Source organism: Cnephaeus nilssonii (assembly GCF_951640355.1).
Source record: "Cnephaeus nilssonii genome assembly, chromosome: 22".
Classification (NCBI taxonomy): Eukaryota; Metazoa; Chordata; class Mammalia; order Chiroptera; family Vespertilionidae; genus Cnephaeus; species Cnephaeus nilssonii.
The window spans coordinates 25,560,380-25,704,558 of record NC_137093.1 but is presented as its reverse complement, the minus strand read 5'-3'; the positions used below and the strand labels follow the sequence as shown (position 1 = coordinate 25,704,558).

At 40.6% G+C, this 144,179-nt stretch overlaps 2 protein-coding genes across 10 annotated transcripts in view; both read right to left on the bottom strand.

Moving 5' to 3' along the window:
* Nucleotides 1-43,469, bottom strand: part of HORMAD2 (HORMA domain containing 2) — a 51,252-nt gene extending 7,783 nt beyond the window's left edge. Inside the window, exons 1-10 of one of the 4 annotated variants that reach the window (XM_079763082.1) lie at nt 43,304-43,469; nt 39,351-39,435; nt 37,065-37,206; nt 33,037-33,100; nt 31,765-31,801; nt 29,709-29,729; nt 28,974-29,000; nt 24,017-24,084; nt 20,665-20,816; nt 20,245-20,498 (exon numbers count right to left, since the gene is read on the bottom strand). In XM_079763082.1, the coding sequence (XP_079619208.1) occupies nt 20,245-20,498; nt 20,665-20,816; nt 24,017-24,084; nt 28,974-29,000; nt 29,709-29,729; nt 31,765-31,801; nt 33,037-33,100; nt 37,065-37,206; nt 39,351-39,401 (816 nt within the window). In that variant the 5' untranslated portion in view covers nt 39,402-39,435; nt 43,304-43,469. Of the gene's footprint in view, nt 1-20,244; nt 20,499-20,664; nt 20,817-24,016; nt 24,085-28,973; nt 29,001-29,708; nt 29,730-31,764; nt 31,802-33,036; nt 33,101-37,064; nt 37,207-39,350; nt 39,436-42,896 lie in introns of all 4 variants that reach the window. The other 3 variants (XM_079763081.1, XM_079763083.1, XM_079763084.1) reach the window with 3 other exon arrangements.
* Nucleotides 43,470-59,089: 15,620 nt separating this feature from the next.
* On the bottom strand, nt 59,090-143,873 carry MTMR3 (myotubularin related protein 3). 6 transcript variants are annotated; one of them, XM_079763340.1, is made up of 21 exons: nt 143,687-143,873; nt 105,100-105,150; nt 103,139-103,223; nt 100,673-100,762; nt 100,170-100,286; nt 91,255-91,337; nt 88,834-89,000; nt 84,633-84,729; nt 82,121-82,234; nt 78,148-78,353; nt 77,510-77,641; nt 76,419-76,530; nt 72,500-72,695; nt 71,282-71,467; nt 68,829-68,999; nt 67,533-67,678; nt 65,483-66,899; nt 64,288-64,398; nt 63,729-63,817; nt 62,927-62,953; nt 59,090-61,125 (listed from the first exon to the last, which is right to left on the bottom strand). In XM_079763340.1, exons 3-21 carry the CDS (start codon nt 103,139-103,141, stop codon nt 60,954-60,956), a joined length of 3,636 nt encoding a protein of 1,211 aa, XP_079619466.1. In that variant the 5' UTR covers nt 103,142-103,223; nt 105,100-105,150; nt 143,687-143,873; the 3' UTR covers nt 59,090-60,953. The 6 variants fall into 6 exon arrangements, with proteins under 6 accessions (XP_079619466.1, XP_079619467.1, XP_079619468.1 ...); XM_079763341.1 differs by lacking the exon at nt 143,687-143,873 and adding an exon at nt 143,292-143,562; XM_079763342.1 differs by lacking the exon at nt 62,927-62,953.
* Nucleotides 143,874-144,179: the final 306 nt, after the last annotated feature.

Sequence of the window (144,179 nt, the reverse complement as noted above, 5' to 3'; positions counted from 1 at the left end):
TTCTTAGCAAGGTATAAAATTATGGAAAGACAACCCATGTTTCTAAATTGAAAAAATTAGTATTAATATGTCAGTACTATCCAAAGCAACCTATAGATTCAATACAACTCCTGTTAGAATCCTAATGACATATTTTTGCAAAAATAGAAAAGTACATTCTAAAATTCATATAAAATCTCAAGGGACCCTGAAATTCCAAAACGATCTTGAAAAAGAACAAAATTGGAGGCCTCGCCCTTCCCGCTTTCTTCCTGATTTACTACAAAGCTACAGTCATCAAGACTTGTGTGTCCTGGCATAAAGACAGACATACAGACCAAGAGTTGGAATAGCGAGCCCAGAAATATCCCTCACTTACATGGTCAAATGATTTCAACAAGGGTGTCAAGAACACTCAATGGGGAAACGAAAGTCTTTTCAACAAATAGTGTTAAAAAGGTAAAAATAAAAGTGGCACACAATAGAAAAGATGAAAAACATATTTCCTGTGGTGGTACAGTCTGAACAGGACAATCTGTTCAAAGTGTTATCCAACAGAAATAGAATGTAAGACACAATTACAAACCACATATATAATTTTAAATTTTCTTATAGATATACTAGTGGCCCGGTGCACAAAATTCGTGCACGGGGGAGGTGTCCCTCAGCCCGGCCTGCACCCTCTCCAATCTGGGACCCCTGCCGGCCTGCTCACTCCCAACTGCCCCCCCTGCCGGCCTGCTTTCCCCCAACTGCCCCCCCTGCTGGCCTGCATGCTCCCAACTGGCCCCCCTGCTGGCCTGCTTGCCCCCAATTGCCCCCCCTGCCAGCCTGCTTGCCCCAAACTGTCCTCCCCTGCCAGCCTAATCGCCCCTAACCGCCTCTGCCTCAGCCCCACCACCATAGCTTTGTCCAGAAGGTCTCCCGGTCTAATTAGTATATTCCCCTTTTATTAGTATAGATTTTTATAAGGGAAAAGAAACAAATAAAATTAAATAATAATTTTATTTAATCCAATATAAAAATATCATTTCAATATGTAGTCAATATAAAAATTATCGAGATAATTTATATTCTTTTTTTAATACATCCTCACAATTCAGTGTATATTTTATATTTATAGCATATCTCAACTCAAATTAGCCACATTTCACATTCTTAATGCCACATGTAGCTAGTGGCTATCGTACTGGACAGCACATCGTGTGTGTGTGTGTGTGTGTGTGTGTACGTGCGCGCATTTTAAAGATATGAAATATATTGATTGGTAATTTTAAAATATCTATGAGAAGTAGTCATGCATAACTTATATAATTAAAAATATAAAGTTACACATTAATTTATTAATTTTGTTAAAATTATGTCTTTTATTACTTGATATGTTTATAATCAACATGCTTATTACTTCAACTCTTTATTTTCCTTTATTTCAATGTGATGAAAACTTTATTATGAAACTATTTTTATTTGTAAACTGAAAGGTAATGAATGAATATAAAAACACCTTAAAGCTTATTTGGCTTACCTTTCACAAGTATAAAATATTTTAAAATATTAGATACTTTTCCATGGGAAAATGTCAGTTTCTTTCCTAGTTTCAAAGGCCTGAGTAATTAACTATTAATTCAGTGGTAGCTAACAGTAGACATGTAAGACACATAAAAACATACTCAAGCACATACTTGAAGTAATTATCAAAACGAAAACGTTTTCCTTGGTTTGTGGCATGTAGGAGGAACCCTGAGGCAATGGCATGATGATGTAGTCGATGTACTAAACTTGACATAGGTTTGCTGATTCTTCAAAAAAGAGATGAACAGATAGGAGATTCAGAATTGGAAATGTGATAGCCTGCTTCTCAAAGATTTGCTATGTAGGTCATTTACTTGAATCTGAGTCTCCATAAATTACTTAGCAGGTGTTGAAAGGAACACAGTATAACTGTAAGTACAGAAATGACTCTAGAGAGAGTCCCATCGAATATACAAAAAAAAAAAAAGGACCACTCCGGGTTGCAGTCTGTCTGAGATGGAAGAGCCCTGCCAGGGTGCTATCCACACCTCGGGCCGTAGCTGCCCACTCTCGCTGGCAGGAAGAAGAGGGCCAAGCAGATGACACTTAGGAACTCGCACCCTCTGACTAGTTCTTCATGTGAGGCGGGCAGAGCGGCAAAGATACATTCACGAAAAGTCAGAGCTCCACTGTAAACTGGCCTTAAGTTCACTTGAGGAGAAAAAGACAAAAGAAAAACAAAACCCTAAAGAGAAGTCATTGGGTGTTTAGGGTTTAACAGGAGGAGCAGACACTTAATTTTTATTTTCCTTTTCCAGCAAACAATGAAACATTTTCAGTTTCTAAAACAAAATGAAGATAGCCATACCTCTCTTTCTGATCTACTGTTACTTTTAATATATTTGAATCATTTCCTATAATTAACAGAATTTTCTATGGCATCAATTTAGTTCATGTCTATTTAATTGCCTGCTTCCATTTTCCATTTATTTCAATTACTTATATAGGCCCATAGAATGAAATTCAAAAGGTAAAATAAAGGTGCAGTGAGATTTCCCCTGTACCCCAGAGCCACTCGATTCCCCCCAGAAAGCAACCACTATTACCAGTTTCTTATAATTTTTGTTTTAAAATCAACGAGACCACTAAAAACTGAAACTGCTATAAAATTCACAATATCATCTCTTCAAATTGTTTTACTAAAGCGGAAGCAGGGCCCTCGCCAGTTTGGCTCAGTGGATAGAGCATCAGCCCAAGGGTTGCAGGCTCGATCCCCAGCCCAGACTCAGGAGGCAGCCAATCGATGAGTCTCTGTCACATCAACATTTCTCTCTCTGTCTCTCCCCCACCCTTCCACTCTCTGTAAATAAATAAAAATAAAGCAGAAGCAGGCCTGGCCACAATCAGAATGAATGAGGAGGTGGAGGGCTTTGACCAAGTAACACTCTAGCCGCGGGGTCACTCCGGGTCTCGTTCTATGGAGGTGGGCTTTCTCCCCATTGCCCCCCCCCCCACAATCTTCACCATCTAGAGACCACGTGCTTTCCTCAGGACGAAAGAAAATGAGCGAAAATCAAGGCGTGGAAGGTGAAAGCAGAGAGTCAAGGTCCCGTGCTAAGTGCTGTGCCGGTGATGGGCGCAGCAGGATGTCACAGCAGGGCTGGGCAGCAGTGTTTCAAGGAGTAAGAACACAGATGTGTAAACAACACACTCTGCCCAGCATTGAACACAGGAATGCAGGAATGTAGAGGAAGAGGAGCATGCAGGGAGGGACTTCACAAATAAGCCCAGGGCCGGTTGAACATGTCTGACGAGCTTCTTCTCCAACTGCACACGTTTTCCCTGACTCATGAAAACCTCAAGCTGGGAGTATGCCAGACCAGTGTGCTAACGCTCAGTCAGGAGGGAAGTCTTTTGGAACCAATATGGAGAGGAAAAACTAACAACTTTGCACGCACACACACACACACACACACACACACACAAGAATAAGAATCAAAGTCCTACTGCAGGTCACAATTGGTGAATTGTGAATCAGAGAAAAAATAAGAGCATTTTCAAAAACCTTCCGAATTAGTTAAAATCAGGGCTGCCAGGCATTGCTCACCTCCAGGGGGCGCCACTCACATGGCTGTCTGTGTTTCAGGTATCCCCGATTGTGGAATTGTGCAGTCCACAATCAATACAACCCCGCATGGCAACGCTGCTAGGCAAACACACCACTTTCTAAATTTCCCCCTCATTAAACTCTTACTTGGGATCCAGGCTATTCCTTTTGGCTAATATTTCCTATGACAAGAGAAAACAAACATTTAGAATGTTATGAATATATTTTCTTAAAAACCCAAGGTTGTTGAGTATAAACTGCAGTGTAGCTATGCTACAGAATATGACTAGATTATATACCTAACGTATGACATACTGTACATATTTTCCAAACTATAAAGATTTTCCATGATGGATAGGGCTGCCCAGTTTCAAATTAAACACTATTTATTTAGAAACGTAGGGCCATTTCAAATCAGGCTGGGCCAGAGAGCAGAGGAGACTAGAACTATTGTTGCAGGGCATCTGGCACGTTTCACTCCGGGGCTTTCAGAATTTAATGATTAAAAGTTGAAAGTTTCTCCTTGTTTTAGAAGAGTTTTTCGGATCTCCTTCCTCCCTCTCTCCCCCCACCCCAAGCAAGTATCTCTTTTCACTGCCATTATCTATTTCAGCAATACAGTAGGAATAAAAGAATCTAAAAATGAGACATGAGACATGAAACTGGTCTTGTGTTTAAAATTATGCCACTGTAGTTTGTAACTCCTGGTTCTAATATTCCTGATTATGAAGTGTCTCACCCAGTGAAATCAAGAAATATTAGTCATCGGTAGATATGGCTGTGTTTTGTTCTCTTCTCCACTTTGAATTAATTGTTGAGTCTACAGGAATCAATCTTTTAAGTTGTGTGTGTGTGGGGGGGGAGGGTATTGAGCTCATTCCTGGTGGTTTTAGAATTTACCCACATTTTCCCTTTTTGTGGAAATATTTACACTGGGGATTTCCACTAAGGGAATTAAAATTAATTGAGCTCTTTCTTTTTATTATAACAGCTGAGGCCATATTTCTATTAGTGTCTTTTTTCCCTCTTGCCCTACACATGAGACTTAATCTAAGTGGTTCTCATGAAATATTACATATGTAAAATAAGGTAATATATTTGAAAATGTTTGGCACAATATATGGTACATGCTAATCACCCAATACAAATTGAATATGTGGTTGCTCTAGTGAAATGTGCTCTGAGCTGGTATGGAGATTTTAAAAAACCTAATTTATCTTGGGTTATAAGAAGTATAATGGAGCCCTGGCTGGGTGACTCAGTTGGCTGGAGCATCACCCCGCACACCAAAAGGCTGTGGGCTCAATTCCCCGTCAGGGCACATGCCCGGGTTGCGGGTTTGATCCCCAGTTGGGGCATGTATGGGAGGCAACCGATCGGTTTCTCTCTCACACCAATGTTTCTCTTTCTCCTTCTCTCTCCCTTCCTCTCTCTAAAATCAATGAAAACACATCCTTGGGTGAAGATTTTAAAAAAGTATAAGGGATCTCTGAGTGATAAGTGAGATTACATATCCAATAACAAAGTCTTTAACTTCAAATATCAGCTACAAATTTCTAGTTCCTATAAATGCAACCGCGGAAGATGAACTACATATGCTTGAAAATGCTTAACTTAAAACGAAGAAGAAAGTGTGGAACCTAGAGACACTGAAAATGGAAATGCATACAAACTGAGACATCCTCTCAAATCCCACCCAAGAAGCAATGAATAAGCCTGAAAAATTGTTCATCTGGTTTTTGGGGGTTTTTTCATGGTATAGTGTCAAGACTGAGAACAAGGGGGCTGGGTTCCATCACTGACTTTCAAGTTTCCATCACAGTAAAAAAAGGGAGGGGGAGAATATGTGCCATGTACCAAACAGCAATGCTTTGAGGATTAATGACATAATGTCTGTGGAGGTTGGAGCTCCTTGGAAAAAAGACACTACATAAATATAAAGTAGTATTAATATTTAGGCTTAGTCCACAACGTGAGACCCGCTTTCTCTGGCCCATGAGGTCATGAGCAGTTTTGTGAAGTGTGCTCAAATCCCCACAAAGGCGTGTTGTTAGCTGCCTCGCAAGTGGACTGTAAAGCTAATCTGACCCACCTGGTCGGAGCAGTCATGGAGGCGAGGTTCCACTTCCAGGTCTCCGAGAAGGTACAGACAGAGAGTGCTCGACTCCCGAAAGGAATGAGACATGGCCGAGAGCACTTCAATAGCATTCAGGGCTTCCCAGGAATGCAGTGGGAGTTTGGGAATGTTTTGGCTTAGAATTAAACAAAAGTCCAGTCATATCACATCTTGATTTAGAAGAAAGACTAAATTTGCCTTTCTCAAAGAAAATCTGAAGTAAGAGTAGGAATGAGAAAGCTACTTCTTGGAATGGTTAGTTTATATCTTTAAAGGATTTGGAGGCAACCGGGTATTTTTTGTCCTGGGAAAGTTGTAGTCTCCAGGAGTTGTCTCTTTGATGGCAACATCCTGATTCCTCATCAGTGCTTCAATCTGTGAAATGCTTATCAAGGGCGATCTTGCAGAGGTTTTAGTTCTGAAGTTTCAAAGAACAATTAATTCAATGTAGACACTGCCTTGCAAAATCTTGTGGTATATCTAAAGGACAATAATGCTTTTATGACAAAATATTTGCATTTCTCAGTTTTAAAAGATATAATTTTGATCCAAGGGTCTCAAGCATCAGAAACCACCATATTCAAAACGTAAGGTTCATAAACTTATAATCATTAGCACTTAATAGTGATTCTGAAGCTGTCTAAATACCAAAATATTTGAACAACAGATAGAAAAAAATGTGAGGAATCTTTTATCTGGATGTTTGTTTCTACACTGACCTAAGTTGGGTTCTTTTAGATCTGATTTAGCTTCTTGCTCACGGATTACAATGCTATTTCAGACTGACCAATGTTGTTTTTTAAGGGAAAGGGAACAGAAATGTTATAGCCTTTTCCACGTGGAGCCAAATCTACACTAACTAGAAAGTCTTTGCTAAATAAAATACTGACCTTCTTCCTCTTCCCATCCCTTGATGAACAGCTTAGTCCTAATGCCAGAGTTAGGTGTGGCAGAGCAAGACTGGCACCCACACGGTGGGGTCAGAGCCTGAGCAGGGTGAGAAGGGCGTCCATGTGGAGAGCAGGCCTGGCATGGAGAATGAGAGCTGAAGGCCGTGAGGAGGGCCTCTTCACAGTGACTCGCAGTAGGTGTGAGAGGGAAGGGGTCCAGGGTAGGAGAGTCAGCGCCCTGAGGGCTGAGATGGACAGACACCTTTACGTGTGTGGGGAAGGTGGCAAGGGTGGGAGTTTGGTTACACTTGAGGGGACTGATTAAGTAAATATGCTAAGTATAATGGGAGCTAGGTTCCTCACGGATGGAGAAATTACAAATATGGACAGTGAGAAAACTAGAATAATTTCTATAGAATTGACTCAGAATTGTCATTATAGGTATGTGTGAATTCTATTATATAGAGACATAAATGTAGATGTGTATGTGTGTGTGTGCTCTTACATATATTCTCTAGCTCTCTCCACTGCAAGAGTCCACATCGAGGTGACTAAAAGGAACCACTGAAAAACCAGGGGACCTTGGAGAAATGGCTGACTCCAGAACTGGGACGGGGAAAGTTGTGCCAAACTTGTGCCAAAGTGTAAGGAAGTGGGACATGTCAAAAAAAACAAAAAAACAAATAAAACAGCTTGAAGGGTCTCCCACTAGCAAATTTCTGAGACAGTGAGAGCATCAAAATAAATATTAGTAATGGATAAAATAGGCACCCATAATTAAATAATGAATAAATGGGAAGTTTAATAAGGAACAGGCTAATTTACATAGTTTCAAAGTACTTCCCTACAAACTACTTATTTATTACAAAGGGGAAGAAAGTACCTTTATAGTAGAGAAGCCTGGCAGAAACCACCTTAATCAAGTGAGCCAAATAAATATCACCAGGAATGGATAGTTCAAAACCATGTGTCACCTGACAGGAAGCAGTGAGCATGAGGACTCGGCACCACTTCGGCGGCATTCTTGAAAAAGATGCACACCCTGAATTTAATCATGAGGAAAGACCAGACAAGCCCAAACTGACCTTCTCCAAAATAACTGGCCCATTCTATAAATACATGTCAAGGTCATGAAAGTCAGAGAAAGACTGAGGAACTACTCCAAACTAAAGGAGGCCAAAGACATTTAACACGTAAATGCAGCATACGCTCTAACCCGGACCCTTCTGCTGGAAGGGCCATGACTGGGACAACTGGGAAGCCTGGGGTGGAATCTGAGGGTCAGATGGCAGCAATGGGTCAGAATGAACTCCCTGGCTCCCAGGGCTGCGGTTCTGGAGGAGAATGCCCAGGCTTCTGGGCACCTCAGGCTGCGGTGTTCTGGAGTTGGCGAAGCAACTGGTTCAGAAAAGTACATTACTTGTGCTGTGCTCGCAGCTGTAAGTTAGTGTTTCCAAAGAAAAATAAGTTCAAACTAAAGTATTTTTTAAAAGATTGTACAATTCCTTATTTTTTCCTGTTATTATAATACATATCCTAAAGACAACTATTGTAGAAGCTGAAGCCATGGACAGTCAAGTAGACATGAACAGATTCCTATCTTTAAAAGGTGACTCAGTGCTTTGTGTCAAATAAACGGTGTGAGGGCCACATGAAGAGAGGGAGGCCACTGCGGCAGTACTGCTGACCTGGGCTAACGGGGTAGCAATGAGATAGTAACAAGTGGTCAGATTTGAAATCTACTTTCTTTTTTTTTTTTAATTCAAATAGATGTACTCATTCTTCTTTTATATATATATATATTTTATTGATTTTTTACAGAGAGGAAGGGAGAGAGATAGAGAGTTAGAAACATCGATGAGAGAGAAACATCGATCAGCTGCCTCTTGCACACCCCCCTACTGGGGATGTGTCCGCAACCAAGGTACATGCCCTTGACCGGAATCGAACCTGGGACCTTTCAGTCCGCAGGCTGACGCTCTATCCACTGAGCCAAACCGGTTTCGGCTTGAAATCTACTTTCAAAGGGGAGCTCACTGCACTTGCTGGTAGACTGGAGGTGGGTTACAAGGAAGAAGAACTAAGAGTGGCTCTGAGGGTTTAGTCACAGGAGGTGGGTAAATAAATGATGGTGTCATTTACTGAGATTGCAAAGACTGAGGGAGTGACTATTGATAGGAAAATACTGAGAATTAGGTATTGCACAGTGGAGTGGTGTGGATGAACACCTGATTGAAGTAGGTTAAAGAGAACAGAAAGCAGGAAAGTGGACACAGCAAGCACAGGCAATTCTCTTGCAAGACAGATGTGATTTGGCGCCAATGAAAGAAGAAAGGCATTCCGGGCGAGAGAAGTATGTTTGTTAAGATTCAGGCAGAAATTAACTTGGCTTGTTCTTGTGACAGTAAAAGAACTGACGTAACAAGGAAGGGGAACATGTTGGGTAATAGTGGGAAATAAGACAGGTAACATGGAGCCAGATCATGAGCAGCCTGAAAGCCAGTTAGAGGTGTTTAGACTTGATGTAGTAGGAAGTAGGAGTCATGAGCTACTTTAATTGGGGAAGTGATATGACGAAGTGATATTAAAGACGACTAGACTGGCAGTGGTATGCGGGATAGAGAGGAGGTTGTGGGAGAGCCTGGAGGCTGTGGCAATAATTCAAATGTGAGAGGATGAAGGCCTGGACTCGAGTTTTGGCAGGAAGAACAGACTGGAAAGGGAAGGCTTGGTGGAATTTTGGTACCTGACTAAATAAGGAGAGTGCTATCAGGATTCTGAACTTAAGACATTGAAAGGATAAAGGTGATGCTGAGAGGCAGGGAAATTGGGTAGAGAAACTTGTTCTGGGTGTGAAAGGTGGAGGGCGACGGTGAATAAAAAGATGAGCATACTGGACTTGACACAGTAGTGAGTCATCAGAGTGGAAATGCCCAACAGAAGGTTAAAGATGTGGAAATGGAGCTCTGGGGCATGGTGAGGGCTGAAGATCTGACAACGGGGAGTTAGCACCATACGTGTGACGCTTGAAGCCCTGAGAATGGAAAGCTCTTCCAAAGGAAAGACCCTCTCTCAGGAAGTTACCAGAGGATTACCTGGAAATGAGAGAGCAAACCAAGAATAGGAAGTGAGAGATCTACCACAAGGAGAGGCAAAGAATTCCCTGGAAATCGGCGAAGGGAGATTCTAGGACGAGAGGCAGGCACCAGGCAGAGAGAGCAATCACGCAGATTTGGTCACAAGTGAAAAGCTCCAGGATAGATTTCTCAGTGAGGATGAAATGATTGCTTCTGAGTATCTCAGAGAAGACTTAGACCAGCACTGTCCAGTAGAACTTCCTGTGACGACAGACATGTTCTATATCTGCACTGTCCAACACCGCAGTCACTAGTCAGAGCACTTAAAGAGTGGCTGGTGTGACCGAGGAACTAAACTTATAATTCTATCTAATTAAAATTAATTTAAATTTTAACAACCACATGTGGTTAGTGAATACCATTTTGGACAGTTCAAGTCTAGATAATCAGCAGAATATTTGAAGTTGAATTAGGAGTAAGTATAGAGAAAACTAAGAAAATGAAAACAATTATTAACCACAGGAAAACAAAAACTTATGCAAGAAAGGAAAATCAAGTATGGCTTACTACATAACACAGCTCTATACAGAATTATATAGTTATAAAAATATAAGCACAAGTTATTGACATAACCCAAATTATAAACTGGGAGGCTATTAGGTGGCTTATTTTATTTTATCCTCATTTGCCAAATAAGTACAGATATTTTCTCAATAGCACTAACTTTATTTCTCTAATATATTCTTTTTTACAAAAATATTTTTTATTGATTTGAGAGGAAGGGAGAGAGAGAGAAACATCAATGCGAGAGAAAAACAGTGGTGTCTCCTGCACACACCCTGACCGGAGGTCACACCTACAACCTGGGTATGTGCCCTTTGGTGCACAAGACGACACTCAACTAACTAAGCCACACCAGCCGGGAATCGCTAATATATTCTGAATGGCTCCATAGCGCTTCATGTTATTGGTCTACCAAAATTTACTCAACCAATCCTTCACTGAGTGACATTTAGGTTGTTTCCAATTTGGGACAATTAGACATAGGGCTTTAATAATTAACATTGTGGGTCACTGCTTTTTGAAATGCAACTGTAATGAGGCAAAATTTACATACTATTGCATCTATTTGAAGTGTACATTTCTATAAGCTTTCATAAGTATATACAGGGTGCTCTCCAAAATGTATATATATTTTGAATAATTATAAAGGCAGTGTTTATTAAAATACATTTCATTTTCAAAATGTAAGAGTTATCAGCTATTAACATGTGTATACATTTTTTGGGACAACCTGTATATACTTGTAATCACCACAATCAAGACAGACAACATTTCACCACCCCAAAATTTCCTTATGTCTCTTTGCAGTAAATCCCCATCTAATCCCCACCCCATCCAAACACCAATTTGTTTCCTATTATTTTAGATTAGTTTTGCTTCTAGATTTTCATGTAAATGAAATCATACAGATGTGCTCTTGTCTTTTTTTCTGACTTTTAAAGATTCATTCAGTTTTGCATGTATTGGTTGTTCCTTTTTAATGCTAACTAGAGGCCCGATGCATGAAATTCATGCAAGAGTACTAGTAGGCCTTCCTTTCCCCGGCTGCCGGCTTCCCTCTGGCACCCAGGACCCAGGCTTCCCTTGCAGCACTGGCTTCATCTGGAAGGTTGTCCAGAAGGACGTCCCATCTAATTAGCATATTACACTTTTATTATTATAGATAATTATTCATTGCACAAAGATACCACAATTTGCTTGTTTCCAGTTTGGAACTATTATGAATAAAACTGCTGTGAACATTTGTGTATATATCTTTTTGTGATTACATGTTTTCATATTTCTTGGGTAAATAACTTAGAGAGAAACTGCTGTACCATATGATAAGTGTATGTTAAACTTGCTAGGAAATTCATAAAATGTTCTCCAAAATTGGTTGTACCATTTTACATACCAACCAGCAATGTTTAAAAATTTCAAAAGCTTTACATCCTTGACAACATCCTTGGTATTGTCATATTAATTTTTAGGCATTCTAGTAAATGTGCATCTCACTTTGGTTTTAATTTGCATGTCCCCGATGACTAATGACATTAACCGTCTTAAATTTCATTTTCCAATTGTTCATTGGTCATATAGAGATATACAGTAAGTTTTTATATATTGATCCTGTATCCCAGAACTTGTTAAGTTTATGTATTAATCCTGGGAGCATCTTTCTTGTAGATTCTTAGAATTTTCTTTAACACAATCATTTCAATTCCAAAGAAATTTAGTTTTATGTCTTTCTTTCCAATCTGTATGCCTTATGTTTCTTATTCTTACCTTAATTCACTGACCAGGACCTCTAGAATAATGTTGAATCAAAGTGGGAAGAATTGATATCCTGTTTAGCTATAAGTGTTTAGTCTTTTACCATTAAGTATGATGCTCTCTTCAGGTTCTTTGTAAATGTCTTTTATAATGTTGAGAAAATTTTCCTTCTATTCCTTGTTTTCTAGAAGTCTCTTTTTTTAAAATTATAAATGGATGTTGAACTTTGTCAAATACTTTTTTTGCATCTTTGGAGGTAATCGTGTGCTTTTCCTCCTTTCTTCTAGCAATATGGTGAGTTACACTGATTGATTTTTAAATCTTAAACCAACCTTGTATGCCTGCAATAACGCCCATCTAGTCATGTATTATCCTTTCCATATATTGCTGGATCGATTTGCTAATATTTTATTAAGGACATTTGCATTTACAGTTATCAGGGATATTGGTTGGTCCATAGTTTTCTTTTCTTATAATGTTTTTGTCTGGTTTTAGTATCAGGATAATACTAGCCTCATAAAATGAGCTGTGAAGTCTTCTCTTCTATATTCTTAAAGAGTTTGTTTAAAATTAGCCTTACTTCTTCCTTGTTTGATAAATTTCACCAGTGAAACCATCTTTCCTGGAGCTTCCTTTATGTGAAGGATTTGTTATAAATTCAATTCCTTTAACCAATATAGGATTATTAAATTTATTTATTTCTACAAATGTCAGTTTGCTAATTTTTGTCTTTCAAGGAAAGTGTCTATTTCAACTAAGTTGTCAAACTTATCAAAATACAGTTTTCACAATAGTCCTTTATTTTGTTCTTAATGTCTGTGGAATTTGTGGCAATATCCTATTTCCCATGCCTGATATTGGCAATTGTGTCTTCTCTCTTAATTTCTCAACCAGTCTAGCTAGAGATTGACCAATTTTATTGATATTCTTAATATTCTCCTTTTGGTTTCAGATTTACTGAAACTTGTTTTATGACCAGAATATGTTCTAACTTGGTGAGTGTTCTACAAACACTTGGAAAGAATATGTATTCGGTAGTTTTTGGATTGTTTTATTAGGGTAATAATGTCAAAATGATTGATAGTTCAATTTGGATATTTTCTATTGCTCTACAAGTTCAGTGATCTATTTTTATAGCTTCTAATCTGCTGCTAATCCCATCTAATAATACTTTAAAATTTCAGATATAGTATGTTAAGTTCTATAGTCTATTTGCCTCCACGCCCCCCCCCAATTTTTAAAACTTTCTATTTATCTCATTATTATATTCATTCATGTTTTTATTTAAATCCTTGAGCACAGCCTTATCCCATTTGTTTTACTTAAGTATAACTTACACACAGTAAAAAATAATCCTAATTTTTAGTATACAGTTCTGACAAATGTATACACACACATGCATATATATGTATATATTACATATATGTATATATATATATATATATATATATATATATATATATATATTTCATCAACCCCAAAAACTCCCTATGCCCCTTTGTAGTCAAACCTCACACTCAGCCCTGAAACCTACTGATCTATTTTCTTTCCCTATAGTTTTGCTTTGCAAGAATGTTGTATAAAAGATAAACTTACAGCACATCAGTCTGAGGAGTTTCATAGACCTGTTTCCCAGAAAAAACTGGTGAAAACTATTTTTAAAACCGTAAAGTCTCTGAAATGGTCCCAAGGAAATACAGCAAATGAGGAAAACTCTATGCAAAAAAAAAAAAATTACAAAAATTTGGCAAGAACAACAAAAATCTGTAGTATTTGAACCAAAATCACTCCCTCCATTCTCCTGGCTCTGTGAGATTCCACTCCACTCAACTCCAGACTGGTGTAGCCAAGAACTCCCAGCTCCCTCTCCCCCAACTCACATTAAGAAGGCTATATTTATGAGAGGGACAGACGTCAGCATTTCTCATGCTGGCCCTAGCTATCTATTGCTGAGGATAAATTCTATGTCATATGGCCAGGAATTATGGGTTTCCATCTTCCACCCAGCCCCCAAGATGAGACTAATGCTCTACTTTGGGTGAAGTACTTCGGAGAGTGGGAAGGCACCCATCACTCTTTCCCTGGTTTATAAGACAGTGGTTCCGTGCTGGGAAAATCAAGCAGAAAAGACCGGAAGCTAATGTTCCTCAATAGCTAATACTCAGTTCCTAAATCAGAAATTTTACTCTGAGAGATGCTTGCCATTGTCCCCACCCCCAGCTCTGGGGCTATAGCTTAGAGATTTTACCAGGGGGTAGAAGTGGGACATCAAAGAGATCACTCCTAAACTTTCCCCAAGGAAAGTGACTTATTTGCAACAGAGCATGAAAGAAATTCAAGGCAAGGGGCACTCTCAAATACAATGAAGGTTGTATTGAAAAATTTGAGAGGTTATTGGTAGATTCATTGGAGATACGTATGGTCTAAACTATAGTTTGGCTAGTTTGCAAGAGATAATCAGGAATAGAAGCAGCTGGGAGGAGCCCTCATGAGGACAGAACAAATCTCAAACACTAACCTAAGGAACCATCCCTTCAAGGAGCACAAATTTGATTGGACTAGTCTCTAGAGAAATTCATGCCTGGAACACTGTTGAAAACAATCACCAGCAATTAGTTTAATTTAACAGCTGGGTGTGGTCATGGAAAGAGACAGTCAAAGAAAGCCCTGATAAAATCATCATCATCCCAAAATGACTGTGTGCATATCCAAGGCTGCACTACCTGAGTAGCAACTTCAGAGGCTTAATACTACAGGGGAAAAGTAGATTTCACTAAAATAATCAGCCACTCACTAAACAAATAAACAAAGAAATATTAACAATAACAAGCCCGAGAGGTGAGAAAAGAACCATAACCATAGTTGCTATAATATTTGATATAAAATGTCAAGTTTCCAACAAAAATATTACAAGGTATGCAAAGAAATAGGAAGGTATGACCCATACACTATAAAAATAAGCAGATAACACATAATGCCTGTGAGAGCAACCAGATATCAAAGTTAACACACAAAGGCTTCAGAGTATACATCATATCCATGACCAAAGATTTAAGGAAAATCATCTTTAAAGAAACAAAGGAAGGTATGACAATGTCACACCCAATAGAGAATACCAATAAAGAGATGCAAATTATAAAAAGTACCAAGTGGAAATTCTGGAACTAAAGGTGCAATAACTGAAATAAAAATTTTACTAGAAAGCTTCAGCAGTAGATTTGAATTGACAGAAGAAAGATTAGCAAATTTGAAGACAGATTAATAGAGATTATGCAATCCAAAAACCAGAGAGAAAGAGAATGAAGAAAAATGACAAGACCCTCAAAGAAATAGGGAACACACCAACACACACATAATGGAAGAACCAGAAGGAGAGAAAGAAATATTTAAATAAACAAGGACTAAAACCATCCCAAATTTATTGAAAACATTAACCTTTACATCCAGGAAGCTCAATGAACTACAAGTAAGATAAATACAAAGAGATCCACAAACAGACACACCATAGTAAAAAGACAAGATGAAAATCTTAAAAGCAACAAGAGAAAACAACTCATCACTTACAAGGGAACCCTATAAGACTAATAGCTGACTTCTCAGCAGAAACAATGGAGACCAATTAGGCGGTAGGATAACATATTCAAAGTGTTCAAGGAAAAACTGTCAAATAAGAATCCTGTATCAAGCAAATCTATCTTCAATTTTTATTGTTGTTGTTAATCCTCACCCAAGGATTTTTTTTCATTGACTTTTAGAGAGAGTAGAAGGGAAGTAGAGAGACAGAGAGAGAAACAACAATGTGAGAGACATTATCAATTGGTTGCCTCCCGAATGCACTCCGACCAGGGATGGAGCCTGCAATCAAGACAGGTGCCCTTCAGTCTGAGGGCTGACACTCTATCCACTGAGCCAAACTGGCCAGGGAGAGCAAAGCTATCTTTAAAAAACAAAGATAAAATAAAAACATTTCCAGATTAATGAAACCTGAAAGAATTTATTAATTGAATGCCTGCCTTATAAGAAATACTAAAGAGATATTTACAATACATGCATTTGACAAAGGACCTATATGTAGAATATGATATATATATATATATATATATATATATATATATATATATATATATATATATATCTTAGAGGCCTGGTGCACGGATTCGTGCACATTGAAAGGAAATTAATTAGAAGAAATATTTTAGAGGCTGGGGAGGGACCACAGGAGGTTGGCTACACGGCATGTCTGGCCTATCTCACCCAGTTCAGATCGGCCAGACCCCAGCAGCAAGCTAACCTACCAGTCAGAGTGTCTGCCCCCTGGTGGTCAGTGCGCATCATAGCGACCCGTCGAACAGTCGAACGGTCAGACACTTAGCATGTTAGGCTTTTATATATATAGATATGTATAAGCAGACCTCCTAAAAATCAATAAGAATGCAAGACAACCCAATAGAACTCAATAGAAAAAATGACAAACCCTGAAAAGACACTTCATCAAAAAAAGATATCCAACATGGCCAATTAACATATGAAAGGGTGCTCAATTCATTAGTCAGCAGGGAAATGCACATTAAAACCACAATGACATATTACTACACACCCACCAGAATGGTTAAAATGAAAAAGATGGAAAATGCCAAGAGTTGGTGAGGATGTGGAGCAACCACAACTCTCATATATTGCTGATGGAAGTGTGAATTGGCACAACCACTTTGGAAATTGTTTTGTAGTACCTATTAAAGGCTAAATGTACACATATCCTTTGACCCTGTAATTCTACTCCTAGCAATTATATTCCTACCAGAAATGTGTACATATTTCACTAAAAAACATGTGCAGAATGTTCAGAGAAGTACTATTCCTAACTAGAGGCCCAGTGCATGGATTTGTGTACCAGTGGGGTCCCTCGGCCTGGCCCATGGATATCCTCCAAGGGGTCCCGGATTGTGAGAGGGCGGAGGCCAGACCGAGGGACCCCACCAGTGCACGATCGGGGCTGGGGAGAGACCATGGGAGGGCTCCAGGGCGTGTCTGGCTAGTGTCACCCAGATCGGCCGGACCCCAGCAGCAAGCTAACCTACCAGGCAGAGTGGCTGTCCCCTGGTGATCAGTGCGCGTCATAGCTACTGATCAAACGGTCACTTAGGCTTTTATATAAATAGTAAAAAAATAGGAAATTACACAAATGCCCATCAACTTCAGTGATGGGCAACCTTTTGAGCTTGGTGTGTCAAACTTCACCAAAAAACTGAGCATAACTCGGGTAGTGTGTCAGTTTGAGGGAAAAAACTAACTCCAAGACTCTAGTCGCAAATGTTTCATCCTCAGGAGAAGCAAATGTTTCATCCTCGGCATGCGGCCGCGTGTCATCAGAAATGGCTACGCGCGTCAGTGCTGACACGCGTGTCATAGGTTTGCCATCACTGAACTAGATGAAAAGTGAGAATGCCCTATAACAATATGCAAAACTGTGGACAAATATCACAACATAATGTTGAGTGGTTCATACTCTATGATTCTACATCTGTAAAATAAAAACAAGAGAAACTAATCTATGCTAATAGAAGTCAGGATAGCCCTAGCTGGTTTGGTTCAGTGGATAGAGCATTGGCCCATGGACTGAAGGGTCCTGGGTTCAATTCTGGCCAAGAGCACATACCTCAGTTGCAGGTTTGATCCCTGGCCCAGGTTGGGCCATGTTGGGGAGGCAACCAATCAACGTGTCTCTCTCACATTGATGTTTCTCTCTCTCTCCCTCTCCCTTTCACTCTCCAAAAATCAATGGAAAAATATCGAGTGAGGATTAACAACAACAAAAAAGAAGTCAGGATAGAGATATTTTTGTTGAGTGGAACAATGACTACAAAATAAGACTAGGTTTTCTGGGGGGCTACTTGTATTTTGTTTCTTAATCTAGGTGCTGATTTAACGTGTTTACTCCATAGGGCTGTGGCAAGGGTGAGGCAAACAGGATACCTAGGGAGCAAAATTTAAGGAGACACTCACTCTCACTTTGTTTGCCTCACCTTTATATCAGTCTTGATGTTCATTTTGTTAATATTTATTGAGTTATATCATTATGATGTATTTTCTGTATTTATATTATACTTGGATTAAAAAATGTTAAGGGCCTGGCTGGTGTGGCTCAGTGGTTGAGCATAAACCCATGAACCAGGAGGTCATGGTTTGATTCCTGGTCAGGGCACATGCCCAGGTTGTGGGCTAGATCCCCAGTAGGGGGCATGCAGGAGGCAGTGGATTGCTGATTCTCTCTGGAACACTTCTGGGTTTTTGCCTAGCTTTGTTTTCAGTTTGCAAATTCTAAGACCCTTAAATAAAACTCTATCATTTATTTCTAGCAAAGCCTCTGGACTCTTTTTGAATATGTTTATTACTTATAAATGAAAGATAGAAAATCCAAAATTTTCTAAATTCATGGGTATCCTCTCTAATAAAATGGTAATATGCAAATTAACCATCACTCTGCTACATAAGCCACGCCCACCAGCCAAGCCACGCCCACCAGCCAATCAGGGCGAGTATGCAAATTAACCCCAATCCAAGATGGCTACAGCCACAGAGAGCAAGGTTTCCCAGGTAACAGAGCAAGCCAAGCTTTCCATAGCCGTTGCAGGCTTAAGCCTCCACTCAAGCTACAAAGTTTCAATTATAGAAGGTAAACAAATTCAAACAAATGTCGGCAGAATGGAGCTTGAGAGAGCAGGCCAGGGTTGCCGGCGGCAACAGGGGAAGCAAAGCTTTCCGCACACCCTGGCCGGGCTCACCCGCTTAAGGCTACAAAGTTTCAATTGTAGAAGGTGAATTAACTGCCCCAGAAATGGCTGCCGCCCCAGGCTACAAAGTTTCAATTGTAGAAGGTAAATAAATTTCAGATACCAGGGCCTCCGCTTGCGTTGCCAGGGGGCGTGGCTGGCCTGCAAACCACCACAGGCCCCTCGCTCAGGCCGCCCCACACCCCAAGGGAACCCGCACCCTGATCCGGGACACCCTTCAGGGCAAACCAGCTGGCCCCCACCTGTGCACCAGGCCTCTATCCTATCTAATAAAAGAGTAATATACAGATTGATCATCACTGCAACACACAATATAGCTGCCCCCATGTGGTCAAAGATCCTGCCCCCATGTGGACACAAGATGGCCACCACAAGATGGCCAGCAGGAGAGGGCAGTTGGGAGGCACCCGGCCTGCAAGGGAGGGCAGTTGTGAGGGACCAGGCCTGCAAGGGAGGGCAGTTGGAGGTGATCAACCCTGCAGGAGAGGGCAGTTAGGGGTGACCAGGCTGGCAGAGGAGGGAAGTTGGGGGCAAACAGGCTGGCAGGGGAGCAGTTAAGCATCAACCAGGCTGGCAGCAGAGTGGTTAGGGGGTGATCAGGCTGGCAGGCAGAAGCAGTTAGGGGCAATCAGGAAGGCAGGCAGGCAAGCAGTTGGGAGCCAGCAGTCCTGGATTGTGAGAGGGATGTCCGACTGGCCGTTTAGGCCCGATCCCACCAGGATCGGGCCTAAACGGGCAGTTGGACATCCCTCCAGGAGTCCCAGATTGGAGAGGGTACAGGCTGGGCTGAGGGACAACCCCCCACCGTGCACGAATTTCGTGCACCGGGCTTCTAGTCTTTTATAAAAGAAATATATTGGAAAGTCTTTTTCCCCTCCTAGTTGTGGACAATTTTATATAACAAAGTATATTTCCTTTTTGAATACAGTACTTTTTTTTTTTTTAGAATAAACACTCCTTACCCTAGTTGGCTCAGTCGATAGAGAGTCAGCCTGCGGTCTGGGACAAGGAGGGGGGGTGGGGCGGGCTCAGGTACGATTCCGGCCAAGGGCACATGCCTGGGTTACGAGCTCGATCCCCGGTAGGGGGTGTGCAGGAGACAGCCGATGGATGATTCTCTCTCATCATTGATGTTTCTTCCCCCCCGCCTCTCTCTCTCTCTCTCTCTCTCTTTCTCTCTCTCTCTATCTCCCCCTTCCTCTTTGAAATCAATAAACATATTTTTTAAAAAAGAATAAACATTCCTTAAGGTTAGGGTCTAATGGAATGTGCCAGGTATAAAAACTGTAACAAAACTACCCGGCTTTTATACCTGGCACACTCCAGAGACCCTGTTACTGTCTCAGTGTTTATACCTGGCACACTCCAGAGACCCTGTTACTGGGCTATGACCTGTATAGTAACTGTGTCACTGTGTTTAACTGAAGCATGGAGGCTCCCTAACGCTTTGCCTTACTTGATTGTTGCACCCCTCTTCTTCCTCATCGCAGTCTAGAGCCTGCTGGGCGATCTCGGAAACGCTGTTCTCTTGAAAGAGGTTATCCTCCAAATCACACACTCTGGTGGCTTCCGTGATGACTTTTAGTTTCATGTTGTGAAAGCCAGTCGAGACTACTCCCACTTGCAGGTTTACGGGCTCCCCCTCAAACAGCAGGACGTGTGAGTTCACCCCATGTTTAAAACCAGGGGGCTGGTAATAATCTGGGGTCACTGTAAAATAAAGAGTGAGAAAAACTGAGTTTCCACAGAACAAATGAGGTTAATCTTTCATGTGTAGCAACAGACATAGTTTTCTGATGCTTGCAAAAATCCTTCTCTTCCCATAAAATATTACTTCAGCACTTCAGACGGGATTTGACCAGAGGTCTCCACCTACCTGCATTGTAGTAGTGGAGTTTCATAGTAAGTACAACATCATTAGGAAGGGGTCCAAGGTTCTGCATCAGCATATACAATTTACGGAGTAGGAGGATGCTGGCTTTCTTAATATGTCCCTTCTTTGTCCCACTCTCAATGCTCGTATTACTGCTATAACCACATAAAAAAATAGCATACTTTTCAATCATATACAATATCAAAAATATCTTGACCAAAACTTTTTACTATAAGATCAAATAAAAATAAATTAAACATCAGGACACTCTTGAGACTTCTTTTAGAATGTAAATTAGAGGAGAGGTTGTATTTTTTACAATGTATATACAAAGGATTTCTTTATAGCAAGTTCCCTTAAGGTATTTTAAATATGACCTGATTTTTTAAAATTTGATTTAAAAATGACCACATGCTATAATAGTGAGAACAATGGATTTGGAATTAGGAGACTTGACATCTAATATTGGCTCTGCTGCTATTAGCTGAATGACCTCAGTCAAGTCACATGGACACGCTAGGTCAGTTAGCTCATTTAGGAGATAAGCTTACACACATTTCTACACCTTTTCTAGTATAAAATTGGTTATCTCTCATCTATCATCTGGTTATCTCTCAGAGGTATCCCCTTCTCACTCTTACATGGATTATGATAATGTCTATTCTTCCTGCTTTTTTCTTGTCCATACTGAAAAATATTTTCCACACCACCACTGGAATAATATTGCTAATAGAAAATTCTGCTCAGGTCACTCGCTTGCTTAAAATTCTTCTATTACATCCATCACCTTTCAATCAAATTGGAGAATGGTGTACAATGCCTTTCATGACCAGCCATGCCCTCACCCCACCTCCCTTTGCAGTCACTGTCCAGTTATATCTCATCCACGTGCATTTACACCTTGCTTTCCTGTGCTTTTCCTACTTCTCTTCCTGGCTCCCGAGTTCGTTCTTTAATACCTAGCCATGGGTCACCTCGTCAAGGAAGTCTTCCCTGACAATCCCGTACCTCACCCTTGTTTATAGCTGTTTGTACGGCCCCTTCTAGACTATGAGTGTCTACACCTTTCCTCTCCACAGCACTAAGCTTGGCGCCCAGCTACAGTAAGTACACAATAAATATTTGTTGAATTAAGGAATGAATGAACAAGTTGGACAAATTACTTTCCAATTCTAACATCTTCTTTTTCCCAAGAATTTTCATCCCCAATTCACTTCACATTTGAGTAGTTTCCAGGAAGAAGTATGACTATAATATATTTGCATACTGCCTCTCACATAGGAAGCACTCAATACTGAAAAATAATCCTCAGTAATTGAACTACTGGAGGCAGTGTGAATTCCTAAAACAAACATTGTTAAGTAAATACATTTGTTCCTGTTTCAGTTCCGAATAACCTTCAGTTTTGTCTACCAGGATTTAACCAATTTGAAATAGGTAACCAGAGATAGCCATTTAGCTCATGGGATTCTTCAGTATACGTCATATTCACATAAAATCATAATCAAGACTTCCCTGCACTCTTTTAAAAGGGAAATTATCTTTACCATGGAAGAGGTGATAGGTAATTTTATATGGTGATTATTTAAACAAATGTCTACCTTTGGTTTCTAGGAAATCAGTAATATGCATTACCGTCTCTCCTTCTTAGTAGCTAAAAGATTTGACCATTTGTTTTACCATTCACCTCCTGACATACATGCCTTCATAACAAAAGAAATTTCTTGCCCTAGTTGGTTTGGCTCAGTGGATAGAGCGCTGGCCTGCAGACTGAAGGGTTCTGGGTTCAATTTCTGGTCAAGGGCACATACCTCGATTGCAGGCTCCTCCCCAGCCCAGTACCTGGTCCAGAGGCAACTAATCAATGTTTCTCTCATATTGATATTTCTCTCTGCCTCTCCCTCTCTCTTCCACTCTCTCTAAAAAGCAATGGAAAAATATCCTCGTGTGAGGGTGAGAGAGAGAGAGAGGTTTCTCTGGTTGTCAGTAGTTCTTACATTTGAATTTTAGAGGATAAAGGCAACTGTTTTGTGTAAGAGAATATGTATGAAAAGTGCTGAACAATCTGTAAAGTGCTATACAAATGTTAGCTAATGATGGTTAATATTTTCATTCTCATTCCTAGAACTTACTTCCTCTTCACATCCTAGTGCCATCTGTAAGTCTTACAAATGAGAAAATAATTAAGGAAGTGAATCTTGGAGAGAAATCCTCAAACTTGCAATAAATGATGAAACAGAGCTAATAGTACAGAAATTGAGAATTAGGCCACATTTCTCTTCAGAGTCATTCCGTTCAGGGAAACTCATCCCCTTGGCACGGAGTCCTCTGACACCCCATGCTTTTCACCATCTTCCACCCCCTCCATTTCCATCCCAGCGCATCAGCAAAATTTGGCTCTTTCCGAACCCAAAAGCTCCTGGTAAGAAAATAAAGGAAATAAATGTGGCTCTTTAATAAAACATCTCCATCTGCACTAAGGACCTTCAGAAGCAAATGTCCTTGTCTTTGCTATTTAACCTATTAATATATATAAAACTTGAAATTTGAGACTTGCTAGGAAAATACAGTGCTTCCCAGTCTTTTCCATACTAAGACATACATAGGAAGTTATTTTTGTGTGACATTCTGAGGTCAGCAGTGACAATGACTGTGTCTATAAGCAAATCGTCCAGCGGTTTCATCGACCCCAGACTCAGAGGGCAGAGAGGACCGGTATCTGGGCATAGCAATGGAGACATTTTGGTTTAGTGGAAAGAGAGCCTTTGGAGCTCTTCAATCAACACCACGTAGACGGCCTCATTCATATAATTCCTACTGCTGTGCTGTCTACCAACCACCATTGCCTTCAGCGACCACTATCACCACCACCACCACCACTAGGTACCATTTACTGAGTGTTTATTATGTGCCAGGCCTGGGCACAGCTTGATATATGCATTATAACTAATCATCACAACAACCATATGAAGTAGATATTTATTATCAACTCCAATGTGCATACTATTATTTGGGGAGGTTGAGTAATTTGTCCAAAGTTATATAACCAGGAACAGTCAGAGCTGGGGTTCGAAGCTAGATCCTCTGCCTTAGGAATTGGAACTCTTAACCACTCAGCGTAACTGCTTTAGACCCTACTAGCACCATGAGAAAAAGAGGAAAGAAGAGAGGAAGCCCCTATTCCCATCGGAAATCTAAACAATTATCCAACCCCTCTTTAGAGCAGTGCTGGTGTTCTTTGTAGGGTTATTGGGAGAGTTAGAAAGGAAGTATGAGGCCCATCTGTGGCCTCAAGAGGCTTATGTTTACCACAATCATATCTATTTCTCGTGTTCATTAAACAATTAGATTCTACCTGTCAAAATCCATAGTGATTCCTTCATTTGTGTATTTGAATTTGAACTGGTATATCTCAGTCACTTTCTAGAAACAGCAAAGGGAATAGAGAAATAAATTACTTTAAAAAAGAAATCCTTTGGTAGTTACAAAATAGTCAAGGGGATGTGAAGTACAATATAGGAAAAGTAGTCAATAATATTCTAATAACTATGTACGGTACCATGTGGGGACTGGAAATATACTTCAGGGGGAACACTTTGTAAAGTATATGATTGTCTAACCACTATACTATCCACCTCTAACTAATACAGAATAATATCAAATGTAAACTGTAATTGAAAAATAAATTTAAAAAATCCAGAATCTTATCTGATAATAGATAAGGAACATTTTCATTTCATATCTACTGTACTTCCTACTTACCTGTTTGTTTCACAGCATTACATTATTCAGGAATAATCTTTGCAGATATAGAGATAAGGATTTTTCTCCTGATTTTTTTTTTAGAGAGAGTGGAAGTGAGGGGGAGAGACAGAGAGAGAGAAACATTGATGTGAGAGAGACACATCCATTGGTTGCCTCCCACACGTGCCCCGACCAGGGCCAGGGATTGAGCCTGAAACGGAGGTAAGTGGCCTTTAATGGAATTAAACCCAGGACCCTTCAGTTCGCGGGCTGACATTCTATCCATTGAGCCAAACCGGCGAGGGCTATGTTTACCATTTTAAAGCTGGAAAAACTAAGGCACAGAGTCAAGTACGTGACCCAGCATAAATAAATGACAGTGGAATCGGCTGAGAAACCATTTATTCATGTAACAGATATTTACTGACCTTTGTGTCAGGCACTGGAGTCACCGTGGTGAACATGACAGAAAAGGTCCCTGTTTGAGCTGAGTCTTGGGTGACAAGAGGGGACGATGGGGTGTCCCAGGCAGAGGGAACAGCAATACAAAGGCTCGGAAGTAAGAAAGAAAGCCTCTTCCAGCATCAGAGAGGAGGCCAAGTGGCTGGCAATGAGTGAGCAAGGAGGAGAGTACAGGAGATGAGGTTGTAGAGGAGGTTTGGGAACCTGTCAGTCACCGTAAGGGGTTTAGATTTTATTATAAGTGAACCCAAGTCCAGCGAAGGGTTGTAAATATGGGAGTGACTTACATTTTTAAAGATCACCTGGCTATTTTAAGAGTGCAGAAGAAAAGAAGTGGAAACCATGAGAGCAATTAAGAGGCTACTGCAGTAATTCAGAGATTAGAATGGCAACAGGAAAACCGGAAAAATTAGAAAAGGAACTAGGATCTATGATTTCAGGTCTTGTTTTTATTTATCCTGCACTTAAAACGAGGTACTATTGCTATCTCTCCCCTCATTGTTACAAAAGCTAGAAATAAAGAAGGGCAAATTTCCTCATGAGAGATATACTTCAATTAAAATATAATAATTATCTAGTAGTTGAAGCAAACATTTGGCCCAGATATACTATAGTGTGTCCACAGAGCTGGAGAAGGTATTAAAGACAGGAAAAAGATATGAGTTTAAGTCAGAACATAAAATCTAATCTTCATTTATCTATTTGTTCCTTGGCAATGTGGGAATGAGGATGTTAGATTGATCAGAAAAAGTCTCAATGTTCTTGTTACTTTTCTTTATTATAAGACTAGTGCCCCAGTGCACGAATTCGTGCACATTGGAAGGAAATTAACTAGAAGGTGGCCTGTGGGGGGGTGTCTCTCTGGTAGGTGGGGTCCCTCAGCCTGGCATGTAAGGATCAGGCCAAAACCAGCTCTCTGAGATCCCCCAAGGAGTTCGGGATTGCGAGAGGGCAGTTCTCGGGTGACACACCCCAGAATCGGGCTCCCACCTCTCTGGTTCCCGGGTGCGTCACCCAAGAACTGCCTCTGCCAAGTCACCGCAGCTTGGCAGCTTCTGCATTGAGTGTCTGCTCCCTGGTGATCAGTGCACGTCATAGCTATCGGCCGGACAGTCGAATGGTCTGACAGCTGCTTAGCCTTTTATATATATAGATTTGCTATCCCATTAATCACAAGTGATCAGGTCCTAGAAAAATTCACTCATCTGCTTAAACTCGAAGAATATTGATTTTTAATGCAGTTAATTTTAAAAGAGAAAAAATATTTTTCTAGCTAGACTTGAAAAATCCAACCAAGTTCAGAAGGCTGCTTTGTGAGTACAGTCAGACCTGTGTACCTACGGGTTCCACATCTGCAGATTCAACGAAGCAAGGATCAAGAATATTTGGGCCCTGGCTAGTGGTTAGAGCATCAGCCCAAGCTGATGAACGTACCTCAGTTGCAGGTTCAATCCCTGGCCTGAAGGCCACCAATCAATGTGTCTCTCTCACATCGATGTTCCTCTCTCTCTCTCCTACTCCTTCTATCCCTCCCTAAATGGGAAAAATATCCTCACATGAAGATTAAAAAAAAAAGTTAAAAAAATATTTGGAAAAAATATGCTATGTGGCTGCTGACGTGCACTATGCAGTCAGGCCTATGAGGGTTGTATCTGTACTGAACAATGTACAGACTTTTTTTCTTGTCATTATTCCCTAAACAATACAGTATAACAATTATTTACAGAGCACTTCATTGTATTAGGCACTACAAGCAATCTACAGATGACTTAAAGTATTCGGGAGGATGTGCGTAGGTTATATGCAAATACCACAACACTTTATATAACAACTTGAGCATCTGCAGGTTTTGGCATCCCCAGGGGTCCTGGAACCCGTCGCCCGAGAGGACTGAGGGAGCACGGAACAATAGGAGAGGTATGTGAAACTGGAGTGCTCAGAGCAACAGCTTCACTTCAGACAGGCCACTGCATGGCGGCCTCCCTTCGCTGACGCTGTGTAATTGCCTGTCACGCAAACAGTGCCTATTCTTCCTGCCTGCCCATGTTTCTCAGCCAACTCCAGTTGGAATGCTCTGAGCTATCTTTCATGTTTTAAATTGTACCAAGAATAGATCCTTTATGACCTTTCTATAAACAGATTGTTTAGCAAAACTGAGAATATACAACTTTTACTCAGTGGTGCTATCTGTTGTCTGAGATCATTTGAGAATGAAAACATTTGATATTTGATTTGTATCCCCACAATATTCATATAGTAATTCTTTAGGGGCCTATCATGCATTGAGCTGTATAAATCTTTCCTTAACATATTTACATTTTGGCTTACACTTCTTATTAATACCCTCCACACATTTTGTAGTGTGTGTCTGCAGAAAAGCGACACTACCCCTCTTTACTACTTTACTTCTTTTTTCTACTTTACTTTTGTCAGTTCATCTCAAAACGTCAAGTGCACAAGCACCACAACTTTGTGCATTGCTCAAACTCTTGTTGGCCTCTGGACTGGGTAAGCATCCTTTACTTAAGACAGTGGTTCTCAATTGTGTACGTGACAGACTCTTCACGGGTGTGCTGCAAATTTTGACCCATGTGTCAAATGCATTTTCACTTCAGGTAAATATGAATATTGTTATTGTCTGTGCAGTTTTGCTTAGCGGAGGATACAGTTCTATGGATATGAGTCAAGAAACATGGCACGAAATCAGATAAATGCCAATAATGAAGAGTCTGGAAGCACTCAAAATATTTTTTCAGGCTCATAAATGATAGCTCAGAACTTATCATATAATAAGCCTTTGTTTCCTAATTCACTGTTATATTTATTGCGTGTAGCAAAGCTCATTTAATAGCTCTCTTTTCACTCTGTAAGATTTTTCTGTAGTTAAGCCCAATTTGCTTAGCATTTCACTACCTCAAAACCACGGATTTCAGAGTTGAAGTTGTGTATGCATAAGAAAACATAATAATTTACCGCACTAAGGAAGTGACCAATTTATTAACAATTTATCAGGAGGGTTTAGTTTGGGAAACTTCCCATTAAAGCTGGGGGGGGGGGGGGGAGGCGGAAAGCATTTGGAAGTGACACAAGAGACAAAGACCCAGAGGTACTTCGGCATTAAAGAACTATTACCCGCCTGTATGTACCAGTTATTTTCCACCTTGTTCAAACACATATTTATGATCTTGCCAAGAAAGGATTTTAAAGACTAAAAATGCTTAATTTAGTCTTGAATGCCACTAGTAATTAGGCTAAACCCATTGGCTTAGAGAAGGAAAATGGAAAGCTAAGAAAAAGGTAAAGGAACCGCAAAGAAAGATAGGAAGAAAGTAAAGAGAGTAGGAAGAATGAGAGGCTTCTCCCTCCGTTTCTATGCCACCGCCACAGTTTCCATTCAAAGCAGCACATGTAACTATTACGTGCCCAAGACTATGATATTCCCTTTGGGAGATAGAAAACAAGACAAGTCTCTTGTTCTCAAGAATTCACAATCTGGTTGGGAAGATAGAGCAATCTACATGAATCAATTGAGAGTGTTAAATTGTGGGTTACTGATGAAAAAGGAATTTAGAGAAGGAAGAAATGAGTGTGAACAGAATAGGTAAAGAGACTTTCATGAAATATTTGGATATAAGTTGGCCTTGAGGATGAGTAGAACTCAATCAGCAGAGGGAAGAAATTTAGAGAAAGAAATAAAGAGGTAAAGCTCTGAAAATCTAGGAAAAGGTCAAAAAGGGGAGAATTCAGTTGGGGGGAAAGTTTAGAATTATGCCATACCTTCCAAAAGGTCACAAACAGAAAGGATTCAGAATCGGTTAAAATAAATAATAAAATACGCTGTTTATACAAGCAGAGATTCTTAATGTTAACATATTAGGGAATAGGCTCAGTTCTACTCGATGCTTATTTTTCAATGCCCCTAAGTAGTTTTTAAAATCTCATAATGAAGAATTGGTGAAATTTATCATAAAACACACGGAAAGAGCTCACTACGAGTTACTTTGCTCATATGGTAGGTAGTCTGGTAACATAATCTATGGCTCTCAATTAAGGTAAACATTTTTAAATATAATGTACATATACTACCCATCTATGTGTGTTCTTACCTCAGGTTCCTTGGGATTTGGGTAAAGCTGTTTAAGGAAAAATAAACAGCACTTAATTTCTGAAAGACACTAGATTACTCCTCACAGAATACATGTTCTATATGAAGAGTTCAATTTGTGCTATATTGAGTACAGAAAGAGATAGACAGACAGACAGATAGATAGATAGATAGATAGATAAACAGATAATCTTAAGATACATAGTTCAAGCTAGAGATAGAATAAGCTTATTTTGTAAACATAGCCTTTAGAGTATTCTGTAAACACTAACTATAAGAAAATTGATAACCAGGTATTTATGATTACTGGTTATGATTTGTGACTGAGCTACAAATAAATTCTAAATAATTTTTATGGTTTACAATTTTTAAATAAATAATATATCTAAGACTCTCAATGGTATCTCCTCATTTTCTTTCTATCTTAATAACATTCACCATGCTATACCCAGAAATAGATAAAACTTCAGAAAACTCTACAAAACTTCAATCTGTAAACTCAAAAAATAAAATTCTGATAGCCAATAGATGAAGCAGTTGGTATATCCTATATTTTCCCATGTATTACAATATGCCAACAAAATAGTTTGTGATATTTTATTAAAACTCATGTTTTTAAAAATTTTAGTTTTAAAAAATTCCAAAATGTCATAGGACAGATAAAGAAATTCAAGAAGGCAGAGGAAAGTACTGTTTTAATGTTTCACAGAGGCTTGGTCTTCAAATGTATACTTACTGTAAGTATTGCCATGTGTAGCTTCAAGAAAAAAAATATTGTTATTACATTTGATATACTTGCACCTATGTTATTATTATTTTCATTAAAGGCTAATTAAAATATTAGAGAGGTCCAAAGTTTTGAGTTGAAAAAATATTATTCAGAACAAAAGGGATCCTAATTATTCATTCACTCAGTGAGTGCCTATTACATACCCAGGGTTATGCTGGGAAGAGGAGGGATTTAAAGGAAAAAAAAGGAAAGAAAAAGAAAATAATTATCCTTATTCTCTATAAGTTATATTATAGTTTGTGAGGTAAAATATATAAAAATAATTTATTATTACTAGAAATTAAATATGCCACAAGTATGTCAATAAAATGTGCCTTTTGAAACAAATCAACTAAACTAAAAAGTTTTAAGCCTGACATAAATCTATAAAACCTTTGCTCTCCCTATATCTATACATTACTATAAACAGATTATTTCTGCTTGAATATATAGATATACAGATAGAGATATAATGAAGCCTATCATTCAAATTTTAAAACTAGAATACAAATGACAAAATTTCAGGGCCACAATTTCATAGCAAATTATTCACCTATTTCACCCAAAGGACTAAAACTTTAGTGACACTGTGTGGCTATTTTGGTTACTGCATACAACTGATTTTAAGACTACACAGTGCAACTCTACTGTATATTAATTATTTAATTAAAAGTTTATTCATTCAAAAATAGACATGGCCCCAGCCCTGGCCAGTGGCTCAGGTGGTTGGAGCATTGTCCCATACACCAAAAGGTTGTGGGTTCAATTCCAGTCAGGGTACATACCTAGGTTGCAGGTTTGATCCCAGGTCCGGGCACTTAATGGGAGGCAACTGATGGATGTTTCTCTTTCACATCAATGTTTCTCTCTCTCTCTCTCTTTCACTTCCTCTCTCGCTCTAAAAATCAATTTTTAAAAAACACATACCATACCCTTGGTGAAGATTAAAAAAAAAAATAGACATGGCCCCGATCATGGAATTTGCAGACCAGCAGGGAAGAAAATATTAAACAAAAAATATCACACAGATAGGTGCCAATTGTATTATTTGCTATGAAGAAACAGCACAAGGTGTTTCAGAACAATGGAGGCTGGGGGGAGAGGGGTGTCAGAAAAGGCCTCCCTGAGGAAGTAAATATTTAGGCTGAGACCTGAAGGATCCTGGAGTAGCCAGCTAAAGGATGTTGGGTAGGAAAGAGTTTTCCAGGCAAAGGGGAGCAATATGTAGAAAGGCAAAAGGCACCTGGCATATTCTAGATTTGTTATGTGGCTGGGACAGCGTGAGCAATGGTGAGAGGGATGCCTTGGAAAAGCAGATGGAGATTAGTTCACACAGGCCTTGCAGACCACTTCAAGGTTTCTTAAAGAAATAGAAACTGAGAGGGAGTAAAAAGAAGACACAGATGGAGGGAAGGGGAGGAAGCAGTAATAGAAATTTTATTTTATGTATCTTGTCTCTTCAGCTAGGACCAGAGCCTCTAATTATTACACCCTTTGTAGCTGTCTTGGGCAGCAAGAAAGATCTGATGCACTTAAAATTTAAGCTGTATTTCTAAAATATTTGAGCTACAGTACTAGTTCTTTTGAGGGAACAGATTATATATATATATATATATACACCAAACATAGTTACCAAAATAACCAACATAGAATAAAAACGAATTATTCAAGTCCATTTTTCCCTTTCATATCTGCAAACTGAATCGCCACTATTTTGAACATGCTCAATGTGCTAAATGCCAGATTCTTGTCTCCCTCTCCCACATCCTGTGGATCTCTTCCAGTGACTTCAGAGGAAATTCTGTGGTCAAAAGATATGAGTATGTAAAAGAGAAAAAATGAGGGTTTCATTTCTAATTGATGTAAATGAGACATCAATGGGACAACAAAAACTTAAAAAGAAACTGGTTCATGAATACAAATGTAGGCACTGGTACAACATTAAAACACAATAAAATATAGGCTAATCTTTTTTTTAAGGAATAAAAGATGAGTCTTTGAGTAAATGTTAAAACATTCTTACGTATCCCCTTTCCAAAGCGTCAAAACAACCTTGAATCCTGTCAAGAAATAAATGTTTGATGTCAATTTGGACATGCAAAGCCAAAAAAATTCCAAGTACAGAAGTGATTTATATTTTTTGCTTTAAAGTACATTAAATTGATAATCATTTATTTACCTTTCCCATTTAATAAATTTTTAAAACTCCCAATACCTTTTAATATGTTAATAGAACTTTATAAATAATAGGTAAGCAATTTTAGGGTACAGAATTACATCTTATTTTTCATGTTGGTTTCCATACTGTTTAGGACACTGGCATGCCTATCATGAGTAATCAAATATTGATTGATATTTTTCTTTCTTTATACAAGTATATTTACTTAAAAAAATAACACTAAGTCAGTATCTTAAAATTACATTGAATAATTATTACAAATTTGTAGAAAATTATTTTTAAAAGGCAGAAAGAAAATGTTTTAAAGAAATGTAACCACCACCACAACAAAGAGACATTTAGTTTCACTTAATGCAGCATAAACACAGATTGAGACACACTCTATGAAAGTTACACGCCAGGGCTTCAAGCCAGACTACCCTGAATGTTAACCCCCGGGTCTACCATCTGCTACCTATGTGATGTTCAGCAATTTAACCTCATGAAGTCTGTTTCCTCATCTGTAATATGGAAATTATATCTCATCAGAGTTAAGATGCACATTCTTTCACATTTTATCATCTCTAATATCAGGATGCATCTTATAACTGGTGGTGTGTCTTGGTTTCGTTAGCAACATTTTTTCTTTCTTACTTACTGGTACATAAATTGTGTAATTTATATACTACAGCATTTGCTATTCAACTAAATAATTAATATGTACTTCATAAAGTTGTTTTGAGATATAAATAAAATCATGATGTAAAATCTTATGCCCTAGAACTTGGCCCACTGAAGACTCTCAGTAACTAATACCCATGAGTGTTGTACAGTATGATTTCTGTAAATGCTGGCATTTTTCTGTCTTTTTTGTCATAATTTTTGTTTACCAAAACTAGAAGTTAATTTATTTGCAAAATCATTGCCTACCCAATTGTTCATCAAATTTCCTCTAATATCTCTGGCAGCAAGATATTGACCCTTAAGGGTTTAAATCTAAAATGTGAAATGTGGTCAAAATAAAGTTTGTGAACGTCTTAAAAAAAGAAAGAAATGATGTTACCAAATAAAGTCTTATGGGTAATGTCAGCCATGATAAAAATAATATTCAACTTCTGCAAAATTTCAATTACTTACCATTTAATAATAAGCTCTGAACCAGGAGAGCTTTTATCTTCTCGGAGGATTTTTAAATTGAGGTCTACAAAAATAGAAACACAGTCTATTTTCATCTACTAAATGACTGGTGTACTAAAATTGTCCATTCTAAATAAAGGTATTTCCTTTATTTTATTTATAAAACTAAGTTTTATAGCTTATAAAAATATTTGGAATCTCTACTAGTAAATATCTAAAAATAAATCCTATGTTGATAATTAGCTTAGTTCTGATTTTTATTCTAGTTTAGTAGTCTACCCTTACACAATATAGTGAAGGGGAGCCGAATATTACATCCCAAATGTGCCACTTTAGCAAGTGGATTATTTGAAGCTAATGGCAATCAAGACCCAGCTGACTTGCCTGGTCGGTGTGGCTTAGTGGTTGAGCATCAACCTATGAACCAGGAGGTCATGGTTCGATCCCAGGTTACGGGCTCAGTCCCCAATAGGGGGTGTGCAATCAATGATTCTCTCTCATTACTGATGTTTCTATCTTTCCCTCTCCCTTCCTCTCTGAAATCAATTTTAAAAAAGACACACCAGTATTTAAAAAAATAGAAGACCCAGCTGACTCAAGGTAAACTTTTACCTTTCCATTAACTGATTAAAAGAATTTAGATAGGGGACCTGGCCCAGAAAGAGAGCTATTACCAGAGATAACTTTTTATCTGATAGACTTACTAATCTGCATTAACAGGGATAACATCTGATTACCAAACACCTGCTCCTCTTATCTTCCTGTGAATTGCCCTCCTTCTCTTTGAAACTCCCTGGCCCTTATCCCATTGCTTAGCTCAGAATGGCATATACATCTTAATTGCCTGACTGCCTTTGCTCTCATATTTGTATGGGCTCCTGTATATACAAAATTAAATTCGTTTTTCTTGTGTTAATCTTATGTCAAATTAATTACTAGACAATTCAAGGAATCTAGAAGTGTAGAGGAAAAATTGTTCATTCCCAGCAGTAGCACAAATGAATTGGTTGCAAAATCAATTTGTGTCACTTCTTTGCTTCTGTTGAATTCTAAATAATCATAGGTAGTATTGAGACCATCTCCATTAACCAATTTAAAACATACACTTCAATCTCAAGTCACTTCTTTTTTCTTTCTCTTTTTTAAAATTTATTTTGTGTTTATTTTTACTCCTTTTTTTGGGTTTGTACTTTTTTATGATGACATAGAGAGGATAGAAAATTGTATTAAAAATTTGTAGTTCAGATCAGTCCAAAATCAATCACTGATTCATGTATGACTTTGAATAAGTCACTTCACCTTTTCATATTGTTTTCTTTTTTTAAAAAAATATTTTTATTGATTTCAGAGAGGAAGGAAGAGGGAGAAAGAGATAGAAACATCCATGATGAGAGAGAATTATGGATCGGCTGCCTCCTGCAAGACCCCCACTGGGGATCGAGCCCACAACTCGGGCATGTGCCCTTGACCGGAATTGAACCTGGGACCTTTCAGTTTGCAGGCCGATGCTCTATCCACTGAGCCAAACCAGCTAGGGCCATATTGTTTTCTTATTCTAAAAATTATGTCAGTTCTATCTCTACTGAGGAATATTAAAATTATTCCATGTTGTTAAAACATTTAAAGATTACAAAGAAAGAGAGTGACATAGGAGTATTGAGCATTTTTATGATATATGCTACTTTAAGTACAAACTTTGAGAGAGAGACATATAACTGCCACAAAAACTGTCACAAAAAATAAAGCTATAGGAATGGTATTACCCACTCCCCACCCCACCCCCATGCCTATGGGCAATAATTAGCGCACAAGTGTTTAATTATATTAAAGAAAAAAAACACACACAGGCCCAAAATGAAGTTTAATTGTGCTAAAAGCCCATGATACCAAACCTAGATCTAATACAAGCTCTAACTGCAGTTTCAATCTCTCCCAGAAATGTAATCTTACTCAACCAGTATGGAATTTTCTGGTCAAGCACCAATAAGGTAAATCTGTCCCTATGGGCCCTCTCCCTCCTTTACAGAAAGAAGAGCCAATCTGTATGATAAAACCCTTCCTGTTATCTTCTCCCAAAGAAAAGAGTCGTGGCCCACAAAGAATCCATTCTTTTGTTTGTTAATAGCTTCCTTGCGCTACCCTTCTTCCTACTAAAAGCTTTCCTTTTGTACAGCCCCTCAGAGTACCCTTCTGGTTGCTGGTCGGGATGCTGCACAATTTAGAAATTGCTAAATAAAGCCAATTAGATCTTCAAATTTACTTGGGTGAATTTTGCTTTTTAACCATTAACTACCCAAAGCATGTCTTTTCCCAATTCCATGTTCCAAACAAAAGGAGAAACTATAACTGTGCTATTTATAAACATATTCATTATTACAGATTTATATCCAATAAACCAAAAAAATGACCCGATACAAATGAGGCTATTATAATAATTACAAATATGTTGCTTTTGTGTTTATAGCATACATATTTCACTGAAGCTCATGTAGAGAGTCAAATCTATAACAATAAAAGCATAATATGCTAATTAGACCAGACAGCCAAACTACCTTCCAGACGAAGCCGGGGCTGCGAGGCCCGAGCCCCTTGCATGAATTTCGTGCATCGGGCCTCTAGTGTTTAAGAAAATTAAATTGAAATGAGGCTAAGGTTATAATTAAGTACAGATATGAGAAATTGAAAGTAAAGTTAGATTTTAAAAAATGTGTTACAAGGACACTTGTAGCTCTATATTTATTTATTTACCTTTTTATTTTTTATTTTGACAGTATGTTTATTAAAGCTGGGGATAGTCTAACAAGGAACGACTTAGGATAGAAGAAGCTACAGGAGAGAGCCTAGGTGGGGTGGCTTTGGCTCTCTAGAAATGTTATAGAAATGAGCTGCTGTTAGCTCCCTGGAAAGTCAGAGAAAAGGGGCCTTGGAGACAGGTTCAGGGGGTAAGCCTGGGATGAGCTGCCACTGCCTGCTGCTTCCTGGTTGCAAGTCTCATGGAGCCCCTTAAAGTTTAGGAGAGAAAAGTAAGGACGCAGGCCTGAGGGAAGAAAGGTGTGTGTGTGCCTCCAAGAGAGAGACCGCACCTATTTATTTTTCAAAGGCAGTTCCTACTTTAGTAACAAATCAGCAAGATTTTCTGAATTGTTATCATAATCCAGCTTTTTTTAATAATCCAGCTTTTTGAACAAATAATAAGATTTTGAAAAATTGAGGAGTCCTAGGTACATTTTCTAAAAATTTCAACAGAAGAAAAGGAGCCAAAAACAGCTTGTAATATAAGAAAATGAGATCATAAGTTTGAGGACACAAGAAACAAAAAGGCCCTGGCCAGGTAGCTCATTTGGTTAGAGCGTCATCCCAATATGCCAAGGTTGTGGGTTGGATCAGGGCACATACAAGTATCAACCAATGAATGCATAATTAAATGGAACAAATCAATGTTTCTCTTTCTCTCTCCCTTCCTTTCTCTCAAATCAAATTTTAAAAATACAAATAAAAAAGAAACAAAAGGAAGGCAAGTTGAAGGCCTGGCATTTAGAAAGGACCAAAGCTGATTAAAGTAATAATTGTTTAAATATATATGCTAATCAACAAATGGGTTTGGCATGAATATGCACTTTTATAACATATTTACATATATGTTAATAGGAAGAAGAGTTTTCACCTGGCTCTCAATGCCAAAGTATAATTCAAAGAACAAATTTAATTGGATGCAAATCCATAGCATCCCAAATAGATTTTGATTTGGCTGCTGCTTTTATAGGTCTAGTTTAGATTTATTGGGCTTATCCATATAGATTTCTTTTCTCCTCAGTCTGTCATTTGTTATCTGGCCAAGAACTAATAGTTCCTATAAGTAAGACCACTAAACAGAGTCAAATTAAAATGGAAAATTAATTAGCAAATTGTTCTTAAAGAACAGGCCTATGACTTGGACTCAGCACACTCTGCAAGAAATTAAAGGTTTACTCCTGCCAAACAGAGAAAAGGGACATAATAGCCAAAGTAACCATTTAGTTAAACTTTACCTTCCAAATGGCGGTCTCCATAAGAACTTTCTGGAAACAGGCCCCTTAAATATGTTATACATGAGATACAAGTAGCAAAAAGTTTCTTCACCATTGTCAATGACTCTTCCTTATCACTAATTTGGGATGGGAAAATTGGTCCCTGGAAAAAAACGATGAAAAAGATTAGTATTCACCCTGGCCTGTGTGCTCAGTGGTTGGCATCAGCCCTAGCACCCCCATCCCAATCCCACCTGCCCCCTCTAGAGCTGTCTGCTCTCTATCTATGAGTCTGTCTCTATTTTGCTTGGTAGTTCAGTTTGTTCATTAAATTCCACCTGAGTAAACTCATATGGTACTTGTCTTTCTCTAACTGACTTATTTCACTTAGCTATCGTTTTGATAATACCTAATACATGAAAATACTACAAATACTGTAAAACAACACTGTTATAAATTATTTTAATAAGATAGTGTGCTAATGACATGTGATGTTTTACAGCTTAGCTGTCAAGTTACATGACCTAAGTTACTTTATTTCTCGGAGCTTCAGTTTCTTCCTTATTGCAAAGTTTAATTGAAATAATAATATACTAGTAAATCCCTTGGCACAGTGCCTGGCACATGGTAAGTGGTGAATAAATGTTAGCTTCTATAGTTATTATTATTGTCTAAAATATTAAATAGCAAAATCACTTAAAACTTACTGGGAGAAGTAGCTCATGTAGTCCAAACTACAAAGATCTGTTTATATCAAAGGGTCAATTTGTTAATACTCAGTGAGAAAAATAACTGCCAAGTTGATTGCAATTCATATATATGGCTCAGCATCTTTGCCCCAGGAAGGAAGCACACTTAGAAAACTCAATGAGATCAGCAGCTTGGTGAGTATATTGAATTCGAGCAAGAAAGATGGCTGCCTTCTCTCTGCCACAATTCTCCTTCAACTTCAATATTTCCTATTTCTGCTACAGCTTAATATTCCTGAAACAATTATTTTACTCACTCTCCTGATCAAACCCACTGGCTTTCTATTGATTGCAGAATAAAGTATTAAGTTCCTTAGCCTTAAGATCCATATTATTTATCCTTAGAGTTCCTATTCAATTTTATTTACTATTTCTGTTCAACCATCCAATTCAGTAAGGATGGTTCTTTGTTATTCTCTGAAACATGCCACGCTCATTTTTTTATTCTGAGGCAAAGCATGTGATAGGCTTCCCTCATGGAATTCTCTTTTCTCTCCTCTATTAAAATCATTTTCATCATTCAAGATTCACTTTAAGTCTATCTCCTTCATGAGGAACATACAAACTATTCCAGGCTATATAAAATCTATAAATTCTTATCATTTGTATTGCCTTACTCTCTTTCGCATATATTACTTTGTATATTGACTTAACTCCTGCAAATGTTAATTTAACCAGATTATAAACTTCTAGAAGATGAAGAGTCTTTTTTTTTTTTTTTAATCCTCACCCGAGGATATGTTTTTATTGATTTTTAAAGAGGAAGAGAGAAAAACATCGATTTGGCCTCCTGTACTGGTCCCCACTGGGATCAAACCTGCAACCTAGGTATATGCCCTGACCAGGAATCAAACCCACAATCTTTTGGTATACAGGACGATGCTCCAACCAGCTGAGCCACCCGGTCAGGGTGAAGTTTGTTATTTATTTATTCATTCAGAGGATAATACAGTATTACATACATATTATATGATATTGGGCTCTCAATGAATACATAAATGGTTCATTAATGAATGTCATAGGACAAGATAAACTTGCCAAAATAAACCAGCAAGTTTGCCTAGCCCTGGCATGCCCCCCACGCGTCCCAGCATACAAGTTTTTCTCATTGTTCTCTCCCTCAGTTCTTATAACTACGTCATGTTGTATATCAGAAGTTTCTTAATTGTTTCAGGAAGTGAATGTCTAACAAAGAACCACTCTCTTTAAACATCTTTTTTGTTTCTGATTTCTTTTACCCTAGAAAAATCTAAGTATATAAATATGAAACAACACCCAGTAAGTTATTTTGTAGGAGTCTATTCTAATTTTCTGAACATCCTCAGTCAATTAGGCAGTTAAAATATAGACATGCTCTGCCAGAAATTTTGTGCCAATTAACTGATAAAACTGCTGTTAAAAAAAATGCCAAAGATTAAAGTCATCATTCTGAACTGACTACATAGTCATCAATTTTCTTTTAATTCCATTTTTAAGTGAAATAGAGTTTATTAGTGAAGCAGTAAGATGGAGAATAGGCTACTGCAGAGACAGAGCAGCCATAATTCTTACTAAATACCTTATATGCCTTGCGAATTCTGATGGGGTGAGAGAGCTGAGCAATGGCCATTATAGTAACGTATCAGGATTCTTTTAAGTCTAACCTGCAAAAAAATAAATAAAAGAAAGAAAAAATAAACCAATTAGAGACCTTGCCCAACATAATCCTTATTGTGAATTTTCCAAAGAAATATTATAAAATTAGCATTTGACTATATTGTTTGGAAAATTAGTTTAATAAACATTTTGATCGCCACAAACAATTTTTTTTTAATTTGGCATAAGGTCTCTGGATCAGTTTTTCCAACCACCCAATGAAAATGTAAGTTGACTTACTTGTTCCCAAATACATTTGGAGGAGAAAAATATTGTAAATCACCTAATGAGTCCTAGCTGGTTTGCCTCAGTGGATAGAGCATCGGGCTGCGGACTGAGGGGTCCCAGGATCGATTCCAGTCAAGGGCACATACTTCAATTGCAGGCTCAATCCCCGGCCCTGGTCGGGGCCCATGTAGGAGGCAACCAATTAATGTGTCTCTCTCATATCGATGTTTCTCTCTCTATCTCTCCTCCTCCCTTCCACTCTCTCTAGAAATCAGCGGAAAAATGTCTTCTGGTGAGGATTGACCCCCCCATCAATAATATTTTTTTTTCATCCTTGTTATTCCCTCAAAATGTAACAGTGCTTTGCATATAGCAGCACCTCAAAATAATTTCTTGAATTAACTTCGTGTGTAATTGATTTTCAAAGCCAATTCAAAATTTAATGTTTATACTTCACACCCATTAGGTTGGCTATTCAAAAAAAAAAAATAAGGAAAATAACAAAAATTGGTGAGGATGTGGAAAAATTAAAACCACTACTAATGGGAATGCAAAATGGTGCAGCTGCTATGGAAACAGTATGGCAGTTCCTAAAAAGTTAAATAATCACCATATTATCCAGCAAATCCGCTTCTAAATATACACCCAAAGCAAATGAAAGCAGAGATTCGAACAGATACTTGCACACCAATGTTCATAGCGGTATTATATACAATGGCCAAAAGATGGGACTATCCACCAGCAGTTGGATTTTTTAAAATATGGTATGTACAATGGAAAACTATTCAGCTTTATAAAGGAATGAAATTCTGATACATACTGCAACATGGATAATATTATGCTAAGTGAAATAAGCCAGACACAAAAGGAAAAATATTGCATGATTCCACTTATATGAGGAAGGTAGTCAAATTCATAGACAGTAGCATAGAGGTTACCAGAGGTTGGCGGGTAGAAAGAATGGAAAGTTTAATGGGTACAGAGTTTCTGTTCAGGGTGATGAAAATTTTCTAGAAATGGATAGTGGTGATGGTTGTCTAACTCTGTGAATGAGCTTGGTGCCACTGAATTGTACACTTGAGAATGGTTGAGGTGGTGAATTTTGTTATGTACATTTTACCACAATAAAAACCATTGTTTCAAATACATCTAGGCACTCTGCCTCCCTGGAGCACGCCCACACCCATGCATGCGTCCCCCACAGGCGTGCATCTCCTAAACTCTAGGACCCAGGAGACTGGCAACCAGGGGAGCAATGGGCAGCCAAGGCTCATCCCAGCTCACCCCTGAACCTATCTCCAAGGCCCCCTTTTCTGTGACTTCTCAGTGAGCCCAAGCAGCCCCGCCTAGGCGCTCTCCTATTGCTTCTTCCATCTTAAGCTGTTCCTTAGGAAAAAACTAAACAAAACAGGTTTTCTTTCCATTGCTTCACTCCATTAAAATAAAAAATAAAAAAAAGTAAATTTCCCCTTTTCTTTTCAAAGGCTTTAAATTAAACTGTGGCCCTGATCAGTTTGGCTCAGTGGATAGAGTGTTGGCCTGCGGACTCAAGGGCATGTAAAAAAAAAAAAATTAAACTGTGGCTTCTTTTCAAGGTTTTATCCAGTTCTGACCAAAATATTTGTAAAATAGTCCGTTAAAAGAAATTCCATTCTGGGTCACCCTGTGACCTGTTTTTGTGTATAGATTAATGCAAGATTCTGGAAGATTTTGCAAATAAAAGAGGGCAGAATTATTTGAGGCCACCAGGTGGTGACAGAGATAATAAACAGGTAATGATTCCTCTCAAATGACTTCTTCAGAGCAGCACTAGGGGACACTCTTTTACAGTATTTCATATGAGACTGAAAACCCCCTAATGCTTCTCTGGTCCTTAAAGATTCCAACAAATGACTTCAGACTATAACTTCATTTCTGTGTGTAACCTTCAACTCTGACTCAACATGTCAACTGTTTCCCTTAATGACTGCAAGAAATAAGACAGGGCCCAAGCCAGGTGGCTCAGTCGGGTGGAACGTTGTCCCATACACCAAAAGATGGTGGGTTTGATCCCCAGTCAGGCATGTACCAGAGGCAACTGATCAGTTTCTCTCCCCCCTTTCTCTCCCCCTTTCCTCTCTCAACATAAATGGTCTCTACAACTGAAGAGACATCCTCTACAACTAATCCAATCCCTTTCAAAGAAAAGGGTAAACAATTCAGTGGAGGAAGGGTAGTCTTTATAACCAACTAGAGGCTCAGTGCACGAAATTCATGCACTGGGGGGGGGGCCGCTGGGAGGGCGCCTCAGCGGGGCCTGCATCTTCTCCCAGTCTGAGAGCCCATGAGGGGGTCCGACTGATGGCAGTCGGACATCCTTAGCGCTGTCACAGAGGCGGGAGAGGCTCCCGCCACCATCGCTGTGCTTGCCTGGCTTCTGGCTGAGCCGCTCCCTCTGTGGGAGCGCACTGAACCCCAGGGGGCAACTCCTGCGTTGAGCGTCTGCCCCCTAGAGGTCAGTGCGCATCACAGCGACCGGTCATTCTGCCATTGGGTCGATTTGCATATTAGCCTTTTTTTATATAGGAGGATAGTGTTGGCGAAATAGGAAATCCATAAGGTATGGGGGGGGGGGAAGAGGGGGGGGTAGATTTTAGGTGAGAAACTCAACCTAAATCTCACACCATATACAAATACTAATTCAAAATGGGTCATGCATTTAAATTTAAAATATAAAACTATAAAGAAGAGGAAAGCAAAGTCCAGCAAGAGGACTTGGTTTGCCAAAGGTCATCCGGGGACTCGAGGGATCCCCCTTGAGTCTGTTTTCATAAATTACTATGCCTCCCCCCGCCCCCCTTTTAACACATCCCATTTGGCCCCGATAATTCCCCTGCTCCAGGTTCACTCAGAGGAAATGGTTTCCACTCCATTAGCTTTTTGGTGTGTTTTTTAATATCTTCTTCGCGCCACGTTCATTATTCATTCATTCAACATTTTTTACTGGGCGACTACAATGTGCTAAGCTTCCCCTGAGGATTACAAAAATGTAAAAAAAGACTGTTCACACATCTCCAAAGATTTACGGCTCCTTGGGGGAGACATGAGATGATCGCCCTAATTAGATTAAGCGCTCTTTGAAGAGCAAGAACCATACTTCTTTTTTTTCTTTTTCTTTTTTTTTCCGTTTTCACCAGCCAAGGACACGATGTACCCACAGGGCTGGGCCAAACTTGAACCCGTTTTTTGGTGATTGGCTAACCTCGCGTTTCAAGACACTCTCTCCCCCTGTGCTGTTTGGGGAACTAAAGTCCACCGAGATTACAGGGCACATCCTGGATAAAAGTGAAAGGAGAGCTGAGGTCACTCGGTGGTGGGGACTCCGCCCCACACCTCTGGGTATAGATTCTGGCAGAAAACCTCCATGGCGGCGGCGAGAGAAAAACCGGGCCTGGCTCACAGCGATCTCGAAGGTTCCACACCCGGCTCCCCGCAACACGCAGCGTCCTGGTCGCCTTGGCCAGCTTCCTCTCCCAGACGGATTCCTTCTCTCCCACCGAAAGCTCGACGGAAAAGCTCCCTAAGATGGTGGCAAATGGGGTGTTCCCCGCCTCCCCTGGGAAACGTGACCACCGCCGTCGCCGCCAACCGCGGAGGGGTCCGTGTTACCTAGAAGCTTCCCCCCCAGGCCTTCTCCTCGGCCCCGGGGTGTCTCCTCACAGTATGTGGCGCCCCAGCGATACACTTTCAAACCGAACCGAAACTCTCCGGTGAAAAGAAAAGAAAAAGTTCACAGAAGCCTTAGAAGACGAGCAATCCTCAAGGGCCCTTTCCTCCGCAGGCCTCGCTCGCCCGCCCGCCCGCCCGCCTCCCGCCGCCGAGGGGGCCACAACGGCCTTTTCCGGTTCAAACCCGCCTCTCGAGCTCATGAATAATCAACCAGGTCTCCTCGGGGGGGCGGGGCGGAGCCCTTCATGAATAATTCATCACCTCTCGGAGCGAACGCTGGCGTCCGTCCTCTCCCTGCTTCATGAATATGCAAATAAGAGCCGAGCGGCGTCCAATAGGCCCCTGGCAGGCCCGGCCCCCTCCACGCCCGGCCCCCTTAACACCGGCCCGTGTTCCCGGCCGGACACCTGTTGACAGTTTCCTACCCCCCTCACGCCGACGGCCCGGCGTCTCTGTTCCGGCGTTTCCAGCCCCTCCGAAGCCTGGCCCGGCGCTCCGGGGCCTGGGTGACCCGCGTCGAGCACGGGACGCCGCGGGAAACCCGGGGTGCGGGGCTACACAGGACCCAACGGCGCCTTCGACTTGGGTAACCGGTACCTCGAGGACAGCCTGCCGCGGGGCTTCCTGGGGAGACGCCTCCCTCCCCCACCCCCACCCCCCACAGGTGAGGCGGCAGCGGGGAGGCCCTTGCGGGCCCGGGAAGGGTCTGGGGGCCGGGAGGGGTCGGGGTGAGAGGCCGAGGGCTAATGCGAAGCCTTGGCCGCGGGTCCCGGGGTCCCAGAGGGACCTGAGGCCCTCGCCGGGCAGCGTGGGAGTGGGGGGGGGGGGGGCGGCCGCTAGAGCCTGGAGGGGCCAGGGCCCGCGCGGAAGGGGGATTTGGAGGTCCGGACGGCAGAACTTGCAACCCTCGACGGCATCTCCACTTCTTTCCTATGCATAGACCCAACATGGCATTGTCTTCAACATTAATTTGTAATCAGGCAAATAAAACGTGCACACGTTCTCCCTACCCTGCCCCTAAGCCCGGTCCCTGAGGCCGGGGTGCCCCCCGGGAGCGGCTCCTCGCCCCGGAGCCCTTTCCCCGTGTTGGGGTGCACCCTTAGGACCTGCCCCGTGGAGCTTTGCTCAGGTGCGTGCCGTCCCCGGAACCGCTGCCACGGGATCTCCTAAGGGAGTGGATGACGCCGTGGGGCACGTGAAGTTTGTTTTTCACTTTGTTTCTGAAAGTAAAGGGGGGGGAGGGGGAGGGAGTCAAGTTGGTCAAAACACGAGTTGATAAAATAATGACTAACATCACAAGTTGGAATGTAATATTCCTTTAGAGCAGGGTTTCTCAGCCTCGGCAGTAAGACACTTCCACCCCCCTTCCCAAACCGTGGCAACCCAAAATGTCTCCAGACATTGTCAAACGTCCCCGCGGAGGGTGGGAGGGGGCAAAATCACCCTTAGTTGGGAACTGCTTATAATCCTGTGCTTCCCAGAATTAACTGCTCGTTAAGCTCCAGCCACACAGATGGTCTCTCTCTCTCTCTGCTCCAGCCCTTTCCAACCTCCGCTTTTACCAGCTCCCTTCTGGCTAAATCGCTAGCCCTCCACGCTGGCTGCTTGGTTCTCATCTGCCTGTGGGTCTCAGCTCAGTCAACTACCACGGTCTCCAAAGAGCCTTCCCCCTCCGGCCTGTGCTAAAGGCAGTCCACCCCTAAATACAGTTATTCCCTCTCATTATTATTTCCTTCATAGAACTTCCCACAATCTGGGTTTTATATTTTATTTATTTGTTAGCCTGTGTTTTGTTTTGTTTTTGTGTGTGTGTGTTTTTCTCCTCCACCTCCTAGTACAGTGGTCGGCAAACTCCTTAGTCAACAGAGCCAAATATCAGCAGTACAACGATTGAAATTTCTTTCGAGAGCCAAATTTTTTAAACTTAAACTTCTTCTAACGCCACTTCTTCAAAATAGACTCGCCCAGGCCGTGGTATTTTGTGGCAGAGCCACACTCAAGGGGCCAAAGAGCCGCATGTGGCTCTCGAGCCGCAGTTTGCCGACTGCCTGGCACACTCAATGAACATTGCTGGACTGAAACAATACATTACCTTCTCTCCCTCCTAAGGGCTCTGGAGTTTCTCCTCCTCCTTTCTGTCTTCAGTGCCTGCTGGTTTCCTTGTAACTTTGGGTGAATGAGCACCTGTTGTAGGAGCTGTGGGGAGAGCCTTCCCTTTCCCCGCTGATTTAGGAACTCCTTGAGGATACTGCCCTTTATGATGTTCATTGAAGGTATTCAAATAGCTGGGTGAATGAACTCGCCTAACCCCATACTTAAGGAATAAATATTAGGCAATTAAAAATGGACAGTGCTACAGGGGGCTTTAGAAATCATCAAATTCTAGTCTCTTGCTTTACAGATTAGAGTTTAAGTCATTTGCTCAAGGTCCCTAAGCTTGTTCAGAGACACCAAGTCACAAGTACAACCCCTGGTCTCACACCTCTCCTTTCAGTCTCTTTCTTATCTCCAGCCAGTCTAATTTCTGATACTTTTCTGCGAAGCTGACTTAGCACTCACTCAAACACAGAAATCCCAAGCCAAAGACTTGCTTCCTGTCTCCTAAAAGCGTTTGAGCTCGTATTCTTCCTCTTTTTTTTTTTTTTTTTAAATCCTGTTCATTGATTTTTAGAGAGAAACATCCATGTGAGACAGAAACATCGATTGGTTGCCTCCTGCATGACCTGGGCCGGGCATCGAACCCCCAACCTAGTTATGTTCCCTCACTGGGAATGGAACTCGTGACCTTTCAGTGTACAGACAGCGCTCCAACCAACCGAGCCACACCGGCCAGGGCTACGCTTTCATCTTTGATTAAATACAGACTTAGGGATAATAGCCTAATGAACTCAAAAGTGCCATATGATATTCAGACAATTTCCCAGCTTCTTTTGTACCTTTCAGTGATAAGAGATTGGGAATTTTCCCTGTCAAAGCAAAGTTACTTATTTGTTTTGGAAAGAAAAAATGTGCATTGTGGTAGAAATTGATCATTGTTTAGAAATTTCCAAATAACCAGTTGTTAAAGTTTTGCCAAACCCTGTGAAATGTGAAACAGGTGAAAATAGAGGGGAAGGTACCTCTTTGAGATGACTTTCATTGCCTAAAGTTAACCTTTCTCTCTCTAGACATGTTTCATTCTACTCTGTGTACCTGAAACAGTTGTCACTCCTCATTAATCAGTCTCTAATGACCTTGGTTTTGAGAATTAAAGACATTTTTCCTTCTCACACGTTGTTAGTAGAGTCTTGTGGAGTGATGCTGTCAGCTTTCAGAATCTTGGAGTTGCTTCGGAGGCATCTGACAGCACACTGTTGGTCATGGGAAATAGATACCATTTGTCTGACTGATTGAAACTCTCGCTATCAGGTTCGGTTTAACCTTGGGAATCTTCTCCAAAAGATGCTTTTCTTGAGGGTTATCAAAATAGACATCCTATATAATAAAAGAGTAATATGCAAATTGACCCTAAGGGCAGAATGACCAGAACAACCACTTGACCAGTCACTGTGAGGCTCACTGACCACCTCTCGGTTCCTTCCCCTGGCCGGTAGGCTCCGATCGCCCAATGGCAAACGGGGAACTGGGCATGGGTGGCAGCGGGGGGCAGGGCCGGCTGCAAGCAGCCAGGGAAGATGGCCCTGATCTCAGGCCAGACCTAGGGACCATACCCACGCACAAATTTCGTGCACCGGGCCTCTAGTATTGACTATAAAATGTATTCCCAGGAGGACATCTCTGGATGAGGCTCTCTCTTCAATGTCTGCAATGATACCAAATAGAGAAAAGAGATTAGGGTGGAGAGAGCAGCTAAGTAGAAAGTATGGTTTCTTTATCCTGTTTGCATTCAACTTTTATTTTAAAATCATCGTAACTCCCAATCATCGTAAAGCTGACAGCACCATATTTATTCATTCATCAAGCATTTATTCTGCTTGGCACTGTGAGGACCAGAGAGATAATGATCGGTCCCCGAGCTGTGGAAGTTTACAGTTAATAAGAGAGGGAAACACTGTAAACACATTACTCACATAGAAAATAGTCTGCAAATATTAATGCAGATATAAATGATACGATAGAGTGTAGAGAAGGAAGCTATGCATTCTATTAGGGAATCAAGATAACTTCACAAAGGAGCTGGCTTTTTAGGAGGACAGCGTATGCATATAATTTCCTTTGCTCATTCTTTGGCAATGGTTAGACTACGTCAAACGAATAACATTCGCCCACCACTTTAAAACTAGGAAAGAAAAAGTGTAAGATCCTTTTTACTTGTGGAAGCAACCTGTTTCTGAAAGCTAAACGTTGCCTTTCCAATTCCAAGTGCCTCGGTCATGGTTATTAGGAGAGAATCCCCTTTCATCTTTGACTTCTTCCTCATTAAGGTTACATCAGATGTGGCTCTCTCATGCCAGCTGTATTATTTCAAACCTCTCATTTCTGCATTAGGGTATTATTTTATCCTGATCTCCATTGGGGCATGCAGTAGCCAGGTGTGTGTTTTTAGGGGTGGGGGGTGTCAGTAATGTTTATAAATGTGTTTATGAGTGTGACTCTGGTCCTTAAATTTTCAGTATTTCTGAGAAGGAAAGAGAGGCTAAATGATTTTGATAACTAAGTTTTAAATCAAGCCTCTATGTGTAAACTGTTATATTGCCTAACTTATTTAGGGTATTTTTTTTTTTTTTAAGAGAAAGGAAAAGATAAAGGATTGCCAGCTTGGCTTTAGCTTCTGAATTTGATCCATTCTTTGGCAGCCAAAGAGAAGCCAATCAATATGATATAAGCCCTGACTGTAAGGTCTAAATCTGAGCTCCTACTGTTTCTGCCTACTCTCTGTCAACCTACAAAATATAACTCCATGTGTAGGTGGCAATTTATTACAGACCTCATGGCCACTCGAGAGTTGCATATCAATTTCTGCATCCTTCAAATTGATCTTTGCTGACGGGCAGAAGAATCTCCATGTGGGTTGTGTGTTTCTGGGAAAGCCTGGGGGCTAATGAATTGGAACAAGAAATGACAGGGGATGCAAGCGACAGGCCTGCATGAGTGCCCTACGAAGAATGTTGTCAAGGACATTATTGAGTTCTCAAGCATTAGAGCAATGCTCTATTGACTACTTGGTTCTGTTTTTTGCTGACTAGGAAGTTTTGGTGACGTGGAAAATGATGTTCTTTCTCTTAATGTTTATCATTTAATAGAAAAGGTTTCAAATGAAATAGATTTTAAACTGACTTTTCATGATTGCTACTTGGTACATCTGCACAGAAATCTGAGATGATGTTCAAAATTACCCCACTACTGACAGCCCATATTTTAAGGCCTTTTACTTTACTAGTATACACATTTGATGCTTGGAAAATGTCGGTTACCAAAAAATGGTTTAGAACTCCTACTGGGCCACAGTGTAGCTGTGGTCACAAGGGGGGCTTTGTTTCTTCCTTAGTTTATAGTATAAACAGGGGTGGGGAATGTCTGGCCTGTGGGCCGTACAAGGCCCGTGAAATCATTTGGTCTGGCCCTGCCAACGCGTTACGGGTGAATTAATTAAATATTTGACCAAATATAGCAGGCTAATTTTTAAAAAATATATCTTTATTGATTTCAGAGAGGAAGGGAGAGGGAAAGAGAGAAACATCAATGATGAGAGACAATCACTGATTGGCTGTCTCCTGCACGTCCCCTAATGGGGATCAAGCCTGCAACCCAGGCATGAGCCCTTGACCGGAATCGAAACTGGGACCCTTCAGTCTGCAGGCTGATGCTCTATCCACTGAGCCAAACCAGCTAGGGCGAGGCTAATTTTTAAGTTGATAATTTTGTATGGCCCATGAATGATGTTATAAATTTCCAAATGGCCCGTGGCAGAAAAAGGTTCCCCACCCCTGGTTAATACTAACTTAACGATAAATTACATGTGTAAGTACTAATGACCTCTGATGGGAAGGTCCCTAATTTAAGATTCAGAGTACTAACGATCTTCACATGATATGAATTAAATAACACAAAACATCTAAGGCAGACTTTTCTAACATTTCTTCTCATTAACCAAACAAACAAAAACCAATTTCTTCCTAGATAGATAAAGATTAAACAACTGGAAAGTAAGAAATCACAGAAAAATTACCTACATAGCTTGAAAAATAGAAGGGAGAAAGAATTGCCTGAGGTTTACTATAATTTACACCTAAAAGAACTACCCCAGGAAGCCAGATTTCTGTGAAAGCCATCGTCTCAATGTGCCAGGGGCTCTCTTAACCTGAGTCACAGTGCTCAGAACAGAAAGATGTATTATAGTAAGAGGCAATGAGAGAATCCAAAGTATGACCTTATCAATAACCTGTGGACATCCCGCTCCCCTTTATTTGTTGCCAAGTGGCTAGACTTAGGACATGTTTAATCAACACGTTGAGTAAATGCACAAATGTTATTGGAAGAATACAAAATAGTTTCAAAGCGATTAACTGGGATGTATTCACATTATGCATAGTGGAGTTGATCTTTGAAAAAATGCATTCCACCCCTAACTGGTTTGGCTCAGTGGATAGAGCGTCGGCCTGCGGACTGAAGGGTCCCAGGTTCGATTCCGGTCAAGGGCATGTACCTTGGTTGCAGGCACATCCCCAATAGGGGGTGTGCAGGAGGCAGCTGATGGATGTTTCTGACTCTATCCCTCTCCCTTCCTCTCTGTAAAAAATCAATAAAATATATATTTTTAAAAAAGAAAAAATGCATTCCAATTCCCTTTTTCTGTTGATCATATTATTTTCCCATTTATCATTATTTGAAACCATTATTCTCATATTTTCCTTTCATTCTTTAGGCCTTGGTTTCCTTTACTTATTTGAACATACTGAGCTTACTTAAAGTTTTTGTCTAGTAATTTCTCTTGACTGTGAGTGTGTATGTGTGTGTGATACTCTTGTTTCTTTGCATATCTTGTAATTTTTATTGAAAACTTGACATTTAAAATATAGTGTGGCAGTTCTGGAAACCAGATCCCCTGCCTTTTCAGAGCTTGTTGTTGCTATTTACTTGTTTAGTGACTTTCCTGAACAAATTTTATAAAATCTGTATTATTTGGCACAGCCGGTGTTGCTCAGTGGTTGAGCATCGATTCCCGGTCAGGGCACATGTAGGCTCTATCCCCAGTAGAGGGGCATGCAGGAGGCAGCTGATCAATGTTTCTCTCTCATCATTGATGTTTCTAGCTCTCCCTCTCCCTTTCTCTCTCTCTAAAAAATAAAAATATTTTTTAAAATCTGTATTTGTTTTTTAAATATATTTTTTATTGATTTCAGAGAGGAAGGGAGAGAGATAGAAACATCAACGATGAGAGAGAAACATTGATCAGCTGCCTCCTGCACCCCCCCTACTTGGGATGGAACCGGAAATCTGGGCATGTGTCCTTGACCAGAATTGAACCTGGGACCCTTAAGTCCATAGGCCAGTGCTCTATCCACTGAGCCAAACTGGCTAGGGCCTGTATTATTTGTTATGTGTGGCTATAGACGTCTCTGCTTGAAAACCATTCTCTTTGTAAATTTTTTGGTATTGATTTTAAACAGAGGAAGGGAGAAGGAGGGAAAAGAGATTTGTTTTTCACCCATTCCTGTGTCCTGACGGGGATTGAACCCATAACCTTTGGTGTATTGGGATGTGTTCCAACTAATTGAGCCCCCAGCTAGGGTGAACCCATTCTCTTTTAGTCTTCCTTTTCCCTTTGTCCCACATGCACTCATTGGCTGAGATTTAGTAGTTTTACTTACATAGCTTTTCTGGCATTTATTTCCTCCTTTCATTCTCATGTCACCCACTCTATCTCAGGTCCTGGTTACTTCTTACCTTGATTACTGTAGAAATATCCAAATTGAGCAGTCCCCTTTCTGATTTAAACTGTACTGTTTTTTCTTTCTAAATATGGTTTAATCATTGTCTTCACCCTAACTAGTAATATCCACCCCCCCCCCCCAAAAAAAATGCAAGGACGATTACATTGGAGGAGAGACACCCATATTGGTAAACGGAAGAATCTTGTAGCAAAGGAGTAACTGCAGATGTAGTGTAAGAAGTGACTGATAGCATAAAGTTCTAGAGGGAGAAGGAAAGAATTGGACTAGGAACACCTGCGCTGGAAACAAATTTTATATTCTTTTTACTAAACTTGGAATCATTTACCAGGTTCTTAGCCTTTCTTGTTTTTATTTGTCTCGAGGTATTTCTCAATTTCCCTTGAGATTTCTTCTTTGACGCATTGGTTGTTCAAGTGTGTTGTTTACTTCCCACATATTTGCCAACTTTCCAGTTTTCCTTTTGCTATGGCTTTCTAGTTTTACCCATGTGATCAGAAAATATACTTGGTATGATTTCAACTTCTTAAATTTCTTAAGACTTGTTTTATAATCTATTCTGGAGAATGTTCCATATGATTTTGAGATGGTGTATTCTGCTGTGGTTTGGTGGAGTATTCTGTATGTCTGTTAGGTCTAATTGGCTTATAGTGTTCAAGTCCTGTTTCCTCCTTGATCTATCTGGTCACTCCATTATTGAAAGTTGGAAATTGAAATCTATTATTATTATTGTGTTACTATCTATTTCTCACAATAATTCTGTCAGTTTGCTTCATATATTTGGGTACTCTGATGTTATGTGCATGTATATTTGTAATTGTTAAATCTTCCTGTTGAATTGCCCTTTTATCATTATATAATGTTCTTCTTTGTCTCTTGTAAGTTTTTGACTTTAAAAGTCTATTTTTTCTGTTTTCTTTTGGTTACCATTTGCATGAAATATCTTTCCAGCCTTTCACTTTCACCCTATATGTGCCCTTATATCTAAAGTGAGTCTCTTGTAGACAGCATATAGTTGGATTTTGTTGCTGTTGTTTTAAATATATTTTTATTGATTTCAGAGAGGAAGGAAGAGGGAGAGAGAGAAACATCAATGATGAGAATCATCCATCGGTTGCCTCCTGCACATCCCACACTGGGGATTGAGCGCAACCGGGCATGTGCCCTGACCAGGAATAGAACTGTGACCTCCTGGCTCAACCACTGAGCATGCGGGGCTGAGCTTTGTTGTTGTTTTTATCCATTCAGCCATTCTGTGTCTTTTCATTGGGGAGTTTGATCCATTTACATTTAAAGTAATTACTGATAAAGAAGGACTTACTATTGCTATTTTGCTAATTATTTCAGTTATGTCCTATAATTATTTTGTCCCTCTTTTCATCTCTAGCTGCCTTCCTTTGTGTTTTGTTGATTTTTTGTGGTGATATGCTTTGATTTCTTTCTCATCTTATTTTGTTTGTCTTCTACAGATGTTTTCTTTGTGGTTACCCTGGGGATTACATATAACATCTTATAGTTATAACAACCTATTTTAAGCTGATAACTAAACTGCAATTGCATACAAAAACTTTACTCCTTCCCACTTTGTTATTGATGTCATAAATTACATCTTTTTCTATTTTGTATCTATTAACATAGTTCTATAGTTATATTTTATACTTTTACCTTATAAATTATATACCAAAATTAGACAGTCTACACACCACCATTACAGGATTCTGTATTTGCCTTATTTGTCTATATATTTATCTTTATCAGAGAACTTTGTGGGATTTTTTTAAAGGTGATTTCTGCCCAGCTGGCATGACTTAGTGGTTGAGTGTTGACCTATGAACCAAGAGGTCATGGTCTGATTCCCGGTCAGGGCACATGCCCAGGTTGTTGGCCTGATCCCCAGTGCAGATGGCATCCAATCAATGATGCTCTTATTATTGATGTTTCTCTCTCTCTTTCTCTCTGAAATCAATCAAAATATGTTTTTTAAAGAATAATTAAAAATAAAAGGCATTTAGCCCTGGCTGAGTACAACTGAAGTCTGCCTCTGGTTTCTCCTGGACTTTGTTCTCTATGGCTTTCCTTTGTTGATTCCAACTGGATCCTTTCATTGTAATAAACCACAACCATGAGTAGAACAGTTTCTCCCACATCTTACACGAGTGCTTCTGCTGAATTATTGACATGACTGGGGATCATTCATGTTGCACTAACTAATCTACTGGCCCACTGTTTTAATTAGGCCACATGTTCCTCAGGACCAAGCTTAAGTTCATTTCCACAAGCATTTAATGAATGCCTTTTATTTGCTAAGTCACAGGAAAGCAGAAAAACTCAGAAGTCATGCCTTGGCCTACACCTTGGCATAGGTCTCTTCCTCTTCATCCTTCTCAATCTAAGTGGTAGAAATCATAGATATAGGAGATACTATGTTCATTCTTGTTTCCAATTTACTTCACCCAACACATCATTCTACATCTTATTCTTCTGCATTCTAGATCAGGCCATTCTTAAAGGGAATACTTAGTTTGCAAGGTACTGAGTTTTTGTGTTAACTTTTGAAATTTATTTTTAAAAGATTTATTGAAGTATAATTTATATACAGTAAAATTCACTCTTTATAATCACCCTGAAAAGTTTTCTCATGCTTCTTTTTGGTCAAGTCCCCTCTCCATTCCAAGTCACTGGCAACTGCTGTTCTTTTTTCATCCCTATAATTGTGCCTTTTCCAGAATGGTATGTAAGTGGAATCATGTTATGCATTCTTTTGTACCTGCCTTTTTTTTTTTTAACCTATCAGAGTGCTTTTGCAACTCATGTCGATTTATGTGGTTTGTTCCTTTTTATTGCCCAGTAATATTTCATTGTATGGATGTACCATGATTTATCCATTCACCAATCATTGGACAGTTGGTTGTTGTTTTGTTTTTCATTGGACATTTCGGTTGTTTCCAGTTTGGGGCTGTTATGAATTAAAGTGCTATGAATATTCTCATTGAGGTGTTTGTGTGGACATGTTTTTCTTTTGGGTAAACACGTAAAAGCAAGTCCTGTGTCACATTGGTAAGAATGTTTTTAAGAATGTTAAGAAATTGCCTGTTGTTTTTTTTTCTCCAAATGGCTTTGCCATTTTTTATTTGCACCAGCAAGTATGAGATGTCCAGTTGTTACTCATCTTCATCACCACTTAGTACTGCCAATCTTTTCTAGTTTTAGCCATTTACAGGGTATCTGTAGTAACTCATTGTAGTTTTCGTTTGTATTTTTTAATGATAATGCTGAGCATCTGTTCTTATGCTTATTTGCCATTTTTACATCTTTAGTCAAGTGTACGTTCTTTCATTCATTTTTAAATTGGGCTGTTATATCTTAAGAAATTATGAGTTGATTATATATTCTGGATAGAAGTTCTTTATCCTAAATGTGTTTTGCAGCTGTTGTTTCCATCTGTGCCTTATCTTTTCCTGAAAGTGTTTTTTGATGATCTCTAATTTTTAGGAAATCCAATTTATCAATGTTTCTAATGGTTAGTGTTTTTTTCTCCTAAGAAGACTATGCCTAATGTAGGGCCAAATTTTTTTCCTTGTTGGTTTTTTCCCTAGACATTTAATAGCTTTTTGTTGTTTTGGTTTTTTGTTGTTATTAATACTCACCTGAGGATATCTTTCCATGGATTTTTTGAGAGTGGAGGGGTGGGGGGAGACAGAAACAGGTTCTTTCCACCAAACTCGTGTTTTTGAGGCAGTGCTTTAGGGGTTCTCTGCAGACATTTGCTTCAAATGTAATTTTAAATATTAAAAACCATCTTTAATATGTACATGCAGGTGCAGAACGGGCATTCACTAAGGCTGCCTGAGACCTCACAGTAAGGCCTTCATTGCTGTGCTTATGTGGGCTTCTCAGGGTCGCTGATCTAGAGGGCTCTAGTTCAGTGCTGTGATCACCAGCCCAGCTGCAACTCCATGCTAGTGGCTTTCACCATAAAATAATTTTAGTGATTATAACCACTGGATGATTCTTACTTGACATGTGAAGGATAAGGACTGAAATATTCTATTAACCTGTTTTTATCAAGCATCTACTTCAGTCTTGTCAATAATAACCAGAGATTGCAGGCAAGCTGTGACTATTACCATTTGCAACTGATTTTCTATATAGTCAGGATTTTTTCTCCATATCATACAAATTCAGAAATAAACTGGATGTTAATTTGCACTAGTCAAAAATGCTCCCCCCGCAACCTCACTGATTTAGGACAGTGTTTTGACTTGAACTTAAAATATATTACTAGCTTGAATTGTCTAAGTAATTGTCTATGTATATCTGAAAGGTTACAAGAAAAACCAAAAAAATTGGATTATATCAAAACCTTTGATTTTGGTTAGGAGGGAGAAAGAGGGTTTAAGACTTTTGGTAACAACTAAGCTCTTTTCCAAGATTTCTGGCGTGGCTAACTCCAAGAGGACTAGGTTAAAGTGACTATTTATCTCAGGCTGTCTTCTAGAAGCACTGAAGAAGAGGGGTCAGGAAAGAATTTTTAATTCTAACTTTGCTATTTATTCACTGGGAACCCTGGATGAGTCTTGGCTGTGCCCTAAGCCTCACCTCAGTTTCAACAAAAACCAGGAGGTTGGACTAAATCAGTGATTCTGAACACCAAAACCTTTTTTCAAGTCAGATTTCACCTAGAAGCCGAATACTGAATGGGCCTGGGGCTCCCTCCCCATGAAGGCCTGACAGAACAGCAGGAAAAACATGACACTAGATAACCTAAGGCCTTTTACTGCTAAGTCAGTACTCCATACCCCCTGCTGCCCCTCTATCTCCCAGACAGACTAAGGGGCCGAGCTGATTGATCCCTCATACCCCACACACTGGTCACAGCATTGGCTGGAGAACCTGAACCCAGGGGCTACACAACTGTCTGGGGGTGAAAATGACACATTTATTTAGTTTTAAATGGTCACTGAGGCTACAGCAGAATCAATGCTGTTACAGTAGGCAAGCACTTACTGTCAGGAGCAGCACAGTATATTTCTTAAACAGCATCCAAGCCTCATTGGTTACGTGTTTGTGTTTTCTTTTAATCTTATAAATCAATTGGGAGGCAGTTAAAGACCAATTTTAAATGCCAATATAAAACAAGTGTCACTGGAAATACAATTGAAATGCAACTGCTATGAGCACTATAAGTTAACTAAGAACTCGGGTCTGAATCAAAAGACTAAGTGGTAAATAAAATACAAGAGCAGCATTTCAAACCTTAATTCCCATTTTAGAGGGTCCCTTTCCTCTTCCCATACCCTTCCTGCCTCTGTCCTAGCCAGAAAGAGCTGTTTGACGGGTTGGCAGCTGGTATCTGCATGGAATGAACTCTACACACAGGAGTGGAACAGAGTGTCAGTGCTGGTTATGTGCTCGGGACAGCGGACAGCAGGGCTCATGTTTGAGTCAGAGGCTTAGAAGGGCTGCCTCCTACTCCTGCCCTCCAGAAGTCTTGTCAGTGACCACGAATGTTCTTAGAAAACGTAGCTGAGCAGCTGGGACTCAGCTACTATGTTATGCCAAGTTCAGACAGAGAGTCAGGGCCCTGCAACCTCTGGTTATTATAGCCCAGGGCCCCCCTTTTTAACCCTGCTATTAGCCCTACCTCCGCTAATGCAGTCGGGTGGTGCAGCTGGGGACAGGCCACTTAAGCCAGCTAATGAAATCCTGAGAAAGCACCTTTCAATCAGTTCTCATTCTTAAAGGATCAATAGAGGGCAGGGCTAGAGTTAACTTCAATAGGCACGGGGTCTCCTCCTCTCAATGTGCAGCAGCCAAGTATATCAAGGACAACTGCCTGTAATCTTAATCCCCACTTGATATTCTTTAATAGCCAGAAATTACTTAACAAACCCTAAATAATTTCCACTTTGTTCATTCTCCTTTACATCTGCCACAGTACCTTTTTAATTCTTAGAATAGTCTTTGCTAACATAGAAATGAACAGGGAGCATATTAGCAAAATTACTGAAGAAAAATTTTCTATACATCCTCACTAGAGAAGCCCAGTGGATTAAGGCAGCCCTATCATTTTTGGGTCTGGGAGGAGGAGGCCAAAGTATAGAAAGAAGGGAAACAATGAATGAGTACCAGGATAGGAAGACTCAGAGCAGCTCAGTCACTGTTACTGCCCATTCCTTCAGACCAAATTCCTCCACATGACGGCCCGAAGAAAGCTGGCCTTGTCCTTGAACCACAGACAGCCATCTTCACAGGGCAAGTCCTTGCCTTCAGCCCACGCTATGCAGGTCTCTGCAGCTCTCCACCTGTGGGCATCAACAGACTTGCCAGGTTCTGTTGGTGTTTGAACTCACTGAGGGTTAAACCATGAGACCTCAGACACAATGGGAGCTGTGTATAGACACACCTTGGCTGGGAGACAGAGTTTTTACAAATTGGTCTGAATAGACTGGTGGGCTCCCTGCTGGACTGAAGCAGCTGCGACAGCAGCTTCTCCTCCCAGAAGACAGGCTAATTCTCAAACAGGGGTGGAAGGCACTTGCAGCTTTCACACTGGACCCAGCTGAGCTGTTTTTAGTGCTTGTGTTCTAAGCAGAGAGAACATCCATCCAGAAATTGACCCTGGAAAGCCTGCCTCAGAGTTAAGGCCCTCAGAGGGGCTCTGAGCAGGTCCCTTTTCAACAAAGCCCAACCAGCACAGCATGGAGATACTGGGCTGGGGACCCGAGCTGAGCACCACTCAACACCAGCCTTCCCTAGGGAAGGACTGCACAGCGTACCTCCCGAGGGATGCCCAACAGTGATACATGCGGAAAGAAAATCACCTCTCTGTGCAGAGGAACTAGCCACGACGTGATTAGAAGCTATGGCCTTGCTCGGCTGGTTGCACACCTAAGGAGCAGGTTCCTCCCAGACCCCTGGTTAGGCACATACTCCAATCACATCCCATTCAGTTTGTCTGAAGTCTCTCATCCAAGAACACACAAAAGCTCTATCTTTGTTTTGTTTTGTTAGTCCTCACTAGATTTTTCCCCCACTGATTTTTAGAGAGTGGAAGAGGGAGGGAGAGACAGCGAGAGACACATGAATCGGTTGCTTCCCAACTGGGACCAGGGATCCAGCCTGCCACTGAGGTACGTACCCTTGACTGGAATCGAACCTATGACCCTTCAGTTCCCGGGCTGATGCTGTAATCACAGAGCAAACCGGCTAGCCCCGTGGTTGGCAAACTGCGGCTCGTGAGCCACATGCGGCTCTATGGCCCCTTGAGTGTGGCTCTTCCACAAAATACCACGGCCTGGGCCAGTCTATTTTGAAGAAGTGGCGTTAGAAGAAGTTTAAGTTTAAAAAATTTGGCTCTCAAAAGAAATTTCAATCTTTGTACTGTTGATATTTGGCTCTGTTGACTAATGAGTTTGTCGACCACTGGGATAGACACCCTCCCCCCAACATCTTTCACTCGACTGCTACAGGTGCAGCTGATGTTCCTTGGGTAGGTAGGGTTAAGGAGCCAGAGAATTGGTTGCCCTGAAATCAGAGCAGCAGCAGCAAAAAAAAAAAAAAAAAAGCTTGGAGGCCAGAGGTAGTTTTACTGACTGTTGATGCTCGGTTGTTCAGATAAGGAAGAACCACTTGATTGTTACGGTGCCTGACTGCTTCTTTAGCTTTGGAAATGTTAGGGGCAGAACCACCAGGGAAATGTGTTTCAGTGCTTGGGCATCATGGTACAGTTCCTTGCCAAGGTCCAGAGTGGAAAAGAAATCTAGTTTTCCTTTGCCAAAGGGATAAAGGGGATAAATCAGAAGGGAAAAAATCGGAACGTGTTAGCAAATGCTACCATGCGGAACACTAAACTTTATTCACTTTATTTATATATTTAACAGTTCTAAAGTATTTACTTCTTGCTTTGACAAAAAATGAAAAATATAGGAGCACTGTCTGACTCCTCTTTAGGAAAAAAGGGTTATATGTACAGCTACGGAGAGTTACGGCTCCTCCTTTACATACAAAGGAAAATATTAAAAAAGTGCTTCATTGATCAAAAAAGGGCTAAGAGCTGCAAGCATTTATTCACACTGTACATCAGACCCAAGAAACCCGTATCATAACCTCTTGGCACCTGTCACTAAGAAATGCACAATCTTCAATTAGACTGACTTCTCCCTTTCAGCACGGGAAGACCACACAGAGTGTGGAGAACTACACCCTGTTTCACGAAATTCACTCCAAACTCCGCAACCTGCTGCCACTGGGAAGTCGGGCTCGTGCTCAGGTGCTCTTGGCTTTGCCTGGATTGGTTGCTCCAGGGATGGCTTCTGGGCCCCATCTTAACCCTAGCCAGGCACACACAGGAGCCACCTTCCTGAGACAGAGCTTGTCTTTGAACAGGGAACCGCTTCCAGAAAGCGACAAGCGTTCCCTGGTCTCATCCCCGCCACTCACAATCCGCCTTGTGACCACTTAGCAGCTTTAGCAGACCCAAGCATGGCCCTACCCCGCAAAGGGAGGGCAGGCACAACACATGGATGCCAACCAAGATTACAAAGCACAGACCTAAACTCTCCACCCTTCCCCATACCCACCTCCACCACAAATATTCTTGATTTAAGGCTCTTTTGGGACCACATCAAAGCTTACTGAGGGAAGGTGCCCTGAATTGCTTACGGGCTGTGTCACTTCTGAGGACTGCAGTCGCCCAGTGGCCCTCACTGCTGGCCAGCAGCACAGGAGCAGGGCAGGAGGAGGAAGGCTGATTGTATGGGACACGCCCCATTTCCAGAGGCTTGAACTCTAAAAGGCTGATTCTACCCCTTAAGGGGGAGGTCCATGATTTGTTTTGGGAGTGGGGGAATTTTTGGAACCCTGAGTCTGGATTTCCCTGTGGTAGCCAAGACAAGAGATTGTTTGGGGGACCAGGTGCCTGGGCTCAGGGCAGGCTTTGGCCTTGGCCACAGCAACAGACTTGACCAGTCTGCACTTCCATGCCCCAGAGTGGGAAGCACTACACAGCCTGGCGAAGAGGCAGACCCAGGACAGTGAAGGGAGCCATAGATCAAGTTACACACAATCCCACGGGGAGAACATGCTGGCCACCCGGCCCCTCCCCTCTCACTTGCCTCAGAACAACATACACCTCCCTTCCCCCAAAAGCCAATCTCCTCTGTCTGAGGTGGGACTGGCCCCTGGCAGGAGGGAGAGGGCACCCAGGGCAATGCTCTTGGGGAAGAGCTTCCAGCCTCCTCGGCAGCCAAGGTTTCCAACCAGCTCTGACGTGGCGTGAGGAATGGGCACAAGGTTAGCACTGGCTCTGCCCGTGCACTTCTCAGGCCTCCACTCCCACTCTGACCAGCCTCCTTCCATCCTGAGAAACCAGCCCCCCCTCAGCATCGCCTAACAACAGGCAGCTTTATGGTTACATGGGGCCTGGCAATCTCTGGTATTCCATTAAAATTTTTTCCTTTTTTTTTTTTCCCTCAAGACAACCAGGGGAGCATTTTTCTTTTGGGGAGGCAGAGGGAAGATGGAAAGGAGAGAAAAAAAAAAAACAGGAAAGAAAAATCAATCTACAATCCAGTGGTACATCCCAAATTTCTGTCACTCTGCACAGGTGGTTCCAAGCCCCCATTCCAAAGTGCACGGGCCTCTCGGTCTGTCAGAGGAACAGCAGCTTGGCTCTGCCTGCCCCAGGTCACGTAGCTTCAGTTTGAAGTGGCAGCAATGGGCTTATCCAGTTCAAGGTCAATGCTGGAGCTCGTGGGATGTAGGCTGCTATAGCAAGACTTGCATACTCGACTGGGTTCAAAGAGCTGCTGGCTGGGAACTGGAACCTTCTGATTACAACAACTGGAGCAGAATACATTCCCACAATTCCTTGAGGTGAGGAGAAGAAACAAAACAATATTAGTTTTGGTAGCAGATATGGGTGGGGAAACCAACTTCAGAAGACGGGAATTAGTTGTGTGCAATTCAAGTGTGCTGGAGACTCCTCTAAAGTGAACTTTCGTTTGTCTAGCCAAGAAAAAGCCAAGCAGAGAGGGGATCCCTACCTATCAGTCACAGCCTCATCACTATGGCTCAAGGTTACCAGGTCTACAGGAGGATGTTGCTCAAGAGAGATCTGTGAAAGCAAATGAGCCCGGGGCAGAAGCAGCTGCTAGCTCTATGGGTAAGTCCTGGCCCAGGAAAATCCAGCGGCCACACCCACCTGGGCAACAGCCTCTATGTAGCGTGTGATCACAGAGAGGCCAGAGTCCAGTGGAACTCCCACAAGCCCTGCAGATGAGAGAAAATACCCTGCCCAGCTAGGGCGTGAGGAGCTTGGCCAAAGGACCACTGCCCCAGAGGCTCACAGGCAGCAACAGCAACATGGAGAGTAGATTGCTGCCATCTAGGACTGCTCTGCGTCCAGCATGCAAAGCCAGAGACAAGCAACCAGTGACAGACACATGCTCAGGGTGAAATGACAAGAACACAGATGAACACACATGCACACATCCCCTTATTAGATAGGTATCAGTCAATTATGGCTCACTCCCCTGCCCCCATGCAACTCCAGGGACTATCCGCTCTACCTGAAGGCCTAGCTGGTACCCAGGCCTCATGCCTCCCCTCTCCTTCTCCACTTGAAAGCCGCCTCTGATGTGTGTGTGCAGCCCAGGTCTGCACACCCAAACAAGACACCTGTTCACAGCTAACAGGAAAGGGAACTGGGAGAGGATGACTTTCTGCCCGCCTTACAGGACAAACCAATCCCAATGAGCCAAGAGCAGGAGATCCAAGGAGCCTAACGCAGCTCGCCAAAGACGGGGAAAGCAGCAAAGGGAAATTCTTCTTGGCCAACATCACTCACTATTTTTTCATTTACGTTCCTCAGAATGCAAACCCAGTACTGGATTAAGGACCAGCTAGGCACAGAGGAGAGAATACAGAATATCCTTTCAGGACAAAAAAAAAAAAACACACCACAAAAGGAAAAGTCTAGACACAGCGTAATGAAAGGACAGAAAACTAAAACACACAAAACTTCTTCTGGAATGCAGTACTTCACAACTCTGTTCTGAAAAGCGTAAGTCAGCAAGAACCTGTGGTTACACAGAAAAATTACCTAAATCTGTTTTTGAATATTTACATTTATTTAACACACCTGCTACAGTTCAGCTCAAAAGCCTGACATGAATGTGATCAAGCTTTTCAATCTGACTTCAGGGGATCCTGACAGACCCTAAGTGGAGCTTTCCCTTCAAGTCTTCCATGTTAAAACAGTTCTCTGGAAAGACAACCTCTGTTCATTTCTGGTCTCTTTGGAAGAAAAAAAAAAGAAGAGCAGTGATGCTGTTTGACTTAGAAGTCATTAGCATTATTCTGGCATCTCGGAGAATGACTGCCCCCCCGCCCTCCCAAAAAAAACCCTCTAAAAATCCAACAGGTTATCCACAAGACCTGAAGCACTGCTGCCTGTCACAAGCAAGATGGCTGAGTGCAGGGCTGCAGCCTGACTCAGCCCTAATGGTCTGCTCAGCCGGCTGCTTTGGTTCTCCCGGAAGCCACCTGCCTGCCTGTGCTCCCAGCCCCAGGTTACATCCCCATGAGTGCAGAGAGGGGGAAATGGCGCGTTAGTGTGAAGTTATTGTAGCTATGCAGACATCACAGACATGTTGTTGCAAATGCTCACCACGTTTGATCAACACGGTCAGTGTCCCTGCAAGGAGGGGAGAAAGAGCTCAGAGGAGAAGCCAACCAAAGACATTTGGGCTTGGGGTGCAGGGTAGGGAGATACATAGTCCTAAAAGTATCATTACTAGACAAAGAGGTGATTCCATTTTTTGTCTGGGATCACTCAGGTGTGTAAGCTGTACCACGATTCATATAAACTTCCTATACCAAGAACACTGACCATCCTCTAGTCACCACCCCAGGTGGGGCCAAGCATCAGTAGCAACTCACTACCCAACCACGAAGGAAGGAAGAAGTCAGGAGCCTAAAGGTTTAAAGACTGTCCTCCGCTGTCCAGCTACTATCCCCAGCTACTTTTGCTCACCACCAGCAAAAGGAAACCAAGTCTGGGGTCAGGAAACGGTAAGAAGTAGGAAGAATGAAGTTCCCTGCCCACAACTGGAAAACTAGTTTGCTCACAGCAGCCATGTTGAATGGGAAGCGGTTTTATTTTAGGAATAAGAAATGGTGATTTGAGTGGTGGCTATTGCTCCACCAATCTGGGAAGCGAAACAAAAAGGGACATAATTTGCACATTTCAAAATTCAGTCATGATCATTTTGAACTGGAAGAAAGACACCAAATGCAGTTCTGCAAACACCAATTTCAGAGGCACAAAGCGTAAGTTAGAAGTCCTATGGACCAGGGGCCTGTCTTAAGACAGAATACTGCCAGCCAGATGCCTGCATCTCTCCAAGGTATAGGCTCCATGGACCAAATCTCAACCCCACACCCTGGCCCACCACACCCCCCAGTGGCACCTGCAGTGGTGTTTCCTGCTGGCGAGCCAGAAGGCGCTGTCACACGCATAGCAGTGGGCAGCCAGGTGGTCAGGGAGCCAACGGGTCATCTGGAAAACAGATGGGGCCAGGTTAGTAACAGGAAATGGGCCATCCAGCTGTTGCCAGCAGAGCCATGCTGGGGGCAGCAGGAGTCACAAAGACCAAACTGTCTCTGGGGGCACCAGACCAGCAGGTCTGATGTCAGCAGTACAAGAAAGGCGTCCAAGTCATTTTCCTAGAGGGGACTCCAAACTCCCCTGAGATAAAATGGTAGGCAGCAGCAACTTGGGTCACTATGAGAGCTGGCAAAGCTCCAGTTCATACAGGCAATGAGGAGAGAGGGCCAGCTCGCTGAGTCTCCCTGGCTCAATAATTTTAGGCTCCATGGGGATTCACAGGCGCGGAGATTCACAGAGGCTCAAGGCTAAGTGTGCTATGAGGTGATTCCTTGCCCAGGGGAAGGGGGTAGGGATGGGGGTGGAGAAGAACTGCAAAACAGTTGCATGGATGGCACTCAGAACAGGGGCTGAGCCTGTACCTCCGTGTCCTGTTTATCCACCTGCTCCCAGCTGGCTTCAGAGAAAATCTCTGTGCTGCAGCGAGACAAAGAGTTCTGATCCAGATTGCTTTCCGAGTCGGGGATTGAAGTCTGTTGGCAAACAAACACAGCTGAAGAGAATGAACCTGGTCTCCTTCCTGAAGAAGAAGAAAGGGCTTGGAAAAGAAGAGGGAGCACTGGGGACTTTGGGTGGGCCTTGGTGTTAAGGCTGCCGAATCTGTAGGTACAGTACATCAGCCATCAAGAACTGGGTTGAGCAGGTGCAGAGACAGGGTTGAGCTCAGCTGGAAGAGAGATACACAGGTCTAAGGTTGTGTGCAATGATTCTGGGCCTTGGATTCCAGGAGGTGAGTGGGGCAGAAGTGACCAGGATGGAGTGGGAACTCAGTGTCAGCTGCTCCAGTGGGCCTGTCAATCCAACCCTGCCACTTACACCTGTGTGTTGAAATGGAGTGCTTTGGGCCTGTCCTCCTTTCTCTGAAGGACTCTTGGGAAAATGAGAAATCATTAGTGTGAAGGAAAAACTGAGGAGACAGTTGTAATTGAAAGTCATTGATGAGCCCGCCTTTAATGTACGCTGACTGCCTCAGAGCCAAGTTCACACTTGTCCATCCACACCGAATACTTGAACATTAGCACACCCAGTAAGAGACAGCCTCCTTGATAATCTCCCCTCAGTACCCCCACTTCGTTACCAGGCCCCATCAGTGCTAATGCTAGAAATCAATCACTTCTCCATTTCTACTGCCATCACCTGCCACAGAGTAGATAGGAATACCTGTTAAAAAAGAACCAGACTGCACCGGGACAGCCCATGTTGGGAGGGCAGGTGGGTGGGCGGTGCTACCAGGGCAGGACAAGCTCTACCATTTAATAGAATATTGGACATTACCCTACAAATGTCATTCTGCCCAGGAGTTTATGCCCTTCGATCCTCTCCAGAGTCTTGACTAACCCTGTAATGAGTGCTAGCTCTCTTCCTTATTCTAACTGCCTGAATAGGACACCCGTGGAAAGTAAGCAAGGCAGGAAAGAAAAAGGCAGACTGCCATTCACATGGCTGCCTTTCCAATTCTTTGAGAAATCTGTACAATCACCAGGCACCAGTCACAAAGGGTGTCCAGCCTCAGTGTGCCCTGTTTCCTTGGGCGGCCGTGAAGCACAGTGTACTCACCACTTCATCCCCAAAGTCCCCATTGAAGCGTAGAGAGCTGGTCAGATACTGGCTCTCCAGGCGACTCCTCAGCTCTTGGACTTGTTTCTTCAAGGTCTCCACTTCCTGTTGGTGGCCTGATTCAATCTGACGCAAGCGCTGTTGGATAGTGTCCGTATACACAGGCATGCCGTCATCGTCCAGGTGGCTGCGAGAAGGCTGGTCAGGGCTGCCAGCTGCAGATGGCCTCCCTGTCTGGCTGTGTAGCCACTTGTGGTGCAAGTTCCTCGAGTGTAAGTGGGCAGAGCTGCAGCTTATAGCAGAGAGCTGGCAGCTCAGTGAGTCCTTGCTCCTACCAGCCTCCCCATTGGCGCAGTGACCGTTGGGGGTGGGGTAGTCCTGGAGGCTGCTCAGCCCTGGGGGCTGCTCGGAGGCCTTGTTTTCAGTCTCTGGGATACCATTGCACACAAGCCCCTCTTTACATTCAGCTACAGGCAAGGCACAAGGAGAGCGTGCTGGGCTGCGGGTGCTGCCAGGGGAAGTCCTGTGCACCACAGGTCCCACTAGGGGCCTCTCGGCCAGGCTCTTCTCTGGAGGCCTGGGCTCCATGGCTTGAGGAAGCACGTCCTTGCCACTAAGCCTGCCACTGTTTACCAGGCAAGGTCTGTGAGGAGGCCCACTGTCTGACTTCACTTGATCTTCCATTAACATGTCCAAAGAACTGTCTATGTGTGGTCCTCTGCCCTCAAATGGGACTCGGGAGAGCAGCGGAGAACTTGACTGTGAGGTACCATAACCAATTTTTGCATCAACTGGGATTGTAGTAATTGCTTCCTCCCTATCCTCTGCGATAGCTCCTATTTGAGGCTGTTCCACAGGGACCTCCTGGACATCCTCTCCCATGGGGGGCTCCTGGAGAGGGCTGGGAAGAACACTGTGCCCGCCCTGCTGGTCAGGAACACCCTGTGAGGCGAGAGGAAGGCTGCTGCCTGGAGGGCTCCTCAGAACAGCAGGATCCAGCGGTGATGCTTGATGAAGCACAAGGGCTGAGTCCTCAGGGGCCTTCCCCCTGCTGTCTTTATCTGAGAGCGCCTCCTCTGTGCCCTCCTGCATCAGGATGCTCCCCCTCTGGACAGTCTCCTCTGCCCCACTCTCCTCTTTGGTGGCCTCTTGCAAAATGTTCTCCATCTGCCCCTCAGCCACTCCAGCTGCAACAGAGAGCTCTGCGCCACCCAGCACTTTGGTTGGCTTGCCCAGGCTGTCAGGATCAAGGGGCTCCTCTCCAGGACCAGCCAGGCTGCTTAACTCCAGGGAGCGCCTGTGCTGGTGCTCCTGCCACTTCTCATTCAGGCTGGGGTCGCTGCTGCGCCGGCTGGCTAGAGGCACCGTGTTGTCGCAGGCTGTGGTCAGATTGTCAAATGATCTAGTCTTTGGTAGCCTACAACAAAGAAGTCGGGGGAAATGAGACTCTGAGGCTGATCAGATGGAAAGTAGGAAACAAGATTTTTAACAGGTTGTCATTTCATAACGGGGTCCATTATAACTACTCAAGGAGCTATGGCGTCTCTGAAGTGAGGCTCAGACTGCTAGAAAGGCAAAGCTCCAGGACCAAGCCTTCTGTAAGTCTGCAGACTTCCTCCTGCACCACCCTCTACCCCATGCCCAAAACATACAAATAAGCTAATAGCAAATGCTATTTTAAGAAGTCCTCCTTTATGATACTACTGTTTCTCAACTAGTGGCAAAGGAAAGTAAGTACTGCTAATTTTCTGATATATATCATTTTAAATTAATTTATTACTTACAGTCTAAATTCAATAAAGTTAATTCAGTGGCTGAAACTCAAGCCAGAAGGTCACAAGGAATCCAGAGGATTTACAACATCACTGAAAAACTGCTCAGTGCCTGCAGCAGAGCGATGTAGTGGCAGGACCCACTGAGGCCTTATACCTTTCCTGAGGAAACTTCCGAGAGCTAAGAAAACACGTGGAGCCAGGCAATGTCAGGATCTCTGACCAACCCTGGGCATCCTCACAGAGGAATAAGGCCTTGGCATCAACTCTGGGCTCACCGGCTCAGGAGTGGATCGTCAGGGCTGCTGCCAGGGGCTGGGTATGGTGCACAGCTGTCATCCACAGGGGTGGACGGGGATGGGCAGGGCAGGTACACTGCACTCCACAGCATCAGGTTACGCACATGGCACACAGGGTACAGCACCTGAAGAGAGGAGAGGACACAGGTTTCCACAAGTCCTTAGAGAGATCTAGAAAGAAAGGCCAAGAACAAGCTCCAGGCCGGAACCACCAGCAGTTCTTGGCCAATCTCCAAAGGAAGTTAGCATCAGTGGATACAAGTCTATTTCCCAAGAGGGCCTATATAAGTTTAGACTTTTGGCAACATTTTTCACCTGAGAGGCTCTTGTAAGCATGAACACTTAAAGTATTTCTTTAAAAATCCATTTCTCAGGTCACCTTTACTGAAAGACTGACTCATCAGCTTAATTGGTTGCTTTTTCTACATAAGTGAGTCATTTCACTAGATGGTGACTGTTCCCTGGTACAAAATCTTGAAGACACTGGCCTATTTTATAGGATCATTTTAATTAATCATGTGACAAGGAGGGACATTTCTTCCTGTAGTGTTACTTTCCCAGCAGGCACAGTGAAGGAGAGAAGCAGTTACCTCAAATCTTTTCTCTCTACTTAAATGTAGTGAAAAGCACATTAATAGTCCAGCAAAGCAATAAAACCTCTGATTAGCCTCCTTTCCATTCTTTAGAATTTAAGCTGCATTCTGACAGAAGGAACATGACCGTACATCAGCACACAGATGTAAGTGCCCCCTTCTCGGCTTAACAGAAGGTATTCCTTTGAGGAACAGAGTCTCAGAGGGAGGGCCTGCCAGGTCTCCATGTCGGCACAGAGATGGACACACATGCTAATGGCACCGAGCTTTCTCTCTGGAACAGAGGCTGCTGTGGACAGCACCGCCGGATGGCACTGTAGGTGCTGGGCGACAGGTGGCAGCTCCTGGGCCACCAGGGCCACCTGGGCCGGCTCCAGTGCCTCTACCACTCACTGGGCAGAACATGCTAGGAGTAAGTGAGCTCTGGCGGAGCTGCCAGGAGAGATTCGTGTTCCCAGTGGCAGTTGTATATGAAATCAGACCACCCCGAATAAAAGTGGTCAGAAGCAGGTCAGAGCATCACTAAAAAACAGGTCTTTCAGGACAAAGTGATAGGAAAAAAATGAACCAACCCATCCAGAGACCACAGAGATGCCTTTGAGAAAATAGTCACTACTGAAAAAATGGCCCCACCAATAAATTCCTTCTGCTGATCAGAGAGGAAAGACTGAAGGATACATACGGCTTCTGACTGAGAGGAATACAGTAGGTTTTTGAAAGCCTTGTTGCCTGCCCGAAGCAGCGACCACACGGAGCATGTCCGTTCCTGAGTATGCTTTTCCCCTCTCTCCTTGGCGTTGTTGCACAGGAATGTTCCAAAGAGGCAGGAATAGGTATGTTGCACCAGTTTCACCTATGGGAATCCAATGAGCAAAATCAAGCAATAGGGTACATGATTCTCTGGGGCAAGTTCTTCCCAGACATCCCTGAGAGCAGTTCCGTTCACACTCGGTAAGGATGGGAGAACCAAGTAAAACCACGCAATAGCCACCTCCTAACAGTGCCAACCCCAACCACCATGACTCCTAAATGGAAAGAACAAAGACATAATTGGCATACCCACTCCTCCTGCCTCCCTGACAAACGGTCTCTGAGGTCCAAGTTAACAGTCACTCTCAAGAGTGACAGCATATAAACTGCATACAGGAGCAGGTCAGTGTGCAACCCAAGTCTGAACTGGGAGCACACTTCTAAATGCTTTCATTCAACAAGTGGTTACTGAGCATCTCACATACTCCAGACATCTCTAGGGCTGATATTCTCAATAATCGGGTAGCTCTCCTACCCTGATGGAGCTTATTCTAGTGGTGAAAGAGGGATGGCCAGTGGTATGGACAACAATAAGGCAGAGAAGAGGGACAGGGCAGTGTGGGACAGCCTCCCTAGCCCAAGCCTTGACGGAATGAAGAGCGGTCATGTGGGTATCTGGAAGGGAAATGCTCAGCAGAGGTGACAGCAAGCACGATGATCTTAAGGTGAGTGTATGCTTGTGATTTCTGAGGAACAGATGGAGGCCAGTGGGACTAAAGGACACCGCACAAGAAGAATGGCAGGAAATGAAGCTAGACAGATAACCTCCGAGGGAGACCTGCGGGCCATCATTAAGGACTTTGACTTTTACTCTGTAAAATGGAAAGTTGGAGGTTTTTCAGCAGAGGAGTAACATGGTCTGTCTTCTGCTTTAGAAGGATCCCTTTGGCTGCTGGATTAACTCTCTTAAATTGGGGCAGGAGGTGATGGTTTGGATGAGTGTGGAAACAGTGGAGACAGCAGTAAGTAATCGGGTTTTAGATGTATTGTGAAAGCAGAGCTGCAGAATCTGCTGAAAGACTAAATTTGGAATGTAAAAGAAAGAGAGGAAATACAGATAGAGAAGCAGCCTACAGGCTGGGCCTGGGGCATTCCAAAATTCAGAACTGGGCAGATAAAGAGCAACTGGCAAAGGAGACCGAAAGGACCAGCTAGCGAGGTAAGGAGAACTATGAGACAGCGCATGCTGGAAGTCATTTGTTTCAAGTGTTTCAAGAAAGAAGTGATTAAACTATGCCAAATATTAATGGATCAAAGATGAAGACAGTCAAAAGGTACAAACTTCCAGTTATAAAGTAAGTTACAGGGATGTAACATACAGCATGGTGACTATAATTAATACTGAATTGCATATTTGAAAGTTGAAAAGTTCTTGATACAAAAAAATAACTATGTATGGTGAAGGATGTCAACTAGAATTACTGTGGTGCTCATTTCACAATATACACAACTATCGAATCATTATGTTGTTTACCTGAAACTATGTTACATGTCAATTACTCCTCAATTTAAAAAAGAGATGAATGTACACAGACTGATGGAATTTTAAATAAATGGGAATTAAGTATTTTTTAAAAGATGAAGACTTAGAGCTTATCACTAGATTAGCAACATGAAGTTCACTGGGCACCTTAACAAGAGTGGCCCTGATAAATTGGTGTTGTGAACACCTGATCGGAGTAGGTTTAAATGGAAAGATAAGATTTTGAGATAGTAAATGTAGAAGACTTGAGCTCTGCTGTGAGGAAATGAAGTAATAGCTAGAGGGGGCTGCAGGACTGAGAAAAGTGTGATGAGATGAGAGCCACTATACCATGTTTGTATGCTGATGGCAATGACATGGCAGAGAGGGAACTATCCATGCTGCTGAGCGGAGGAGAGGAGACAAGAGCTGGTGGACAAATTGGGCGGGGGCGGGGGGGGGGGGGAGAGGCCTGCTGGAAGAAGGAAGGGTAGTGTGTTCTTTGTCAAAAGGGAAGGACAAAGAGTGTGGGACAGATAGAGGGGGTTTGGCAGGTGAACTGGAGAGAGCAGACAACATACTATTGATTCTATTTCTGGCTGCTATTTAAGGCTTCTATCATCCATTTTAAAAGCTTAAACTTTAAACCAACTCAAAGACTATACAAACCTAGTACACCTAGATTCAAGGAATAAACACTTGTTTTTTACTGTTTTCTTAATTTTTAAAATGGGAGAATGACCCCTCTTAAATTCTAAAAAGGATACACAGATTCAAGTGAAAACTGGCCCACTATCATTTGTATTGATGCCCCCACCAATTTAGAAGGTCCCCAAAATGAAGAATCATATGCCCAAACTCACAAGGAATGCTTCATTGAACTCAAAAGAGCAAGGAAATTGCCTCTGAAGCTGATGAACACAGTCAAGCCACTGCAGAAACACTGGGCAACGCTCGTTCAGATCATCTGAGTTCTCCCCATGGCCACACCGATCAGCAAACTTGTGACCAAAATCTAGCCACTCCATCTCCACAAGGACCTGGAAACCCTGCAGGGAAGCACACAAGAAGGACCATTGGTGCTTGTCTGTCCAGACTGTGACAGCCCTGAGCCTGGTATCACTAGCAGTGAACCCTTTAACAGCCTCCCACTAAGCCCATCAAAAGAAGCCCTGGATCCAGCCTCAAGGCCAAAGGCTCATCCCTGATAAGGTATGTTTAAGCCAATTTTCCCATTCCCTCAACTTTGTTCCATAATCATCAAAAGGGTACTAAGCCTTTCCTGAGTTAAATGTATATTTTTAGCCTTCACTCGCTATATAAAAGTAACTATTTTTGCCCTAACTGGTTTGGCTCAGTGGATAGAGCGTCAGTCTGCAGACTGAAGGGTCCTGGGTTCGATTCTGGTCAAGGGCACATGCCCAGGTTGAGGAATTGATCCCCAGTAGGGACGTGCAGGAGGCAGCCGATCAATGATTCTCTCTCATCATTGATGTTTCTATCTCTCACTCTCCCTTCCTCTCTGAAATCAAGAAAAATATATTTAAAAAAACAAAAAGTCACTATTTTCCCCTAAATTTCTTTTTTACTTTTTAGTGTCTTTCGTGTTATACCTACAAAGAAAGTAATGTTTGTAAAATCTTTCCTAACCTCTGATTTACATATGTTCGGGTACATTTATGGTTTTTCTTACATTTTTAACCCAACAGGAGGTTATTTCAGAGTAGAGCTCTTTCTTCACAGAATACTGTGGTAATACTTATGACCACAATAAGTATACCAAGATTCTCCTATAGAAGCCCCATTTTCTTGGGGTAGTGAAAACTTTTCCAAGTAGGTAGACTACAAAGGAAAATATGCTATATTCTCAATATTTGGTTATCTAAATCTGCGCAATTTAAGAGGCAAGAACTGTGGCAGGCACCACCACAATTTAGCTCAAGGTAAAGGAGCAATGATTTAAAACAAGAAAATTTCACTTTCATTAGACCTAACCACACAACCAAAACTGATGATAAAGCCCTCTAATGTGTCCCCCACTCACCCTGAAGTACCAAGTCCTACTCCCTGGATGCACCCACCTCTATGGTTCGGTAATAAGGGTCCAGCAAGAGCTTAGCCAATGCCACAATCTGGGGGGTGCGGTCCCAGCCATCAGAGCAGTGCACTAGCACTGGTCGCTGATCTCGATCCACAGCATGCACTACCAAAAGTGCCGACTTCAAAAGCACAGAGAGGTGATGGAGCCATTTTGTGCTTTCAAGAGCCGAGAGCCAACTATAAAAATAAAAACAGAAGGGGATAAGGGAATGCTGACTCGTCTCATTACTTCACTGTGTCATGCCAAATAACCATCAAATTAAACAGCAATTCCCAAAGACTTTCCCTTCAAATAAACATTGCCAAAGCAAACAGAAAACCTGTCTCTGTGTCTTCATAAAACATGTACAAAGATGATGCCCAAACCCGACTATGCAGTAGAGCAGCGGTCGCCAACCTTTCGGACCTCAGGGACCACTGGTTGGCGACCGCTGCAATAGAGGAGAGCTTTAGAAATAGGGCGGCCATCAATAGGACCACTTTTTGTTTCAAAAATCTTATGGCTAATTTCCCAGGAAATTAATATTTAATATTTTTTAGTCTGTGATAGGTATATACCCAGTTTAAAAAAACATATAGTTCTGGAATCTTCTCTTGAAGAAAATGCAGCCACTTCTGAGATGTAAAACAGAAGATATTTAGATATTTATATTTAATGATCAGCAACTTGATCCAACAAGTTTTCAAAAAAAAGTACAGAAAATTCATTTAACAGAGACTGGATTCAGCCAGGATCTAGAAGACCCTTTATTCAAAAGGCCTTTAGGAAGTATCAGATCACAAGAATTGCCCCTTGAGAGTAATCACAAACTGATCACACTTGTCTTTTAAATGTTGACAATTTGTTTCTTGTCATGAATTCCACCCTCCTCTCCCCCCGCCACCCCGCCCCGCAGCCCACAAAAAAGCTCTCTGATTTCTCCAAAATGCAATCAGATTTGTATTAAGACCACAGTGTAGCCCTTCAAACACTGAGTCAGAGGAAGAAATAAGTACTTCTGCTAGGGGGCTCTGAGAGGGCTGTTGTAATAAACAACTATTAAACCTCGGGGAATGAGTGTGAATTTTTGGAATAATCCAAGGAGGGGAGGTAAATAGACAACAGAATGTAGTGTATAAGCTTTGGTTTCATATGGATTAGCTTGGTCTACCAATCAGACTCTAGATCCTCGGAGAGTGGACACTCAGGCATAGCTGAAAATCATGGGTAAATAAATGAACAAACAAAAAAGCAAAACTCAATCTCAAAACATTCAATCTCTAATAGGTACCCAGAAACATTTTTTGCTAATGGATAAATTGTTTATTCTCATTCCTCACACAGTCTTGAAAGAAACTAAAAGATAAGGCACAGGAGAGAAAATACTCAATTATTTCCTGGCCCCTGGAGACAGTAAGCGAGAACGAGTGTAAGGTTCTCTTGAACCTGACTAAACTATTCACACTTACCAGCCGGTGTCCATGCCTAACAGAGAAGCTGCACTACAACTGTGCCAACCACGGAGGTGCTGCAGACGCCACGCTTGTCCTACTCTAAAGTGGAGGAGGAAGGTACCGTGCCCTGGCCTCCCCCAGCCACCAGTGCTGGGAGGCTTGTTTACGGCTGGTCCCACCACTGCCCTCGCTTCCTTTTTCCTCAAGGGAGGCGTCAGCACAGCATTATAACTTGCTGCCAAAGACAAAGCTGGAGGGGGGGGGGGGGGGGGCGGTGTTGAAGGACTGAGTGAAAAAGGTGACGGGATTAAGAAGTACAAATCGGCCCCCTAGCCAGTTTGGCTCAGTGGATAGAGCGTTGGCCTGTGGACTGAAAGGTCCCAGGTTCGATTCCGGTCAAGGGCATGTACCTTGGTTGTGGGCACATCCCCAGTAGGGGGTGTGCAGGAGGCAGCTGATCGATGTTTCTAACTCTCTATCCCTCTCCCTTCCTCTCTGTAAAAAAAATCAATAAAATATATATATTTTTTAAAGTACAAATTGGCAGTTACAACATAGTCACATGGATGTAAAGCACAGCACAGGGAATACAGTTAATAATATTGTAATAACTATGTATGGTGCCAGGTGGGTACTAGAAAAGTTGGGGGGAACACTTTGTAAAGTATTCTAACCACCATGCTGTACACCTGAAATACATACAAAATAATACTGAATGTAAAAACTATAATTGAAAAATAAAATTAAAAAAGCATTACCTTCTGTACTTTATTTTTATTTTTTATATTTTTGCTGATTTCAGAAAGGGAGAGGGAGAAAGATAGAAATATCAATGATGAGAGAGAATCATTGACTGGCTGCCTCTTGCATGCCTCATACTGTGCATCGAGCCCACAATCCAGGCATGTGCCCTGACTGGGAATTGAACCGTGACCTCCTGGTTCATAGGTCGATGCTCAATCACTGAGTGACACAGGCCAGGCAGCATTACCTTCTTTAAAAACCCCCTTCCTACCCAAACATTCATTTGGACCAGCCTAGTGCTAATTATACCCTTTGTACGGAGTTTAAAAAGTGGCTTGCCCTGGCCTGGCAGCTCAGTTAGTTGGAGCACCAATGTACACCACGAGGGTGTGCATCCCATTCCTAGTCAGGGCACATATCTAGGGTGCACGTTCCATTCCCAGTAGGGGTGCATATGGGAGGCCACCTATTGATGCTCCTCTCTCATATCAATGTGTGTGTCTCTCCCTTCCTCACAATCTAAAAATCAATAAAAAACATATCCTCCGGTGAAGACAAAAAATAGCTTTCTAATTTTAATATATGGCAGATTAGAGATCAGGTAGTGTCGATTCTATCCCTTTCATTTTATAGACAGGAAAACTGATACCCACAGATTTGGCCAAAGTCATACAGTGGCAGATCTCCCGAGTCCTCCTTTCTATGCCCCACCTTTAAGGAAGGGAGTGCTACCAGCGGGGTTCTGTAACTGTACAGCGCATGCAAGTAGCTAATCCCCAAAGCAGAACATCAAGCTCATTTCTTCCGTCAGGCTTTTCCCCAAGGACAAGTGCTTCACCCTCTGGGCTGATTGCAACTGTGATGAATTTAATCATTTGCTACCAGGAGTTAGCACAAGTGCTTCAGGCAGCCATTTGATTTAATAAATCAAGGAAAGAAGGCTGCAAAACTTGATGTGATCGTGAGTCTACTAAATAGAACCCTATTAGAAGAAACAGCTATGGGCTCCAGCACAAATACCAGAAAAGAGAAAATTCTCTTCTTTGGCACCATCTCTGGCTTCCTGAAATGTAAAGCAGGGGCTTTTAAATATTTATCTGTCCATATTTGTTTTACAGAGCATTCCTTCTAATTTACCTTGTATTCAAACATTCCCTTGGGAAGAGGGAATGTTATTTCACCTTCCTCACTGTAAATGCCAGCCATTCATTTTTAATAATCAATAAAAATCATGGTAATATCCTTAGTAAATGAGAGAGGGTAGTTTAAAAATCATAAGCTTATGTAAAAAGAACTGACCTAATAGCAAGTTTTAAAAAGTTTAACCCTTTTTAGAACACGACGAATAAACTTTGACTCTTCATGGTAAAACATCCCAGTTCATAGCAGATAAGTGTCACTACATGATGTCAGAAACCAAAAAATTAAATTACTTTGGGCCAAAAGCTAATGTAGAAAAGAAGGAAGAGTTTTCAGAAGAAAACAAGAAAGCAATACTTCCCTTCTGAGGGCCTCCGTCTGTTATGTGCTGCACATGTTAAACCTTTCAAAAGGCTACATTTTAATCCCAGATCCTCATTTATGCTGCCATGCTCCTAACACTGAAAGAATACCCCCAGAGACTGACAGTAAAACTGAAGTTTACCAAGAAATAGAAGGAACCGCTGAACTCATTTGGGGGGAAAAGGCAATGCAAAATTAAAGCCAAGGCCAAGGTCTTACTTTCCCGGATCTGGCATCTGTGTGCACAGCAACCGCAGAGACTGAAAACTCCTCCGAATTGAATGAATATTTGCCATCCCCATAAACACAACTTCACAGTTGGGGTAATACTCTGGAGAGAAAAACAGTAAGTAGAATACAAATTCGTTAAATTTAAAGCCCACATGGCCAAATTTAAAAGAAGCAAAATGGCACTAAACAAACCCACTGCAGCTGCTAATGGTACTGCAGTGTTTGAAGCCTGTATTAGCTCAGTCCTTCATTATGAGTGGAAAACAGTGCTTGAAATTTTACCTGTTTTTGCAAAAAGGAAGGTTAGATTTGTGAGGATACTGACATAAAATAGAAGCTGTTACTTAAAAATCATTAATAATGAAAATAAAAAGATCTACATACTCCCATCTCACCCCCAGGTTTACTTCTTGGGCCTCCGCTGACTTGGAGCTCTGGAATCTCTGAACAAAACCTGGAAGAACAATGCATTTCCTGCATTCAAACTTCACCTGGGTGCCACTGCTTTTACTTTTCAGCTTAGATCCCATCTGAATAAGGAGTCTGGTGCCTCAACTTGCTCCATCGGCACACAACTGGCACCAAAGGGCTCCTTCTTTGGAGAAAACCGGCATTCACACAGTGGGCATGTCAGAGGTTAGGAGAGAAGCACTTTGCTAGAGTTTTGTATTTACTGCTTCGATTTCCACGACAGGTTTTCTAAGTGAAAGGCATGTGAGGAATTTCTGTAAGACAAGTGATGAGCATACCCACTTGTCGAAGGCAACACAAAGCTCCTAGAAATTGAGCCACTAAAGAAGCCGCTTCCAAATAAGAACAGACCTCTTTACGGGAGAGGACCGATTTTCCTTATCACCTAAAGGCTGGCACAAGGAAGGAGGATTATTTGGTTTCACTGTACCTCCTTTCCACTTCTCCCATGAAAAGAGCATAGTGGTAAGAATCCAGAGCCCTGGCTCTCTCAAGATGGGCTGGGGAACATGGCTGCCTTTCATTTCACATCAGGAAGACAGACCCAGTCGGGCGCAGGCTGGACACACGAGGAGAGAACGCTGGGGACAAAGCACTGTCCCTCTCACCTGGGCACTCACAGCCGCCTCCCTTGGCTCTGTTGGCAACCGCCGCAGCATAGGAACGGGCATCCAAGATCAAAAGCTTCTGCGGCTGGATGGCTGAGCTCTCTGCTCCGGAGGCATGTGACAGTGAAGAATCTAGAACATCAGGAGTGGGGAGGAAAACCAAATGAACCTGTCCCTTCCAGAATTGTGCAAATAAGAACTCCAGACACATATTACAGTACAAAAAATAAACTACAATTACGTTCAATCCCCAACCAGAACTCCTGGCACATACACTTCTTTTTTGTTTTCTACTTTGCTTATAATCTCCTATACCTTGTTTCTACAACAGCAGTCCTTTAATGAAGCCTGGTGCAAGTTTCCTCCATGGTCTGGAGAAACTGCAGGTCCCCTACCACATATATATTCCATTCTTGTTACTATGACAAGAAAGACCCCCCAAAACAAACAAACAAAACATGCCACTTTAGTCCACTTAAACCAAGTTTGAAATAGGGGGTCTTCTCGTTCATTGCCAAGACCCATGAATCCTCATTTTCTAGAAAACAAATTCTATGTTTTATAAGGAAAAGGCCATTTCAAGAAAAGGTTCTCAGATGCTATGAAAATTGCTGCCGTGGGTCCAGGAAGCACCTTACCAAACTCCACATCAGAAAGGTCTCCTGCATTGGGAAAGTCTCGAGAACTGTTCCTAGTTGACAGCTTGCTGCCACTCGATCGGGAGTTGGAGGCACAAGCTTTGGCTACTGACTGCACCAGGTGCTCATCATCAGCATTTCGCCAGCCCCACCAGCTGACCTCTGGCTGCCCACAGCGGGCAATGACAGCTCCATTGCTCTGGTGCCTGTGCAGGGAACAAGACAGCAACTGTACCATCCAAAGGCCCCATTCAGATGCTCTGTGCTCATACCAAAAGTGAGCCTTAATGAACTGCCTAACTACAGGTAAAAGATGCATTAGCTTCAAGTCCTCTCAGGGCAGAAATCTAATATAACAACAAAACCTAGACCTTTCTCAATTATCATACCATTTTAGAGATCTTTGTAGAGTTACCAACAAAATAATAAACGTGTCTTCTTAGAGAAAACAAATTAATATGCATAAAGCAAATGTCTGTATCTTTAAATTTATTTTTAGAAAATAGGGTTAAAAATAATCTACAGATACTACACTGATTCTCCTAATCAATAATGAAGCATTGTTCTCTCCTTCTTATCTGCACCTGAAAATTTTGTTTCCTCACTGATCTCTGAAGGTCCACTGCAGCAACTGGCTGGCTTGGGGATTATTTTCAAAACAAGATCTCCCTTTGGGACTGAAACACTTACCTGGCCCACAGTGAACTGCTTGACAAAATCTCCTGAGATTTCCTGAGTCACAAACTGCTCTTATTATAGGCAAATAGCTCAATGAGCCAGCTACCCTTCCTTAAGCTCTTAGAAGGAAATGAACAGCATAAACCTCAATAAGCCAAACTCCCATAGATCCTTTTCCAAGAAATAAGATCAGAATACCCGTAGTCTAAGATTCTATTAAAACCCAGTCTTTTCCTAATTAGGAATTTTAGTTAGGCAATTTTAGTAATTAAAAAGTTATAATATTATTTGGCAATAAAGAGAAATGAAGTCCCAACACATGCTACAACACGGATGAGCCTTGAGTATGATATGCTACCTGAAAGAAATCAGTAACAAAAGGCCACATTCTGTATGATTCCATCTATATGAAATGTGCAGAACAGGCAAATCTAGAGACAGAAACTAGACTCCTGGTAACCCAGGACTAAAGGCTTTGGGGAGTGACTACTAATGGGTCTGAGATTTCTCTTTGGGATGTGAAATGACTAAAACTACCTGTAAGGATGGCTGCACAACTCTGTGAATCTACTAAAAAAAAAAAGCTCACTAACTACATATTATATTAAAAGGGAAATGTACAGGACATCTCCATAAAACCATTTAAAAAAATTATCAAAGAAATCAGTTCACTGTAAACACAAATTAGTAGAATAAAAAGCTAAGTAAGCAAAAAATTTAAATGTCCCTAAATTCTATATTCTAGAGGAAACCATCAATGTCTTACTCCCATTAAACTTGTTTCTGGCCCTAGTCGGTTTGGCTCAGTGGATAGAGCGTCGGCCTGTGGACTGAAGGGTCCCAGGTTCGATTCTGGTCAAGGGCACTGCCCGGTTTGCAGGCTCAACCCCCAGTGGGGGGCATGCAGGAGGCAGCCAATCAATGCTTCTTTCTCATCATTGATGTTTCTCTCTCCCCCTCTCCCTTCCTCTCTGAAATCAATAAAAAAAGGTATTTAAAAAAATTGTTTCTAAACACATACATGCATACACACATTACACATATGTAGAGCAAATATGAATTTAAGCAACACATACTTTTGAATCCATTTCTCTTCTTCAAGGAATGATATGAGAAAAGATTTTTGTTTTTAATCCTAAAGCTCACAAGCAATACATTAAATTTGGTAATAATCAAATTTCACTGGAACCACCAGTTTGCTTGTAGTTTTTAAATCCTCCCTTATTGGGAGACAAGTAGTTGCATATTACCAACACACTCAACTGGCTCACCTGAATGAAGCCACACTGAAAAAACACCCCTCACTGATTGTTAAAATGCCTACTAGCATATGATCATAGGTGCTGGGTAACCAATGAGCTGAGGGACGCCAAACCTCTAGAAAGAGGCTTGGCGGGACCTTTCCTGGACACCTTTCTCTGCAATGCTGCCCACAAGTGCCCAGGAGGAACGGTAGATGGCACTCTTCATCCATTCACGGCTATGGCTTTATAGTAGCGAGATGCAACTTGAGCTACTGCAGTGGGCAGTTTTCTGCAGTCTTCTCAAGTGCTTTAGATGCATGAAAGAGAACTAAAACACTAAAGCTAAAAATCACTAAAGAGCATTTCTATCATTTTCACAAACAGAACCATAAAAAATATAAAAATTAAACAATGAACTGTTTGAACTATCCCTAAACTGGTGTCAGGCAAACTTCCAAAATGACTAGAATTTCCTAAATCATTCAATGAACAAAGGGGGGAGCTGTGGATTGCACTACAGAGGGGGTGCCCTTCGCACCCTCTTCCTGTGCGAGAGCAACCTCTGTCTTCAGTGATAAACCCAAGTAAGCACGCTCCCATCCCAGCAGGAGAAGCACTCATCAGGCACTGGTTCAGTGCTGTCAACGAACTGCTGCTAGCAACCTCAAGAATCGTCACTGCAGTCTACGGACAATTAAACTCAGTCAATGCAGGTGGATTCAGAAGCATCCTGCCACCCAGGCTGACGAAACAGAGTGCTAGAGCAAGCATGTCAACCTCATTTAAACGAGGCATACGGCCCACTGGCCGCGAGTTTGACATGCTTGTGCTAGACTCCTGAAACATTCAACTACCTCAATCTGACAACCCAGCCTGGAGCTCAGAGATACAAGATGAAGTTCTGAAATAGAGGCCAGTTCCTGGAAGCCTGCTTTTATGTGGACTACACCAAGAACTTCCATTTGTAATCTTTTGAGAACAGATTTTCTGAGAAATTACAAATTTTTAAAAAAATCATTTATACATACTCTGTGTCTCCAAAAAGGGTTGGAGGGGAAAAACCAAACCAACCCATGGTTCATGCTCTCTAGAATAAATTTTAGAAGGGGAAAAAAGGCTTTCCACGTTTATCCTAAGAAGAGACCAAAAAGTCTGCAAACTGGGAAAATGAAATGGAGAATGTGAACATTACAAGAAGATGACATCTGAAACAGTTTCCAAATAAGAGGTAATGACGTCTTAAAATTTTAACATGACTCTGAGTACTGAGATAGTCACTGAATTATAAAAGCAGCCATCAGGAATATAACCTACTCCAGATACTGCTTAGAGAAGTCCAGTGTTCATAAATTCATTCAGATGCCATAGCACACAGGCAAAGAAAGAACAGCATTCCCATTTTACTAATTAAGAACGGGCATAAGTCCGTTAAGGAACTTACTCAAGATGCTATAGCAAGAAGTATCAGAGAGAAGACTTAAACTCCAAACCTGTGCTTGTCACCATGCCACCATCCCCTTCTCGACTTGCCCCTCTGCTAGCAACCACATGAATCATCACTGCAATCTACAGACAACTGAATCCAGTGAATGCAGGCTGGGTTCCTGCCTGTGATTTCTAAGACCTTCTATCCAGCCTCCTTCCCTAAATGCTCCTCTCCAAGTAGAGCTCTTCGAAGTGTCGAAGTTTTTCAACCACAAAGACAATCACAAGTGTCTCAACTCTACTCTCAATTCTCACTTTCTAGGACTCACCTCTCTCGTTCCAAAGGCCAACATCTGAAGTGAAATGCAGCAAGCACATTATCTTCCCATAGAATGTCAGAAGGATCTTAAAATAGCAAGACCAGCCACCTTCCTATTAAATTTTTAACAGTGTTAATTTACTGCTATCAGCTAGTGTCTGGGTGCAGTCATTACCGGTGTGTGAGTGAAAGAGCAGCTTTGGCATAAGGAAGCAGAGCGGCCTGGAAAGTGTCCTGAAGCCTCCTCCCCTCCCCTCCCCTCCCCTCCCAGGCGAGCGGCCTCCGAGGCCGCAGAGCGCTTGCTTACCTATAGATGACGGCAGGGATGCGCTTCCAGGACCTGAAGCCGGCTACACTTTCCAGTTCTTTGTCCGTGATCCAGGCAGGCACTATGAGTTCCTGTGGATAGCTACCACATAGCCTAACAGGAGAGGTGAGAAGGAGGGAGAGACATTAGGTGAATCAGCAGAAGGATGCTGATCAAGCTACCCCAGAGTCAGTTAAAAGGCAGTGAGGAGCATTACTTGAGTCTTGGCCTGCTCAGCAGAATGGGCTGCCTCAAGTGTTTACATATATACACACTATCTTGGATTGTTTCCCTTGATGCTGCCTTTTGGGAATCTGCCAGTCTTAACTATCAATGAAAAAAAGGGGAGTGGAGAGGCAGTTACTCTCTGTTGTAATAGATACACAGGTCATTTCTAACACACAAGTGCCCAGTCCAACTACAGAAGTGAAAGTCTGTGTTACCTCTACCAGACTCCTCTCAGTCTTTCAGGCTTTTGTCAAAGTGAAAGATAAAAAATGCCAAGAGCCCACAATTTCAAGTTTCCAGAGACCTCACAGGATTAATGTATTCTTTGATATGAACCAAACAGGATGTCCTAATTAAAGGGAACAAATGCAGCAAAGGGTATGTACAAAGAGTACCACAGGTTAGTCTATTTGCATATATAATCATAGTCCCATTTAGCCAAGTCAGTAATGAGAACAAGCTATTAATGATAACTTCTATAAAATATACTTCATAACAAACTACACTCGGGGGGAAAGACATTGTTTTCATTCATGAAGATGCTAGCAGCTGCATGCTAGGCAAGCTGGTGCCTTAGGAAGTAGTATTTCCGAGAGGTTTTTTACAGGACAATCTGCCGTCTCTCCATGGGTAACCCAATATTCCTTTTTCAACAGTGAATGTAATTAAGACCTTTCATCCAAATCCTAATATACACATATTCCTACTATTCCTACTACTACACCTACATCTACACCTATGCATTATGGAAAGAGGCAGAAAAAAACACAAAGTGGCTTAGGAATTGGGGGGGATTTGAACATTCTGCACTAAATATCTCTCTCCTATTCTCAGTTTCCACAAGATTACCTATTAAGAATTTAAAAGCCACTGAACCAGGAGAACGTCTATGACCAAGAGCAGCTCTATAAACTTCCTGGCAGCTACCCACAAATGCCTAAAAATAACCTGGTACACACAGTTAATAATTATTATTAATTTTATCTCATTTAAATTTTAAAGTATATTTTTATAGTAGGAAAACCTTTTTAATTTCATGAAGACTAGTTTTGAGGTGAAATAGACTCACAGACAAGAAGTAATAATTTTTAAAACCCATATAAAATAGGAATTTTTGAAAACCAATGGCTTTTGGACTCTATTTTCAATAAGCTTTGCTTAATTCACAGGTCTTTTTATTTCACTCTTTTTCTGATCATTATGTTCCTTGACCTATACATATACTGTATAACACACCTAGCAGTCAGCTCTTCAGCAAGGACTAGCTGCTCATTTACAGAGAAGCCGTTTCCAGGAGGAAAGGTGAGTCACAGAGAGAGAAGCCTGTAGCTGCCGCAGGCTCTCTGAAGCCCCTCCTCTCGTCTTCACTTCCATTCTCTACTTTGATTTACCACAGAAATGTGATAAGTATGACAGATCTGTAGCTCCCAATTCTTCACAGCACCCCAGGTTCTTAATTTCTTGGCCATGGTCCACGTTAAGAGCTATGTACAGTAATTAGCTATAGTTTTTCCTATAAAAACCGAAATGCTCTGATGGCTAGCCACAAATATTCCAGGAAAACTGCTATCATAATTTGAGGCAGCTCAAAGGACAACAGTATAATTAATGCCATTTGCTGTAGGAAAACTTAAGAGAAGGATATATTAATTTAAATATCCTAGACAATTCTCTTTTGTTTTAGAGAAATTTGGCTCAAAAATATCACATAAGTTAACTGACCTCCCCTACCAAAGTATGTATACCTTTTAAGGAAACAGGTAATGAGAATATTTAATAATAGTAACATTAATATTTAGTGGTTAAATGTTATCACAGCTGTGAAGTTAGTTTTAGATCAACACATATATTAAATAACAGAATACTTATGTCTATTTCATAGAATGTGGAGTAAAATTAGTCATAAAGACTACTCCTAAGTGTTTTATCTCTGCATATGAGATCACTGATCCGATCTCTAATGTGATGTCAAGTGGTGATGAGAACTGCCTGCCTACTCATAAACACTGTTATCTAGATATGCCTGTGCCAAGAAGCACAGAGACCTGGAGAGGGTAGAAAGGAAGGTTCCAGAATCCTATTAAGTAAGGATCACTTTCCACTTCAGTAATAGCAATGGGAACAGAAGACTAAAGAAGAACTCTGAAAATCACGCATTTAGATTTAATAAATAAACGTCATTTGAAAGAAAAAGTCTAAGTTCAAATGTTCTGCCACATGAGAAGTGGGTTTTTGCAAAGGCAATGGCTGTGAAACACAGTCCACAGGGACCCATACAACTCACTTGTACTTCTCATTGATGTTGGAAATCCTCCAGGCATTGATCATATCAAAACCCATCCGCTCCACTTCATTTTTAAACCTTGATGTTACGTGTTCCCCTAGAAACCAAAGATAGCAGAAAAAAGGAAATGAATACCATTTTGCAAAATAGGTAGAATAAAAGTGTAGCTACCCTTCTCAGTAGGGGATAGGTATTGTATAAATAAAACAGCATATATTTGGTTTTGGTGTTAAAAATCCCTGTCAGGATAAGACTGAATTGAGGAATAAAGACATTAATTTTGATCAAGAAGTATGTTATCTCATCTAATCACTACTATCAAGTCTGAGGATAGTTATCATTGAGCTCATTTTACAGAGGACAAAACGGAAACTTGAGAGAAGTTATTATGGCAGGTCCGTCTGGTCCCAAAACCCATGTTCTTATCATTATTCTGGCTGCTTACCTACTTCCACTCAGAGATGGTATACATAAGAAATAACATCAACAGTTCACCAAAAATAGTAACATAGATCTACAACTCATCAGAAACCCTTTGGGCCAGGCCCAGCCAGTGTGGCTCAGTGGTTGAGCATCAACCCCTGAACCAGGAGGTCAAAGCTCGATTCCTGGTCAGGGCACATGCCCGGGTTGTGGCTCAATCTCCAGTAGGTGGCATGTGGGAGGCAGCTGATCAATGATTATCTCTCATCACTGATGTTTCTCTCTCTCTCTCTCCCTCTCCCTTTCCCTTCCTCTCTCTGAAATCAATAAAAACATTAAAAAACAAAAAAGAAAGAAACCCTTTGGGCCAGATTTCAGAACTTGAGAATTTTCTGGATTTTAAAATGATACATATTATTATAATATTAAGTTAACACTCTAAACAGGGTCTACTTAATCAAACATTAGTATTTCTACAATGAAATGCATAGAGCATTCACACTGAGATAAAGCAATAAATAGTTTCAGATCAGTTCAAGCCACCAAATAAAATAAGAAAAATCATTCAATTTTCAGAGCCTTATAGATGACAGAATTACAGATAAAACAGAACTGTAACTGCCAGTACCCAGGAATCTCAGGAAACACCATACTGCCAAGTAAAGTGCTAAGCGTTTGTAAGAATAGCCACCCAAACATGTGTAACCCGTCTACACATGCCCTACTGAATTTGGCTTTCTCTTCCTTAAGACAGTGAGAAACAAAGGCATTAATGAACCTAATATAAAAGTCATTAAGTCTGAAATAACTTTCTTCCTTTAAAACTCAAGAGTCCTAAGGCAGTAATTTTATTAAAAAATCATTAAGCAGGAGAAACAACAATAATAGAAGCACAAAAGAAGCACAGGACTGCTTTGATGATCAAAGTATAAAGCTTTGCTCTCCCTGGGAGAGGAGCTTCAAAATAGGAAACAGCAATTACTGGAATGAAGAACAATTCTATAAAACTACTTCCCATTTAAACTGCTTTTCTTGAGCTTAAACTAAAGTAGGTATTATATGTCTCCTGAAGGAAAGCTATAAAAAGACCAGGCTCAGAAATGCAGGAAGAAATAATCAGCTGAATCTATTATTTTGGAAAATGATATAGACTTCCAAACAGGAAAAAAGCTATCTGAATTGGGGTGCCATCTGTCCACAAATTGCATGGACAGTGACCATCAAGAATACTAAACGGGCCCTGGCCAGTTCGTTCAATGGTTTTAACTTCCATGTGGACTATATGTACTGGGAGGAAACAAAATACAACCTTTACTTATAGAGAAGTACAAACCAATTAGTTACAACAGCACAGCATCACCTTGTATATTCATAATTTCCAAAGTGTTTGTACAAGATGGCACATAGGAGGTCCACAAACATTTACTGAACTGCGTTCTAGCATAACCGATCTGATCTTCAGGATGCCCAGAACAGCTTGGGCAGGAAGAAGAAGGTCCCAGTCTGAAGAACAAAGGAAACTAAAGTACAGAGAGGATAAATGGCTTACCCAGTGTTTTTTTTTTAAATTAAATAGTAGAGTACAGATTTGATATCAGTTTTTCTTAATTCCTAAGTCTAGTACTTTACCCACCAAATGCCTCTATCCATCACAAATCCATGAAAGACAGAGGACACCGTGGACATCCAAAAGGCCTGGTGGTCAAAGAACACGAAATAACATCAGAAAGGAAGGGCCCGAGGACCAAAGCCATCCCAGCTCAGGACAAAGCCGTCCATCATTAAAGACCACAGTGAGTTCTGACCTGGCATATCTCAGGAATATCCTAAGAGTTGGCTCAAGTCCAAAAGAATAATCAAGGGAATAAAAAATCATCTAAAAAGATGAGGAAAGCCGAAACTGGTTTGGCTCAGTGGATAGAGCATCGGTCTGCGGACTGAAAGGTCCCAGGTTCGATTCCAGTCAAGGGCATGTACCTTGGTTGCGGGCACATCCCCGGTAGGGGTTGTGCAGGAGGCAGCTGGTCGATGTTTCTCTCTCATCGATGTTTCTAGCTCTCTATCCCTCTCCCTTTCTCTCTGTAAAAAATCAATAAAATATATTTTAAAAATAAAAAATAAAAAGATGAGGAAATATCAGTTTCAGGAAGGAGCAAGCAAGCTTTGTTAACTAAATGCTGCCAATCCAAAACTAGGGGAATGCCTTTGGAGTTAGGAGTCTTAAATCAAATGTACACATAAGATTTGTGCATTTCATTGTGTATAAACTTTAACAAAACCTTGAAAAGAACCAGAAACAAAGAATCAAAACAAAAAAATAATACAATGGCATCTCAATAAAGAAGGAAAAAGAAAAAGAGGGATGCAATGGATAAGGGAGTGAAGTGAGACAGTTTAAAAGCACATTCTCATAACCTCCCAGGTTGGTGTGGTCTCTTGCTGCTGACTTTGGATTCCACTGGCCTTGACCAGACTTGTGGGAAGCTTACATTCCTGAGGCTTTCCTTTAGGCTCAACAAGGGCAGGGGTTTGTTTTTCATCTGTATCCACAGCACCCCGCATAGTCAGGTCTCAATAGCTGACAATTGGGTTTAAGTTCTAGCGCTGTCAGTACCTACCAGTGGAACTTGGCAACAGGCATTGTCTCCAAGTCTCATCTTTAGCTCCCAAAACAAAAATACCAGCCAATCCTGCCTGTTTGAGCAGATCATAAGGGCCAAACAAAAATACATATCAAAGCGTCTTTTAAAAATAAGATGATGCTTATGTTTGTTATATTTTATTTAAGCAAGAATATAAACCAAAAACTTCAACCAGTGAGTGAGCCAAAAACAAAAAAATGCACATAGCGAGACTAGCCTCAAATGTTTAAAATGAGCCAGGGCAGAATTGTTAAGATTGAAGATTCAGGATTAAAAACTGAGGTTTAAAGGAAAAAAATAAAAAATCCCAAGAGTAAACTTTACTGGAAGAAAACTCACAACTCTTCACTGCTTAGGAATTCAAGACTTTGCTCCCAAACTGGATACACTAAAGACTTCATGTTGGACCAGAAAAGTTATATTTATAAGCAACATCAAGTTCACAGACAACTCCGTGGAGAAATAACATTAACTCAGTCAAAGCCATTTCTGAGGGAGAAAGATAGTAAACGCGACGAAGATTTAATGAAGAGTCAGGAGTCTGGGTTTCGGTACAGGCTCAGCTTCTCTGTCTGTCCTGAAGGAAGTCACCTGGCCTCTGGCCTCTGTTTCATCATCTTGGGGTGAAAGGGGTGACAACACGTAACCTATGGCTTGAAAGTTCGAAGGTAGTGAAATACTGTCTTTATATTCCCCTATTATATGGCCTAATCTCACACTTCTATACCTTTGTTCCTGCTACTTGCTCTATCATTCTTTTCCCCATTCTCTAATCAATGAACTCTCACCTGACCTTCAAAGCCTACTCAAAAGCCACTACTAACGCGAGGTCTTCCCAGACCTGCATACAATACTCATGGCTCCGTCCTCCTAGGCTTCCAAATCACCCATCAAATCTTACTATGCAGTTGGTTTTTAAGCCCAGTAGATTGTGATGCCAAATCTTGTGTTCTTCCCTTCCCCTGAAAGGCAGGAAATGTGTTCTACTCAGCTTATAAGAATGATGCGCACATGCTAAGTGCCACATAAAATATACATTGATTGACTATATGACTGCTTAGGAGTCCTGTTTCATGTTAAGGGTACCTCAAGTAGCAGTTCCTAAAGCCGCTATTTGCATATTTTAGAAGGCCTACCTGGTCTGCACAGGTCTCCATGTTGCTCTTTTTCACTGGCATAAACCTCCATGCACCAAGCATGGTATGCAAATGAGAAGAGATCTTCTATTTTAGCAGGTGGTCGGATTGCATTGTTCAGTCTCTTAAGCCACTCTTGACATTGCTCAAAAGTTGAAAACTGACACCTTTGTAAAGCGAAACAAGTACGGATGTAATCAGAAGACAGATAACAATAAAAACTAAGAAAAGTCACATTTTAAGAGTGCCTACTCATGATGAGGTGATAACTACAGTCAAAAAAGCATTAGAAGTGGTCATTCACATGTTTATCATTTATAATAAAAACAGGCCAACAGCCCTAATTGGTCTGGCTCAGTGGATAGAGCATCGGCCTGCGGACTGAAGGGTCCCAGGTTCGATTCCGGTCAAGGGCATGTACCTTGGTTGCGGGCACATCCCCAGTAGGGGGTGTGCAGGAGGCAGCTGATCGATGTTTCTCTCTCATCAATGTTTCTAACTCTCCTTCTCCCTTCCTCTCTGTAAAAAAATCAATAAAATATATTTTTTTTTAAATGATACTAAGTTTAAAAAACAAAACAAAAAAAACACAGGCCAACAAATTTTAGCCAATAGTATAAATGTCAGAAAGAAGAAAGCTGGACATATGGGAAACTTATGTTGTTAGATTGAGTGTCAATTATTAAAGTAAAATGGCAGTCATTCTCTTCCATGAGTGGAATTTCATTCTATTTCTTCAATCAAAGCTTTATAGTTGTCCCTCCCAAGGAATAGGTTTAGAGAAGTCCTTTTGTTATGATATGTTAGGCTGAGCTCAAATCACAGCAATACTTTTTGCCACTTAGGGAATAATTTCAAAATTTATCTATTTAGCAATTAGAATAAATCAGCAACTTTATATCCAAAATAAGATATATTACATTACAGTATTCAGCTATTACCATGCAGGGAACAAAATTTTATTATCAATTGCAACTTTCAGAATGTATAACTAATAGGTTAAAATAATTAGTGTAAAAATACTTTACCTTGTCAGATGCAGTGTTTAAAATCGAGTAACTAGTAAGCAAGCTCTTTAAACTGTGAGTTATAGCCAGTATCTATCAAAAGCAAGCCAAATCTCAATGGCGAAAAAGCAACTGTACATATTTACCTTAAAACCAAGAAGGTCAATTAAACCCCTCCCTTGTCCCAATCAATGTGGCTCATCAACATGCCAGCACACAATGTTTATTGGCACTCCAGAACAAGTCAAAGAGATAAAGTAAAAACTTGGGGAATTTAAAACTTGCAGAGCTACTAAATTTAAAAAGGTATTTCAGGCATCATTTTGCAACCATTATAGTAAAGGTTAGATCAGATAAAAACATTAATGGATGCTAAATCTTTGGGGAAATGTGGTGAGAAACAAGAATCTGCATTGTCTTAAAGTGCCTCCCGTAGACTATTTATTAGTTGCAAGGGAGAAAGTTTAGAAATTATGGTGACACCTTAATAGAGTGATCAAAATTAACATCACCAATAAGGGACAGATGGATACTGTTTGCCTCCAGACGTAATACAATACCCTGAAAAGGACACAACCTCATGGGTATAGTGTAACAGCTGAGAATGTACAACCTCAATTTAATCATGAAGAAACACTGGACAGACACAAAATAAGAAACAGTCTATTAAAAGACAGTGTTCTTCAAAATGCCATAAAGACAAAGGTGGTGGAAAACATTCCAGGTTAAAGAAGGCTATAGAATCATGCCAGCTATATGTAGTACCTGACCTTGACTGGATCCTGTTCTGAGCCAGGTGGGGTAGGGGCAATGCTGTAAAGGGCATTATTACGTCAACTAACAAATTTAGAATATGGATTGTAGATTGGATAAAAGTATTTTAAGTGTAAAATAGTGAAGTTGATAACGATACTGTGATTATGTAAAATATATACATATCCCTATTCTTGGGAAAGCACGCGGAAGTATTTCAAGATGAAGAACCATGATTATATTAACTTACTTTCAAATTGTTCAGTAAAAGAATCTCAATCTCTCTCTCTCTCTCTCTCTCTCTCACTCTCTCTCTCTCTCTCTCTCTCTCTCTCTCTCTCTCATACACACACACACACACACACACACACACACACACACAGCCCCTGCAAATGATAGAGCAAATGGAGTAAAATGTTAATACAGGTGTTCTTTGTACTATTTTTATTTTTGCATTTTTGTAAATTTTAAAATATTTCCCAATAAATTTAAAAATACCTTTCAAATAGCAAAGTAACCTAAAATATTTCAGACACTAACTACTCAGAAAAATATTCCCACAAGGCTGATCCTCAAAAGCTCTTTTTCTGTTAACAAACCCTGAATCCATTCTCTAAAAAGTGTTTTCCACACTAAACAGCAGCATAAACACGCCACATACCTGATAACTTTGCAGTCTTTGCAAGTCAAATGAAGCTGAAATATATCTCGGCATTCAACACTTTCTATAAGCTGTAATGGAACCTGCAATTGAAAGAGATAAAGTCCCCTTAGTAAAAAAGGCACTGAGCCTGCAGTTCTTCCACGTGTCCAACAGAGTGATGAGAAAGCTCCACCAGGGAAAGGAGCAAACAGAACTGCGAACTTATCTGGATCACCAGTACTCCAGTGCTTTACTACTGCGTGAATTAGGGCTTCCCTTTCTCTATCTCCAAATCAAAAACACAAGTCATGAAGAGGAGACACCACCTCTGGAAGAATGGGGAAATATATCATCTCTCAGGCATCAAACTCACAGGCTCAACACTCAGTACTACTTGAGAAGCTATAGGCAGCTGTGATTTGTAATGCCACAGAAGCTGCAGGGAACCAGAATAGTAATCCTGTCTTGTTGACAGAAAAGAGCTGTAGATCAAAGTGCTAGTGGGACTACTTGTCCTTTGCCCCAAATCATAAAGTGAGCTTGTGGCTTTGTGTCAGTCAGCAAAGGAGCATCCTAAAAAAGACAAGTCTAAACTGCCTGCAGGTTGCAAAGAAAAGACGACAGGGCAGTAGATGCTGGCCAGGCTTTCTGCTCAGTAAAATAGAACTACAGCCATCAAGGAGGAAGGAGCAGACCACACAGTGGGCAAAGGTCCTAAAGCTCGCGAGGTCTAATTTGTTTTAAAAGACCAGTTGAGGAGCCCTGTTTGCCAAGTGGGACTGGAGATATGAGCAAGCTAGAATGGTTTTCTTCCTGCCAATCAGGTCAGCAGACTCTACTGAATGAACACAGGAGTAAATACCACAGTAAAAAGCTAAAGAAGGGAGACAGGATGGGAAAGCACAGGAACAGGGTGACAAATCCTCAAGTTGACACGAGACTCCTCCCCCTCTCCCTCCACTCATCCTGACTCAACCCCTGGCTTCAAAAAGCAATTTTCCAAACTTCTAAAGAAAGCCTGATAAAGCCTAGTGCATACTCTTGCTCCTTGGAAAAGTTCAGACCACTGCCTCTTACACTGTATCATGCTAGCCAAAATATGGCTATGGGAGTTGCAAGTAGCATTCAAACAATTCGTGTTTAGCATAGAAGAGGGAGGCAGTCTTCTCCAACACAGACAGGAAGAAGGGAATGCTGGCTGCATAAGGTGGCCCTCATGTTCGCTGAGCCTTTTCGGAAACCCTGTCCTACCATGCAGTTGCCAAAGTCAGCAGAGAATTCTTAGAAGGATGCGGGGATAAAAAAAAAAGCCCCGTGCTGGACGTCTAGGTCAAAGAAAGAGAAACTGGGGCAGGGATTTAAAAAAGAGAAGAAGGACCCAAATAAACAAAATCAGAAATGAAAGAGGTGAAATAACAACAGACCCCACAGAAATATAAAAACAGAAGAAAGCAAAATAGTAATATTCAGATACTGGCTGCGAGTTTCTACTCAAGACCAGGGCCTTCTTGCTTAGTTCTAAGTCTGTAATCTGCAAATTTTGCTTACACTTGTAATAGGACTGGGGGTAAGAGAAAGACTATGAATCTTGCCTGTGTTCTGAGAAAAAAAGCAGCACTGGCCCTCGGTTTTTTAAGTCCTTAAACCCCAAGGTGCAGTGAGAAACTGGAGCTGATACAGCTAAAAATTCTTTCAAGACCTGTACATCTAAGAAGGAAAACAATAATAACAATGTATTAGTAAGAATGAACTGCGAAGGAGGAATATGAGATTAGGAAGAGAACACGGATTCATTCTCAGGACAGTCCTCGAACAGACTCACATTGTTTTCCTTTCTTTAGGTAACCTCCCCCTCCTCCCTTTGCAGTGAGGGAGCTTTACAACCCAAGTGGAGAGGCTGCTATCTCAGCAGTTACCTGCACCCCAGGTCCCCTTCGATTGCTTGAAAACCCCCTTCAGCCCCAGAAGAAAAACAAAAGTGGCTGCAAGACTGACAAGTAAGAGGCCTGAGTTATTTCAAGTATTACAGATGTCCCTTTTTCCCCCACATTGACCCCTCTAGCCCGCTCCCCCAGGCCTTCACCACACTATTGTCTGTCCACGGGTTATGCATATATGCATATAAATTCTTTGGTTCATCTCTTCCCAACCCCCTTTCCCTCTGAAATACGTTAGTCTGTTGCATGCTTCAATGTCTCTGGATCTATTTTGTTCGTTAGTTTATTTTGCTCATTAGATTCCACATATAAGTGAGATCATGAAGAGGCCTGAGTTCTAATCTCAATCTTCGAAAATTTTATCAACTAAAATTGTGCCTGCTTCCAGACTTCCTTAGATGAGCTTCCCACCAGTCTCTGCTTTCTGAACCTCAGATAGTCACAACTTAGAATTCCCAGGTACAGGGAATGGAAGGGAATGAGAAGAGCCTGGGGCGCAGTGAGTGAGCTTTACAAATCCAAGTGCAGAGGCTGTGATCTCAGCAGTTACCTGCCCCCCAGGTCCCCTTCGATCAAACCAATTAACGCTCTTAGCAGCCGCTGGAGAGAGTGGACACCAGCCTGTGCTCCTTAGACACAAAGAACAGGTAAGTTTTACATTCCTCCTACTGGACCAGCGCCCAAGGGCCTATGCCCAGACTTCCAGAGTAAAAACAATGAAACATCTCAGAGCATGTAAAAAATGTGCTACCTAAAATGCATTTGTTACACAAATGTTCAGGTTAACATCACAAATTTAAAGAAAAGCATAAAGATGTTGGTTGCTAATATGCAGATACTAGAAACACCAGTGTATATACCACACGTACTCAGTCATAGATCTATAAAACAGATTTTAAGACTCATGCAGATTGTTACATGCAGTGAAGTTTAATATGCAGCAGGAACAGGAACATATAGAAGAAAAATACCTGATGTTACATCAAATGAACATCTTCCTTTTTTCTTCTACTTCCTACCTCATTTTCCCGTCTTCACTGTTCCTTCCACGGAGTGCTTCCTCTTCTAAAAAGACAGAACTGGCCTTCTTTTCCTCTTCATTTCTCCAACCAAAACATACTAAGTTTCTCTGTATTTTTTAAGGCCCACACCATCGCTTTAGGTTTCTCAACTTTCCCCAACTTTCCTCACCATTTCTGTTAACTAAACAAACCCAATATCCAATCTCATAGGCAAACAATTACAGATTCAAGAGCCAGACCATTTTACAGCCCAGGAAGGTTAGCCACTACCCTGTAAGCTAATGACAAACTCAGGACCGTAACCCATGTCAGTCCTCCAGTCCAGGCTCCTTTCATTATGGATATGATGCGCGTTTCTTCCTTTAAGATTGCACTTCCCTTCTGTATGCGCTCTACTTTAGTTTGTCTTTCTCAATTAAGGCCTCTCCCTCAGGGATCTTCAAGAGGAAAACAGAATCTAAACCAAGATTCCTTAGAGGCAATTTTACCCATGGAAGAGTAATCAGAAATCTAAAGTCACATTCAAATCCTCTATAGCTCCCCGATTCAAATGTTTTAGAGCAATTAATTTTCTTTTTGTTATTTTTTTCCTCTGTCATCTAGCTAGGTAATTCTATCTCCCTTTATGGTGCTCTTCCTCTTATGAATTTCACCAAACTCATGCTCAAACCAATGCATCAAACACACAAAGTGCTGTTAATCGATTTCTCAAAAGGCCAGAAGTTACACCATGAACACCAAAACTCATAAGAGCGTCAATCCAAAAAAGCAGAAGAGCAGCAATTAAAGACTTAATAGACATGCACAGGTATTAAAGATACATAACGCTGTCCCATTCTGGGATGTGTGTGCGCGCACTCACGTGCACATGTGTACTGTTTTTGAGCACCAGAATTTAAAAGCGGGATAATTTTCTACCTTAACAAATGCCCCCTTTCTAGCCTAGATGAGAAGTACTAATCTTATATGTACAACTGAAGTAAAAATGACAGCAACTAAGTGAAAATAAAGCTATGATTCTAAACCTAAAATCTGTAATAAAGTGTGGAATAAATCTTATGCTTTAAAAACCAGTCCTAAAAAGAAGCCTGTCACAGGCTAAAGACACAAACTTTTTACTGCTCTCCTTTGGTATTTATAAGCTACTCTTCCAGCACTGGTGCCAGATGCCTCTACTGACATAGGAATGCTAAGGCCAAAGTGTATGAAGTGTTAATAATAACCTCTTCTTGATGTCTGAAGAAGAAAGATTTTTGATGTTCTACAGTCAGACAATAAAAATGTGAAAAAATGCTAAGAACGGTGTTTCCGCTGCTACGCTTCCACCTTTTCCTCAGAAGCATTAGGACACCCTAGAAACAGAATGTCCTTTTAAATACTAACGTTGATTTTACAAAAATTTCTAGTTGGAATTTAGTTTTCATTTTTGAAGGTCACAATTCCATCAGTGTGTAAGCTGTGGGCTTTATCCTCACCCCACAAACTGTTCTCATTACAGGTACCACTAGGACATTGTCTAGTAAGAGGGAAGGGACTCATGCAGAATGGACGCATTTTGCTGACTTGCAAGGTGAGCATCTGACATTCAAAACCAGTTTGTTTCAGGCACATGTGCAAAAATCGCCTAGGTTTCTCATGCTACTTACTGGGACTTCAGAAGCAGCAGATTGAGAGGCAGTCTATTGAATTACACAAAAATTGTTTTAAACTTTCATGAATTCCACTTGAACACTTATTTGTTTATAAATTAGCTGAGCATCAAAGAAATATATTTGTACATATGTAAAAATATAGTTTGGGCAAAAGCACAGAATGGGGGCAATTCATACCTTAAATGCTACCAATGAACTCTACTACAGAGGTTCTTTACCCTAGAAATTTAAAACTGGATATCCAGTGAATGTGTGTGAATTATAGTGCACAATACTTTTGGCATTTAAGTCTACAGACTTTCACTCAATGTGCTGTGCAGTTGAAAGAGAATGTATGTGATGAATAGTAAGTAGATTTACAGTGGTGTGGCGTATACAAATATCGAATTATAATGTTGTATACCTGTAATATATGTAATCTGGTATACTACTTTTTACCACAATAAAAAACTTTTTAAAAATATATAATATCAGGTTGCTATTTAAAACCTGATAGTAAATTATTTCCTATTTCTAAAGTACTAAATATATTGATTTAAAAACATACAAAATGATGCAAACTGGGGCATGCCACAATATATACTGGCACATTTTGGGCTTTGACAGTTGAAATGTGTTTGAATAACCTTCAAAGGAAGTCTCTTGATCTCACCTATTTGATTGAAATATTTATCTGCTGAGGGAGAAAGAAAGGGAGGGAGAGGCAACCCCACCGACTCTCTAGTCTCCATCCAGCACCTAGCAGGAGGAGCCACGGTTTCTTGGAGTAACCAAGGTTTTAGGAACCTTAGCATGAGCTGTGATGCAAGTCATTTATTTGTATGGAGAAGTCATAGTCTCTTTCAATCTGAAGTATTTAAAGTCACTGCAATACCAAAATACTTCTGCACAATCATTTTTCTAGACAGCCATTATATTGGGCTTTTTAAGTCACATGCAGGCTCTATGCCTTAGAGGGTTATAATGCTGTCTGAGAAAACACTTTTAGGTGAGAAAATAGGTCAAAAGTATGTACGTGGGTAAATTTCTTAAGCCTATCTTTCAGTCACAAAGAGGGACCAACATTTAAAATAAACAACCCACTTATACAGCTACCCTTAGAGACACTGACATGGGCCTATCACGCAGACATGTTGTTTTAAAATGAGCTTTAAATCTACAAAGGGTTTTAAAATGTCTAATAGCCATTTCAAGCCCATATTAACTTTAATTCACATAATACAGGGGTGGGCAAAGTAGGTTTACAGTTGTCAGTACACAGAACAGTTTATTATTATGTTATTATTTATTATTGTATTATTTATTCGTATTATTTGTAAACCTACTTTTGCCCACTACTATATTTACTGAATATCATGGTACCAGGAGATATGCTGGACTCTGAAGACACAAAGATGAATAACCAAAAAACTTCAACATAGCTGGTAAAGGTCGTAAAGGTGTGGTCAAGCTACAGAAAAGCAGCCAGGAGTGTAATACACTGCCAGGGAGGAGCTGGGACTGAGAAAGACAGCACAGAAGTTATCACCTGATTTGGGTTTTGAAAGATGAAAAAGAGTTCCCTGGGCAGGAGAGAAGAGAGAGAACTCAGAGTGTGAGATTATGGCTGAATAGTCCAAGGAGGATATACCCGTTTTATTATCACCAAGGGGAGAAGGGAGAAAAGAGGGAAACAGACAGGGACCAAGTACCAAATACCCTGACACCGTGCTAAGTAATCCCATCTTAAAAGCAGTGAAGAAATACTGAAAGGCTTTAGGCTGGTGAATGACATGATCAAATCCATGCTCTCTCTCCAACAGACCCTATTCCAGAATAGATCTAAAAATAGTCCCTAAAATACTTGGCCATAAACCAACAACCTGAGAAATAGGGGACTGAATGGAAAAACGCAATGATATGAAACTATATCATCCCCACATGCAATTTAAGTAGAATTTCATTGATTCCAGCCATTTAACACAAATTAAATTGAACAATTCTACTTACTACAGTAGTCTCCCCTTATCTGTGGTGGATATATTCTAAAACACCCCCCACTGGATACCTGAATCTGTAGTTAGAACCAAATCCTATGTATACTATGATTTTTTCCCTATACACACAGTAGTTTCTTCCCCCTCCTTATTGGCAGTTTTGCTTTCTGTGAAATCAGTTACCCACGGGGGTCAACCGTGGTCCAAAATTATGAAACGAAAAATTCCAGAAATAAACAATTCCTAAGTTTTAAATTGCATGCCATTCTGAGTATTGTCTTGAAATCTTGTGCTATCCTGTTCCATCCCAGGACGTGAGTTACCCTTTGTCCAGCTTATCCAGGCTGTGTGGTACCTGCCCATTAGTCACTTAGTAGCTGTCTTGGTTATCAACCGTTGCAGTATTGCAGTGCTCGTATTCAAGTAACCCTTATTTAACTTAATAATGGCCCCAGTTTATTACCATATATTGTTATAATTGTTCTATTTCATTATTAGTTGTTGTCAAATCTCTTACTGTGCCTAATTTATAAACTTGATCAGAAGTGTGTATGAATAGGAAAAAACGTAGTACATCTATACAAGGTTCAGTGCTATTCAAAATTTCAGGCATCCAATGGGGGCCTTGGCATATATTCCCCATAGATAAGGGGGGACTATTGTACATGCCTCTTCACTTGAAGGAAACACTTTATGGCCTCCCTTTGGTATATCCCAATTGCCAGCATCACTACTCCTGCACTCCAGGGCCATCTAGGATGGCATAAGATTTTATCACACTGCTCAGAATGGTGTGCAACTAAAAACTTATGAATTATGGTTTTTAATCCTCACCCGAGAGCATGCTTAGAGAGAAGAGGAGGAGGGAGAGGGAAGGGGGGAGGAGGAGAGAGAGAGAGACATATAGACAGACTGACAAAGAGATCGGTTGCCTTTTGTATATTTGTACATGCCCTGACCAGGGATGGAACCCAAAACTCAGGTATGTGCCCTGAATGGGAATCGAACCACCAACCTTTTGGTGCACAGGACAAAGCTCAACCAACTGAGCCACTCCAGCCAGGCAAAACATGAATTGCTTATTTCTGGGATTTTCCATTTAGAATTTTCAGACCACAGTTGACCATGGGGGACTACTGTATTACTCTCATTACTCTCACAGTAGCTGGTGGGGGATTTCTGGTTGCTGGGATTTTAAAAGAGTTTCTATCCTGTCCCCTCCTATGACAACTATGCAATTCCAATGGACCCTCCTGAACACAGGGCAACAGGGTAGGCAAGCACAGCATGCCCCTTTCCTGGATGAATCCATTGTGTATTAACAGCTGACGAGCAGAAATCTATGCAACAGCTATGATAGTAGCCCAAATCTAGAAGCCAAAAGGAATTCAGGCCACAATGGGTCCTGGATATAAACACTTAACTACAAAGAATAATAATAAATACTACATAAATAATAAATACCGACTATAAAGAAAATGGCAGCCATTTGAGTCTTTTGACATACACACACAAAAAAAGAACGTGATGAAGGAATTGGGTAACTTTTGAATCAATGAAAAAAATAAACTTAAGTGACAGATAGAAAAAAATCTCAAATGAGCCTCAAAACACACAATCTGAATGATGTCATAATACACTTCTCTGTGCTAGAACTGAAGTGCAGAAAGGCACAATGCTGGCAAATGAAGAAAGAAGAAGGCTTTCATTTGGTGGGAGTACACAAATTGTTGTGCCTTTGTGGTGAAAGGCACATTAACTGAAAACTATTAATAATGGCAGTGTACTGGAAGAACCAGTCACTCAGAGCACCCTCACAACTGACAGGGGTAAATGCACTCTGTGGATTGAGAGCCTTCCTTTTCTTCAGGAATACATAGTCCATTAAACAATTAAACATTGTACTTAACATTTATACTTATACCACTATGGAGCCATTAGACTAACTTCATCCTATGAGAGTCTGACTGAGCTCAAAGTACATCTCATCATTTGACATTAAGATCCAGGAAATTCTCTCAACTGAGGCAGTAGTTAACTATTAAAGGTTGAGGGATGAAAGTCTATACAGCCTTTGCACTGTTATAAAACTTAATGATACAGCATAACCTAGGGCAAATCAATTCAGTAATACTAAACAATGGACACCTCAGCTGACAAACTACGGGTATCCTTTTAAATCAAGCATTGCAACTGCTTGCTAACCTAGTGTCACCTGGGTGCTAAACTGAGAGAAAAGCAGAGCAGTGTTTTCACACCCAACCCTGCACAACACTCCTCTCGCTGAAAACATTAACCAGTTTTCTTACTTTCCTTCTCCAGCTACTTGAGTTGGTAATCACTTACATTAACAAGAGACTCCTTGAACTTGATATGAAGTCTGTAATTAGAAAGGGCAATGATGGCATCCTCAGCACGGCCCACATACTCTGTGCTTTCTCCATGAAGTTCAAGGAAAGGAACCTTCAAAACGGAAGCAGAAACCCTTCAGAGCTCTGAAGCAGTAAATCAAAGTCTTCAAACACAGGTCAGACAAATGGATGATGAAACATCCTCTGTTACTCACACTTAGAACACAATACATAAGTGAGTAAGGGACTGGGTTTATGTCCCCATAATTCGAATATACCTAGTTATTCAAATTCTAGACTACTGAAGGAATGACACAGAGATGAACATCTCAAACAGTCAATTCTCAGGAAATAAGTCTTTCTAAAAGGAAAGATGTTTTCTAGCAGTATTTCTACTATGTGCATAGCTTAGGAAAAAAGATATATATTATATAGTACATTACTTCAAACCATTAGCTCACTACTAAATACTTTCAATCAAGAATGGCCTGTACTTACCTGAAGATTCTCATCCTCCCGGATCAGCTGCTTCCTGGGAAAGATCTGATTGGCCTGGATGCACTCAAGGCTGTGCCGAGTCTCTTCATCCTGAAAAAAAAAACACACACACAACAAACCTATAAATAATTTCAAAACTCCCAGTCACCCATATTTGGTTTTTCTGCCATGTTTTAATAGTGTAATCACAATGGGAGTCTGGTGAGCAAAGTTAACAGGAAAAAACTCAAGAAAAAAATATTAATCCCCAAAAGTGTTCCATCTGATATATATGAGGCCTCTACTTAGGAAACACACTGATGCACACAAAAATCTTAATCAAGAGGTTAAGAGCATTTATATTAAGCAGTAATAAGTTGTTAGGACATTACCTGTAAGAGAAACCAAGATATAGTTTTGTTTTTTATTACCTTAAATTCTTATTTTTGAAAGATACATTCTGAATTACTTAGGAATGAAATGCTGTGATAACTGGAATTTGTTTCAAAATAATCAGAAGGGGAAAGGTAAGGAGGAAATGAATGGGGCATAAATGAAACAGGATTGTCCATGAGGAATGACTGATGAAACTGGGTAAGTGTGGGGGGGGGGGGGGGGTCACTATGCCATTGTGTCTAGTTTGGTTATATGCATAATTTCCATAATAGAAGTTTTTTAAAAATGCAAAGCATAAGAACCAAATTTCTCAAATGAAAAGCATGTGTGAAACACTATCCCTAGTTTAGTATGTCTTATATTACAGAATAGATTTATTTCTATTAAGGCAATTTCAAAAAAAAGCAGCAATAAATTCTAACTAAATGGCACTTGAACTAATTATAACTTGCATTAAAATATAGTCTTTTACAATATGAATCTTTATGGTACAGGAAGACAGGAGAGAAAAACATTATAATGGAAAGTCTGAGTATAAATTATGATGCAATTTATTTACACAAACTTTGTAAAATCAAAAGCCATATCATGCTCAGCTGACAGCACTAAATTATAATCACTAATTAGTGGATGGACATTTCTGCATATGCTACTTATCACAATTCCAACAATTCTTTCTACCTCCTCAAAGAGGGAAACAAAATCCTACCTATAAATAAAACTTAAAGTTTTACAGAAGAGCACTCCTAACCTTAAAACCATAACACTCTAACTAGTGTGGTTCTCAAAGGGAGGTGTATAGATTCTGAGACCTTTTCAAGGGGCTCCGGGAGGTCAAAATCCCCTTCACAATAATACTAAGACATTATCTGCCTTTTCTCACTGTATGACATTTGTATTAACAGTGCAAAGAGAACTGGTGGGTAAAACTGCTGGCACCTTAGTACAATCCAGGCAGAGACCCCAGCAGCACCAGGATGAAGGCCACATTGTTGCTAGCTATGTGGAATACAATGAAGGACAACACCTCAGTACAGAACAGAACTGCCTTAATAAGCTCCTCTGCTACTCATTGGCACTGGCATACATACCATATAAATATTAGGAAAACACTTACCAATTCATTAAAACCTATGGGAAAACCAATAAAACATGATCTAGAAAAATAACATTAAAAGTTCATCTGTGTTTGGGTCTAAGATACATTGTTATACCCATAAACTAAGAAAAAATTGGCCCAGCTTGAGATGAAAGCAGTTACCTCTCCTCCTTTTAATATGAATTTCTGCACAACTAGTTTTTCTGTTTTAGCTTGTTTTTAATTTTGAAACGCATTTTCCATCCATGTCCCTAATGAAGCTTGAAATTAATATGACCTTTTCAATTCCTTTTTTGTGCACCAGCATGAAACAGTCTGCATTTGGGAAATATCACAAGGTAGAAGCAGGACAATATTACAGAGGGCTGTTCTTTTTTAAGTCTTAAAGCTCTATTTACCTATTCTCAGGGTTGATAGAAATGTGGCTGACTCACTGCTGCATCTTTTCTGCCTAAACTGGCCTGGGTCCTAAATGGCCCACAAGGCACTGAAATGTCCATTAAATAGCCATGCTCTTTGTAGTCAAATATGGGGGCAGGGTGTGCAGAGCTGCTCCACCTTCTTTGGGATAAAAACACTGCCTTAAATAGCATGGGGAAGGTAGGGAATTGCTTTTACCCAGATAGGTAAATTCATAAATACGTGACCATAGCGTAATTCTACACACACTCCAACAGTCTTCATACCTTGCTTCTGAGAAAAGGAAGAAGAAACCTGGAGTCGAAGAATCATGGGTTTTAGTCTCACCTCCACTGACTATCTGAATGAAGGGAGACCATATCTAATAGAAATGAAATGGCTTTAATAACTAGAATATTCTATAATTATTACTATTAAGTAAACAAAAAACGAAAGGAGACAAAAGAGATCTGGAATAGGAAAAGTGAAATGATTCCTTGCAACAAAAATGGGTAACTATGATGTATTAATGTTCATTTGTCAGGATAGAGTTCAATTCCAATTTTCTTGTTATTTGCTTGTTATTTACTTACCATGACAGGAGGCCCAGATTAGGAGGAGAGATCCCCGTCCCTTCTTCAGTGTATGGCAAAGTTTTTCTTTCCTTTATGCCTGGATCTTTAAAAGGGGGATGGGGGGGAAGGAGAGGGACAAAATTAGCAATTTTCCCCCAGTCGGCCATACTCCAATTAACGGAACTACATATACACAGACCCAAAGACCTGACCAGAGTCAGCCAGAAAATGTTGAATATTACCCAGGAAATTCTCACTAGTCAAATGCAAACTCCATATGCCTTTGTGAAAATCCTCCCGAATTTTGGGCAAAAAAATAGCACGGGCTCATATTCCTAATGTTGCTAGTAATATGAAAAATGTTATAAGCTTTGGATGAAAATAATAAAGCAATAATAATTAAACCAACATGCAAGTACAAAAACAATACTCTTATAATATTATAAAATGTTTTATCTGTAAGTTCAAAATGGATCCCCTATCTGTGGGAACCGAACTGGCTTAGTAGGCAAAATTGCCTTATTGCCCCTATCTTACCTAATAATAGACAAACATGTAAATTGACCGGACCTCCGCTACACCCACAGCCAATCAGAGTGAGTATGCAAATTAGAAGGCCAAAGATGGCAGCCACCCAGCTGCTCCAGGAGTGCCACAGCAAAGACAAGACTGCAGACTCCAGAGTCTGCAGCGAAGACGAAGATGGCAGACTCCAGCTGGAGTCTGCAGCGAAGAGGAAGAAGGCAGACTCTGGCCGGAGCGAAGGCCTGGGTCCCAGGTGCCAGAGGAAAACCGGTGATGGAAGCCAAGGGAAGGAAGGCCTATTGCACGAATCTCTTCGTGCAACGGGCCTCTAGTATTCTATATTCATCTGAAAATTCACATAAACTGTGCTAATACTTTTACCAGGTTTTTTTGTTGTTAATCCTCACCCGAGGATATTTTTTCCATTGATTTTTATAGAGAGAGTGGGAGAGAGGGAGGGGGAAAGGGAAAGGAAGAGCGAGGGAGGGACAGGGAGAGAAACATCAATGTGAGAGAGACACATCGATTAAATGATTGATGGCCTCCCACACGCACAGGAGCTGATGATCGAACCTGCAACTCAGGTAAGTACCCTTGACTGAGAAACCCATGACTCTCCGATGCTTATGCTGATGCTCTAACCACTGAGTTACATGGATGGCAAGGCTCTACAGAAGTTTTAACACCTGCAGGCCGATGTTCCCATGTATGCTAAGCCACACTTCAGCCTTGTGCATTTGTTCACTTGCAGTGACTGATGAAGGAGATGTTTTTAAAGCCCACTTGTGAAGAACCTAAAATGCCATGTTCAAAGTTCTGGAATAAGAAAATGATTTGAATCTAAGAACTTAAAACCAAAGCAACAACTTCTCTTTTCAACAATATTAGATTATAATTTCCTAGATTAAACAGATGGCAGAAACAAGAGGCAGTCGTCAAGAGTTAGGAGTAAGAGATACACACAGGTCTATGAAAAGGACAGGACTGGAGTTAATATCCACACTGAAGACAGAGCTAACAAATTTTTAGAACTTGTTTTCTATTTAAAAATCTAATTAGTGCCACTAAGTCTAGTAACATGGCCTTGGTTCTCGTACGGATATATAACAACAATTTAAGAAATTCAAAATAAGAACCAAGTTCCAATTTAAAAGAACTTCATGTTGTTGTAGAGGACAATCTATTTAAAAAAAAAAAAAATTGGGCTACAACTCATTCAATCTCCACTTAAATACAAGTTTCCAGGCAAAGCATATTATATTAGGGCACAATTACATATGAAAAAAAGCAATCTTGCTTGAGTTCCAGTGAAAAAACATTTCAAGACTTAACATTAAAGTGAAAATATAAGAGCTCATCTCAATAATTATGTACATACTGTGTACAAGGACAAACAGATGCCCCAAATTAATCTGTAAATTCGTTTTACCGTTTTGGCGGGAGGAGAGACTTACCAAGAACTTCGTCCCAAGAACTTTTTCTACTAGGAGGTTTCACAAGAAAATCTGCAAAAGAAAAACCAGTATTTTTATGAAAAATATCCTAAGAATCAAGTTAAGCCACTTACATCTGCCCACAAGACTTTTCTCTACAAGTTAGAATGCCAGGATAATACATTATCTTTAAAATTGATACAATGTGGACTATTTAGTCAACTGCAGATTTTAGAATGTTTAATTGTCCACAAAATGGACGCAACCAGGCCTCGCATGCCTTTAGAAACTGCAGAACTACACAGACAAACTTTCCAGGAACTTTCCAGCTATTCCTATTTAAATGTTTTCCTCAATCAATAAAGCATCACTCTGTTAGCTTCTCAGACAAACATTCACAGCAAACTTGAGTACAGAGGCAATATAAAATAATTCAGAGGTTTGAAATTGGTCTTTTATTTTTTAATCCTTACCGAGGATATGTTTTTATTGGTTTAAGAGAGAGAGAGAGAGAGAGAAGGAAACATCACTCTGAGAAACATCGATTGGTTGCCTCCTGCACATACTCCAACCAGGAATCAAACCCACAGCCTAGGTATGTGCTCTGTCTGACTGGGAATCAAACCTGCAACCTTTTGGTGTACAGGATGATGCTCCAACCAACTGAGCCACCCTGCCAGGGCCAGAAGTGTTAAATTTTAAGGAGTAGCTTCACAACTGTCACTATTTTGGGCAAGTTTTCAGCTTTGGAGTTCCCTCATTTATGCCTAATAACTTTTCAGATATGTGAGGGATGACATGACCTTCCCAAACTAGGATTCTGTGGTATGTTGGATAGGATTATTCCATGATGGGAAGATTATTTAATCACCAGCAGTAACCAAAACCCAAGCATTTATCAGCTGAATAAAACTACTGTGGCTTAGACTTATTCCCTGAACAGGAGCCCAAACTTCAGCTTTCCTAAAACCTTTGCTGTTGAAGTGAACTATAAATGGAAATAGAAACAAGGAACGTTCAAAAAGTACAGATGCAATCGCCTATCCTAATTCAGTGTGTGACAAACGTTTTGGGGTGGGAGGCACTCTTTAGGCACTGGGGGTGCGGCAGTGGAGCGCAGTCCTAGAGTAACTGTAATATTCTCACAGGGCGAACGGGCTCCGTGTGACGCCCCCTCTACTTATTAGGATCATGTTTGAAGATAAAAAAGGAAAAGTAAATATGAAATTGAGGCAGTGTCCTGATTCAGTGATATCTCCAAACAAGATGACTTAAAAAAAAAAAAGATCTATGTCTCTTTCTACCTCTTTTGGTAGAAAAGTCTGCGAGTTTTCAGGGATCCAAACGCAAAATCATCATCAGTGTACTGCATTCCTCTGCCAGCTGCAGGACCCAGATAAACAGCTGAAATATTATCATTTCCTAAGCAAAAACCACAACCTTCTACTTCAGAAACCATTAGCTGAACTCCATGTTATAATCACATTTCTGTATCAAAAAGTCTTTTACTGGTAATAAGTCTCTTGAACCAGCAAAACTTATGATAATGTTCACTGTAAAAAGTAAAATCTCCATTTCAATAGATAATGACCAAAGATCAATCTTGGTAATTCTGTGACCGTATGAGTGTTTCGTTTATTTTTTTTTTGGGGGGGGTGGGGGGGTGGGGATGGAGATACTTTTTTTTTTTTTAGTGTGGAAGATGTTCTAAATACTTCCCTTCCTCCCTCTAAAATCAATAAATAAAAGTTTTTAAATAAATAAAAGCCAAGCAAGATCATTTTATCTAAGTGCTGGAGGTAGTTCAATATTTATTATTGCTCCAGCATGGGAAAAATGTTTCCTGACTTTTGTTTCTTTGATTGGTTCTGAGGTCTATCTTTAGGAAATTAAGAGAAGGCAAATTCCTGCACACTCATTCATGTCCTACTTGCTCTCCGTTAACCTCTGGTGAAGAGAAAAGAAGTAACTTGTTTTCCCCTGCACTCCATAGGTTAAATCGAAGAGAGAGACAGGACAGAGAGAGAGGAGAAAGAACCTTGTAATAGCTTCTGCTCTTCTTAACAGCCCATATAATAAAAGGCTAATATGCAAATCGACTGAATGGTGGAACGACCGGTCGCTATGATGTGCACTGCCCACCAGAGGGCAGACGCACAACACAGGAGCTGCCCCCTGGTGGTCTGTGCGCTCCCACAGAGGGGGTGCCACTCAGCCAGAAGCCGGGCTCATGGCAGTCGGACATCCCCTGAGGGCTCCCAGACTGCAAGAGGGTGCAGGCCAAGCTTTGGGGACCCCCGCCCCCCAGTGCACAAATTTCATGCACCAGGCCTCTAGTATCATATGATTATCTCTTAACATGAGATTGCAGACTCTGTAACTTGCCTCCTACTGATTAAAGAACAAAACTTTAACTGTATTTTCTGAAAGTAAACTACACTCAAAAAATAGCTATTAGTATTACCCCAAACCTAGCTAATCTGCACATTGCTTATTAGTATATTAACTAGAGGCCCAGTGCACGAATTCGTGCACAGGTGGGGTCCGGCCAGCCAGCCCCAATGGGGGCCTATTAGGGCGGGGCCATCTTGGGGGAGGGGCCACAGGAGGTTGGGACAGGCTGATTGGGGCCAGATCAGGCAGGTTGGCCACTGCAGTGTTCATCATAGCCACCGGTCATTCCGGTGGTTCCACTGTTCAGTCACTGGCCTTTATATATATAGATAATGAAATGAAACCACCATCCCACCCAAGCACTGGAACATGACCAGTAACCTGAATGTACCTGTATGCTCCCCCCATCTGCAATAACCACTCTTCTTCAGTTTATTTCTCTCTTTCCCTTGATTTAAAACATTTTCTCCCAAATGCATGTGTCTAAACATGCATATTTTTGGGTTTTGCTTTGATTATACACTAGAAACCCGTTGCACGAAGTTTCGTGCAATAGACTTTCACCTGGCTCCGGCACCAGTTTTCCGCCAGCAGCAGTTTTCCTCTGGCCACCCGTCGATCAGAGCGCCTCCCGCCAGCGCGATCGGCCACCCCGAGAGGAACTCCGATCCCGGAGGCGCTCCGATCGGCGGGTGGCCAGAGGAAAACTGCTGCTGGTGGAAAACTGCTGCCAGCAGCCACGCAATCGGCCACCACCAGCGTCTTCCGCCGGCCCCATGGGCCCTTCCGCAGCGTTGGCCTAACGGCCGGTGGGAGGAGCGGGAGTCGGGGACTCGCAATTCCCCGCCCCCCGCTCCTACCGCCAGCCAATCGGCCACCCTGAGTCCCGCCCCCCGCGCCTCCAGCCGGCCCAATCGTGGGCGTAGCAGAGTGATGCAATTTGCATATTACGTTTTTATTATGTAGGATATTATATATTAGAAATCTTAAATGTTCCTCTCACCATCTATAAATACTCTTCAAAGTTCTGGTTCCCTCCACTCATTTTATTCAGAGTTAACAGGCATCAAAATGGACAAGAACCAAAAAAAAGGACAAGGACCAGAAAGTTGAATATAAATGCATATTCATCCTTTAAGCAAACAATTGAACAATGAAGAGAAGAAACAGATTTGAATTTTAAACTGCTGTCATCATAATTAAAAACTGTCCACTCTAGCTAGCCAATAGCTACATTCAGAGGAAAGAGACAAAATTCAAATAGCAGAGGCTATATGCAATGAAGAGCCCACTCTTCTACTGGCCTAGTTAAAATTTATATACTGGCAATTAGATAGCGGGTTATCCATTTTTTAAAACAAACTAATAAAACCCCAAATAATCTTCAATAACACACTATAATGTGGGCTTTATTTAAAACTAGAGGCCCAATGCATGAAATTCATGCAAGGGGTTCGGCCCTCGCAGCCCTCGCAGCCTCGGCCAGCCCTCGCAACCCCAGCTTTGTCCAGAAGGTTGTCCGGACAGTCGTTCTGCTGTTCAATATAATTAGCATATTAGCTCTTTATTATATAGGATGGTAAGTTCAAATACCTACTCTTTTAAAGCAGTTCTCCTCAATTATTAAATAGCCAAAAAACAGAAATTGCCTTGACCAGAACACCATCTTAAGAATCCCTTTAAAACCATACAATTCAACAGATCCCCAGAAAAAGCCTGACCCACCCTTTTAAACTACTAATGTTTATCTCACGTAAACAGAAGGACACATGTGACTGCCCTCCAAATACAGGAAGAAAAGGAACTTTCCAGTGAAAGTCAAAAAGTAGAATTTATCAACATGCTTTACTTAGGAAAAGAGGGGCTAAAAAGCAATAAACGCAAATGATTATTTTTCCTAATTTTTTTTTGTTATTTCATAACTGCACTTAAGTTAACAACTCAGAAAAACTCAGACTAGTCATAGGTTCACACTAAAAACAAAACCAAACCTTAAATTTAAAAAATTCTCAAACTATCATTTTGCTTAATTCATAAATCAGAAGGGGAAAAGGGTTTTCTTTCTTAAAAAAGCACTAACTTACTTATATTCACACTAAATATATTTAAATATTGGTAAAATATTCTCTAAAACAAGATGAAGAAGTTCTCAAACATACAGCCTAATATAAATCTATATTATGGAGTATATTTTTATATATTAAAAACTTCGGTACTGCCGAAACCGGTTTGGCTCAGTGGATAGAGCGTCAGCCTGCGGACTGAAAGGTCCCAGGTTCGATTCTGGTCAAGGGCATGTACCTTGGTTGTGGGCACATCCCCAGTAGGGGGTGTGCAGGAGGCAGCTGATCGATGTTTCTCTCTCATCGATGTTTCTCTCTATCCCTCTCCCTTCCTCTCTGTAAAAAATCAATAAAATATATTAAAAAAAACAAACAAACAAACTTCGGTACTATTCAATTCAGCATGAAAAAAAAATCCACATAAACAAGTAATTGGAATGATCAAGTTTACAATAAGCGCGTGAACATAACTATTAATAATATCACACCTCCAAGGTCAATCTGAGCCAGTCATATATTTCTTTGCATTTTCCAAAATGAAAATAGTTTGTCAAAGAAACTAATGTCTGAAAGAAACAGAAGGAATAATGTGTATATTCAAGCTCTCTGGTAAACAAAATGTTATATAATGTACAAAATAGCAATAAAAATGAACTAGATCAACATAATACATAGGAATGTGCAAAATAGAAAATATATACAGTATGATTCCATTCAAAAACTGGTAAAACTAAAGTACTGTTTACAAATGCATACATGGGTAACAATACAAATGAAAGCCAAACAGTGATTACCATAAAGGCCAAGACAGTGGTTATTTATTTCTGAGAGGGAAGGAAGAGAGATACATGTAAAAAGAAACAGGCCTAGCTGGCATGGCTCAGTGGTTGAGCATCTACCTATGAACCAGGAGGTCACCATTCGATTCCCAGTCAGGGCACATGCCTGGGTTGCAGGCTCAATCCCCAGTGTGGGGCATGCAAGGGGCAGCTAATCAATGATTCTCTTTCATCACTGATGTTTCCATCTCTCTCTCCCTCTCCCTTCCTCTCTGAAATCAATAAAATATTTAAAATATATATGTAAGATACTTCTCTTATAAAAAATAATTTACCAAGGCAAATAAATGGCTATTAAATTAAAAATTTGGTGTCAATTAAATAAAGTTTTACTACAGATTATTATTATTAAATAGTAACAATACAGCCACTGACGTTTTCTGCAATGTTAACAAAGCTGAACATGTATTAAATATCCTCAAGTTGGGCACTGCTTTCTACCCACTTTCTTAAAACCTCCATTTCAGCACTGAGACAACCTAATCTAATGGAATAAAGTCAGGAAACCAAGTTTTTATTAAACTCCCATGTTCACCATCCTCAGAGCTGGCATCTAGTACAGGAAAAAGCTCCGGGGTAGGAAGGAAGTCTACTTGCCCCGCATTACTGGGCTCTTAAGTTTGTGTTGTTATGGGTACCAGCACAACAGAACAACTGTAAGGGCAAGGAATCAAAAAGCTGACCGGATGAGACAACTTGGTCCATGTGATGCGTATATTAATGAGACAGCTACCTAAAAGTTCCCAAGCATACCCAAATAATCTGACTTTCATGAAAAAAATTATTATATGGGGCTAGGATCATACTGTAACAAAACGGGAGAAGTTAAGGAATCTTTATTTTTCTTAAATCAGATAATCTTGGTCCAAATTACAAGTGTAACCTACAGAATAAAAAGAAATGTAAATCCATCTAAGGGATTTCAGAATAGATAGCTGGTTTTGTCTCCAGCTTTTAACTGTTCCCCCAGAAAAGGATACAAGGACAGAAGGGATTGTTTTATCAGACAGTAAATCTAATCAGACAGGTAAATATTTTGCAGAAGTCAGAATTTAAGATTAGATCCCCTGTTTTACTTCCTTTATTTTATGCCCCAAAGCTGGTGGCAGAGTGGAAGACTATGATTTCTGCTTTTACTCTGCAGTATCACTTCAATTTCTGCTGATTTAAACAAAGCCTTCAAAGGAACATCCGTGTTTAAGAATTTAAAATGTACTATAGCATTGTAAAGACTTCGTTTTTAGGCATTCTGGCACAGCTTTAGAGTCAGCCTGACCTTGCCTCAAAACCTAATTCAGAAATTAATTATTCTGTAATCCTGAGCAGGTCATTTGTCATTAACATGCTTCTGATGGCAACAATATCTCATAGTGTTATTGTAAAGATTAAGTGATCTAATACACAGAAGCAACTGGAAGTGTACCAGCACTTAGTAATCACGTACATGTTGGCTAATAAATGCCCTGTCATATATCAGTAATTAAACCACACACTCTCTAGGTATGCTTCTTGAGCTTTCAAAAGAAATATAATTATCTACCCTGACCAAACAGCCTCACAGGATTATTGGAGAATAAACCAATACAGTTGACCCATGAACAATGCAAGGATTACAGGCTCTGACCCCCACCAGAGTTGAAAATCCACACATAACTTTTGACTCCCCCAAAACTTTACTAATAGCTACTGTTGGCCAGAAGCTTTACTGATAGCATATATAGCCAATTAATACATATTTTGTATGCTATATGTATTATATATTATATTCTTACAATAAAGTTAGAAAAAAGGATATATTTTTAAGAAAATCATAAAGTTTATCTGCATTTGCTCAAATTGTTGTAAATCTCCAAAAAAATTCCAATATATGTATTGAAAAAAATTCATGTATAAGTGGACCCTTGTGGTTCAAACCCCTGTTGATCAATGATCAACTATATACATTAAAAAACTCTTAAAAGGTCTTCATTATAGAAGAATCTATTACTTAGTTCACAAGAAAACAACAGTTAAAATACTGGATACAGAACTATTTAAATACTATAATAAAACAATATAGGCTTAGTAAAACTAGTCTAAAAGAGTATATAATTACTTTGTTAAACAAAATCAAACTGAAGAAATACCATTATCTTTATATTTAAAAGCTAGAATTTACTAAATGAAGAGCCAATCACTGAGCTACGTACTTTTCATACATTGTATCATTTAATCTTCATAGGACTGTTGAGGTAGGTACTACTTAGCCTATTTCACAATGATGCCTCCAAGTCTCTCAAGGAATAAGTTGTCCAAGGTCAAAGAACTAGTACACTTCTGTAACCTAAAATACCAGTGTACTTAGTACTGTCAACTCTAATAAATGTTTGCTAAAAATTAAAAATACCAGGATAGAATGGACACATCACCATGATGTGACATGATCACCTAAATGCAGTTTTCCCCTAAAACAATGATAGGATCTTTCCAACTTCTACAAATATGACGGTGTATAATAAAGTTCTGGAAGTTAGATATTAGGGAAAGAGATATAAATTTTACATTAAAATGCAAATGTAACAAAAGAAAACTCCAGAATTTACATGTACAAGAAAAAAAAATTGGGCTCCAGAATATCCAACAGGGCATGTGGAAAACCAACACCTTCTTTGGGTACTCCACTATGGATAGCTGCTCCTTTGGTTAGATGTGGGCAAAGAATTTTAGTGTCCTGAGTTTAATTTTCACAAAAAATTTACTCACTTCCAGAGATATTATACATAATATGTCTTTATGCATAAATTAATTGCCCTAAGAATGTGTACTGTTACAGGGAAAGCAGACAGGAGAATAAACGTGGCTTGGACAAGCATAGTGTATCATCTCTGCAGGAGGTGGCGATAAGGGACAACTAAAAATTCTATTGGGAATCTTGCATGATACCACTTCACCAGCGGCGCTAGTAAAAAATTCTGTTGGGTTTAGAGTATCATCTTGATACTTTACAGTATCAATGTATAAAGGCCATTAACAGACTAAAGTCTGATTAGTACCTCCTTAGTTAAAAAATTATGTGAAGATACATGCTGTAATTCCTGGTGTCAACAACCAAATGAAAAAGCAGGTTGTACTCTAGTCCTAGGTAAAGTACATTCTAAGCATGAGGAAGGCTGCACAAAACTACCTTAGAATGATGTTATTAATAATCTGAATTATATAATTTACTTTGCTCAATTCCATGCCTTCCAAGCAATCCTATTATCTATAACTAGAGGCCTGGTGCACGGAATTCATGCATTGGGAGGGGGGGCGTCCCTCAGCCCAGCCTGCACCCTCTCCAATCTGGGACCCCTTGGGGGATGTCCACAGGGATCGGGGCTAAACCGGCAGAAGGACATCTCTCTCGCAATCCGGGACCGCTGGCTCCTAACCCCTCGCCTGCCTGCCTGATTGCCCCTAACTGCCCCCCTGCCACCCTGATCACCCCTACCTTGGCCCCTGCTGGCCTGATTACCCCTACCTTACCCCCTGCCAGCCTAAACAGCTCTGCCTCAGCCCCCAGCCTAAGCCACAGTCTGGCCTCCCTCTGCCGGAGGCGACCTGGCCAATCAGGGAAAGGCGCCGCCCACATCACCCTGCTGCTGCTGCCATTGGCGGCCACCATGGCTGCCTGAGCCTAGGGCCTCACAGCTGGGCGTGGCTGCCTGAGCCTCGGGCTGGCCCTGGGCAGCAGCAGCCACCATCCGAGGCTTGCCTGAGCCTCAGGCAGCCGCTGTGGCTTTGTCCGGAAGGACGTCCAGATGGTCGTCTGGAAGATGTCTGCCCTAATTAGCATATTACCCTTTTATTAGTATATAGATAATAAAAGCGTAATATGCTAATTAGACATGACAACCTTCTGGACAAAGCTGGGTTCCAGGTGCCAGAGGGAAGCCGGTGCTGGCAGCTGGGGGAAGGAAGGCCTACTCTTGCACAAATTTCGTGCATCGGGCCTCTAGTAACTTTAATAATAGGGTAAGTATGCCACTCCAGTGCTCTAGTAAACTTATAAATAAAACAAAAAAGAAACTTTTTAAAAAGAACTTTTACTATAAAACTAAAAAACAAAGGTACTTAATAGTGATAGAAGTCAAAATAGTGATTTCTCTTTACAGTATGTACTGACTAGGAAAGGGTGGAAGTCTTAGTGGAGAAGACTCAATCTGGATGTAGTTACATGGGTCTATACATATGTAAAAAGTTATCAAGATTTAATTTAAAGGTTACTACATTATTATATGTATATTATTTCTCAATTTTAAAGAAAAAGAGTTAAAACAAACAGAAAGTACTTTCAGAGAACAGAGAAGTTCTCAATTTAAGTCCAAAAACTGTAACACAAAAGACTGACAGGGATTATACTGGCACTCAAGATTTATAACCAGCCCCTATAATCTTGATTGACATGAGTATACCACTGAGGTGGGTATTTTTTAAAAAAGAATAACCACTGCAGAGCTTTGAGTAGAAGGTGTGCAAAGCAATGAGATAAAGGCACATGCAAAGAAAGAAGAGCTGGCTGTCAGGAGTTCCCACCAAATAACATAAAATCTTGATGAATCCATAACATTAACTGTTTTTGCAAAAGGGCTAGAAATCAAATTAGATACACTCCCCTCCACTGTTTTAATCTACTTGAAAATAAAAATTAAAAATATGGAAAGGTTTTTTTCCCCTTTTAAGGAGACTACAGAAATGGAAAATTATTTTTTAAAAATACAGCTTTGGCAAAAACTAAACACTTATCATTTGGGATGTTGTCCTTTATCAAAACAACGTCTGTATGTATAAGACAATATAAACCAAAATCAATGTATGTAATGGTAAATACAGCAGTACAATGAAACTAACATTTAAGAGGCAAGTATGGAAATAGATAGGGGTAGATCAACTACTGCTATCTTCATTCCACTAGGCTATCTCCTTTCAGAGATGCAAGTACTGTTAACCTTGTTGTGTCAGTATTTCCACTGTAGAATTTAAAACAAAATCTTTTTCTAATTAGTGAAGTTGCAGGTCACCATTCAGAAACTACTCTCAACTCTAAATAAATTAAAGATATTTTAGCCAACAACTAGTTCATCCTTTTTAAAGTTCACTTTCTTAATAACAAGCTAAATATAATCATAAGCTCAGAAGTCCACACAAAAGGTCTGGGAATTATCATTTTTATAAAGTTATGTAATAGGCAAAACTAATCTATACTGACCAGATCAATGGTTTTCTGGGGTAAACGGGAGAATTGGCTGTAAAAGAGCATTAGGAACCTTTTTTGGGGCAATGGAAATATTCTATATCTTGAATGAGGTAATGGTTTTATAAATGTACACATCTGTCAAATTATACTAGGTTACTTCTGTTATACACAAATATCTTAAAGTTGATTTTAAAAGTATACACACAATTTAGGCTTTTAGAAATAACTGGAAAATCAAACGCCAAGAAAAAAATTACTAAAATGTATTTAACTGAAAAGAAATGAAGAAGTTATTTGTATAGAAGCCAATCTAGGTGCCTCCCAGAGTGACTTGGTCCTCACCTGCTCTACTCTACACACACTACTACCACTCCTTAACCACTTGCTCAATGCTACAAGCTTTTCAGTCAAAATATGAAACTTCACTTGAAGCATTAGAGATACCTTTAAAAATTACAGGTCTAATGCCGAAACCGGTTTGGCTCAGTGGATAGAGCGTCGGTCTGCGGACTCAAGGGTCCCAGGTTCGATTCCGGTCAGGGGCATGTACCTTGGTTGTGGGCACATCCCCGGTGGGGGGTGTGCAGGAGGCAGCTGGTCGATGTTTCTCTCTCATCGATGTTTCTAACTCTCTATCCCTCTCCCTTCCTCTCTGTAAAAAATCAATAAAAATATATTTTTTTTAAAAAATTACAGGTCTAAGACAATAACAAATGCACACTTTCCTAAAGTGACTTTACAATAATCTAATAGGAACTGAGCCTGGCCAGTGTGGCTCGGTGGTTGAGTGCCAACCTATGAACCAGGAGGCCAAGGGTTTGATTCCTGGTCAGGGCATATGCTTGGTTGCGGGCTCAATCCCCAGTGTGGGGCCTGCAGGAGGCAGCCGATAAATGATTCTCTCTCATCATTGGATGTTTCTATCTCTCTCTCCTTCTCCCTTCCTCTCTCTGAAGTCAATAAAAACATATTTTAAAAATAAATAAAAATAAAAGGAACGGAGCATATAACCTCCTATAATCCATGAAAAGAAAAAAAAATCAATCAAAATATTAGACAAATGATATTGGAAAACCACATAAAAATACAAATGTTCAAGATACATATGAAAATATGCTCAACCTCATAAATAATCAGAAAAATAAAAATTAACAACAATAACTAATCTTCCATTCTTGAAATTGGCAGAGCCCTGGCCGGGTGGCTCAATTGAATGGAGCATTGTCCCATGCACCAGAAAGGTTTCAGGTTCCATCCCTGGTCGGGACTCATACAGGAAGCAACCAACTGATGTTTCTCTCTTACATCAATGTTTCCCCTCCCTTCCCCCATCCCTTTCTAAAATCAAGAAACAAACCCTCAGGTGGTAAGGATTAAAAAAAAAAAAAAGATTGGCAGAAAACAAGATATTGTTTAATTTCAAATACTGGAATGAGTTTGGAAAATAACTACTTGGCACATACTTTTGGTAGAAATAAAACTGTTACAGCTACTCTGAAGAACATTGTGACAGTATATTAAAACTATAGCTATGCAAACAATATGACCCAACAATTCTATTTCTCTTGATATATCAGAGAAGTTATCACACATGTGCACTGAAAGATAAATAAAATCTTTACTTCAACAGGTAGTAAGAACAAAATATTCAATAGAGAAATAGCTAAATGAATAAAAAATTAAGTTCATATTATGGAATGTTATATAATACTTAAGACATATTTGCTTAAGACATATTGTTGAGAAAATGTAAAATAAATTCACAGTATAAAGAAAACTAAGAATGAAGGATGAATGGAAATGTGATGGGATGAAGAAGTACCAATTGGTTGTTACAGAACAGTCACGGGGATATAAAGTACAACATAGGAAATGTAGTCAATAATATTCTAAAAATTATGTATGGTGCAGATGGGTACAAGGTTTATCAGGATCATCACTTAGTAAGCTACATAATGTCTCATCACTGGAGTGTACACCTGAAACTAAGACAATACTGTATGTCAACTGTAATTGAAAAATAAAAAAATTATTTCAAAATCAATAAAAAAGATTCCTAGGAATAAAGTTAACCAAGGAGGTAAAAGACCTGTACTCAAAAAATTATAAGATACTGAAGAAAGAAATTAAAGATACAAATAAGTGAAACCATCAAAAAGTTTAATTTTCAACCATTTTTGTTACGCAGATGCAAGACAAATATGCAAATGACTATAACACAACATTCAAATATTCTAAATACATGTAGGCACCAAAACTGAACACACACAAATTTAGTAAGATACTGTTCAGTAAAGTCCCCTATCTAGACTTCAGTTTAAATACCTTGTTTATTCCTAAAATCTTAATCTTAGGCATAAATTTCCTGATGGGCTTATTTTTACATATTAAAACCCCAACAAAATGTTCTTTTCTCTAGCCTATTATAGATGGTTTAATTAGCAGAAATAAGTCACTTAGAACTATATGCCATGATCTAATAATTTTTTTCACTAATGAGGAATAACAAATGAGTTCCTGATTATCTGATTTAAAATTTTAAAGCAAATCACTTAAACCTTAAGAATAACAAAAGCACAGGTAAAACAAAATGCATATTATAAGATCATCAACCAGTATCCTAAATAAAGTTAGAATCTGAAACATATTATAAACATAATTATACTGGGTTGAGTTTAATCTAGAAAAATATTTCCTACCAATTAAAACCAAGGCTAGAAAAATGCCTAAAAATAAATTTAATAGTCCTGAAATAATTATTAAATTTCAAGAGCCAAATGTCTTATTGGGCATAAAACACTGGCTTTACAACAATTTTATTAACCCCTTGATGACAAAACTTCCCTTTCTCCCTTCATGGCTAGCTTTTGCTTTCAAATTGGACACTTTAAACCACTTCACCAAATGTGTCAGTGGGAAATCCAAGGCAAGACAGAATATCAATTACTTTGAAGTATGTACATTTGGACATAAAGTATAAAAATGTGCCCTGCTAAAGAATTAAGAAGAGGGGGGCCTAGAGAAAACTTTTTCTCCTCCAGAAGAAAAGAGAAAGGACAGGAAGCACAAAATAAGGAAACTTAATTAATGACCCAGTGACTGCTAGCAAAACTATGTAGTTAGTCATATGATATTTTTTCCCAAAACATTAAGGGTTATAATTGTTGATTTTAGCCTGATACTAAAATGTCTCTTGTGGGGAAGAAATTAGGCAATTCAACTAACCGTACAAAAAGGCAATAATTTCTTTGTATTCTTAAAGGCAAATAATATTGTGTACATCTACTTGTTAGATTCCACAACCAATAGCATTTTTTTTTGTTAAAATTCCCTTTTCCCTTAATATATGTTACATTTTTAAATTAATAGTTGACAGAATTTCCAGACAGATTCTGGTAAAACCACCAGTGTATCAAAAAAAAAAAAAAAGCAGAAGACTATCTTAACCATTCAACATAATTCCAACTCCTATGCCTATTTCTTTTCCTTGACAGCCATAAACTGAATGAGGTCAGAGACCATATAATCTTGTTTTTACCACTCCATCCACAAGGCTACATGCCTAGTAAATAGGCAGCATTTGGTAAATGTTTATTGTGTTAATAAGCCTAAACCAAGTCCCATAAAAGAAACAAGCAAAGATATAAAAGAGGAAGATGTTTCAAGGCAGAGGAAATGCTTCAGAGAGCTCCTACCTGCTTAAAATTCAAACTTAATTAGAACACATAGAAGTTCTTTTAAATTATATGATCAATTTAGCCCTAGCCGGTTTTGCTCAGTAGTTAAGAGAGTCAGCCCTCGGACTGAAGGGTCTCAGGTTCGATTCTGGTCAAGGGCATATATCTCGGTTGCAGGCTAGATGCCTGGAGGCAACTAATCAACCAATCAATGTGTCTCTCTCTCATCCATGTTTCTCTCCGTCTTGACTCCTCCCTTCCACTCTCTCTAAAAAGCAATGGGATAAAAAATATCCTGAGAGATCAACCAAAGGACTATATGCATGCATATAAGCCCAACCAATGGACACAGACACCAGGGGGGTGAGGGCATGAGTGGGGGGTGGGAGGGCATTACACATATGTAATACCTTAATCAATAAAGAAAAATAATAATAAAATAAAGAGATGCAAATGGATTTAAAGCCATTTTTAAGGAATGTCTTCCTTGGTGATATTTCCTAATTAAGATTTTTTTTGGGTGCATACTTTCACACAATGTTATTGTGATCCTTAATGTATTTATTGTTTGTAATAAAAATGCATTTCTAAAATAAAAAAGATGATAAAAAATATATCCTCAGGTGAGGATTAATTTAAAATATATATATATAAACCCATTTAGCGATGCTTGCTTAACATCATGGACTTATTTTTCAGTACATTAAGAAGTAAAATCTTATTCTGGCATCCATTGGGAGATTAGTGTAAGAAAGAAATATATATGTAAAGGTCTAAACAGCACAAGTATACATCATGCTCCTAACACTTTCCTTCCAGGTACATCTCACCAAATAACACTAGCAATTACTAATCTTTTCTAACTGAAACACAAACTCTGCATTAGCAACATAAAACACTGAATGATTTCAGATGGACAAAAGTATTTTATAATTTCAAGATAAATAAGCAAATTCCTACTAGTATGTCAAATGATCCCTTGACAATTATTCAACTCCCATTTAACCTGTTAGCAAATACTGTTTAACTCATAAAAATCTTCAAGCTACACAAAAATCTTACTTATCCATATATATCATGGACACAGTATGTCGATTTACCCATAGAGTGACTTTTTACCAAGACATAAAAGCTATAAAAGGGAAGCAAAAAAAAGATGTTAAATAAATGTGTAATATTTTTATAACTTTCTATCATTTACCTAGTAGTATTCAATAAAATAAGAATTATTTGACACCTTTTGTCAATATTTAAATACTAGCTCTATTGAATAATGCCAAATTTGACATGAAGACTCGTTCCAGTGAAGTGAAGGTTCTGGTGAACAAAGATATCCAATTCAGTAGGTGAAAATTAGATAAAAATTACATGCTATGATTATAAAGTCTGCTAGGTATGGGCTGTTACTTTTAATGCAAATCCCAGTACAATTTTTAAAATATTACATGAAGGATCTTTTCTTGAGTAACGAGGAGTGGAGAAGAGAATTAATATCACTAAGGAAAGGAAAGTGAAGTCTGTAATCCTAACCAATGATCCAACTATAAGAGATACCTTTGGCCACACAATTTTATTTAAGCAATATATATATATGAAAACTTAATACCTCCTTCTATGTGTTCTTAATACCGCCTTCATATGAAAAAAAAAATAGTCACTTAGCATCCCCTTTCCACTTCTAATGTTAAAATGGATTTTTAAGAGGCTAGTCCTATTGTTGCCATATTTTAATGAATAGCAGCTGGTGAAAGCCAATACAAAATCCTTTACTAAAGGTGTTGGGATATTATAGAACAAGAACAGAATAATCCATAATTAAATAGTGACATCATATCTTAAAGCTCAAAATACTGTGGTTACAGAGGCCAGTGAAACAGTTCAGCTATCAATTGTAAGCATTAGAGACCAATTGGTAAAGTAGTAGATCCAGAGTATTGTTTACAATCTTCTATAATAATAAAAGCGTAATATGCTAATTAGACCGGACAGCTGAACGACCTTCCGGATGAAGCCTGGGGTGCAAGGGCCGAGCCCCTTGCATGAATTTCGTGCATCAGGACTCTAGTCCTATTATAAAGGCTAAACATTTCTTAATTTACATAAAATCCCTCCATAAATCATTAGAACATGGAAATTGGCTAAGTCAGGAGAGCTGCTGCAAAAGGCTGCCTGCAAAATGTAATACATTAATTCATTCAAAACTTTCATCATACAAAATCTTGCATTTCTAAAAAGATTCATCTATGATGGAGTAAATGGGTTTCTAGGGGAATAAGCAGGATAGTTTTTCATAATGTTCTTTAAAATATATTTTTATTGATTTCAGAGAGGAAGGGAGAGGGAGAAAGAATCATTGATCAGCTGCCTCCTGCACACCCCACACTGGGGATCAAGCCTGCAACCCGGGCATGTGCCCTGACCAGGAATTGAACTGTGACCTCCTGGTTCATAGGTCAATGCTCAACCACTGAACCACACTAGCCGAGCTGAAAGTTTTTCATAATGTTTTTTATGCAGATGTGATCTTATCCATATTTTTTCTTCATGGCCATGAAATTTCCCTGGAGAGGAGATTCATAGCAGCCTCACTCCCAAAAGTTTTGCTTTTCAAAAGATAAGGGAAACTCCAAGAAGGCTTCTTTCTGCATCTGTTGACCAGGACCCTGAAAGAGCACACCTGGAAAACTGGTGAAAATTCTATTAAGACCCTCCCCTGAGACCTCCCCTAAGATTTCCACTGGCAAGAAAGGGATAAATCCGCTCAGTGTGCTGCTCTCCCTCCAAGGAGCACTCTGCTGCCCTTCCCTTATCCCTTCCCTTCCCCCACAGGCACAGATCCCCCAACCCCTAAGGTATCCCACCAGGGGAACAATGGGCAGCAGCAGCTTGTCCCCGCTAACTCCCTGAACCTGTCTCCAAGTCCCCCTTTGGATATTCCCATCGCCCATCCCCTTTTCCTTAAATTTTTCTTTAATCACCATCTGAGATGGCTATTTAGCTTGCCTGCGCACCACCGACTTTAACCTTTCATATGGGAGGCAAAAGCTGACATAACTGAATCCACAATTGTAGGGATGTTAGCACTCTCCTTTCAGTAACTGACAGAACAAAAAAATAATATGTAAATATATAAAATACTCTAATAATTCCTATCAACCAATAATTGATATCTACCTGCAGGACACATATTCTTTTGAAGGACACACAAAATATTCACTGCAAAAGAAATCTCAAAGTAAAAAATTTGAAATCCCAGCCAGGTGGCTCAGGTGGTTGGAGCACTATCCTATACACCAAAAAGGTGGCGGGTTCGGTTCCCAGTCAGGGCACATACCTAGGTTTTGGGTTCAATCGCTGGTCAGAGCAAGTACAGGAGGCAACCATCAATGTTTCTCACATCGATGTTTCTCTCTTTCTCCCTCTCTGCCCCTTCTTCTCTCCCCCGTCACTGCTTCCTTTCTCTCTTAAAAAAAAAAAAAAAATCACTAACAATAAGCTATCTAAAACCCCAAATATTTGTTAATCAAATAACATACTTCTAAATAACCCATAGCTAAAATAGACAATCGAAATTAGAAAATATTTTGTACTTAACGGTAGTACATAATGTATCAATTTGAGGGATGCAGTTAAAGCAATGCTTATAGGAAAATTTAGCTATCTGTATAGAAAAAGATGAACCTAAACCCTTATCTCATTCATTAAACAGACTGAGTGTTTCACAGACCTAAGTGTAAAACACAATACTATGAAACTTGCAAAAAAAAATTTAAGAAAATATCAGTAAGCTTAGGTTTAGAGAAGATTCTTACATAGGATATAAAGAACATTAACTACAAAATAAAAAACAAATCAGTAACTTGGACTTCATAAAAATTCAGTTTTTCAATCTTTGAAAGATACATTAAGAAAATGAAAAGGCAAATCACAAATTACAAAAACATATTTGTAAAACATGTGACATACAAAACCTGTGATAAAGAACTCATATCCAGAATATAAAAAGAATTCATGCAACAGTAAACAAAAAAACAAATTTTTAATAGACAAAAAAATGTGAAGACACCTCACCAAAAAAGATAAATAAATCGCAGTAAACACATCAAAAGATAATCATCGTTAATCAAATGGAAATCACAAAATAAAATCATGCTAGCATAATACTACAGACCCACAAGAATAGTAAAGTTAATAAAGACTGACGATACCAAGTGTTAACAAGTATGCGGAGCTCCTGGAATTCTCATCCATTGCTAATGGAAATGTAAAATGGTATAGCCACTTTGAAAAATAGTTCGGCAGTTTTTCATAAAGTTGCAAGCATGCATTTACTATACAACCCGGCAATTTCCACTCCTAAGTATTTAACCAAGAGAAATGAAAACAAATGCCCATACAAAGACCTGTATACATTCACAGGAGCTTTATTCATAACAGCCACTAACTAGCAATTAAACAGAACAATCTACTACTTTTTTAAAAATATATTTTTATTGATTTTGGAGAGGAAGGGAGAGGGAGAGAGATAGAAACATCAATGAGAGAGAATCATTGATCAGCTGCCTCCTGCACGCCCCTACTGGGGATCGAGCCCCATGTGCACTTGACCAGAATTGAAACCTGGACCCTCCAGTCAGCAGGCAGACACTATCCACTGAGCCAAACCAGCTAGGGCTCTACTCCTACTTTTAACAACAGGATTCAATCTAAAAGCATTATACTAAATGAAAGAGGGAAGAAACAAAATAGTACATATTGTATGATTCCATTTTTGTAACATTCTGGGGGGAAATGCAAAATAATAGTTACAATTATCAGTATCCACCAGAGGCAGGGATGGAGGAAAGAAAGTGATCACAAAGGGACACGAGGGAATTTCTGGGGTGATAAAATGGAGTTGGTTATACGACTTTATACATTTATAAAAACTCAAACTTTAGGGTTAAAAATGGGTGAATTGTGTCTTGTATAAATTATACCTCAATTAAGCTGATATTTTCCCCCATTTGACAGCAAAAAAAGTCAAAGATATAGATAGATAGATAGATAGATAGATAGATAGATAGATATACATACACATATACATACACATGTGCTCTGGGTAAGGCAAGTTATTTTTCCTAAATCTTGTAAGAGTAGGGAGCTAAGAAGTTAATGACCTGCCCAACATCAAACCATTAGTTTCTGGTGGAACCATGTTTTGGGATACAGACCATTTTACTGTAAATCTAAACCCAGAATGTATGCTTTAGGTTACCATGAGGATCTGTATAATTAAAACTCTTTTTAACGGAGATCCATGAACTGCATTTAACCCATAGTAAAGCCTTAAAGGAAGTTTCTACTTACATAGGGCAAGCCAGCTAAAACAGATTAGGCTAAAAGTTGGATAGTGTAGCATAGACATCTCAAACTTGGCTTACCACATTCCTGCCAAGGGTCAAGCTTACTTTGGGACTGGATATATATGGAGAGAGAGATAGAAACATCAATGATGAGAGAGAATCACTGATTGGCTGTCCTTGCACGCCCCATACTGGGTATTGAGCCCGCAACCCGGGCATGTGCCCTTGACCAGAATCGAACCAGGGACCCTTCAGTCCATAGGCTGATACTCTAGCCACTGAGCCAAACTGGCTAGGGCTGGGACTGGAATATTTTCAAATTCATGTTCACTGCAGTTCCTACACATTAATCGCATTCATCAAAGGCTTCCAAAACAACAATCCTGAAAGTTTGAGTACTCATTTTTTTATTCTCACCTAATGTGTTACACTCAAGTAATTAGGGTCAAGTAATAAGAGAGCAGATTTTGCAAGACAACGTAATGCCAACAGCTTAAGCAAGATAAGAAAGCTGCTCCTTATTCACCACATCCACCTTAACCTCATCCTAAAGAAAACAAATCAAGCCGAAACCGGTTTGGCTCAGTGGATAGAGCGTTGGTCTGCGGACTGAAAGGTCCCAGGTTCGATTCCGGTCAAGGGCATGTACCTTGGTTGTGGGCACATCCCCGGTAGGGGGTGTGCAGGAGGCAGCTGGTCGATGTTTCTAGCTCTCTATCCCTCTCCCTTCCTCTCTGTAAAAAATCAATAAAATATATTTTAAAAAAGAAAACAAATCAAGACTTTTCTTCATCTCTATCACTGATTTCTCAGGAGCCCATCATCTAATCCAGATGTAGGCAATTCATGGAACCTACAACAATTATTAGTGGCTCAATAAAGCTTACTATATATATCTCACCTCTTCACTTCCTCTTCTCTGCTCTACTTTTCACTCAGTTTTCCTCCTCCCTCTTTCTGATATAAGGTAACCACACATTCACTGTCAGAATATAAAGAGGATATTTATGACTAATCAGTGACATTCTGACTACAATACGACTTTATTTCTTTGCCCTTCTACTGATTTGTGGTGATCATCTCTTTAAAGGAAAACTTCTACACTGTATAGGTATAAATGGTTAGAAAAGAATATTGATCCATCCTTTACCCATCATAAGCACTTTTCCCTTTAAGCAAAGACCACTGAAAATGGAAGATACTTTATTATTTTCACTCCACTGATTCTGAAGATTAATTCATATATGAAGTGAGTTCATCTATGTATATTAAATGTTTATCCTGAGATTAAAGCTCAAGCTATCTTTAAATACTTAGAGTCAGTGTAGAAACAGTAATAGGTAATAGCATTAGATATGTCACAATTCTCAATTGTAAGTGAAAGAAACCCAAGCTAACTTAAAATCAGAACTGACGTGCTCACAGAAGGATACTGAGGTGGTACACAGAAACAAAGAATGAACTTCAGGCAGTGGGGCCTCAAAGGCTCAATGCTACCGGATCCATCTCTTTATCTCATGCTTCTCTTTACTCATTGGCCTCATTCTCTCCCACTGTGGACAGACCGCCTGACTCCTGCTAGAGGCCGTCCCAGCTTCACAAACCCAGAAGAAAACTGACAGTTTGCTCCTGTAGTCTGTGTACCAATATCAGAGAACACCTACTGGCCCTTTGTGTCAAATGCCACTTAGTACTGTAAGTGGGATAGGTACAAAATAGGCCAGGCCTGGTACACACGTTTAGGAACCCTTAAGTAACCAGAAAATGAGGAATGAGAAACCATGATGAATAAATGAAAATTTACTTGCCACTATCTGTAAGTTAATTTATTTCGATTCCATGAATTAAATGTAAGGGCCTCAAAAACAAAACCCAGTGAATACTCTATTCCTTTCACTAGAACTATAAATTAAGTGCTGGAGAGTTCCTAATGTTCAAAAAGATCTGATTTAAGGATACAATCTAGAAATTAATTATCTTCCAGATATAATTCAAAATGTAAAAAATAAGAAAAGCTAACCTCTGGCACTGAACCACTGACCTAAAATTGAAGGACTTTTCTAAACTCACAGGGAAAAGAGGAAAAGGTCAATTTAGTGGCTTGTATATGATAGTTTAGCAAGAAACAGAGCAATCTCATTTTGAAAATTCACTCAGTAATGGCACAAATCTGAAACTAAAGAATAAAATGAAACTTGTTGGTGGGTATAAAATCACCACAGCAATGGCTAAGATTCATGCAGCACTCAAGGAGCTAAAAATCTCTGGAGAAAAGCTTCCTTCTTTAAAAGACTTTTAATTTATTTGGAAAGGAATCTGAAATTTCCTACCATATCTAAGTTTTAAATTACTTTGTTTCAGGGCTAATCATTTCAAAACAATTGAGTGTTACAAATCAAACCCAGCAACCCCAAAGTCCTTGCTGATCCATCACTCAGTTTAACGGATGCAGTTTGCTACCAACTAGTTTTTATCTTTTCAGTGCTTCCAGTCCCAGGCAAGCTGTTTCTGTTCTACATAACTGCAAGTACACTCAGAATACAATTCAAACAACTGACCTAAATTTAGTACGACCTGGGTACCCTATAAGACATAAGACATAGAAAAAGGCTCACTTTCTACTTATTTCTTATCTTTCAAGCTTAATCTGAGAGAGAAAAATGGCACTATTTCTTAACAAGGAGCAAATGTATAGTTATCCTATATAATAAAAGGTTAATATGCAAATCAACCAAACGACAGAACAACTGGTTGCTATGATGCGCACTGACCACCAGCGGGCAGACACTGAATGCAGGAGCTGCCCCCTGGTGGTCAGTGCACTCCCACAGGGGGAGCGCCACTCAGCCAGAAGCCAGCCTCATGGCTGGTGAGCGCAGCAACAGTGGGGGGAACCTCTTCCGCCTCTGTGGCAGCACTAAGGATGTCCGACTGCCGGCTTTGGCCTGTTCCGAGAAGTGGGCCTAAGCTGGCAGTTGGACATCCCCTGAGGGCTCCCAGACTTCGAGAGGGCGCAGGCCGAGGCTGAGGGACCCCACCCCCCGCCCCCAAGTGCACAAATTTTGTGCACCAGGCCTCTAGTTTATTATAAAGAATTAAATACAGCCCAGGCTGGCAAGGCTCAGTGGTTGAGTGTTGACCTATGAACCAGAAGGTCATGGTTGATTCCTGGTCAGGGCACATGCCCAGGTTTGGGGCTCAGTCCCCAGTAGGAGGAAGCCAATCAATGATTCTCTCTCATCATTGATATTTATGTCTCTCTCTCCCTTTCCCTTCCTCTCTGAAATAAAAAAAATTTTTTTAAAGAAATACACTTTTAACTTTTGAGAGGCACATTCTGGATAAAGCTCTTATTAAATGACAGCACTTTGAAAACTAACTTTTCATTCCTAAATACGCTTAAAAGACTATAGCAAATAGCTAAAAGCAATCTTCCACGATATTCAATAGGAAAGAACTATCATGTTCAACAATTTTTATTGAGAAATAGAAAGTACTACAATAATAAAAAGTGGGTCAATCCATCCCTGTGGCATATTCACTTATCTATGAAAAAAAACTTTTAGATTATTCAAGTGTTTTCTTATCTGAGATAACCTTCAACAACATGAAAAGGGCAAACTATTTCTACAGAGAGTCAACATTAAGTGATCTTTGGTAGTGATTATAAAAGATTAATCTGCCACCTAGAAAAACTTAAGGCTATGAAATGGAATTTAGAAATGGAACAGCAATCACTCTAATCCACAAAAACAGAGTTAATACTACTTATTTCACAGTTCTGAAGCCAAGCCCACCTTTGTATAATTTTTACTCCTAAAATGTGCAATGCGAGTAGGCAAAGGGTCTGTTCTTCAAAACTGAACTGATTCTGGTCTTGCTTTGGTTTTTCTGGTTTGTTCAAGTAGGAAACAGTAGCTACAGTGTCTGACATGAACTTGATACTTGTGCTTACTACTGAGCTAAGTATATTCCCTGAGCTCTAGAAAACTGATACAGCATTGAGCTTCTTGAGTTAACCCTTAGTCACTACAAGGCTATTCTGTCAGGCCCAATAAGGAAACTGCACTGCAGCCCCACAAAAATAACCACTATACTAAATCCTCACCTTGTTTCCCATCCCCAAGTTTTACAAGAGTGATTAGAAAAAAAACAAAAAACCACCACCACCACCACCACCACCTTAGTTGCATACTACTGTGGAAGTCTTCCTACCATTATTCCCAGGAGGTACTGCAAGATCTCATCTTGATTTCTTGGCTGCCTTTCACTTGATGTAATCATAGCATGAAGCTTTGAAATAGGACCCTGGGATAGACCATTCCCTTCAAAGCGTCTATCATTACTCCTTGGTGAGTCAGCTTCTGGACGGCTGCCAATGTGCTTTTTGTTGAGTTTATCATGGAACCATATTTTCTGTAGAGTTGAAATGATGGCCAAAACACTGCATTTCAAAAGAGTCCCTCAAAGTGTTTATCAAAGCCACTCACATGCTTTAGTGAAAGAAGGGGTTTTACGTAGTATCATGTTAAAAGATTCTCTTATGTGCAAGAGTCCAAAAAACGTCCTGTAAAATCTTCTGATAATTTTGCTTAAGTAGAGTTTATGCTAATATGTACATTTAAGAGCTTTTTATTATGCCCTTAAGGAAGAAAAAGTTATTTTCTGTATCAGGTAAATGAATTGAAGAATTTTGAAGTTAACAAAAACATAAGATACCCAAGAATTCTCTGAAGCTACATGGAATATCTCTGAAGGGAAAAATATTTTCTACTGTACCTTTTTAGAGGAGCCCACTAATAAAAATTTTTACAATTCTTAGTTTTGAGAAGGTAAAACACTGTTGAGAATGGAGAAGGGGCATGTGTAGTACAATTAAAGTAGTTCCACAGAGCAGGAAGGGGAAAAGCTCCTAATAAAGTAAAATAATGGACAGTAATAATGCTCTTAGGGTATACAAAGTAAAAATAAGTATTCATGTGTGGTATTCTTCTCTTTCAAAAACACCAAAGTTGTTCCTATAAACTTTAAGACTGACATGAGAGCAAATGTTCAAGATGAATCGGGACTTTGAGATGCTGAAAACTTGTTTCAGGTTGGAGAGTAGAAGGATACAGAATGACTTTTAAAAAGGTAACATTTAAGATTTACAGGTTGAGAAATCTATCATCATTAAAATATGCTCATATATGTTCTTAGTGTATAAATTTAAAGCATACACCAAAACCCCATAAAAGTTGCTTTAATATCCAAAGAGGAAAAGGTGTAAGTATACAATAACTATAAATTCAAAAACACTGAATATATAAAATATATAATTCTACAGAGCATCTATATTAAAGGGAAGGTATTCCCTAACAAGTAAATTCAAACAAGTTGCATTTGATTTAGAATGTTTAAAGGAACAGTTATCTTATGCCAAGAATACCTTATAAACACACAAGATCCAAGCACCAAATGGCATAATCCTCTAATTTATAATTCAGAATTCCCCAACTCTTAAAGAGTTATACACATGGTGAAAGAGCTCAAGAAGTATTCAATAATCTATGAATCTCCGTTACTTACACTACGATATGTGCTAAGTTTCTCTATTATTCTGTGTAACCACTAAAAATGGAAAATGTATAAGCTTCTTACTGCTAAGGTAACAAATAGCTCTAAGAACCATATGTAAGAGAGAGCAACACCTTGGTGTCGTTTAAATCTTGGTACAGAGTAAGTCTCCCATATACCATCTGTGATGGTGATTTAAAAACTTACCTCCAGCACTGATCATCCTTTCTCAGTCTTGCCCTATAAAGTTCCAACTAACATATTTGTACTTAGATGTCCAATTGCTTACATGTTTAAGACAGAAACACACACACACACACACACACACACACACACACACACACACACGCTTGTCATCTTTCTGCCAAAATCCAACTCCCCTTGCATTTACCTTATTTCAACTCTCTCACCCAAGGACATTTTTTCCCCATTGATTTTTAGAGAGAGTGGAAGGGAGGGGGAGAGATAGATGTGAGAGAGACACATCAATTGGTTGCCTCCCACACAAGCCCCAACCAGGGCCGGTGATCCAACCTGCAACCAAGGTTCGTGCCCTTGACTGGAATCGAACCCGTAACCCTTCAGTCTGAGGGCCAACACACTAACTGCTGAGCCAAACCAGCCAGGGCTTTTTTAAAAAATACCGTATTTTCCGGCGTATAAGACGACTTTTTAACCCAGGAAAATCTTCTCAAAAGTCGGGGTCGTCTTATACGCCGGGTGTCATCTTATAGGGCGGGTATATCCCAAACTCTATATTTTAACTGGAAAAGTTGGGGGTCGTCTTATACGCCCAGTCGTCTTATACGCCAGAAAATACGGTGTATGTTTTTAGAGAGGAAGGGAGAGGGAGAGAGAGAAACATCGATCGGCTGCCTCCTGCACACCCCCTACTGGGAATGGAGCCCGCAATCTGGGCATGTGCCCTAACCAGGAATCAAACAGTAACCTCCTGGTTTATGGGTTGATGCTCAACCACTGAGTGACACTGGCTGGGCCAAGCATGAGCTCTTAATCACCATGTTAAACTGCAATAGAGGAAAGAGCTTCTAAACTTGACATCAGAAGATCTAGGTTGAAGTTCTAGTTCAGCTATTCACAAGCAGTGCAACCTCAGACAAGACTGACAGCTGTGAAACACCATTTATTCACCTGTAAAGTGAGTGATAATGTGGCCTGCCCTTACTGCTTCACAAGGTAGCAGTGAAAATAAAGTGTGCAACTAATAGAGCTAATAAAAAATTAATTTGTAACACAGGTCCCATATTCCCAGGGTTTATTTTGGTAACTCTATTCTGGAATTCTAGACTTATGTCACCAACATTGTAGTCTCAGGAAAAGTAAAGAGCCTAAAGTTTGCCCATTTCAAGTAGCCACATACAGAAGACTGTTAATTTGCAATCCCCATTACTATCAAAATAGGGGATCTTCAGGTCAATATTTCCATGTAAAATAGCTAGACACATAACAGCCTACAAATTAGATTTCCACTTACCAAAACATCACATTTGAAGTACAATATCTCTTGGTTCTAAGCAATATTCACTTTTCTGAATATTTTAACTCAGAAGAAATATACATTGCTGAAATAATGTTCTGTGCACCAAATATCTAAATCATAAGTGACATTAAAATCTGAAGGGCTTAAACTAAGACTCTAGACTAAGCCAAAGAAATACAAACACACACACTATTCTCGAACATGTCAAACCACCTCTGGAGTTCGCTGCAGGGTCAAAATTGGAACCTCAAAACTGTAACTTGCAAAAACTGCCTGCAATCTCTTTTCCAAAGAAAAGGGTCCCATTTCTTTCTTTTGGCCTTATATTGCTAGAAAAAGAAAGCTCAGTGCAGTGGAATAGAGGATAATTTCATTCAAGTAGCTAATCAACCACAAACTACAAAACATGTCTTATGTCTTGTTCACATGAAACTCTGGCTACCAATGTTAATACTTCAGGCATCTTGGGGGCGGGGAGGAGAGGAAGAGGAAACTCTGTAGTGCTAATAAACCTGTTTTACTTATAGACTTTTCATAACTAATTACATAACCTAATTCTGCTACTTAGAGGAACAAAAGAAAGTCAAGATTTCACAATTCAAAAGCTACTAAAAACATAGTACGAAATTATGCACTAATGTTTTATAACTAAATTTATCCATTGACTTAAGTATGTGTGCCTAAATTTTAAAAAGTTTAATGATTTAGTGTAAGATTATTTATATAACAAATTATTCCCATTCCAGAGTGGGCTTTCGGGGGGGGTGAAGTTTACTAAGCAATTTACAATGATCTGTGAAAATTACAAGCTTTTCCAGGTCAAGGCACCCTATTTTTTTAAAACCATTAAAAAAAAATAATCCATGGGCCCAGGCCATGGTGGCTCAGTGGTCAGAGTGTCGGCCAGCACACCTAAGGGTCTGGGGCTCAATTCCCGGTCAAGGGAACATAACTGGATTGCAGGTTCAATTCCCCAGCCCCAGTCTGGGTGAGTTTGGGAGGCAATCAATCTCTCTCTCACTCTTTCCCCCCACTCCTACTATATCTTTAAAAAAAAAAATCAATGGACAAGGAGGTCATGGTTTGATTCTGGGTCAGGTCACATGCCCGGTTTGCCAGTTCAATCCCCAATGGGGAACGTGCAGGAGGCAACTGATTGACAATTCTCTCTCATCATTGATGTTTCTACTTCTCCCTCTCCCGTTCTCCCTCTAAAATCAATAAAAACATATATTTTTAAAAATCAATGAAAAAAAATCCTCAGATGAAAATTAACACAACGCCAAAACCGGTTTGGCTCGGTGGATAGAGCGTCGGCCTGCAGACTGAAGGGTCCCAGGTTCGATTCCGGTCAAGGGCATGTACCTTGGTTGCGGGCACGTCCCCGGTAGGGGGTGTGCAGGAGGCAGCTGGTCGATGTTTCTCTCTCATCGATGTTTCTAGCTTTCTATTCCTCTCCTTCCTCTCTGTAAAAAAATCAATAAAATATATATTTTTTTAAAAAAAGAAAATTAACACAACAAAACACACACACATGGGCACATACACAAGTGTGTGTGCATGTGTGAATGAATGCTTTTTATAGCACCTTATTTGTAGTTATCAAAAACTGGAAAACAATTCAAATGAGCTTGAAGAATGAATAAACAAACTGTGGTACATCCTATAGGAATACTACGTAGCAATAAAAAGTAGTAACTGACACGCAAAATATAGATGTCTCAAATTGCATTATGTTAAATAAAAGAAGCCAGAGTCAAAATGCTACATAGTACATGATTCCATTTATATGAAATTCTGGAAAAGACAAAATTATAGTAACAAAACAAATCAGTAGTTATGAGACACTGAGGGCAGTAGAAGGGGCTGACTCCAAAGGGTCAGGAAGACATTTTTTTGAGGTGATGAAACTATTCTCTATCTTGATAGTAGCAGTGTTTCCGCCCTGGCTGGGTAGCTCAGTTAGTTAGAATATCATTCTGATAAGCCAAGGTTGCGAGTTTGATTCCCAGTCAGGGCACATACACAAATTAACCAAAGAATTTATAAATGAATGGAACAATAAATCAATGTTTCTGTTTCTCTCTCCCCCTTTCTCCCTCTCCCTCATTCTTTCCTTCCCTCCCCTTCCTCCCCCTCTCCCTCCCCTTCCTTCCTCTCTCTCCCCCCTTCACCCCCCCCCTGTCTCTCTCTCTCTCTCAAAAAAAAATGTTTCCAAAACTTTCAGAACTGTACTCAAAGAGTTTTACTGTATATAAGTTATACCTTAGTTTAAAAAAATTTTAAACCATAGAGTCTTAATTATTGGTCTGAAAACAAGGACCAGATGCTACTTAAGCAACCAAAGCAGAAACATTAACCCTTGTTAGATCTGCTTCCAAGTTTGAAAACTCCCTTCTATTAACATGTTGCCTAGAAATCTAAACAATATTTGTAAAATAGTCATAAATTCCCTTAGGATTAAAAGTATTTTTTAAAAGAAAACTACCTACAGCTTTGTCGAGGGAATAAAACCCAAGACGTAAATATTAACATCAATCTTTCTCAAAACCATGATGGTCACAACAAATGAAGTTACTCTCCTAATTTGGCTTCAAAAAGCCAAAATTTTACTTCACAAAACCTTTTTAACATTCGTCTAAAATCTTTAAGTGCTTTTACTTAATTAGGCATTATAGTTAAAATAGAAGTTCAGATTCAAGCCCTATTCGTTTTGGCTCAATGGATAGAGCGTCGGCCTGCGGACAAGGGCACATGCCCGGATTGCGGGCTTGATCCCCAATAAGGGGCATACAGGAGGCAGCCAATCAATGATTCTCTCTCATCACTGATGTTTCAATCTCTCTCTCCCTCTCTCTGAAATCAATAAAAATATATTTTTTAAAAAGTTCAGATTCAAGAACTCAAATACCTAGGCAAGATATTTAACCTCATTTTACCACAATTTCCACATCAGTAACACTGGAATAATTCTAGCTACCTCTGAGAATAATCCCAGACAATTAAATGAGTTAATACATGTAAATCATTTAGAATAGTGCCTGGCATATTTATGTAAACCTCAGGAAGTTTTAAGCTAATATAAATAAATGTTAATAATCATCGACTGTGTGTCTTTGGACAAATCATTTTACCTTTGTATATCATAATTCTGCTCTATAAGGTAAAAGACCTAAATTCAATGGCCTAAAGGCCCAACTGGTAGTAATGCTATTCTATGTTCCCATAATTTTTACCTGAATTGCACCTAATCGCCCTGCAAAGATTAGGTATTATCCTTTTGTATAGAAAAATCTGATACCGAAATAAATTAAACAACTTGCCCAAAGACATAGTAAGGTGAAGGCATAGCCAAGATGGAGGTATGGTATTCCTCAAAACTGTTCTCTCCAAAAATTTTAGTCCTCCATCAACTCCTTCCCTTCTGATAGATACAGGTATGACATACCAAAAAAGCTCTCCACATTATTCATTTTTAAAATTCATTAAGCTATACAGCATATTTGTTTTATGCACTCTTCTGTATGGTCATTTTATATCATAACTTCAAAAGGTAAAATGACCCAGCCAGTGTGGCTCACTGGTTGGTTGAGCATCAACCCATGAACCAAGAGGCTGCTTGTTTGATTCCAAGTCAGGGCACATGCCCGGGTTGCTGGCTCAACCCCCAGTAAGGGGGTGTGCCAGGAGCCAGCCAATGGGTGTTTCTCATCATTAATGTTTCTATCTCTCTATCCCTCTCCCTTCCTCTCTCTCTAAAATCAATAAAAACGTTCATTCACACTGGGTGGCTATTGTTGTGTTGACTGTTGTCACTTTTTATTTGACAATCTAAGGGAGAACAGGTCAGTGTACCTGAGTCAGGTATTGCATGTTTTGAAATTTCTTGTGACGCACTGGTTGAAAATCACTGTATTAAGGTACCATATATATTTGAAACACAGTAATACTACATTTTAAATACACACAGATTTGTAGGATGAATGTAAGAGCATAAGCTAAGAAACAAATAACCTCTGGATAATGTAAATAAGATTTAAGAGTACAAAAGGGATTCAAATGTATATTTTAACATTTTTATTTATTGACTTTACAGAGGAAGAAATATGAAGCAGAAAATAGTCACACTATTCCACCAGCCAGAAATTTATCATTATCAATATTTCCATTCCTGTCTTTCCAAGGTCCCTCTTATGTATAGAAGTATTACTTCACTTACTAAACGGGATTTTAAGTACAGCAAAACAAAAGGGAAATAATATACTAGTTCTTTGAAAGACTAATTCTCTTCAGTATGTTCACAGTAAGCCAAAACCATGTGTACAGGGAACTGGAGAGAATGAGACAAGTGAAAGAAATCATACTTGCTCCTTTTCATTCATTCACCCCATGGCAAACTGGTGTCCATGTTTCAAGAATCATTATATACCCAAACACTAATGAGTATGTTTCTTTTAAGTAGCAGTCTACTACCTAAATAAATACACATATATACACAGTCTTGCCAGTAGGAGGGACACACACAGTAAAAGTAATTATTATATCAAGACTAATTTTTTGTCACCCTGAAACTATCATTAATAGAAAGTAAAAGGATATCTGAAAGGCTAATGTAAACTTAATGACCTCTGCCACAAAAACATTTCCTGCGCACACCAGATGAAGGAACAATCTACAAAAATTGGTGAGCGTTGGTTTTACAATGCTATAACTTATTTACAGATATAAATAAATATGGAAGAGTTGAAATAGCCCATCCATATTGACAGCTTACTCTATACTAGACAGTATATTAAGGGCAGGAAGTGAAGGAGAACAGCCATCAGTACCTCCTTCTGCAGGGTTTACAATCTACCTCTTTAAATCTGATGTCAAACATTAGGCATGTGGCCCCCAAAGCAGTCACAACACCTCAAATCTTCATGAGGTTCTAAAAAGTTGTGAAAAAAAACTTATAAGTCATGCTACTTAAAGTAAAAAGGGATCCCTCGACTTTTTTCCAAAGCATGGTATATAGCAATCATCTTCAGTACAAATTACAGCATCTCATTTCTTTAACTGGCAAAAAATAATCATTCGAGTTGCTCTTTTTCAATAATATCTTTCTCTGACAATGACCCATAAGAAATAATTAAAATTAAGTCCCCCAAGATGGGAGAAGAAAGGGAGACATTTTTCTAGTGCAAAAGAACCATTTCCTGATTCCATAACTTACAGGGGGAGGTAGGGCAAATCAAAAGCAATTTATTCAAACTTAAGAAAAAAGTTACCTTTTAATCTAAAACTCATCATAGAAAGTTTGGCCTGAGAAACCATTTTTTAAAAGTTAAAGGCTCAGGCTCTCCCAAATGGAATTAGAGTGACAGGTTAATTGTGGTACTTTGCAAGCAAAGGAAAGCAAGTAGCAATTATTCATCCCTTTACTCAGTCTCTAACACTTAAGCTCTTAGAAAATAAGGATATGTTATAACTGAACTGCTTTCCATAAAGCATAGGCATTTTAAAATATACTCTAGGCCTGACTGAATAGCTCAGTTGGTTAGAATCATCCCACTATGCAAGGTTACGGGTTCCATCCCCGGTAAGGGCACACACAAGCAGCAACCAATGAATGCATAAATAAGGAACAACACATCGATGTTTCTCTTCTCTCTCTCTAAAAAAATAAAATATACTCTATGCGATATCAGCTCTTCACATTTAAGAGAAATACACTTACTTAGAATGTTTCCTACCCTATTATTTTCCCTTTTCTAAATTCAATCACCTCAACAATGACAAAAGGTATCAAACTGATGCTTTATGAGCAAAGTTTATATGTTGGCCTTTATTGTAGACATGACTCTCAACAGCATGGGACACTTTAAAGACAGACTATCAGAATCCAACTAGGCTGGACCATCTGCAGAGCTAGTGGAAATGCCCCCCAAAAAATCATCCATGAAAGCCCAACAATAAATCGTAAGAGTCTAAAGCCGTGATATCCATAGCAGAGCATAATATACCTCAAGGAGTACCCAAGAAGCTCCACTGGAATAAAAGAGAAAAATAATTTTTTAGCTTTATTTTTAATTCTCCCCCTTGTTAATTTTTTTTGGCGGGAGGGGTATATTTTATAAGGTACACAATAACCAGTTACTATACATATTATTGGTCAATTAAATAAGTACTTAAAGATTGAGGATTAATACTCAAAAAAATTGTTTTTACTGTTGGGATGAACCATCAAAAAGTTTAGAGACCAAAGTACTCCTTGTCACCGCACTTTCCTTTTTACCTGCCCCGTCCACAGAGTTGAGCTGTAAAGGCTAAAACCTGATGTCAAACAAAAGAACAAACTATTTTAAGCTCCCACCACCAAGCTAAAAGATGATAAATCACTATCAAGAACATGTGGAGTTGGACCCTAGTATACTGTTGGTGGATCTTTAAAATAAACATCTATCAATACAGTACCATGAGTATATTCAAATTTAAAATACACACCCTTTGACCAGATAAGCCCACTTTAAATATTTAGCCTAAGGAAATAGCATAATTGTATAAAAAAAGTCCAAACCAATTCATCACAGCCCTGTTTGAAGAAAACAAAATTGAAAATGTCCATTAACAGGGAACTGCTATAAACTATGATGCATCCATATCACAGAACACTAAATACCCATTATGGGAACATCTATTTGATATGGAAAGTTGTTGTGTAAATATTTCAGTATGTAATGTATAAGAAAAAAAAAGAATTACCAAATTATTACATCTAAGTGTGATTATGGATCACCTCTACTTTTTTAATTCTCCTGGGTTATCTCAATTCTTGTTTTTTTGTAGTTTTTTAAAATTTCCATATTGAATATGTACTGTAGCTTTTATAAAATAAAATAACACTTTCTAAAATTTGAAATTTAAATGGGATTAAGTTAAAATTCCTTACTGTTGCCCTAGGGAACAGTAAGGAACTTTAACTTAATCCCATTTAAATGTAAATTAATCAATATACTTATAATTCCTTACATTTTGTCAGATTATCAATCGATGGATAATTCAAAGGACTAAATGAATTTATATTTCTCTTCTGCAACTAAACTATAAGAGCATTAGCTAAAAAATAAATTAAATTTAGAACCCAGAGAAATGAAATCAGGAAAGTGTGCTACATGCTACTATCTCTCATAATGAAATCAGTCTAAACATCATGTAAAGACACAAACAGGCACATAATAGACCCACGCCTGGACATATCCAAGATGATCTGTAGTGGTCAGCAACAAGACAATACCTAAAGGAAAGAGTGAGTAAGAACATTAGCGTAAGTTTATGTCTTACCTTCGTTCATTAGATCAACAATTTATAACAGAGTTATGAGATATTTCACCTTTAAAAGAATACTGTAGCTTTAATTTAACCCAACTTCACAATTTCCTGATAGTTTTTCATTTGTCTTATGCCTTTTAGACAGTCACCGTAACTATAAAGTCTAGGTACCTTGTGCTTAAGCAACTGCTTCAAAGTTTTACCACAACTCAAGAAAAATATACTTTACCTTGCAACACAGTAAATATATAATCATATATTGAAAAAATAAACAAGTTTCCCAAATCAATACATACTTTCACCACTTATTTCTATTTCTTTTTTTAATGCTTTATTTTATTTATTTAATTTTTTGTTTATTAATCTGTGAGAGAGGAAAAATAACATCAATCGGTTGCTCCTGTATGGGCCTCCGACTAGGGATGAATCCAAAACGTGGGTATGTGCCCTAACCAGGATCTAAATCCACCACCTCTTGGTGTACGAGACAACACTCCAACCAACTGGGCCACACTGGCCAGAGCTTAATGCTTTTTTAAATCACCATATTTATTTCATTACCCTGTGGCATTGCCACCTGCCATTTAGAAAAGATAGCACTACAACTTTACACAGAATGTACTAAACGCCTTGACTACCACCTTCCACCCCAGTTCCATTATAACAAAATGGGTGAAATCCAGCAGGTCTATTCCAAGTACAAAACCTGGCACAAATGTGAGACATCCAGATCTTTCTGAAGTTCCCGCAACACTGTGACTATTCCTACTGGCAGATGGGATACAAGTGCTGAAAGGTTTCTCCAGGCAAAGTACAGACACAGAAATCTTTTGTTGTCGTATCAGTTACTTTAGTAAAATCTGCACTTGAGAATGCCTAGCAAGTTTACCATTGCTCCACAAACCAACTCTTCCAAGAAAATAAAAGAGGATCCTACCACAGTAAGATGCTAATATCATCCCCTTACATTTTTAGATTGCTTTCCCTCATTTCATTTGATCCTCCCCGACACTGAGATAGAGAAGTTGGTATTCTTCCATTTACTAACCAGGCAATTGAAGCTCAAAGGCCTCACCTGGCTTGCCAGTAACAGCACAGCTAATGAGGAGCACAGCCTACGCTTGAACCCAGGACTTACTGATTTATCCACGCTCATGCTACAACTATTTTCATTTTGAACATCTGATACAAATGTGAACTTAAAAGGTATGTTAAATTTCTAGATACAAAAGTGAAGATGAAAGCATGATACCAATATTGATATCATAAAATTAAGATTAAAAATAGTAATGAATGTTAACAATTTCAGTAGCCTCTTGATTTACTGGGAATCCTAGTTCAAGTCAATACAGATTTGGTTTCATACTTTGTCTTTGGTCAACGTTTCACTGATTATAAAATTACATGTAAATTCACCACAGAAAATTACAGAATTGGGTGGTCTGTAAGAAACTGGCCACATAACTTGCACAAACTTCCCCCAAACCATTCTTAAGCTTGTGGCTTCACACTAAATTATGAAGTTCCCTATGTGAAATCCGTTTTGATTTCATCACTAAGTGAATTACAACAGCATAAGCATGTTGTTTCTGCATAATACTTGCAACATGCACTCAATTTCCAGAGCACTTTTGAACAACATCTAAAATTCATAAGCTTAAAGGCAGAATCCAAGGCAGAATGTTCCTTTTTTAGTTAAAAAGGCTCATGTACCTTTCAGATGAATACCAACTTAATTACAAATTATTAAAGATTTGGAGAATCAAGCTGAAGAAACTACCCTTTAATTGTATAGATGAAAAAACTGAGGCCCAGATGTGACGTTTCCAACAGTAATCACATAGTCTATTAATAATGGCACAGCCCCACCAGTGTGCTGTGTTGAGCATGGACCTATGAACCAGGCCAATTCCTGGTCAGGGCACATGTCTGGGCTGCAGGCTACATCCTCAGCAGGGGATGTGCAGGAGGAGACCAATCAATGATTCTCTCTCATCACTGATGTTTCTACCTCTCTCTCCCTCTCTCTTCCTCGCTGAAATCAATAAAAATATTTTTTAAAAACATCCTTAAAAAAATAATAATGACACAAACTCTCCGTCAATCTACGGTTTCCCATTATTCTAAATGTCTCTGCATCTAATAAAATGTGATCCTTAAAAAAGTCATTAACACCTAAAAAATTTAAGACACATTTTTCTAAAGACACATTTAAGATCCAAAAACTAGGGGACAGGATAGTGTCCAATGACAGTCTTTAGAAAAACAATCTCTTGAAGAACTCAAAGTTACAAACTACCTGAGCTAAAAACTGGCTCTTCACTCCAATGCAAGAAAGATATCAAGTAGCTTTTAATAACTAACGTTATCAACCACCTGAACAGCTCTTTTTCCCATCTCAATACTACTCATTCACTCAACAAATACCTGAGGGCGGATTGTGCGGGAACTCCAGCTAGGTGCTGGAGAACCCAAGGGCTAAGCAGACATGGTTCCTGTAAGGCACAACTGGGTGCACTCCCCTCCCCCTCTGCAATATGACTACCTCCTTCATAGCTCAGCTGCCACTTTACCACAGGAGGTGTTAACCAGAACTACAGGAGATTTAAAAACTGCCTTTACCACTCCTCATGGCCTGGGCACACACTTCGAGGGCTTTTCACAATAAACCTTCCTGGTTCACAACCCTTGTCTCAAAAAAACTGCTAACTCACCCACTTCCCCTCACTTCACTGGAAACCTGAGCCAGATGGTCTAGGAGCCACCAGGATTTGGGATGATGGGCAGCACCTTCCTGGACCACTTTGTGAGCCAGAAGCAGACTTTCTGCCTCTCCCTCTCTGCTTCTTTCCACTAGATCCTTCCATGCACCCCTGAAGATACCCCCCGGAGGAGCAGTACCTGACTCACCCAGTGTGTTCCTGAACACCCGCACAAGTAACTTTAGGACATGTTCAATGCCGGTTTTTTAAGTTTCTCAGGCTTCCCCCTCTTCCCTGCCTCTCAAATTCTTAAAGATCTATCAACAAAAACAGCAGTCTCACCAAAACGGGCATGAATGAGAATCACCTGGAATACTAGAGGGGGCCCTAAAGCAGAACCTCACACACCTGGCTGCCCAGAATCCTTCGGGGGGAGCTCTGTAAGGACGGGGTCCCGGGCCCCTCCTTCAGAGACTGTCCTTCACGTGGTCCCGCGGGGGAGGCCCGGGAATCCGCGTTGCAGGCCGTTTATCCTATTTCTGATGCCCGAGGTGTTTCACTAGGTTAAGTCCCGAGCTAGAGGGCCTGGCCTACAAGCTGAGAAGCTTGGGTCCTCCGACGGCTTGCCATTCAGGACAAGTGGGCTGCACCTCGGTGCTGACCCCATGAAGGGCTCTGGGTCATCTGCAAACGAGGGAGGTGATGAGAGCTGAAAGAGGCCAATCTAAAGTTCTAGAACCCTCCAATTTTAGTTTAATATCACATCCTGGGCTGACTCAAAACAGTGCCATTCTGTGAGCTCTTCTAACCCACCCAAGTCACAGGCCTTCTCCAACATGCCTGACTTTACAGCCAGGGCCTTGAATCTGAAAAAGGAGAGGTCCCCATCACCTCTGGATGTACAAATCACAAGCATTCTACATTTAAAAAAAAAAAAAAAAAAAAGCCATCTCGTGTAATTCAACCCAGGCCTCCATGGAATTACCGTCCACCTAATGAGAAACTACGCTGAACCTCAACTGGAAGGGTATGCGCACTTTTCATTCTTAGTTAAAAAAAAAAAAAAAAGATACTATCGGATAACAAAGTGAGTTATCAAGACACTAAAAAAAAAAAAAAAGTCAAGAATTCAGGTCTCGCTCTGGAAAAGCCGCCTCCACGTCAATCCCTAACTTGTGGCTCATGTGGGAAACTCACAGGTGAGGTCAGCACACCCCAGAGGAGTGTCTTCAAGTGGAAGTGACCCCATTATTTACCCCATCCCTTGGAGGTCAAGTTTTACAAGCAACAATGCGATCGCGGGGGGCCCCCCCCCCGCCCCGCAGTGCAATCCCGAGCAGGCAGCCCGGCTCCCACCTCGGCACGAACACTGTCATCGGCTGGACCCGTGTTCCCCAGCTTCCCGCAGCCGCCTCCGAACCCTCCTTCTCCTCCCCCCCGCCCCCCAAGTCCTCCCCGGTCCGGAGGATGCCCGGCCGCCCGGTCCGGCGGCCACTCCTCCTTCCCACAAGTCCCCGGCCCGCGCCGCTCGCCACGGGGGGCTCCCCTGGCTTCTGGCCGCAGCGGGCGCCCCCAAAAAACCCGATCCGGGCGAGCGGGTGCACACTCACCTCCCGGGGGGTCGGCGGGCACGTATCCGGACGCTCCGGGGGTGTCGCTTCACACCCCTTAAGCCCAAGGGCCCCGTCCCGCCAAGTCCGGTAAGGCCGCCCCGGGCCCGGGAGCCCGCCTCCCTGGCGCCGAGGGTCCGGGCCGAGCCGAGCCGGGCCACCCTGGGCTCCACTCCCCGCGCCTCCCCCTGGCGGCCGCCGCCGCCGCCGCCGCCCACAACACCCCTCTCTCCGGCCGCGCACGCCGTCCACAGCCCCCCGCGGGCCGCCGCCTCCTCCACAGGGTGACAGCCGCCGCTCCCCGGCCGAGGCCGGCCCCTCCTCCAGCTCCTCCTCACCCCCCGGAGGAGACGGAACGGGGGGCGGGGGGGGGCCGGCGGTGGTGGGCTCCTTACCGGGCGGCAGGACATGGTGAGGCCCGCCGCGGCTCGGCCTCCTCCGCCACCCCACGAGGCTCCCAGCCAGGGCCGGCGGGGGGCAGCGCCTGGGCCGCTGGAGCGTCTCGCCGGGGTGCTCCTCCGCCGCCGTCGCCGCCTCCTCCTCACCACCACAACAACATGGCGGCAGCGGCCACACAGAGCGCGCTCCCGACGCCGGGCCGGGCGCGGGGGCGCGCGCGCACGCTCGGGGCCTTCAGCTGGCGGTCGGGAAAAGAAGGCGGGCCGACGCGGGGTGGGAGGGGGCGGGGCCCTGGTCGTTGGCCACGCCCCCTCGGAGGTGGGCGGGGCTTCGGAGCGTAGGCAGGCCCGCGGCGCTGGAAAGGCTGGTGGCGGAGAAGCCCAGCTGGGGAAGGGAAGGACAAACGGGGGGGTCCCACCGATTTGGGTGGGGGGGAGGCAGATTTTCCTACCTCTGTAGCTCTCTAGACAAGACAACGCCTCACTCTAC

What these genes read in the sequence shown, in the direction of transcription:
- MTMR3 (XM_079763340.1), bottom strand. An exon ending in AAAGACTGCAAAGTTATCAG is followed by an intron (nt 89,001 to 91,254) that starts GTATGTGGCGTG and finishes CGCTTTACAAAG; the next exon opens with GTGTCAGTTTTCAACTTTTG. An exon ending in CAGATGCCAGATCCGGGAAA is followed by an intron (nt 72,696 to 76,418) that starts GTAAGACCTTGG and finishes TTATTTTTATAG; the next exon opens with TTGGCTCTCGGCTCTTGAAA.